Source organism: Bos indicus x Bos taurus, chromosome 16, assembly GCF_003369695.1.
Source record: "Bos indicus x Bos taurus breed Angus x Brahman F1 hybrid chromosome 16, Bos_hybrid_MaternalHap_v2.0, whole genome shotgun sequence".
NCBI classification, from domain to species: Eukaryota; Metazoa; Chordata; class Mammalia; order Artiodactyla; family Bovidae; genus Bos; species Bos indicus x Bos taurus.
In genome coordinates, this window is record NC_040091.1 from 39,347,221 (window position 1) to 39,491,399 (window position 144,179).

Below are 144,179 nucleotides of genomic sequence, written 5' to 3' on the forward strand. Positions count from 1 at the left end.
ATGGTGGCAATATCTGGCAATGTTACAATTTCTTTCTTTCATTTAAGATTTCTTCTCACTTCATAGTCTCATTTCTTCTCACTTCAAGTTAACAGCTGCTCCTATTTTTTCTCTCTCTTTGAATCTTTGAAAGTAGGGTGCCGTCACCACATTTCACTCTTCAATATTTCAGCATAAGTCTCCTTAATGTGAGGACATTTCCTACATAATGGTATTATCATATCTAAGAAAAAATAATTTATTAATGACCAGTGCTTATTCAAGTTTTTCCAACTGATTGTCACAAAAAATACTCTTCTTCTTCTTTTTTTTTTTTGCATGATACTTTTGCTTTAAACTATGCTCAGTTCAGTTCAGTTGCTCAGTTGTGTCCGACTCTGTGACCCCATGTACTGCAGCGTGCCAGGCTTCTCTGTCCATCACCAACTCCTGGAGCTTGCTTAAACTATGCTGGATGTTCCCAAATCCAAGCTTTACCTTTATATTCCCCTGATAATAAATCTATAGTTTTTTTTTCCTTTCTTTTTTGCTGGTGGTAGGGGAAGGGCACTCATTTAGCCATGTAGAGCAGTGGAGGGTCTCTATTTTTTAATTTGCAACCCCTTTCTACTACCACACTACCAAACACACATACCGTCAACCTTACTTCCCATGGTACTTGGTGTATTGTTTCCTGAATGGGCTTTCTGGGGATTCTGTGTCACAATCGAGTCAGTTCTTGCCATTTCCTGTTGCTAATTAGGGTTCATTTTTTTCATGTCTGCTATGTTGAAGATTATTATTTATTGTTCCAACAAGAACATATTTGAAAGTAAAATTTCCCACTATTATTAATTATGCCAGTACCATCAATAAGGGTAAACCAGAATTGTCCTTGGAAGGTCACATTAGGAAGTTGTTTCCTTATCAATATAATTTTCAGCTTTAAAGTTTTGCTCTTTTGATTCTCTCACCTGACCTCTCCATCCTTGTGACTTTATGTACAAAGAACAAATAAAACTTTCCTGTTGTTTTATGGAGTTTTGTGAGTAAAGGTAATTGTGTGTGTTCAACTGTATTATTTTTACTCAACTTAATGATCTTGAACTCACTGTGATCACTTTGTACTTGGCATCACTTTTTGGTATTTTAATGTTCTTGCATGTCTTGTTTCTTGTTCTTGAAGGCTATCGAAGGGGATAGCATCTCTAATACTTAGTCTTTAAAGTCATCATATGATCTAATGTGAATTATTTTATGTACATATTCAACAAATACCTGTTTCTTTATTTTTTGTTTAGAACTCACTATCACTGATTATGTCAAACACAGAGTACCAAATAAATGTCAGGCAAACCAAAATTATAAGGTATGTGGTAAAAATTGTTAAGGTAGTTTTTAATTAAATTATAGAGTTTACTGTTCTCTATACCTGAAATAGGTTCTCCTCACATCTCTATCTATTCAAATACTACTCATCTTTCAAAGCTTATCTTAAATCTACTACATTTTCAGGTCTTCCCTGATGATTTCCTTGAAAGAAAAAAATTTCTTTTTCCTCTAAAATCTTGTGACACATATGATTTGTATTGTTTGTTGCATTTATTCCATGTCTTATGTATCTTATTTCCCCTAGTGCAATGGCTTTCACTTGATTTTTACTGCAGCCCACATTAAGACATATGTTTTATACTGCAACTCAATATGCATATACACATATAACAGAACACACACAAATATACAACATGCATACATGTGCATATATATATGACATTTATATCACTGAAACAGTAGTAACTGAGATAATATTACCCCTTACTGAGACACTAATATTTTATAAATTATTACCTTTTGCTTTTTAAAAAGTTCTACTGATGTCCCTGAAAATTGATTACTTGACCCTCTAATGAGTTGTAACTCACAATTTAAAAAATAACGCCCTACTGCAGGGATTCTTGACTTAGAATCCGAATATGAATTCACTGGTCCATGAACTTGGACAAAAAATAATTATGTCTTTACTTTCACTAAACTTTTACTGAAATTTAGAATTCTCTCTTATTACAAATGGAGGTAACTAATCTCAGAAATTTGTCACTAATAGAAGTCTCCATGTCACATGATACATATTGTGCTCCTGCTGCTGCTAAGTCGCTTCAGTCGTGTCCGACTCTGTGCGACCCCATAGACGCAGCCCACCGGGCTCCCCGTCCCTGGGATTCTCCAGGCAGGAACACTGGAGTGGGTTGCCATTTCCTTCTCCAATGCATGAAAGTGAAAAGTGAAAGTGAAGTCGCTCAGTCATGTCCGACTCTTAGTGACCCCATGGACTGCAGCCTACCAGGCTCCTCCATCCGTGGGATTTTCCAGGCAAGAGTACTGGAGTGGGGTGCCATATATTGTAGGTATCTTAAAATACATTTTAAACTCATCACTCTTTTGATGATTGAAAATCACCACTGGCAATGGTGGTTTAGTCACTAAGTCGTGTCCAACTCTTGTGACCCCATGGACGGTAGCCAGCCAGGTTCCTCTGTCCATGGGAGTTTTCAGGTAAGAATACTGGAATGGGTTGACATTTACTTTTCCAAGGGATCTTCCTAATCCAAGGATAGAACCCACACCTCCTGCGCCTCCTTCTTGGCAGGTAGACTCAATTACTAATCACAAATTTGCTTTGAAATAGTTTCACAACTGTATTTCAGTTTAATTGGTTTCCTTTGTAATCTATTATTTTATTTTATTCCCTTACAAATACTCTGAAGGCTTCCCTGGTGATTCAGACAGTGAAGAATCTGCCTGAAAACACTCTGAGAAGGGACTCATGTGTATCATGAGCCTGCCAAAAGGGTGCAGTCTGGAAGAAGATTAAGAAACTACAAGAACACTGAATTTCCTGGAGACAAATAATCTACTGCAGCACCTTTCATATAAAAAAAGCTCAATAAATATTTGTTGAACACATTATTTCCCCAGATTACTCAAGGATAATTTAAACCCAGAAAAGTTTAGTCACATACACGTCAAACAGTATTATGCTAAAAAGCTAATTTGGCTACTTGTAGTGGAAGAGATAGTTGGCTAGTATCTCTAGTCAGTTGCTAAAACTTAGGGGTTTGCTATTCCTAGGAATTGAAAATATTGGGCAGATTGTAATTTGGTATGATTAGACAAATGAAATAGTAACTAAGTAAAAAATCATTTTTTTGGCTCCTGTAAAAAAAACAAAACATCATGTTTTACATATATAACACATGACCTCTTTGCATAAGGAATTGATACACTGCTTGGGGAGATAGACATTAGGAGAAGTGAGAACACAGGGGTTTCAGAACTTGGCAAGCAGCATGGTCTGTGAGACGGTTGAGTCCTGAAAGGAAACAGTGGAGGATATGTCTTATACTGTCAGCTGAGTTGGATCCTGAGAAACTTTAAAAGCAGTACTTTATTCAACAAATATTTCAATGCTATTGGGGATTTTCTTTCCTTTTTCTTTTTTTTCCTTTCCAAAGAAAGGATGTGATGGGCAAAGATGTTTATGTTTGCATGAGCTCTTTCCTTGGCCTGGAATACTCCTTCCCTGAATCCCTGGGTAGCTACAGATCTCCACCCAGATGTTTCCTCCTGGGGAGACCTGCCCTGACCCTTGCCCACCCAAGACATCCACCCATCAGCACCCTTCACACCCCTCAATCTATGCATCTTCTTCCCGGCATCTTGTCCTCTATGGGAGGTTCCTCGCTGTCCCGAGGGCTGGCACTCTGGGCCTCGGATGTGCCTGGCCAGTGGCAGGTGGCCACATGGACAGTACCATCCCCCACGTGGCTGCCAGTACTGCCACCCACAGGTCTTGAGAAAGCAGGTGCTGTGTTCCTCCCATAGGACGTGGGCACCATTAGGACTCATTACCTCCTAGGTTCACGTCCGAACTTTGATGCTTGGGTGACCTTGAGGAAGTTACTTAGTGTGCTCATGCCTCAGTTTCTTTATCTGTACAATGGGGACAAGGCTGGTGCCTATCACATGGTGTCACAAGGATTAAATTAATTAATATGTGAAAACACTTAGCACAGCCCCAGCATATGGTAATGATATCATGCAGGGCTCTGTGGGGCCCCTGGGTACAAGGCCTTTCTGTGTCCCCCATTTCTTTGATTATAGGAAATAGCCTTCATTCAACCCCCATGAACTTCCCTGAATTCCAATGGGCAGAGTCAAACAAGTAGTTGTTAATTACGGAAGGGAGACCAGGTAGGACAAACTGTTAAGAGCAGTGTTGGGCAAGGTGCTATTTCCCCATAAAAGGATACACACAACAATATCTTTGACTTGTATTGTAGATATTGAAACACCTTCTAGATGGGAGAAGTTAACAATTAATGATGGTGGGCGGCCCACAAGCATGTAGACCCCAGACCAGTTTGACCTGAAGGTCGATGATGCTGACTCCTACTTCAGTTCAGTTTAGTTCAGATCAGTCACTCAGTCGTGTCTGACTCTTTGCGACCCCATGAATTGCAGCATGCCAGGCCTCCCTGTCCATCATCAACTCCTGGAGTTCACTCAAATTCACGTCCATCGAGTCAGTGATGCCATCCAGCCATCTCATCCTCTGTCGTCCCCTTCTCCTCCTGCCCCCAATCTCTCCCAGCATCAGAGTCTTTTCCAATGAGTCAATTCTTCGCATGAGGCGGCCAAAGTACTGGAGTTTCAGCTTTAGCATCATTCCTTCCAAAGAAATCCCAGGGCTGATCTCCTTCAGAATGGACTGGTTGGATCTCCTTGCAGTCCAAGGGACTCTCAAGAGTCTTCTCCAACACCACAGTTCAAAAGCATCAATTCTTCGCTGTTCAGCTTTCTTCACAGTCCAACTCTCACATCCATACATGACCGCTGGAAAAACCATAGCCTTGACTAGATGGACCTTTGTTGGCAAAGTAATGTCTCTGCTTTTGAATATGCTGTCTAGGTTGGTCATAACTTTCCTTCCAAGGAGTAAGCGTCTTTTAATTTCATGGCTGCAATCACCATCTACAGTGATTTTGGAGCCCCAAAAAATAAAGTCTGACACTGTTTCCACTTAGCTCACCGCTAACACATCAGAAGAATGTCCACGAGCTGATCCTGCCCTCTTTGGACAATTGATATAAAACTTTTCACTCTTTTCCATAAGTTAGGACCCACAGTTTTGAGGACATGAGCCCGTTGTGGCCCCCTTTGCCTGGCAAAACAATAAAGCTATCCTTTCCTACTTCATCCAGAAAAAAAGGATGTGAAGGAGGTAATGTTTTAGGAAACTTCACCTGAGAGCATTATACAGGAGGGACTGGGGGCCATGGACTTCCCTGGTGGCTCAGATAGTTAAGACTCTGCCTGCAATTCTGGAGACCTAGGCTCGATCCCTGGGTGGGGAAGACCTCCTGGTGAAGGGAATGGTAACCCACTCCAGTATTCTTGCCTGGAGAATCTTATGAACTGAGAAGACTGGTGGGCTACAGTCCTTGGGGTTGCAAAGAGTCAGACACAACTAAACTATTAGCACCCCGAAGGACATAACAGTTAGAACTCTTAACACGTCATCATCAATTGCTTTGTTTCACTCCCTTTTGGGAAATACATATTTGTAAATACTTGCCAGATGCTTCCACCAGAACCTAAAGCTCAATACTACACTTCTAAAATCAAACTAATCTTCCTTACAAACCTGCAACTCCTGACTTTTCTATTCATGTCACGACCACATGCCTTCTCAGAAGTCCTCTTAGATTTCTCCCTCTCCATCACCCACTTCCTGAGTCATCCTTTCTCTGGCTGATTTCATTACTGCTAAACTCATGTATTTTCAAAGTAGACATTGAAAAGCCAATGTACCCAGTTGAGAAACCATGTTTTAGCATGGTTAACCAGTGATAGAAGACTAAACTGGTGGTCATAAAGTGCAAAGATTTTAAGGGGAAATCTTTTGTTATTTGCAATATAAACAGAACTAAACAGACTGACATTGCAGTTTGTGATTCTTCTGTTAAGAAACTGAGTTCTCAGGCTGTCCTAGAGAACCAAGTTTTTCTTATCTCCTTCTGAATTCTACCTTTAGTTCCTCAAGTAGCTACATCATCAGAGCTCTAAGGTAGATTTGGTAAAGTAGTTTAGGCTCTCCTCAGGCAAGCAAGCAATTTTAGTTGGTCAGTCATATCTGATTCTTTGTGATCCTTTGGACTGTAGCCCCTCAGGCTCTTCTGTCCATGGGATTCTCCAGGCAAGAATACTGGAGTTGGTTGCCGTTTCCTTCTCCAGGGGAATCTTCCCAATCCAGGGATCAAACCCACCGCCCCCCCCCCCCCCCCCCATGTTTCCTGTATTGCAGGCAGATCCTTTATTTGCTGAGCCATCGGGGAAGCCCTCCTCAAACAAGGAGTGGCTAAATAAAACAGGCACGTCCTATTCTATGCACATATCTATACACACTCAAAGAAACAGCAGCAAATGGAGTAAAGACAAATAATAATAAATCTCTATCTCTACTGTATCTATATGTAGATAATATTTTTAAGTGCTGATTACCACATTCACCCTTCTTCCCATCTGGTTTAGTCCCTTTCCTTGTCTCTATATTAGTCTTTTCTCAGTTCTCTGGGCTTTCACTGATTTTTGTCCTAACTAATTTTACTCTGGAAGCATCTAATTTCATTGAGCCTCAGCTGTTCCTCTGTAATACACAGTGTCTCAGTATTTTATAATATTGAAAAGGGCAGATAAATTTTCAACATATTCAAAATATGTCGAAGCTTGCTCACCAAATACCACCAACTTGAACAAATATGTCTTCTCTGGGGCTTTTAAAGTGTGATTTATATATGAGACAAAGTACAAAGGAGCTGGCCAGAGGGGTTGACTTCTTATCTGAGATCTGCTTGTTTTTTTTTTCACCATGAGCAAACAGAGTATCTGATTTTTATCCTGGCAGGGACTTAACCTGTCCAGTGTTTCTATGTCTTTAACCTTTTAAGAACAGGAGAACTCCTGTTCACCATGTGTCTTGTCCTTGGTGACTCCCTAAATAATCCAAGGATCTGCAAGGCACATAAGTTACATGTGTGTAGTCAATGCTTCATAGATTTTATAGAATAGGGTGATTCTGTTATAGGAGGGTTTCCCAAGCTAGGCATTTTTGACTTTTCAGGCCAAATCATTTTTTGTTGTGTAAGGCTGTCTTCTGCATTGTAGGATGTAGCATCCCTGGTCTCTACCCATTAGACGTAGCACTTCCTCAGTTGTGATAACCAAAAACGTTTTTAGACTTGCCAATTTACCCTCAAGGGAAACAGTTGCTGCTGGTTGACAATCACTGTAGTACAGTTAAGAGGTGGTAGATGGTGGTTAGTTAGCTTGCACTAAGATTAAATACACATTTTTCTTGCCATTTTCTGGCATGTGGTATATATTTAAGTATGAGGGCAGTTATCTATACTCAATTTATTTTATATGATACTTATTTTATCACATTTATTGTGCTAGGATAAAATTTATTCCATTATTTTTTCTCATATTTAACAACCATGTAGAAGAACATCTAGTTTTTCAAAGGTCAGCTCCACGGAACTTCTCTTATCCTATCTGAGGCCTCAAAACAAATAGGAATTAATGCAAATAGAAACTCAAGTGAAGAACTTAATTTATGGGGAAATTGAATTTATGCAGAAGCAAGTTCTATTTTATGTAGTGATGGTAGAATAAGTGTTATGTCCAGCCACTACTTGAAGAGAGGCTGGGATCTAGAGTTGACCTGGGAGTCAATTGTATAGCTGAGAACTGAAAGTATGAAAAATCCTAGAGAAAAATGAAAAGCTAAAGGGACTGAAGATTAAACCTTAACATGAAGCTATGGACATGAAACTAGCAAAAAGAGAAAAGGATATTTATTGCTTGAAACAATAGTAGCCAATGATTCATTAATAATAAGGGAATGACAACCCTACCACAGGGGTCACTCTAAAACCTCAACTGTAAGAAAAACGAAGAAAGAAAGGAAAGAAGGGAGGGAGGAAAAAAAGGAAGAAAAATTCTATCTACTAGTTGTATGTGGACTTGTGGGTTTGGAGTGAGAAGGACAGGATACAAGAGAGGCACCTGATAACTTGTCAGGCTTGAAATGAGTATGTATTCTAACAGAACTTTGTTGGCTGTGATCTATGGAGAAGCAGCTCAGGAGCACCTGTTCTTTGTCCTGAATAACCTAGTTCCTGGAGTGAAAGGAAGAGGGTGCCCAACATGGTAAAGAATGTAAAATAATCCCCATACTTCTTTTGTCCCTACTGCTACTGCTAAGTCACTTCGTGTCCAACTCTGTGCGACCCCAGAGACAGCAGCCCACCAGGCTCCCCCTTCCTTTAAATTTACATATTAATCATTTGATATTGCTCTTGGGCTAGTTAAGTGCTTGCCTACTGCAATGAGAGAGATAAAGAGCCTTTATTGTCATACACCAAAAGGGTCATGAACAGATCATTCTACATTTTGCAAGAAAAATTAGTTTAGGATGAATTCCTCTAAAACCAAATCATGCTTTGTAGAATTTTTTTAAATATCCAGTTGACTTATAGCAAGAATTTTAGAATGAGTCAAAACATTCAGTTTCCTGGGAATATAATTAACAAACAATTCAACCTAGAAGGTTTACAAGGAATTACATGGCTCAAGATTAGATGGACATTTTACGGAGTCTTTTTTCCTTCAATCACATAAGCAGTAAGTGCCTCATACTTTTGCTTTGACCACTGGACAATCGGACAGTTGGTCTCCATTCTCCCATCGTCTGGATGCTTTCTGGAGAAGGTAGTTCCGAGTTTCTGATAGCCAAAAAAAAAGGGGGGGGGGGAAACACCATTGACTTATATTTCTTATTTTATAAAAGAAAATAAGCGACTCGGTAGCGACTAACTTCCCTGGTAGTGTCAAGAGTCTGAAACAAATGTATCACCAGGGATAGAAGAATTGCGGACTTTCAGGCAGACGGTCCCTAAACTAGCTTCTGAGAGATGTCTAGAAGCCTCAGGGGCATAAAAATCTCGGGTGGGTACATTGCTCATTTTACAGATTGAGAAGCGGTCATTTTTTCGTCTCAGACGGTAACGAAAGACGTGCGAAGGCGACCAATTCCCCCGATTTCGGTGAACCCCAGAACTTGAAAGTCCCAGCAGGAGCCGCAGTTTTCCTTTCTGACCCCACCACAGCGAACCCAAAGCACGAATCCAAAAGAATAGAGACGAATCGAGCCAATTCCAACAGAGGAATCCGGCCGGCTGCGAAATTCTCCCTGAGGCGGAAAAGATGTGAAAGTCGTCCCACTCCAACCAATCAGGTTAGAGGAAATCTTGGCACACCCCCTTCCCGCCAGCCAATCAGCATCTAGTTCGATGGGCCCGGCCCACTGACAGGGAAAACGCCTTTAAAATTTTATTAGTATAGCTTCCCACCCACCTCCCCCCCACCGTCATTCTAGGCCTTTCCACAAACTGCGGTCAAAAAAGGAAAACTGCATGTAACACTTCCAAAGCTTGTCAGTCTTTCGGTAAGAAGCGAAACCACAGACCTCTTAAAACAGTGATACTAAGAGGGACAGGGACAGGGACAGAGAAACGAGGGTTCTATAGGGAGGTTTCTATAGGGAGAGAAAACTATAACTCCCAAGGGCCTTTGCGCGGACTACGCGCGCCCCGAGCAAGAGGGCGGACCAGCGTAGGTAAGAGGCTGAGGGTCACAAGGGTGCTCTAGGACTTCCTGAAGTGGGCGGGACTTGAGGTGGGCGGGGCGGTGGCCGCCTCGGCTCTCCCGCTTTGTGGCCTCCTCCTTCGGCGTCAGCCGCCAGAGACGTCGGAGGGGGCGTGGCCCGCGCGGAGGCTGGTGGGGGTGAGAGCGCCGCGGGACGTGGGTGACGCGTCTCCTTCCAGCTCAGCGGTGTGTGAGGTGTCGCGGCTCCGCTGGCGATTGGCTGTTGAGAGGCGAGTGCGCAGCGGCCGTTGGTCGCCGGCAGCACGGAGCGAGAGCCGGGGCGGGCGGGGGTGATATGGGGCGGCAGCGGAGGTGGCGGCTGGAGAAGGCGGGCGCGGACGAGCCGGCGGCCGCGGCGGAAGCGGCGGTTCCCGGAGTCGTCCCGTGAAGCGCCCGGGTCGGCGCCGCCGTGGGCCCCTGGGAGAGGGCAGCCAGCGCGCGAGCCGCTCAGGAGCCTGTCCTCCAGCGCCGCAGCCCTTCGGACTCTCGGTCTCATCCTCACTCTCCTGCTCCGGCTCCTCCATCTTGGCCTCGGCAGTGGCAGCTGCAGGGAGGATGTGCCGCCTTCTGGCAGGGGGAAGAAGGAGGAGAAGATGAAGAAGTACCGGCGGGCCTTGGCCCTGGTCTCCTGTCTCTCTCTGTGTTCCCTGGTCTGGTGAGTAGCCGCGACCACACGGGACTTTCCCTTGAGGGGAGACGGGGCAGGGAAAGCCCGAGTCACACCCCCAAATTATCCTGGCTTTTGGGGTGCGGGTCTCCGAGGCGCCTATGAGGCAACAAACACATTATTCCGTGACTTCCCGGCGGACTGGCCTGGCAGCACTGTGTGTGGAGGTTTTCATGGTGCATTTTGGAATTTACAGAGTCTTAAGTGGCAGAGGAAGCGCCCAGGTGCCTTTGTACCCAATTACCCTGGCCCTTGGCGATGGAGGGGTGTTTGGGTAGTGTTCAGATAGAGACTGGCTAAGTTGTTCGGGCTTAGTACCAGCCACTTGTTTTCATGGTGTGCGAAGGGCAGAAAGCGTGTCGGATGTGGCGTGTTCCCGATAGGCGATTTTAACAACGTGACTTGGGAAGGTGAGTAATGTACGAACAGTAGTTCTCCTGGCCCTTTTCTCTCCTGGTCTTTGCCTCGGATACTTTTGGGGTTGCTGTTCTTGGAAACTTTGGGGGGCGTTATGAAGCCCTTTTTCAAGGAGTAGATGATAAGCTGTTCAGTAGCTGAGTGTGTCTTAGGTGTAGTGTGCACGGGTGTTTCTGATCGTGTGCCTCGGATAATGTCCCTTAGTAATAGAAGGATAAGCCCTGCATTTTGAAGGCGGGAAGAGTGCTTTGTCTATAAGTTTCTGTATGGAGTTTCTGTTAATCCCTGGCACATTTGGGTTTTTGGGGAGGAGCAGAGAAAGCTAGCTTATCAGTCAAAGGATCGTTACCATTGCACTTGAAAAATCCCTTCTGTACTCCGAGGGGATTTCTTCAAAGTTGTGTGATGTTTGCTGATTCAACAGATGCTTCTTCAGTCAAAGTGATTTGCTGTTACATTAAAATCTAGGTAAACTAAGTTTCTTGTTTAGCTTATTTCCGCAAAACACCAACAGCTGTTTTTCATTAATGTGGGGTGTCTAACGGATTCCAAAGACACTGAAGTTGTACCAGAAAATAATAGATAAATAAGAAAAGAAGACACTTGCCTGGCTGAAGAATTTTGAGTGGTAGGTTGATAGACGTTTTAGAGAACAAGAAATTTGACCTTTTTGACATTTACTCTCAACCCTTTAGCAAGACCAGTGTTATCTCATCTTAATACTTATCAGCATCACGTTGGGTACAAAAAGTGCTTTTAGGAAGTGAGTACACTCACTCATTTTAAATTTAAATTTTTACGTGAGAGAGGGAAACCTTGTATTCATAACCACTTCTTTCTTTTGGCTGTTTAGTTGTAGGTTATGTGTTTTTTCTCTTTCTCCCTGATCTTGCCCATCTTTAGACCATGTTGTTATTCTTCTTTACTTTGTGAAATGGTTTAGGGCAAAGAGGTTACACTTTTCATTCACATTTAAAACACACCAGGATCTCTGATTTTTTTCTAAGTTGAAATATACCTGACATATAACATTGTGTAAATTTCAGTTGTAGAACATATTGATTTGATACATTTACATATTGTAATATGATTACCATTGTTGAAATAGTTAAGCACCTCTATCATATTACATAGCCATTTCTTCTTGTGGTGGGAATAGTTAAGATCTAGTCTCAGCAAGTTGATAATTATCATAAAATAGTGTTGTTTATACTAACTATTCAGTGGTCTTCAGGACTAACTTATCTACCAGTTGCAAGTTTCTACCCTTAAATGGAATTGAAAAAAAATTGATTGGTGGCAGTGAAATCAAGCATTTTAGTGTAGTTTTAAAAATCATTTGTGAATTTATAATAACTTGCTTCTATTATTTTGTTTAATTTCTGGCTGTCTTTTGCTTAAGCTAATCTCAATATGGTTTCTCATCTTGATTCATTAGAAATAGTAATGAGCTCATGACTTGTTGTTCATTTGGTCAGTCATGTTCAATTCTTTGCGACCCCATAGACTGCCAGCACATCAGGCTTCTGTCCTTCACTGTCTCCTGGAATTTGCTCAGACTCATGTCCATTGAGTCGATGATGCCATGACTTGTTAGGGGAAAAGAAATCAGTTGGCCTATTGAAAACAATAGTCATAAAGTTCTGTAAAGTTTGTTGACTTTCACAATGAAAAGTGGATATTGAGGGTTTAAGTAGTGCAAAATTTAAGAAGCTTTTGTTTAAGAAACAACTGAGTTAGTTTGTTTTGAGATTTGTTTGCACTGCCAAATTCAGAGAGATTTTAATTGCTCTTTACTGAAGCGGTTGGGAAGGCATTAAAGTAGAATATTAAGGCTTGAGAATTTTTTGGAAGGGTCATGATGAGATCAGGAAGAGGAGTGGTGTATGGTGTGATTGGTAAAGAGACTTTTCTTCCTTGGGAAATTGGAATAATGAAATTAAGTCACTGACTCACCTGGCGATCTGGTCCTTGCTACAGTCTGGTCTGTTAGGTCATTTCTCAACATCTCCATTCTCCCTTAGCTTGATGCCATTGTAGGGTTCAGCAGGTTTTGCTAAACAGTCATTTTTGTCTTTGTCATTCATAAAGTGTTGCAAGATTTTGTGATTCTTTGCTTTTTTAAGTTGTATCATTTTGTAGATTTTTGAGTGCTATATGTTTATACTACAACACTCTAGTTTCTAAATTTCCAGCCTCCTCCTCCTACCAATATTACTGCATTTTATAACCACCTTATTTATATTGTCACATATTTACAGATCTTGATTATGTCTCCTCTCTCCTTTTGTCTTTCCAGCCTGGCGTTCTAACCTTAGATTACTTTCACAGAAGACCCATCCAATCTTTATTATTCATTCTGGTTGCTATTTTTTTCCGTTTTTCATACTTTTGTGTGATTATCAAGTAGCACAGAGTATTTTAGGCATAAATGTACTATAACATCAAGAATAATTATGATAGCTATTATTTATTGTCAGCTGCCTCTTTGTCAAACCTGTGGTGTATACTTTGTACATTTTAGCGCTTTTAATCTTCAGCACCTTTAATCTTCACAACCACCCTATGTGTATTATTGATAAATTAATTTTACATTTTATAGTTGAGGAAATAGAGAAGTAACTTGGCTAAGGCAAAGCAACTATTAAGTTCTGGAGCTTGGATTTGAACCTAGGCTGCCTGATTCATAGGATCCTTGATTGCTGTAATCCTTTGACTATGGGCCAGAAAGCCTATATTGTAGTTATGGCTCCATCACTTAATAGATCTGTGTCCTTGGACATGTTTTGTGGTGTCTTTGAATCTTATTTCTTATATCCTAAAAGTGGGAAAACTAATTCGTTCACAGCCCACAGGGTTGTTAGGATGATAATATGAGAGAGAATATATATGATAGATCTTTGTAACATAGTAAGGGTACATTATCTATATATTTCACCATAAACTCATTCAACAAAGGTTTTTTGCTCATTATGCTCATTATGTACCAGATGTTGTTACTGGCATTGAAAACCTGAAAATAGGGTAACCAACTTATCCTGGTTTTAGCAGTAAAAGCCCCAAGTCCCAGGAATCCTCTGTGTTAGTTTCCTATTGCCCCTGTAACAAGTTACCAAAAGTTTAGTGACTTAAAAACAACATACATTTATTATCAGTTTTGTGGGTCAAAAGTCCAAAATAAGTCTTAACTGGGCTAAAGTCAAGGTGTCAGCAGGCCTGGTTCCTTGAGACTCTAAGGGGAAGAATCTACTTCTTGACTTTTTCAGCTTCTTGGGTCTGCTTGCGTTCTGTTGATCGCCATTCAAAAAAGGAAAAAAAAAAAAAAAAAACACTTGCCTTAAGTGGTAGATATTCAGATTTTTTTGTGTCCTCCCCTCATCAGAAATTAAAAGATGCTTACTCCTTAGAAGGAAAGTGATGACCAACCTAGACAGCATATTCAAAAGCAGAGGCATTACTTTGTCGACAAAGGTCTGTCTAGTCAAGGCTGTGGTTTTTCCTGTGGTCATGTATGGATGTGAGAGTTGGACTGTGAAGAAAGCTGAGCAGCTAAGAATTGATGCTTTTGAACTGTGGTGTTGGAGAAGACTCTTGAGAGTTCCTTGGACTGCAAGGAGATCCAACCAGTCCATTCTGAAGGAGATCAGCCCTGGGTGTTCATTGGAAGGACTGATGTTGAGGCTGAAACTCCAGTACTTTGGCCACCTCATGCGAAGAGCTGACCCATTTGAAAAGACTCTGATGCTGGGAAAGATTGAGGGCAGGAGAAGGGGACGACAGAGGATGAGATGGTTGGATGGCATCACCGACTCAATGGACATGGGTTTGGGTGGACTCCGGGAGTTGGTGATGGACAGGGAGGCCTGGCGTGCTGCGATTCATGGGATCACAAAGAGTCGGACACGACTGAGCGACTGAACTGAACTCATCAGAAAAACATTGTGTGTATAGCTTTATTATGTACTTAATTGTTTATAAGATTTATACATGTGCAAATATGGCATTAGTATATTTATATACTAATAGTGTACGTAATAAGTGACACAAAGTAGGTGGTTAAGAAAGGTGAGAAGGAAAATAATCTTAATACTTTGTTAACAGACCTTTTTGTTCTTATTTAAAAAGTAATAATTTGGTGAGAGTTGTGTAATTGACTGACTAGATTATTTTGCATCATAATGGGGATGAAAAATAGCTTGTACTTAGCCCTGCGATTTTGTTGTTGGCTTATGCTTGCCTTACTATTATCTTTGTGGGAATTTTTTTCAGAGCCACTTCTCCATGTTGTGAGAGTCAGTTTAGTTAAAACTAAATAAGTTAATCCCCGAATCTGCTTCATTGGGCACATGTAAATGACATTACATCACAATATGCTGGAAGTAAAATATATTTTATGGTTTACTGTTTGTGGAATTTTCATTCTTTCCTTCACTTTCAGACTGTATAGTCTCTGCTGTTATGACTGGCTGACCTTTAGATGGAGTGTGAATCCTTATATTAATCTTGGTAAAGCTAAATAAATTAAAAGTTAACTTTTTTTTAGAGCATTTTTAGGTTCATAGCAAGATTGAGCAGAAGGTACAGAGATTACCTTTAATACTTGATCTCTGTCTCCACCACATGCAGAATTTCTTCCATTATCAGCATCTCCCACCAGAGTGGTTTAATTTATTTAAGACTAAAAAAGTCAATTTTTTTTCTTTTTGCACCGAAAAGGATCATTTGGAGGCGCTCATATTTAGAGCTAATAAGAGAGGAGCCTGACATTTAAACGATTCTCATACATTTGACAGATAGTTACAAAAAATAGTTTAAAAGGAAGACTTTGTATTCTATAATAGATATGGTCTATCTCTAGCTGTGTGTCCTGGGACAGGTTAGCTCTGTGAGCTTCAGTTCTCATCCATAAAATGTTTTGAGAATGGTGAAGTGGCAGTCACAGTAGGGGAGAGTTGATAGATAACCTAATTCAGAGTAGTCTGTTTTGTTGGCCTTTTTGGCCTTAGTATTAATAGTAATTTTTCTGAGGGTATGTCACCTAGTTTTCATTGATTTAAGAGGTTTATTGCTTGGTTTGTAATTTTGTCTCTGTACCCTTTATTTTGCGTTTTCTCTGACAGTTTTGCTGGTTTCTTGCTCATTTGTTAATATGCATAAGTGAGCAGAAAAATAAGAAACTTGATTTTTTTTTTGCTTATATTTGTATAAGCAGTCCCCCCCCCCCCCCCTTTTAAAGATAATGATTAGAAATTTCCTTGGGGAAAAATTTTTCCTTGAAAAATCCCTACTCTGTCTTTAATCTGGAGATTTTTTTCCCTATGTTTTGTTTCTATAACTCTTTAAAGACTGTAAATCTGCTTTTCTGAATCAAATACTATTCAAAATAAGTAAAATAATAAAATAACCCTTCTTCTCCAAATCATTGATGACTTTAAAAAAAAGTCTGTCTTGTTCTGGGAATGAAATGTTCAGCATGGCGAGTGTACGTAATGATAATGTATTGTATGTTTGAAAGTTGCTGAGAGAGTAGATCTTAAAAATTCTCATCACAAGAAAAAGCATTTGTACTAGTGATGATGGATGTCAGCTAAACTTTTGTGGCGATCGTATTGCAATAAATACTAATATTGAATCATATTGTACACCTGAAACCAATATAATGTTATATGTCAGTTATATCTCAGTAGAAAAAATTAAATACTTTCTTATGGAACTTTATGTGAAAAAGTTTGGGAAGAAAGTTTATTTTTAGTCTGGGATATACATTCCATAGAAAATGTCTGGTACTTAAAAGAGGTCTTGGGTTGTTAAAAACAGTGTCAGATCCCTTCAGACAAATGAGATGAAACCAGATTGCCTAAATAGGAAAAAGTCTGTGAAAGAAGGTGTATGATGTCTTTGTGTAAAAGCTGAACACGTGTTTTCAGTAAAAAAATGATAAATAATTTACTTATAATATCCTTTGGAATTATTTTTTAAAGAAGTGGATGTATTTCATAGTAGCCTCTTTAGATTATTAAACATCCGAGGATGTATTGGAATAGATGCAAGTAGTAGACAGTAAAAAATGTCTTGGCAGACACTGAAAAAAACAAAAGATGTCAGCACCAAACTTACCTTTGGATGTTGGTTATTTCATTTTTCAACTGTTCATGTACTCTTTAAAGTATCTTTCACTTTCTCAACAATCTGAATAGAGAAATGAATCTGCATGTATACCTAATAGTCTAGTGCTTTTTAATGAAAGGAAAGAGACAAGTTTACTAAAAATTTAAGTGCTTTATTATTCTCTCAAGTCATCTTTATGTAGAAACATTTGTATATTTGAAATACGTTAGTGAGAAACTCAATACCTTTTGTTGGAAACCTGTACATGTTGCAGATGGTACTTCAGTGCCAGGTGTAGTTCACCTGTTTTGTTTTCAAGGCTGTATTTTAAGTAGTTTAAGAAAATAAAATTGTACATGTCTCAAGGGAATGAAAATTGCTTTTGAGTATTTGCGGTATGTCAGTCCTTTGGTATACATTTGTTTCATAAATGCTGAGTTTTTTGAAAGAAAATTTGATTTTATTTTTAGGACTTCATTTTTGTAATGACTCAGTTAAAAATTATTTTATATTTTTTGTAAAAGTAACACTTTGTTAGAAAATGTTTTGTAGCATTGACATAGCTCATAAATACTAAGTTTATTTTGTATTTCTTATTATGGAGTATTTGAAATCAGTAACAGGAGAAAATGTGTAAAGTGCTTAAAACAGTGCTTTGCTCTTAGTAAGCCCTGTTCTTATTATTCACTCAGTCTGGATACTTTGGCAGAAGTTGGATCCTAGGCTGAGGTATCAGAGTTCAGAAACAGGAATCCATATGTTTGTTCAAAATATTATTTGGTTGCCAACAATATATTGGATGTGGTGGGGGTTGCTGAAGAAGCAGGAGACTTGAGCTCTGCCCTGAGGAGTATACAAGTTGATGTCAAAGTATACAAAGGTACTGGTATAGTGAAAATGGCATGAAACCAAGTTAGAGCTTGATTGTAATCCTTTCCTTCCTGTATTAACAGTGAACCTTTTTGGGTACTTATTTTTGTTCTAAGTGCTTTATCCGCACTAACTCATTTTGACTTTATTAAACTCTTTTTGAGATAGTCACCACATTTTAAAGAGACTAAGAAAGGCACAGAAAAATTAACCAACTTGCCAAAATTATCCGTAAGCAATGAACTAGAATTTAAGTAGCCTTTGAATCTGAGCCTGTGCTCTTAAGCACTACCCTGTGCTACGTGGAGGCTGACAGGTGGCCTTAGGCAAGTTTCTTTACCTTTTCTTTGTCAGTTTTCTTATCTAAAAAATGAGGTTGACTGGATTCACTCAATGAGGAATGAATATTGAAATTACTCATTCATGAAGCTTTAAAAAAAAGTGCCTAAGCCACTTACCTTGGAAGTTTGCTAAGTTTGGAATATTCTTTTGTGTGTTCCAGTAGTTACTACTACATTAAATGAATTCTGAGATTTTTCTTTTGCACTTTTAACATTCTAAGGTACCTGATTTGAGCATTGGTGAACAGTACAAAAAGCTGAGTTGGTTAGTAGGGGCTTGAAGAGAAAAACTGGACAGGAGTTGTCAGGTAAGACTTCGTTTTAAGAGAAATGACGTCTGTGGTTTATAAAACTTGGCTTCTGTGGAATACAGGCGCTTTACAGACTGAAAGAAGATAGACTGGTGCTACTAAGATGAACAGTGGCCTTTCCCTAGTTTGCATGTGTGTGTGCTTCTGCTTGCCTGCCTTCAGTGGGCAGACAGTACTTAATTGTCAGGAGAAATGAGAAAGAGTTGTGGGTAAAGGAGACAGTGTACTTGATATGGGTGGAAATGATAGTAAGCAGACAAACCAAGGAAATAAAGTCATTCCTTGGTATTTGTGGGGGATTGCTTCCAGGACCCCACCTCGATGTTTAAGTCTGCTTTGTAAAATGGCATAGTCACTTTGCCCTCTGTATAAACGGATTTGGAACCTGTGGATGCAGAGGGCCAAATGTTTTCTGGAGATTATGATGGGTTTTGCAAGTTAAATCAAGGAGTTAGGCACCGAAGATCCAGCAAGAGAAGTGGTGTTTGGAGACTATTATTTTGACATCATTACTAGATATTTCTCAGAGAAGAACGGCTGGAGGGATGAATACTAAATGAAAAGCAATTGGAATAGTTGAAGTTTGTCATAACAAGGACTTAACTTGGCAGTAGAGATGAAGAGGATGTGTTGAACAGAGGTTTTGAGCAAGTCAGTGATAGGTTTGGTGATAGGTTGGCAATGCAGTAGAAACAGCATTGGGCTATGATTCAAAGGAACTGGGTTTTGGTTTGCCTCTGACCAGCTCTTGGTTTTTGATACTGCCTTTCTGTCATCTATCTCAGTGTCAAAAGATGTTTACTGAGGCTTCTGTTTGCTGTGTTTGGCAGGATTCTGGTGGACAAAACAAAGTAGCTGCTTTCTTGGAGCTGACCATGGTTGAGAAAATAAATTCTAGGGTCTAAAATTATGAATCTGAAATAAAGTTCAAAGAGAGGAGTGAAATTTTTCCTTTTAACTTGGGCAACTAGAGGAATTGGAGGTGTTAAAAAAGAATTAGAGTTGCAAAGAGTTTTAAAAGAGAAGGAGCTTTCGGTTGAGATGAGTAGAATATCCGAGTGGAGACATTTTATTAGTGAAATTCTGTCAGTCGTGTCTTACTCTTTGCGGGCCCATGGATGATACAGTCCATGGAATTCTCCAGGCCAGAATACTAGAGTGGGTAGCCTTTACCTTCTCCAGGGGATCTTCCCAACCCAGGGATCGAACTCAGGTCTCCTGCAGTGCAGGCTGATTCTTTACCAGATGAGCCACAAAGGAAGCTACAGGGGGGATGTTATATAGGCACTTTAATACAGACTTCAGTAAAGACGACACTTTGGCTGGAGCTGTTCTTGTAGAGGGGATCATTTAGGAAACAAAATCTTTTGACTGAACATGGAGTTGCTGCAGATACTTAGAACAAAGAAAGGTGACGAGCAAACTAAGGCTCTGAAGAGAAGGAAGAAACTAGGGAAAGAAGTTTAATGAGGTCAGAAATAGAAAAGTCTCAGATAGCCTGAGAAGCTTGAAAATTGAGAAAAGGACCTTGTTTTCAAAAGAGAGAGGTGATTGATAAACTTTTGTGAGCAGAAATAGAAAATATTTGGAGAGAGGTAGGTGTGAGTTCATACACATTTGTTTGGCAGCCAGAAGGAATGCAAGAGGTTGGAGTAGCTTCCTGTATGCTTCAAATTATCCAACCCATTTTCATCTGAGGTTGATTTGCTTCAAAGTATCCAACCCGGTTCTATCTGAGGTTGATTGAATCCAAAGATGCTGAGGGCCTCCTGCAAGGGACGTGAGCATCCATGGATTTTGGCATCTAAAGAGGGTCCTAGAACCAAGATACCTAGACAACTGTTTTCACTACTTTGGAATTTGATAAATGAAAGACGATGAGAAGGACAGCAGCTGATAGCAACTGCTGCCATATGAATGCATATTCTATGCCAGACTAAGCATTGCACAGATAGATTCAGGGGATGAGGTTTGATAGAGTGCCTGCAGAACTATGGATGGAGGTTCGTGACATCGTATAGGAGGCAGTGATCAAAACCATCCCCAAGAAAAAGAAATGCAAAAAGGCAAAATGGTTGTCTGAGGAGGTCTTACAAATAGCTGAGAAAAGAGAAGTGAAAGCCAAAGGAGAAAAAGAAAGATAAACCCATGTGAATGCAGAGCTCCAAAGAATAGCAGGGAGAGATAAGAATGCCTTCCTCAGCAATCAGTGCAAAGAAATAGAGGAAAATGATAGAATGGGAAAGACTAGAGATCTCTTCAAGAAAATTAGAGATACCAAGGGAACATTTCATGCAAAGATGGGCTCAATAAAGGACAGAAATGGTATGGACCTAACAGAAGCAGAAGGTATTAAGAAGAGGTGGCAAGGATACACAGAAGAACTATACAAAAATGATCTTCATGACCCACATAACCATGATGGTGTGATCACTCACCTAGAGGCAGACATCCTGGAGTGCAAAGTCAAATGAGCCTTGGGAAGCATCACTACGAACAAAGCTAGTGGAGGTGATGGAATTCCAGTTGAGCTATTTCAAATCCTAAAAGATGATGCTGTGAAAGTGCTGCACTCAAAATGCCAGCAAATCTGGAAAACTCAGAAGTGGCCACAGGACTGGAAAAGGTCAGTTTTCATTCCAATCACAAAGAAAGACAATACCAAAGAATGTTCAAACTACTACCTAGGTGTACTCAATCTCAAGCTAGCAAAGTAAGGCTCAAAATTCTCAAAGCCAGGCTTCAACAGTACGTGAACTGAGAATTTTTCAGATGTTCAAGCTGGATTTAGAAAAGGCAGAGGAACCAGAGATCAAATTGCCAATATACCGCTGGATCATAGAAAAACCAAGAGAATTCCAGAAAAACATCTACTTCTGCTTCATTGACTACGTTAAAGCCTTTTACTGTGGATCATGAGAAACTGTGGAAAATTCTTCAAGAGGTAGAAATACCAGACCAACTTAACTGTCTCCTGAGAAATGTGTATGGAGGTCAAGAAGCAACAGTTAAAACCGGACATGGCACAATGGACTGGTTCCAGATTGGGAAAGGAGTATACGTCAAGGCTGTATATTGTCACCCTGCTTATTTAACTTATATGCAGAATAGAAAGTGAAAGTGAAGTCGCTCAGTCGTGTCTGACTCTTTGCGACCCCATGGACTGTAGCCCACCAGGCTCCTCAGTCCATGGAATTTTCCAGGCAAGAGTACTGGAGTGGGTTGCCATTTCCTTCTCCAGGTGATCTTCCCAACCCAGGGATTGAACCCGGGTCTCCCGCACTGCAAGCAGACGCTTTACCATCTGAGCCAGCAGGGAAGCAGGATACATCATGTAAAATTCTGGGCTGGATGAAGCATAAGCTGGAATCAAGATTGCCAGGAGAAATATCAATAACCTCACATATGCAGATGATACCACTTAATGGCAGAAAGCAGAGGAAGTAAAGAGTCTCTTGATGAAAATGAAAGAGGAAAGTGAAAAATCTGGCATAAACTCAACATTCAAAAAATGAAGATCATGGCATCCAGTCCCATCACTTCATGGCAAATAGATGGGGAAACAGTGGAAACAGTGACAGACTTTATTTTCTTGGGCTCCCAAAATCACTGCAAATGGTGACTGTAGCCATGAAATTAAAAGACATTTGCTTCTTGGAAGAAAAGCTATAAGCAACCTAGACAGCATATTAAAAAGCAGAGACATTGCGTTGTCGGCAAGAGTCCATCTAGTTAAAGCTATGGTTTTTCCATTAGTCGTATATGCATGTGAGAGTTGGGACTATAAAGAAAGCTGAGTGCTGAAGAATTGATGCTTTTGAATTGTGGTGTTGGAGAAGACTCTTGAGAGTCCCTTGGACTGCAAGATCAAACCAGTCAATCCCAAAGGAAATCAGTCCTGAATATTCATTGGGAGGACTGATGCTGAAGCTCCATTAGGACTTTGGCCACCTGATGCGAAGAACTGACTCATTAGAAAAGACCCTGATGCTGGGAAAGATTGAAGGGAGGAGGAGAAGGGGGCGACAAAGGATGAGATGGTTGGATGGCATGACTGACTCGGTGGATGTGAGTTTGAGCAAGCTCCGGGAGTTGGTGATGGACTGGGAAGTCTAGTGTGCTACAGACCATGAGGTTGCAAAGAGTGGGACACAACTGAGCAGCTCAGCTGAAGCATTGCACATGCATTATTTCATTTTCCTGTTTTACAGTGTTTATATTGAGACTTACAGCTTTTGTAATTAGTTTGTCCAAGAGAATGCACATAATAAAAGGGGGAACCTAGGATGTAAGGGTTGGTTTATAAAGAAGGCTGAGCACCAAAGAATCGATGCTTTTGAATTGTGGTGCTAGAGAAGACTCTTGAGTCCCCAGGACTGCAAGGAGATCAAGCCAGTAAATCCTAAAGGAAGTCAACCCTGAATATGCATTGGAAGGACTATTGATAAAGCTCCAATACTTTGGCTACCTGATGCGAAGAACTGACTGTTTGGAAAAGACCATGATGCTGGGAAAGACTGAAGGAGAAGAAGGGGGTGGCAGAGGATGAAATGGTTAGATAGCATCACCATTTCAATGGACATGAATTTGAACAAACTCTGGTAAATAGTAAAGGACAGGGAAGCCTGGAGTGCTGCAGCCCATGGGGTCACAAAGAGTTGGACAGGCCTTAGTGACTGAACAACAACACGTTTTGACTCTGAGGTCCATGCCCTAGCCACTACACTACAAAACTTTGTCTCTTGGGGCTGTTATCTAAATCAAGCGGTAAACATTGCCCCTCCTTTGTGGTAGTTCTTATATTTGTATCTGCAATAACTAGCCTTAATAACATGATCGGTTCTTAAGAGAATGGATTAATGTTATTTTCTCACCTTTCTTTTCATTTATCTGTTGACTAGAGAATATGACATGGGAAATGCAGCGGTACAAAGATGATAGGCTTTGGAGAGATCTAGATTGGTTGAGTGACTTTTGACCAATTAACTTCTGAGGTTAAGTTTCTTTATTTGTAAAAGTTAAATTAATATTTTAATGTAAACAGCTTGACACATTAGAGAAAGACTGTGTTCTCTTCTAGAGACATCAGATACTTAGGATCAGATTGGTCATACTCAGTTTATGCTACATTCTTTATAGGTCCCCCTTTTTCCCTCCACTTTACATCATTACTCTTTTATAGTCTATCTTCATTTTCGCTTCTATCTCCCCCATGTTGGGCATTTACCCTGGAGTATATTTGATGTGTTTTTCCAGTTAATTGTCATGTATTTACTTAGATTTCTGATTTCTTCCAAAACTAATGTTTTGTTTATATGTTTTAAAATTTGCGTAAATGGTATAATGCTATTAATCTCATTCTTTTTCCTATTTCCTTCTACCTAACACTTAAAAAAAAAAAAAAAACAACTAACTTGTTTTAGTTACTGGAGTCACCGTTATGTGAATTCTGCATAGTGTGACAGATGCCTCAGGAAGGGCTGATGTCATTTATTCACTGAGTATTTATTGAGCCCTTTGCATGTATGCTGCTTCTAAAGAGAGACTTTATACCAACAAATGCATTTGGGAGTATTTTGTTCCATTTGCTTATCTTTTGCTGTCCTAATACTATAGACTAATTAGAGTGGTTTTGTGATAAATCTTCATTATCTGGCAAGGTGAACCACTTTCCTTTGCTTTTTTTGTCAATATAGTTATTCTTAGATAAGTTTTTCCATATTTAGAACATCCTTCAGGTTTTTTTCTCTAGGATTTTCTTAAAAAATTTTTTTTAGTTTATATGGGAGTATATAGTAAATTTACAGTGTTGTGTCAGTTGCAGGCATACAGCAGTGATTTAGTTATGCATATACATGTATCTATTTTTTCTCATTTTCTTTTCCCACATAGGTTATTACAGTGTATTGAGTAGAGTTCCTGGTGCTATATGGTAAGGATCCTTCAGGTATTTTGATAAGAATTATATTGGAGTGCTGAAGTAGTTCAGGGAGAATTGCTGTCTTTACTTTGCTGTCAACAGCACTCCATCTATGAACGTACTAGATCTTCAGTTGTCTCTTCATTTTGTGGTCGTTATTAGAGTTAACATTTTTTCCTCTGTAAATGGTTGTGTAGTTTTTAAGGTTAATTTCTAAATTATTTTAAAAAATTGTTACTGATAATGGTTTATTATCTATCTTGTTATTACTGGGGAGGAAAATATTGACTTTATTGCTTATTTTTTAAATTGAAATAATTTACATACAGCTAAGTGCACATGTTGTCAACTGTATAGTTGGATCAGTTTTGACAAATACATACATCTGTGTAACTCACACCCATCAAGATGCAGAGCATTTCTATCACTCCAGAATGTTTTCTCATGTCGCATTCTACAGAATTCCCTGAAGCAACTGACGATTTGATTTCTATCACCATGGGTTAGTTTTGCTACTTCTGGAAACCTATTTAAATAGAATTAATACAGTATTTATTCTTGTGTCTGACTTCTTTCACTCAAGTGTAATGTTTCCAAGATTTATCCATCTTATTTCATTCATTTGTAATTCATTCCTTTTGATTGTGAGAACCAGTATAATACATTGTATGAATATACTACAGTTTATTTATATTCTCCTGTTGTTGAACATCTGGACAGCTTCCAGGTTTTGGCTATTAGGAGTAAAAGCTACTGCGGACGTTTTTGTACATACAGTTTTCATTTCTCTTAAGTATGTAAAAGTGGAATTGCAAGTACTTAAACAGATGGATATCCTGTGCTTCTGGAGATAGTACCCTGAGAAAGACACATTGCTTATGAAGGATTCCAGCCAGGAATATATAACCTAAATCTGGTCATGATGAAGGGTAAGACAAACCTCAAAAAAGGACCATGGTATTCATGGTCAAAAAAGAGTCCGAAGTGCAGTACTTGGATGCAATCTCAAAAACGACAGAATGATCTCTGTTCGTTTCCAAGGCAAACCATTCAATATCACAGTAATCCAAGTCTATGCCCCAACCAGTAACGCTGAAGAAGCTGAAGTTGAACGGTTCTATGAAGACCTACAAGACCTTTTAGAACTAACACCCAAAAAAGATGTCCTTTTCATTATACAGGACTGGAATGCAAAAGTAGGAAGTCAAGAAACACCTGGAGTAACAGGCAAATTTGGCCTTGGAATACGGAATGAAGCAGGGCAAAGACTAATATAGAGTTTTGCCAAGAAAATGCACTGGTCATAACAAACACCCTCTTCCAACAACACAAGAGAAGACTCTATACATGGACATAACCAGATGGTCAACACCAAAATCAGATTGATTATATTCTTTGCAGCCAAAGATGGAGAAGCTCTATACAGTCAACAAAAACAAGACCAGGAGCTGACTATGGCTCAGACCATGAACTCCTTATTGCCAAATTCAGACTTAAATTGAAGAAAGTAGGGAAAACCACTAGACCATTCAGGTATGACCTAAATCAAATCCCTTATGATTATACAGTGAAAGTGAGAAATAGATTCAAGGGACTAGATCTGATAGATAGAGTGCCTGATGAACTATGGAATGAGGTTCGTGACATTGTACAGGAGACAGGGATCAAGACCATCCCCATGGAAAAGAAATGCAAAAAAGCAAAATGGCTGTCTGGGGAGGCCTTACAAATAGCTGTGAAAAGAAGAGAAGTGAAAACCAAAGGAGAAAAGAAAAGATATAAACATTTGAATGCAGAGTTCCAAAGAATAGCAAGAAGAGATAAGAAAGCCTTCTTCAGCGATCAGTGCAAATAAATAGAGGAAAACAACAGAATGGGAAAGACTAGGGATCTCTTCAAGAAAATCAGAGATATCAAAGGAACATTTCATGCAAAGATGAGCTCCATAAAGGACAGAAATGGTATGGACCTAACAGAAGCAGAAGATATTAAGAAGAGATGGCAAGAATACACAGACCCAGATAATCACGATGGTGTGATCACTGACCTAGAGCCAGACATCCTGGAATGTAAAGTCAAATGGGCCTTAGAAAGCATCACTACGAACAAAGCTAGTGGATGTGATGGAATTCCAGTTGAGCTATTCCAAATCCTGAAAGATGATGCTGTGAAAGTGCTGCACTCTATATGCCAGCAAATTTGGAAAACTCAGCAGTGGCCACAGGACTGGAAAAGGTCAGTTTTCATTCCGATCCCAAAGAAAGGCAATGCCAAAGAATGCTCAAACTACTGCACAATTGCACTCATCTCACACGCTAGTAAAGTAATGCTCAAAATTCTCCAGTCAGGCTTCAGCAATATGTGAACCATGAACTTCCTGATGTTCAAGCTGGTTTTAGAAAAGGCAGAGGAACCAGAGATCGAATTGCCAACATCTGCTGGATCATGGAAAAAGCAAGAGAGTTCCAGAAAAACATCTATTTCTGCTTTATTGACTATGCCAAAGCCTTTGACTGTGTGGATCACAATAAACTGGAAAATTCTGAAAGAGATGGGAATACCAGACCACCTGACCTGCCTCTTGAGAAATTTGTATGCGGGTCAGGAAGCAACAGTTAGAACTGGACATGGAACAACAGACTGGTTCCAAATAGGAAAAAGAGTTCGTCAAGGCTGTATATTGTCACCCTGTTTGTTTAACTTATATGCAGAGTACATCATGAGAAACGCTGGACTGGAAGAAACACAAACTGGAATCAGGATTGCCAGGAGAAATATCAATAACCTCAGATATGCAGATGACACCACCATTATGGCAGAAAGTGAAGAGGAACTAAAAAGCCTCTTGATGAAAGTGAAAGTGGGGAGTGAAAAAGTTGGCTTAAAGCTCAGCATTCAGAAAACGAAGATCATGGCATCTGGTCCCACCACTTCATGGGAAATAGATGGGGAAACAGTGGAAACAGTGGCAGACTTTCTTTTTCTGGGCTCCAAAATCACTACAGATGGTGACTGCAGCCATGAAATTAAAAGACGCTTACTCCTTGGAAGGAAAGTTATGACCAACCTAGATAGCATATTCAAAAGCGGAGACATTACTTTGCCAACAAAGGTTCGTCTAGTCAAGGCTATGGTTTTTTCTGTGGTCATGTATGGATGTGAGAGTTGGACTGTGAAGAAGGCTGAGCGCCAAAGAATTGATGCTTTTGAACGGTGGTGTTGGAGAAGACTCTTGAGAGTTCCTTGGACTGCAAGGAGATCCAACCAGTCCATTCTGAAGGAGATCAGCCCTGGGATTTCTTTGGAATCCCAGGAATGATGCTAAAGCTGAAACTCCAGTACTTTGGCCACCTCATGCGAAGAGTTGACTCATTGGAAAAGACTCTGATGCTGCGAGGGATTGGGGGCAGGAGGAGAAGGGAACGACAGAGGATGAGATGGCTGGATGGCATCGCTGACTCGATGGACGTGAGTCTCAGTGAACTCCGGGAGTTGGTGATGGACAGGGAGGCCTGGCGTGCTGCGATTCATGGGGTCGCAAAGAGTCAGACACGACTGAGCGACTGATCTGATCTGATTTAAAAATAAAAGGATTATGTCCTTCAAAAGTGTCAGTACCACATAAGATAAAGACTAAGAACTGTTCCAGGTTAAAGGAGGCTGAAGACACAGGACATGGTCTTAGACTTGATTCTGGGCTTGGGGTTGAGGAGGGGAGGGGGAGTGCTGAGAGGACACTACTGGGACATAGATTATTGTGTCAGTGTAACATTTCCTCAGATTGTTAATTGTAGTGTGGTTGTGTAAGAAAATATCCTTATTCTGAGGAAATACGTACAGAGATACTTCGAGATATATTACACGCAGTGGGGAAAGAGAGGGCCATGAACTTGCTGTGAGAATGGCAAATGATGGGACAAATGGGTCACAATAGGTAGAGAGGGTTTGCGGTTGTTCTTTTTACTATGTTGGCATTTCTTCTGAAAGCTTGAAATTATTTCCAAATAAAAAGTAGGGGGTAAAAGATTGGGATTTCCTTTTCTCTAGATAAGGTGTTGATTAATCCGCTCAAAATTTTTAAATTATTGTCAGTGATTTCCAATTTTTGTATACTTTGTCCCAGTTTTGTTATTTTTCTAGAAACATCCATGTCTTCTGAGTTTTCAAATATATTAGTATATGTAGCTGTTAATATTTTATGATTTTAAAAAGTATGTCTTGCCTGTGGTTATTTCATGCTTTTAGAACATATTTTGTTAATTCATATCACCAACTCTCCTTTACCAGTTTTTCCAGAGGTTTGTCTTTTTAATATTTTCCTTGGAGAACCAACTTTTGGTTTTAATCTTTTGGTTTGGTTTTCTCTCAGTGATTTCTGTCCTTAAGAGTCTTCCTTTTTTCCTTAGATTGAAACTGTCCTTTATCTTCTTGAGTTGAAAGAGGAGCTCTTTTGTGTTCAGTTTGTCTCCAGATATGCTCAGAAGGATAGCTTTCCTGCTGCTGTTTTACCTGCATCCTACCTACCAGTTTTGACCTGTAGTCTTCTGCTCTAATATTTTGTAATATGCCCTATATTTTCCTCTTTAATAAAAAATTATTCTGCTTTATAATTTAGTTTACAGGTTTTAGAAGGTGGTTAGCTTTTTCTATCCTAAATGACACTCAAATGCAAATTTTACAAGACTTTTAATTACATCTACTCTAAAAGTTAATACCTTTCCATATGAATGGTGAATCCATGCCACATTAGCGGGGTGGGGGCGGGGAGGTGACAAGAAGAGACAAGTGTCCTCTTATTTTCCAGATTCTATTTTTTGAGTTTGTGTGTTTGTGTGAGGGGGTGGTGGATGGGTGGTTGAGTTGGGGAGGTAGTGGTAGTGGTCGAGGCAGGAGATGGGGCTGATGGGAAGAGGAATGAAAAGTGATTGAATTTTGTTTCTGCTGTGTGCTGCAAAACAGTTCCCCTAAGAACCCTCATTAGTAAGTATTTGTTAAACACCTAATGTTTGCAGGTTTTGGCTATGTGGGGAGGGGCTAAAGTAGTTAGGGATATGAAATTGATTCTCAAAGAGTTTAAGTGTAAGACGATATACTTGGCTCACAATCAATTTCATCAATAGTAATAGAGTCTGAGGGGAGAGTGTCAGGGGCTCACAGGGGCTCCATTTATCTTGCTAGTTGTGATTTCTGGTGCTGAATTTCTTAAAACTTTTGAAAGTAATTTCATCAGGCTTGGGGTTTTCACAGTACAGTTTTTGAAAGTTGCTTCAGTAGTATGGAATCAGATCCATTTAGTCATGCAGCAAAGTGCCCTCAGCTATTTTAATGTGACCCAGTGATTCTTAATGATGGGGCATGCGTATCTAATTCACCTGGGAGAACTTGTTGACAGTAAAGAGTGTATTATAGAGATTCATTGTTCTTCAGTGTAGTTGGTGTGGGTTTGTGTTATTTCATTTTACTTTGGTGATTTAAAATTTCTTGACAGTTCTTAGTTGGTGATCATTTTTATCTATTTTAGGCTTTTTTCTTACACACAAAATTAAGGATATCTTTGCAGGTCTGTCTTTAATTAGCATCTGTCTTTATATAGGGACTGATATATTAGAGGTAAACAGTGATACTATTGATAAGGCTACTCTATAGCTTTATCAATAGGGTAGATAAGCTAATAATGTATTACATACTAATGTCAGGTATACTAGGGTTCTTCAGAGAAATAGAACCTACTTTATATGTAAAATGAGATGTTGAGTCACACGATTATGGAATCTGAGAAGTTCTACTGTCTTAAAGCTGGAGACTGAGGAAACACAGTGGTATAATTCAGATCAAGTCTGAACGCCTGTTAACCAGTGAAATAGAAGATATAATCCCAGTAAAAAGGCTAGACATGAGACGCCACAGCTCAGATAGTGAGGCAGGGGAAAAAAGGGCGAATTCTTCTGGTCAGTCCCTTAAAGGATTAGATGATGCCCACTCATATTGGGGAGGACAGTCTACTGAGTCCACTGATTCATATCTTGTTGTTGTTGTTCCGTTGCCAAGTTGTGTCTGACTCTTTGCAACCTCATGGACTGCAGATTCCAAAGCTAATCTCACCCCAAAAGCTCCTAACTTCAGATAATGGAATTTGATTATGTGATAGTAAAAATAAGTCTCATGAGATTTAATGTCTTTTGGCTGTCTTCACACTAACTGTGAATATTGGGATTTATATATACATATACACATGCAGAATTACTGATGATAAAAGTAGTATATGCTCGTAGTAGAAATTTAAAAAGTATAGAAAAGAATAAAGAAAATAAGGGGGCATAATCACCAAAATTCTAACACCCCTAGTTTTGAATATCTGAAACTTTTTGTTGTCCCAAATGTGTGTATATATACACTGACAAATACAACTACAAACACCCATGTGAGAAACAATGCAAAAATCTGTCAATAAAGAAATGTTTAATAAATAATGATATATCTATATGACAATTTGAATAAGTAATATATTCTTATGGCTCAAAATTCAGAAGACTTAGAGTATTAAAAAGTGAAAAATATCCATCTATCCAGTCAATCAGTTTTCTACCCTGGAGGCAACCACGGTGGTGCTTTTTTTCCCTTTTGTTTTTAATTCTTTCAGAGAAATTTATGGACCTACAAGTGCCGTTAGTAAACATGTGCGCACATAGTAGCATACTATATGTGTATGTTGTTATGTACTTTGCTCTTTTATTTGATTTTAATTTTTATCAAAATGATGTAACAAAAAGTCAGGTAGCTCTACAAGGATTTTTGTTTATTTGCTTTTGCAAAGAAGTCAGTCCTTCATCCCTCTTTCCTCATTTTTCCTTTCCAAGGAAACCACTTTGATCTTTTACCTGATGAATTTTGTTTACTTCTTTGTCTCTAAAATAATTGTTTTAATGTCACTTTTAGGTATGTTACTGCAAATGATCAGATTCTCCTGGTAATGTAGTTCAGTCATAATTTGGATTAGATCAGTATTCATGACTATAAATGATACAGCTGAGCCATGTGGTAAAACATGGTTACTTTTCCTTTTTCTGTTCTACTTTTCCATTTTCATGGGGCTAATATTTGACTTGTGTTTTCTTATTTTTCTCTTTAATTACAAATTATCTGCTAGTTGTGTAGATCTGTTCTTGAGATTTTCAGAGACTCCTCTAAGTTGTGCTGTTAATTCCGTCCTCCAAAAGAGGACTCTTCCAGAGCTTCTGATGACCTCCAGTTTAGTTTCGGTTGCCCTCTTTGTGTACATACAGCTGTCATCCATGAAATTCTCTTTGCAGTCACTCTGGGAATTCTCTTTTACTCTTTCATCTCACTACTATATTGTTGTAATTATTGTGGTTTCTTAGATGTCTAATTTCCCCACATTAAAATCTTATTGACTATTCTGTTTATATTGGAGAAGGCGATGGCACCCTACTCCAGTACTCTTGCATGGAGAATCCCAGGGACGGGGGAGTCTGGTGGGCTGCTGTCTGTGGAGTCGGACATGACTGAAGCGACTTAGCAGCAGCAGCAGCAGCAGCAGCATGCTGTTTATATGAACTTTAGAGTCAGTTTGTCTAATTTTTTTAACGCTTTCTTTTTTGCAACTTCAGTGTGTGGTTTTCAGATCTTCCATATAACTTTGAATTGTGTAAAACTGACTCTTTTTTTTTTTTCAACTTAAAATAATATCAATTTCAAATATTTTTACTATTAAGAACACAGAACACATATGTGTGTTTGTGTAGAACATTTCTCGCTAAGTTTATATTTGGTATTTTATTGTTTCTATTATAAATGGGGACTTTTCTTCTGTTAACTCTTACAACTGGTGGTAATGATTTGAGCAGAGTATCTGTTGATTTCTTTCTTAATTTTATACCTGCTGCTACTGCTAAGTTGCTTCAGTTGTGTCCGACTCTGTGCGACCCCATAGATGGCTGCCCACCAGGCTCCCCCATCCCTGGGATTCTCCAGGCAAGAATACTGGAGTGGGTTGCCATTTCCTTCTCCAGTGCATGAAAGTGAAAAGTGAATTCGCTCAGTCTGACTCTTAGCGACCCCATGGACTGCAGCCCACCAGGCTCCTCCTCCGTGGGATTTTCCAGGCAAGAGTAATGGAGTGGGTTAGGAATATTATTTTATACCCAAGTCTTCTTTTAACACTTTTTAGTTTTCCAACCATATAAACTCATTTGCAATTAATGATAATTTTACTGTATCCTTTCTCATTTTTATACTGCCTTTGTCCTCATATTATGTAATACTAGTGATAATGGACATTCTTGTCTTGTTTCAGATCTAAATAGGGGTATTTCAGTTTCTTCACTGATTATGATAGTGACTCTTAGGCTTATGTGTTATGCATGTACTATGTATTCCCCATGTTAAATATCTACTTATTACTATTTTATTAATTTCAACATCTTGATGCCTGCATAAATTTATCAAATGTCCTTTGGTGAGGATAATCTTGAGATTTCTTTTCCTTGGTATTTTTGCATAGCAAAGTAAATGTATTTTAAACCATTTTGGAATATCAGAGCTAAACTCTACTTGACCATAACAGTGGTGTGTTACATCTTTGGTATGTTAATGGAGATTTTTTCTTTTTTATTTTCTTCAGAACTTTTGTGTTTGATTCCATATGTATTATTAACCTATAGTATTTATATATATGTACTGTTTCCATTAATTTTTGATATCATTGTTACGTTCCCTATAAAATAATTTGGAAGCTTTACTTCTATACTTTGAAATAGTTTAGGTAGCTTCAGCATTATCTGTTCTTAAATATTTGGTAGAATTTAGAATATCAGTGGCATCTGGAGCTTTTGAGGCGGTTAGCTGTTTGTCAGCTTTCTCTGTTCTTTCTGTGATAATTGTCAGATACTCTTATTATTGTGAAGTATTTCCTGTTTTACCTTTGTGAGATTAATGATGCCTAACTTGGAGTGCTGATAACACTATATTTTTCTTAGGGTATTAAATAAAAAAACCTTTGTCTTATGTACATTTGTCTTCATCATTAAATTGTCAAATTGTCAAGAACATTAGGATAAGAACCATCTATTGGTCTATTGCCTCAAATTCTAGTTCATGGTATGGAATATGTTGTTTTAACAGCCTTACTTTTTTTTTTTTTTTGATGGTGTCGGTGGATGTTTTACAGGCTTCCCAGTTGGCATGTGTGTTGTAAAGAGAGTTCTTCAGCTTCATCGTATTACTCTCAAGATGACAATTGTGCACTAGAAAATGAAGATGTACAATCCCAGAAAAAGGTACCTTAAATAAAGATGAAGTTGTAATTTGTGTATTAGCTTTCTGTCTTCTCAAAACATTTGGAATAAAAATATTTCAAAAATACTGTGACATTATTTTTGATGGAGATTTATAATTTTCTTTGCTATACTTTGAGAAGTTACTTAGGTAATTCTGAAATTAACCTAAAAATATTTATTTATTTATTCTTATCGCTTGTATTTGGAATATTGTAGTCCTACAGTATGGAGAAGGCAATGGCAACCCACTCCAGTACTCTTGCCTGGAGAATCCCATGGACAGAGGAGCCTGGTAGGTTGCAGTCCATGGGTGGCTAAGTCGGACACGACTGAGTGACTTCACTTTCACTTTTCACTTTCATACATTGGAGAAGGAAATGGCAACCCACTCCAGTGTTCTTGCCTGGAAAATCCCAGGGACGGGGGAGCCTGGTGGGCTGCCGTCTATGGGGTCGCACAGAGTCGGACACGACTGAAGTGACTTAGCAGCAGCAGCAGCAGCAGTCCTACAGTAAGGAGAAAAATAGTGCCTGTTCAGAGAACTGAAAACTAGGACTTTCTTTTTAATACTTTAACTACTTAAAGTGTTTCTAAAGAAACCTGAGTCTTATAAATTAAAAACTATTAGAAATGAGAATTATAGAGAGAATCTGAAATGATTGGCTATGTACTTTGTTTCATACATTTGGGTAGAGTGAATAGACAGAGGCCAAAAAATCTGATGGTCTCTAAATAGTTTATTATTTTATCATTTTAAATGGTAAAAGGTGGTTATTGACTTCAGCTAGATTTGGCTCCCCCTCATCCCCCCCGAAAATCAATGTACTTACTTTAAATTAGAGGAATAATTTATACACACTGTAAGATATTCATCTTTGTATCCCCTTCCCATCCCCAAAGGAACCAAAATTTGCGTTTCTTATTAAAACACTCAGACCATTTTCTTTGGGTGTAGATACATCATAGCTCACAAATTAATGTTTTAATTTTTAGTAAAATGTCATAAATATTGCACAAGTTGACTTCCCCTCTTCCCCAGCAATATCTTGTGGATACCTTTGTATGTTACTGTATTATTTTGAATAGCTACATTTTTATTCCATTATATGGATGTGTTAAATTTATTTAAGTACTTTTTTGATTGAGAGGCTCTCAGCTGTGTTTATACGTGCATGTTTGTATCTGCATTTGTGTGTGTGTGTGATTGTGGATGCATAAACTTTAAATTATATGCTTGGGTGTTTTCTTTTTTTGGCATGATGTTTAGAATGGATTTATATTTCTGAGTTATACAGGATCTGTTTCAAGAATAGAGCAGTTAAAATTTTGAAGACTCTTGCTGGATACCTCTCCAAAAAAAGTGTGATTGTATGCTTCTATGCACAGTCTGTAAGACTTAAAGCTAATCTCTTCTTTGATGAGAAATAAGACTTAAATGTTAAGAATGATTTAAGCAAAGCGTTAAGGAAGGGGAAATAGACATTCTTTCAGTAAACATTTGGTTACCTATTATGTTCTTTACAGGGTTAGAATATGATGGATATGAACTTTGCTTTTATGAAACTTGTATGCTAGAATATACATTTAAAGACAATATATCTGAAATTCTAACTTAACAGTATCAAAAGAGATGACACAAAAAGCTATAAGCGTATATATTTACCAGATATTTACTGATCTTACTGTGTGTCTAACATACAGTGCTGGGTGGTAGGACTAAAGTGCGTATTAAGAAATCAAATGTAGTGTATGTTTGGAAGGCAGCTATGCTCATTACTATACCACTAGTGTACACATGTAGTATACATTTGAAGTGAAGCAGTAAGGAGAGTAATACATGAAGGAAGACAATAAGCATGGAAACAAAATTATTAAAATCACAATCAAGTGTTTTGGTTGTATAGAAAGACAGTCTTAATATTGCTTCAGGACTATTTTGTGAAGCAGTTTCATCAGTCGGCCTTTTCTTTGTTGCAATATAGGATGAAAGAGGGGGACCTGTCAATGCTGAATTATCGGGAAAAGTAGGTTCAAGCTTACCTGTTCCTCCAGAAGAAAACAAATTAAAAGATGATTACATTGTGAATGTACAGGTAAGATTTGTTGCTTTGATTTTTTAATGATATGGCTTTTCAAACCACTTTACAACATAGAATACATTTATTTGGTCAACATATTGTGTATTTTTTTTCCCCTTTCTTTTTGTGATACCATGCAACAGAATTACCAATGTAATAGTAAATGTGACCATTTTCCTTGTAGTATGGGTTTGGCTGTAAATCTTTCTTTTTAGGTTCATTTTGGCTCAGTATAATTTATCTTCTCTCAGGTTTTCAGCTGTCAGGGGACATTTTTTCTGACTTAAAGTATTTGTATGTAGAATACAGAATATTTTGATACCAAATTTTATCACTTAGTGTGGAATATTAATAAATAATCATTAATAGATTATGTTTTTTCCCCTTTTCTCTGATATTATATCCTAAGTATTTTTCATTTTGTATACCAGCTTTTATGAAATATGTAAAACTAGACCAGAGTGTAAGTTGATCAGAATGCTGATGCATCTGGAAACCATTTAATATCAGGAATAACTGAAGAAACTGGGGATGTTTGATCTGGAAGGAAGAAGGACTAAGGAAAAACTAAATATCTTAAATATTAACGAAAATAAATTTCAGCTTAAAAGGAGGGAAAATGCTCTTAAAAAAAACACAGCCAGAGTTATTTTATTGGGTTATCTAGGGAGATATAGTACATTGCATTTTAATGAATTTTGGAGGAGGTTTGGAAAAGATTTATGCGTAAGAGTAAGGGAACAGTGATCTCTGTAGCCCTTCAGTTATATGTGTATCCCAAACAGTCTTGCCATTGTTCATTTTCCTGAATTTTCCTCATGGTATCCTCTTATTCAAATATATTGAAGTGCTTACTGCATCTTTAGAGACCTGTGCTGTTCAGTACAGTGGCCACTAGCTACCTGTGGCTCTTGTGCATTGGAAATGTGGATAGTCCTAGTTGAGATTTGCTGTAAGTATAAGATTCACATCGATTTTGGAGACTTAGTATTAATAAAAGAGAAAAAAGAGTGTAGAATATCTTATTAATTTTTTATGTTGAATGATAATGCAGTATTTGATAATAATGTGATAGTTCTTTTCTCAAAGCCTCCGTCATAAAATACAAACTATTTGTATTCTTTTGCTAACTTTTCATTCCAGTGTAAATTCCTCAAATGATCACATTTCATTTTATATTCTTATTTTATAAAGAATTTTTGTTTTATATCACATTATTTATTTTATGTTCTTTTATATTTATATTCTTCTACATTTTTATTTTATATCACATTCCTTATTTTATATTCTTCTGACTCTGCCTCTTATTTTCTTTCTGCTGCTGTACTGCCTTCTCCTTTTCTTCAAAGTCCTAGTTCTTCTAGTTCATAGTAGTCCTTAGTTTCTCTTTTCTTTGAACTGAGCATGAGTACCTCTCTCTCATTTGATACTCACTTAGTAAGTATTGTCTACTGTGTGCTAGGTACTAGTACATGCGAGGCACTAAGAGCATGAAGATCAAGAAAACATAGTCCGTACTCAAGACATTTATAATGGAATTGAAGAAGAGAAATAAATAAGGGCAATTGAGGTGTTATAGATGCTGTGATTAAAGTCTATACAGATAACAGTAGAGGCATAGAAGAAGGGGAATGGCTAATTCTATATGGAGTTGGTTGGTGGGGGAAGTACTTATAAGAGGTTTTCAAACATAAGTAGGTATTAAGTACATTTCAGATTATGTTTTGGAAGAGTGAAACAACATACAGTCCTTAAAAGAGCAGCCAGAATTGTGTATTGCTTTGTAATGTTATTTATGCATGCCTTGTATTGTTATTTCTTGATACACATTATCTTCTAAACTGCTCAGGGACAAAAAACTATGTGGTACACTATTTTATACTAGTTTAATATATACTATTATATATTAAATTCTAGTATATAGTATTTTATACTAATAAATAGTAATGCTATTTAATAGATACTGTTTCATGTATTTACATAAGATTTCTGTGTTGCTATAGGATACATTAAGGTAATTATAGTAAGAAATTTTGTAGGTCCTGATACAAAATAGGAAAGAAGAAAGATAAGCTGCTTTGTCCTGGTTTATGAAATGCTATGACAAATCTATAGAGCCTGTATTGTAATATGAGATGTATTCCTTAGGGTGTTTGTGTTAGAAGAAGGGACTTTTATAAAAGTAATTTTTTAATGAACATTATATTGTTACTTTTGAGACATACTTTTTATAATATCATCTTCAAATAAAGAGAGAATTTGTTAATCCCAACATTAAATACAACTGACTTTTTTAGAAACAGGATACGGAGTCAAAAAAGTTAAGTCCATCTGTGACTGAGACACTCCCTACAGTTGATGTTCATGAAGATTCTTCCAGTGTAGTTGTGGACAGTGAAAATACTGAAAATATTTCCAGTTCATCTACCTCAGAGATCACTCCAATCTCAAAACTTGAGTAAGTCATTACAAAGAAAAAAAGAACATCATTAGATAATGACAGAAGAATTTCTTTGATACTGAAATTTGACCTTTAGTCTATATAGCAGACCTATACAATAATGCATTTGTTTTGTGTTTTTTTAATGATCTTACGGCATAATGAGTATTTATACTTCTGTCTAACTCAGGGAAGCTGATTGTATCCCAGGCATGAATTATCTGCATAATATAGGTAAAGTGAGATTCTTGTTTAAGAAACATGGTGCTTAACTGAATAATCTTTCCTATAATTATCAAAAATTCCAATGTCAGAGTATTCATTTCCATTAAGTATTACTGTGTTATTCCATTCATAATATGTCTTTGTATGATAGCTAACTTTTTCAAGCTTGATAATAAATATTCAGAATATTTAGATATATTTGGAATATTTTGTTTCTTTTTCTCTCTTTTAAAAATGTTTTACAGCATTTTTAAAGGCTACTTTCCATTTTCAGTTATTACAAAGTATTGGCTCTATTCCCCGTGTTTTATACTACATACTTGAGCCTGTCTTATACCCAATACTTTGTGCCTCCCACTCCCCCACCCCTATTTTGTTCCTTCCTTCAGAAAAGGAAAGAATACCCATTTGAATGCAGAGTTCTAAAGAATAGCAAGGAGAGATAAGAAAGCCTTCCTTAGCAATCAGTGCAAAGAATTAGAGGAAAACAATACAATGGGAAAAACTAGAGATCTCTTCAAGAAAGTTTGAGATGCCAAGGAAACATTTCATGCAAAGATGAGCACAATAAAGGACAGAAATGGTATGGATCTAACAGAAGCAGAAGATATGAAGAAGAGGTGGCAAGAATACACAGAAGAACTATACAGAAAAAGATCTTCATGGCCCAGATGATCACGATGGTGTGATCACTCACCTAGAACCAGACATCCTGGAATGTCAAGTCAAGTGGGCCTTAGAAAGCATCACTACGAACAAAGCTAGTGGAGGTGATAGAATTCCAGTTGAGCTATTTCAAAGCCTAAAAGATGATGCTGTGTAAGTGCTGCACTTAATATGCCAGCAAATCTGGAAAACTCAGCAGTGGCCACAGGAGTGGAAAAGGTCAGTTTTCATTCCAGTCCCAAAGAAAGGCAATGCCAAAGAATGTTCAAACAACTGCACGATTGCACGCATCTCACATGCTAGCAAAGTAATGCTCAAAATTCTCCAAGCCAGGCTTCAATTGTACGTGAACCGTGAACTTGCAGATGTTCAAGCTGGATTTAGAAAAGGCAGAAGAACCAGAGATCAAATTGCCAACATCCACTGGATCATTGAAAAAACAAGAGAGTTCCAGAAAAACATCTATTTTTGCTTTATTGACTACGCCAAAGCCTTTGACTGTGTGGATCACGACAAACTGTGGAAAGTTCTGAAAGAGATGGGAATACCAGACCACCTTACCTGCGTCCTGAGAAATCTGTATGCAAGTCAGGAAGCAACAGTTAGAACTCGACATGGGACAACAGGCTGGTTCCAAATTGGGAAAGGAGTACGTTAAGGCTGTATATTGTCACCCTGCTTATTTAACTTATATGCAGAGTGCATCATGCGAAATGCCAGTCTGGATGAAGCACAAGCTGGAATCAAGATTGCCGGGGGAAATATCAATAACCTCAGATATGAAGATGATACCACCCTATGGCAGAAAGTGAGGAAGAACTAAAGAGACTCTTGATGAAAGTGAAAGAGGAGAGTGAAAATGTTGGCTTAAAGCTCAACATTAAGAAAACTAAGATCATGGCATCTGGTCCCATCACTTCATGGCAAATAGATGGGGAAACAGTGACAGACTTTAGTTTTGGGGACTCTAAAATCACTGCTGATGGTGACTGCAGCCATGAAATTAAAAGACATTTGCTCCTTGGAAGAAATACTATGACTAACCTAGACAGCGTATTAAAAAGCAGAGACATTACTTTACCAACAAAGGTCTGTCTAGTCAAAGCTATGGTTTTTCCAGTAGTCATGTATGGATGTGTGAGTTGGACTATAAAGAAAACTGAGCATTGAAGAACTGATGCTTTTGAACTGTGTTGTTGGAAAAGACTCTTGAGAGTCCCTTGGACTGCAAGGAGGTCCAACCAGTCAATCCTAAAGGAAATCAGTCCTGAATATTCATTGCAAAGACTGATGCTGAAGCTGAAACTCCAATTCTTTGGCCAACTGATGCAAAGAACCAACTCTTGGAAAGACCCTGATGTTGGGAAAGATTGAAGGCAGGAGGAGCAAGAGACGACAGAGGATGAGATGGTTGGATGGCATCACCGATTCAATGGACATGAGTTTGAGTAGGCTTCAGGAGTTGGTGATGAGGGATAGGGAAGCCTCGTGTGCTGCTGTATGTGGGGTCACAAAGAGTTGGACGTGACTGAGCTACTGAACTGAACTGAACCCTCCCCGTTGGTAGCCACTAGTTTCGTCTCTATATCTGTATGTCTGCTTTTTTTTGTTACATTCACTAATTTGTTTTATTTTTTAGATTCCACAGATAAGTTATCTCATACAGTATTTATCTTTCTCTGACTTATTTCACTTTTAGCGTAATGCCCTCCAAGTCCATCCATGTTGCTGCAAATGGGTAGATTGCATTCTTTTTTTTTTTTTTTGCTGGGTAGCATTCCATTGCATGTGTGGATATATATACAACAGGTTCTTTATCCATTCATCTGTTGGTGAACACTTAGGTTGTTTCCATGAGTTGGAAATTGTAAATAATGCTGTTGTGAACATTGAGTACATGTATTTTTTCAAATTAGTGTTCTGTTTTTTTTCGAGTACATACAAGTGAAATTGCTGGGTCATAGTTTTAATTTTTTTGAGAAACCTCCATACTGTTTTCTATAGTGGATGCACCTATTTACATTCCCACCAGCAGTGTGCACGGGTTCTCCTTTCTCCACATCCTTGCCAACATGTGTTACTTACTCTTTTTTTTGGAATTTATTTAGTTTTGGCTGCACTGGATTTTCATTGCTGTGCATGGGCTTTCTCTCAGTTGCAACGAGTGGGGATTATTCTCTAGTTGGAGTGCACAGGCTTAGGTGCCCGGCAGCATAGGGAATCTTAGTTCCCGGACCAGGGATTGAACCCAGGTCCCTCCATTGGGAGGTGGATTCTTAACCACTGTACCACCAGGGAAATCCCTGTAAACTTTTTGAGAATAGCCATATGACAGATATCTCTTTGTGGTCTTGATTTTCCTTTTCCCTGATGATTAGTGATGTTGAACGTTTCCTTAATTTAGAAAATCTGTTTTGTACGCCTAGTTTCAGCAACAGTACAAAGAACAAAAACCCCTTTCTTTTAATAGTATATTAAACATATCCTTTGTCAAATGAGTTAGCTTATGTAAAATGTATAGGATAGTATCTGGCATAGAGTAAGAATATATGCATCAATTAATACAATTGTTATCATCAGTACTATTTTTCTCTTTTCTAGAATATGAGGAACTGGGTTTAGGAGTTTGCCCTGGTAAGGGACGAGGGAACAGAAGACATGCTTAGAAATAATGATAGTTTTTAAAATTTTAAAATGTTAAACACTTAGTATTTAAGCCTAGATACTATATATCTGAACAGTACATCTTATTTTCTCATTATATTGAACATGATTGTTTAGTGAAATGAAAGTAAGGTAGGGAAAGACTCTTGAGAGTCCCTTGGACTGCAAGGAGATCCAACCAGTCCATTCTGAAGGAGATCAGCCCTGGGATTTCTTTGGAAGGAATGATGCTAAAGCTGAAACTCCAGTCCTTTGGCCACCTCATGCGAAGCATTGACTCATTGGAAAAGACTGATGCTGGGAGGGATTGGGGGCAAGAGGAGAAGGGGACGACAGAGGATGAGATGGCTGGATGGCATCACTGACTCGATGGACGTGAGTCTCAGTGAACTCCAGGAGTTGGTGATGGACAGGGAGGCCTGGTGTGCTGTGATTCATGGGGTCGCAAAGAGTCAGACACGACTGAGCAACTGATCTGATCTGATCTGATATTTTAAATGAAATTATGAAAGTGCTTTAAGAACTTTAGTGAAGCATTTTGAGATAATAGATGATTTCTTGATACTGTAGGCAATAACTCTAATATTGGTAGGATGTACTAATAGAAGTGAAACATGAGAGAAGATGCATTTAGAATAAATAATTTAAAAATCTTATTTTTGACAAAATCAAATATTAACCTACAATATTTTGTTTTAAATGTTGGTAATTAGCTATTTAGAGGCCAGGCAAGAGCACCAGCAGATCCAGGGTCTACAGTTCACATGTTTTAAATCTTTACACAACTTACAGTATGTGAATTCTTGAAAACCCTCTGTAGAACTATAAAGCATTTTTTCCTGGCTTGGATTTGTTTTGGAAATCACTAATATCACTTTTAACTTATGCTGCATTATGTCCATTAAATTGTCAGATCGTCTTTTTTGTTTCTATTTTAGTGAAATAGAAGACTCTGGTACTATCCCTATAGCCAAGCCAGGGGAAACTGAGCATTCTGAAACTGATTGTGATGTTGGTGAGGCCCTTGATGCAAATGCTCCAGTTGACCAGCCTTCCTTTGTCAGTCCACCTGAAAGGTGAGTGTGAGCTGTTGTTTGTCCTTTATATGATTCTATAATAAATGGCAGTGTCACCTTTGAGTAGACTTTGGTGCATACTTAATTCAGCTTTATGATTGAGAGGAAACTTCTTTGTGCTCCTTTCTTGGTTTACTTTGTATTCATGTACACTTTTTATAGTTTGGATTTGTGTGTACTTGTTATTCAGCTGAAATTTGTTGATTTAATATGCCTTTTGATTTCAAATAGCCTTGTCGGCCAACATATAGAAAATGTGTCATCTTCGCACGGCAAAGGAAAGATAACAAAATCAGAATTTGAATCAAAAGTTTCATCAAGTGATCAGGGTGGTAGTGATCCAAAATCTGCATTGAATGCTTCTTCAAATAATTTAAAAAATGAGGTAGGTAAATAACATGCACTGTCTCCTACTTTGTTACACAATGCATTTTTGTTTTTAACTAATCTTGTAATTTGTTAATTGTATTTGCCATAAAGTTAAGGGATCAATAGTTAGTGATAAATGTGGAACTGAGGTGAAGTGTGCTCCCAGAGAGCAAGTGGTTACTTCATGAAACTATTGCCAGTGTAATGTTCATATATAAAGTTGTCCCAAGTATGACCTCTCTTTGGTTGTATTTAATTATAAATGGTTTTCTGCCGCCATAGACTGTTTGGTACCAGATGCATAAAGTCCTTTTTTAAGCAATTTTTAAAGAGAGCTTTATAGAAGTTTTGATTGTTTTAAGTATCTTCAAACTATAACTCAGTAATACAGGATTAAATTTAGGCTCTTCAACTAGAATTATTTTAAAGGGACATTTTACCCTTTGTTATTTGTGTGCAAAATACAACTAGACCAGCTTATATTAACGAATATGATTCTTAAAGGCAAGGCTCATCCCTGTATAATAGTTGTATTTTCTTTTCTCTTTTTGAGTTTTTACTTTGACTTCATGTGGAGGCCAGTACACAGGCCAGTACAGAATTTCCTGAAAGAATGTTGGCAGAGAAGTGTATTCCCTTCATCTAAGAAATAACTAAATAAAAGAGAGAAAGGCCACTCAGTGAACTTAACAAAAACAAAATGAGGAATCGGAGTTCAAAGTACTGAGTGCCACATCTGTATTTGTTTGTTTCTCATTTAACTTTTCTGTTCTCCACTTTTTCTTTTACATATTTTCTGTGAATCTGCATTCATTACTAACTAAATTTCATTCTGGAGACCTGACTATCATTGGGCTAGCTGTTTCTGTAATGCTGCTTATAAATGTAGGAAGTTAACATTTCATAGTCCAAGATCTTGTAGGAACAATTTTCCAGTGAAACCAAGACAAGTGTGTGTTACGGTTCAGTTGTCAAGTACCACAGGCATAAATAAAATTAGACAAACATTACAAAAATGTCTTCTTTGAGCTATTTAAGTACCAAATCTAGAATTCAAGCAGTGCAGCTAGTTTTGCCCAAGATTTGCTTGTTCGCCTTGACCATTCACAGCAGTGTCTTGCAGATCCTTGAGATAACAGGGATAAGCTCTCCCACTCACACAGACTTAACTGGGCAGAACTATTCTCAACTGGATGGTGTATAGAACTACTGGACACTCTGTGATAACGTTCATTCTCTGACAGCTCTTTTGGAGTATTAAATAATTTACGAAGTAATTAATTGTAAATTCCATTCCTTTGCTTGTTATAATGCTTTGCAAAGTAATTTTATTGTGTTGTTTAGTTTTTATATTTGTTGCTAAGAGGTGAGAGAGAGTGCTCTGCCTGGCCCTCAAAGAGTGTGTGTGTATTCTTACTTTTTATTGTATTTCTTTTAGTATTTGGGCTTTACTCTCAAGCATCTCAACTAGATTAATTTTTATAAATATTTGTTTATTTTCTCACTTAAACTAAATTTTTATTATTTAATTTTTAAATTAGTGTAATGTTGGTCTTTTAGTTTTATTTTCTGTGTATTAGTTTTTAAATAGCTACATACTTTTATAAGCTTGTGTGTTCTGCAAAACACTCCCAACATGGAGGTTGTAGAGGAACCAATTTGCTAGTTTGTCTTCCTAAAGCAAGATTATAGAAATTCGGGTTGGTGTGTTATACTAATATACAAATTAGCATTAGTACTCAAAAATGTACCCTAATATGAGATTTGTGCCATTTACTGAAGTGAGTGAGTTTTAGTCTCTCCATTGTGTCCCACTCTGCAACCTCATGGACTGGAGCCCACCAAGGCTCCTCTGTCCATGGAATTCTCGAGGCAAGAAGACTGGAGTGGGTTGCCATTTCCTTTTCCAAGATTTATGGTCTAAATAGATTTTGTATACTTCTCAAGGCACTATTAATAAATGCATTATGTATTGTTTTAGGAAGACAGAAATAATGTTAAAATGGAATGAACATCCTTGCATACATTCTTCTAATTAAGGTTAAAATGACAGATTGAATTGTATGCCCTCTCCAGTTACATATCTTCTCTCTGCTTCAGATATAACCACTATCTTGAATTTGTTTTTTGTTTACATTTTAGAGTATATTTTTAAGCTTTTTTCAAATATTCATTGCTATAAACAATACATACTATTATTACTTGGCATATTTTGAAACATAAAATGATGTCATTCTTAAATATCATTTTACTCAACATTGTTTTTGAGTTTTATTTATTCTTTGTTTTCACTGTTATATTTGATTCTACCACAATTTACCTGTTCTTCAATTCATAGATATTTAGATTATTTCTAATTTTTTGACATTATGAATAGTGCTGTAATAAGTGTCCTTATGCATATTTTCTTAGGCACATATGTATGTTTTAATTGATATTTATACATGGGAATTAAATTATTGGATCATAGAGTATGCATATCTTTAATATTGCTAAATGTCACACTCACTTTAGCAGTCCATAGATGTCCGTGGCTCAACAGGCTATCACATTTTAACCTCCATCAGTTTGGTATACTTTATTATCTTTAGTTTTCATTTGCACTCCCTGATTTTACTAAGAGTGAACACTTTGTATTTTCTCTTTACTCAGTTGGCTGTTCCTCTTCCACTTTTCCCCATTATTGATTTGTAGGCAGTATTTATGGTTAGTAATAATCCTTTGTTGTCTGAATGTGTTTCATATATTTCTGTCTGTGGCTTATTGAACTGTGTGGTGTATGGCCTTTTGATAAATTTAATTTTCAAATTGTAATCTAGCCAGATTTTATCAGCCTTTTAAAAAATGCTTTCCTTCATCTTGCTGAATCCTGGTACAGCCTGAATCATGAAGATATCTTTTCTATACTTTCTTTAAAGCTTTGCTTTTCACATTTAAGTTTTTACAGCCACCTTAGAATTTTATATAAATGATACTTTAATTTTTAAATTTTTTATTGAAATCTTTGGTGGCTCAGTGGTAAAGAACCACCTGCCTAAGCAGGAGTTGCATGTTCAATCCCTGGGTCCAGAAGATACCTTGGAGAAGGAACTGGCAACGCATTCCAGTATTCTTGCCTGGGAAATCCATAGACAGAGGGGCCTGGCGGGTACAGTCCATGGGGTTGCAAAGGGTTGGATACCGCTTAGTAACTAAATAACAACAGCAACAATAGCTGATTGATAGTGTTGTATAAGAGTTGGACACTACTGAAGTGACTGAGCACGTTGTGTTACTTTCTGTTGTATAGAAAAGTGAATCAGTTGCATATATATGTATATCAACTTTTTCTTCAGATTTTTTTCCCCCAGTATAGGTTATTACAGTGTTCCATGTGCTATAATGTAGGTCTTTATTGGTTATATAAATGGTACTTTTTATTAAGGATTTAGTAGAAACAGTATGCATGCATGTATGCAAGCTTAGTTGCTCTGTACTACCTCTAAAATTAGCTTGCTTTAATATATATTACTTTAATGTAGATTTTAAGGTGGATTCACAGCAATTATAGTATCTGTACAGTTTTTGTATGGGTAATTGTTGGCTTATGAAATTATATAGAGTTTATTACAACCCATGCTAATACTGCTAACATATGAAGGGATTCATCCTGTGATACTCAGGTAGAAGGTTTTAATTCTTCAGAGAGAAACTCAGCTTTTAAGTTAAACCAAAACTTTCCTTTGTATGTTTTTGTTTTTTCCAAAATACTATCATTCATTATAAAATTGGACTTCTAGTTTAATTTGACAGAAACATTTGTATTTACTAGTATAATTTATTCTGTTTTCTCTGTATTCTTTGAAACCTGAAATCTATTTATTTTTGACATTTCTTTCAGAGTTCTGATTATACAAAGCCGGGAGAAATTGACCCTACACCTGTCACAAATTCCAAAGACCCAGAAGATATACCAACATTTGATGAATGGAAGAAGAAAGTTATGGAAGTAGAAAAAGAAAAAAGTAAGGAAGCACTATAATGTAATTTTTTTAAGGGATTGGTTTAAATATGCAGTTTCTCTTTTTAATTGGTAAAATAAAGTAAAACTTCTGAAAACTTTTTAAAGGTGAAACTTACCAATATGCTTTTGGTTGCCCACATGGAATTTGTCTATGTCTGTGTCTTATTAATCTTAATTAAAATACATTATTGTAAATTATTAAACAAGGCTAAAATAAGATAAAGTGGGCAAAGCAGTGATTTTCCATCTCAGTTTGTAAGAGGAAAGTTGAAACATGGAAAGTTCTCAGTCATAAAGCTTTAAACTGTAAACAGAATTGGACTAAAGTATTACACTTTCTCTTTGTCATTGTAAAAGTCTCAGAGTTAAAAATTTTGTTGGGGTTAGTGATGGATAAACTTCTTTTTTTTTTTTTAAACTTCTATCCTTAATACAGTAAAATGTATATGCAAAAGTTTTGATTCTCATAGTAAACTTCATTTTATGAATTACACTAAGCATAAGTCAAGTAATGTGGATTTTTGTAGTTAATTTGTTTACTAAGGATATAAAGCTATTTCATATGGGTTTTAAAAACATTCTCTTTAGTATTAAAACCTGGACTCTAGATGGCAGCCTGTTGTTCTTGAGATTGTTTGTTGTGGGTATTTTCAATCATAATCATCATATATATATGTTCATAATAAGGTTTGTCTGCAGGTCAGTCAATGCATCCATCTTCTAATGGAGGTCTACATGCCACAAAAAAGGTCCAGAAAAATCGAAATAATTATGCTTCAGTAGAATGTGGTGCCAAAATTTTGGCAGCTAACCCAGAAGCCAAGGTACTTAAGTACAAAATTCTTCTATACATATAGGAAGCTAGAGATTTTATTAAATATAAGCAGTGGTTTCCTGGAAACTATATTTTAACATGAGCTATTTTCCTAATCCACTAATAAGTGCAAGATTATGCTTTTAAAGACATAATTTCTTACGTGAATTCTTGGTGTATTGGTTGATGCATTGCACCATTTTTTTTTAAGAGCAGTTATAGGTTCCCAGCAAAATTGAGAGGAATGTCCAGAGATCTGCCATATGCCCTCTGTCCCCACATATGTTAGTCTCCTCCATTACCAACATCTCCCACCAGAGTGGTACATTTGTTATAGTTGATGAATTTATATTGACAGATTGTTACCCCCTGAAATCCATAGTCTACGTTAGAGCTCACTCTTATATATTCTGTGGGTTTGGATAAATGTATAATGACATGTATCTGTCATTATAGTATCATATAGAGTATTTTTACTGTCCTAAAACTCCTCTGTGCTCTACCTATTCACTTCTTCCGTCCTCCAGCTTTTGACAGCCACTGATCTTTTCACTGTCTCCCTAGTTTTATCTTTTCCAGAATATCATATAGTTGAAATCATACCATATGTAGCTTTTTCAGACTGACTTCTTTCACTTAGTAATATGCATTTAAGTTTCATCTGTGTCTTTCCATGACTTGATAGCTCCTTTCTTTTTAGTATTGAATAATACTCCATTGTCTGGATGTACCATAGTTTATCCATTCACCTACTGAAGGGCATATACTTGGTTTTTAAACTTTTAAAACCTGTGTTTTAAAAGGAAATAGCTAATAGGAAAAATCATTTTGCTTCTATAGCAACAGATGTTTAATTTTAGTTGTTTTATTACAAGCCTTACTTAGCATAGTATAGACAAAACTTGTAAATTTTAGCCGCTATTATGCTTTCTTCCCAGGTGTTTCAGTCTCTTAGGCATATTTTAATATCTAAAAATATAGAAAACCTAGAAAACTTGAGAGTTGAAGTAAATGTTTTTCTTTAATTTATTCCCTTAAAATAGAGCACATCTGCTATTCTTATAGAAAATATGGATCTTTATATGTTGAATCCTTGCAGCACTAAAATTTGGTAAGTAATATAAAATTGAATAAAGTATGCTTCATATATATATATAAACCTTTTATGTTAGGGTTAGATTGATTTGTTCATATATTCACTTAATAAGCATTTATGATTGGTGTTGGTACTATACTTTCCTTAGGTTCTGGGGTCTAAGGACCTAAAATGTCTTTCTTTTTAAGGATGTCACACAAAATTGACAGATCTAGTTCAACAGTTATCAAGTAGTATGAAAAGTATGGCTGAAAAGATACTGTAGAAACAGAGATGATATATAACAGCAGAAGAGAATGAGCTTGCTAGAAGAGGTGATTTATGAACTAAATCTTGAAGAATTAATTCCTTGAATTCATAAGTAAGTCACAGATAAGGGAGACAGAGGTATTCAGGAATTGTAAGAAGAGACCAGCTAATAGGAGCGAATGTCTTCTGGGCAGCTGTAAGTAGGAGCAAACTGAAGAAGCTGTTTTAGTGATTTCAAGAATAGAGGTACAACCTAGAGTAATCATGAAAGATGAGCCAAGAGACTCAGTTTAGCAGTAATTAGGCCATTCATGCTATGTATACACAGCTTAAAAGTTTCTGAGGTTTATCTTAAAGACCATAGGGAGTAATTTTAAGTAAGGTAGTAAGTAAGGTAGTTTTAAGTTTAAGTAAGGAAATGACATGACCTCACTGGCATTTTGGAAAGTGTTTTCCTCAAAAGATGGCCTACAGCATAATGCAGTTGGAAGCAGTGAAACCAGTTAGAAACCTGCTGTCATAGCTTATGTGGAAAATAAGGGCTTTAATTAAGGCATGGCAATTTGGATAAAGAAGAGAGAGGAAAATCTGAAAAATGTTTATAGCAGTTAAAATTGACAGCTTTTGCTTAGAAATCGGATGTGAAGAAGTCAGAGGCATCTGGTAAATCTCCATGGATTTTGGCTTCATTGCTTCAATCTAATTCTTCCATTAACTAAGAATATAGACAAAGAAACTTATGGGGGATATATAGGGAAAATAATGTTTAATATGCCAAAAGTTTTATTAGATTACTTGGTTTCATTGATCAAAAACAGCTATTTTAAAAAAGAATTGAGGTAAATCACCACTATTTTACTGATTGATTAATGATGTGGTATAGTCACTAAGTCACGTCTGACTCTTTGCAACCCCATGGACTGTAGCATGCCAGGCTCCTCTGTCTGTGGGATTTCCAAGGCAAGAATACTGGAGTGGGTTGCCAGTTCCTTCTCCAGGGGATCTTCCCAACCCAGAGATTGAACCTGCATCTCCTGCTTGGCAGGTGGATTCTTTACCACTGAGCCTCCTGGGAAGCCCGTTTTCCTCTTTTAGATAATTGTTTATTCACACTTTTCCGATTTACAATAATACATTTATCATAAAATTCTCTTATATATGGGAATTTGTTTCTATACTCTTTGTCCTGTTCCTTCGGTCAGTTTATCATTACCTGCAGAAACACCACACTCTTTAGCTTCATACACCTTAATACCTGGTAGGGCAGGTTTTTGTACCATATTCTTCAGGACTGACTGGATTGTTCTGCCGCTGCTTGCTTTCTTTTTTTTTTTTCTGTTAAATCTTAAACTTATTCTATTGAGTTCCCCAAGTGTCCCATTGGATTTTGTTTGGGATTGTATTGCATCTTTTGCTGACTTTTAAATTTTGAGTTTACCTTATCCTATATAGGGCATATCTTTAAGTTGTTTTTAATGTCTTTCAGTTATTTTTTTTTAAACTTTTCATGAAAGTATTGTGTATCTTTTGTTAAATTCATTTGTGGGTATCAGCAGGAAACTAACACAACGTTGTAAAGCGACTATACTCCAGTAAAAATTAATAAAATGTTGTGTTTAGACATCCAGTTTTTTTTAATGTATGAGTATTAGATCCAGCTACTTTTTTATAGTCTCTTATTTTATTAGTTTATATGTAGAATCTTTGAGGATTTCTGCATAGAAAATTATAGCTTCCCTACATATTTTTCTCCTTTTTAAAATTTTCTAATCCTTTTTATTATATTTTACTTTCTTTTTGTCATCACACGCTGGCTAGATCATTGAGAAAATTGTGCGTAGTGATAGTAGGCAGTTTCATCTTATTCCTTATTTTGAAGGCAGTGCATCTAACCTAATACTTATAAGATATGCTTTTTGTTTTTGTTTTTGTTTTTACTGAAGTGTAGGTGATGCTAGTGGTAAAAAACCCATCTGTGAGTGCAGGAGATGTAGAGATGTGGGTGCAATCCCTGGGTTGGGAAGATCCCCTGGAGAAGGGCATGGCAACCCACTCCAGTGTTCTTGCCTAGAGAATCCCATGGACAGAGGAGCCTGACAGGCTACAGCCCATAGGGTCACAAAGAGTCAGACAAGACTGAAGCGACTTAAAGCACATAGTTGATTTCCAAAATTGTATTAATTTCAGGTGTACAAAATAGTGCTTCAGTATTTTTCTTGATTATATTCCATTTAAAGTTATTGCAAAATAATGAGTATATTTCCCCGTGTTGTACAATATATCTTTGTTGCTTATTTAATCTGTGTATAGTATTTTATGTCTCTTAATTCTGTACCCCTATCTCGTCCCTCCCGTTCCCTCTGCCTCCTGTTAGCCACGAGTTTGTTTTACTTTCTTCTTGTCTTCTTCGTCATGGGTGGATCGACCCTATGTTCGTGGGGTCATTTCTGGGCTCTCTGTCCTGAGCTGCTGATCTGTGTGTCTTGTTTCTGTATCTACCATGCTGTTGTGATTACTGTAGGGTTGTTGTATAATCTGCAGTTAGGGAGTATGATATCTCAAGCTTCTTTTTTCTCAAGATATTCTAAATTTGAATCTCAACTGTAAAGCCTTCCATGTTTCAGGGAAGATGTTAATTTTAAATTAAATATGTGATTTCAAAGATAGGACATTCATGTGGCTCAAACTCAAAAAGGTGTTTAAAAGAGGTAGAGGAGCTACAATGAGAAATACACTTCCAGTCTATCATCTATCTTCCTATTCACTGTTGAATTTTTAGATACCTTTTTATTTTCTTTATGCAAAAACATAGAGATTTTATTTATCTCTCAGTTTTCACAGCAGCATATTATACATAATATTTATCACCTTGAATTAAGTTTTAACTTAAAATTTTCTGGTGATGATTCTATTTCATTCATACATAAAACTTTTTCTTTCTTTTTTTTTTTTTTCGATAACTTCATGAAATTCCATTATATACTTGTACCAAGATTTAACTACTCTTATGTTGATAGTATTTGGGTTGTTTATAGTAATCTTTTGCCATAACAGATAGTTATTATAAATAAGCTTGTGCATGCATTGTTTCATACTTGTGTGAATAGGTGGCAAGGTTTAAAAACCATATTTAAAAGCAGTAATTATGAGACTGTATGTGTGCTAAGTTGCTTTAGTCTTCTCTGACTCTTTGCAACTTCATGGACTGTATAGCCCACCAGGCTCCTCTGTCCATGGGATTCTCCAGACAAGAATACTGGAGTGGGTTGTCATGTCCTCCTCCAGGGGATCTTCCTGACCCAGGGATCAAACCCTTGTCTCTTAAGTCTCCTTCATTGGTAGGTGGGTTCTTTACCACTAGCGCCACCTGGGAAGCCCATACGTGAGTTTTCTAGAAAATAGAAAATAGGTTTTCTATTTCTTCTCAACTTAGTTTTAGTAAATTAGTTTGGTTAATTACATTTTTCTAGAAATTTGGCTTTAATCCATTTTGAAGGTTTTTGTAATGAAGTTGTTCATGATATTCTCTTATAGTTAAAAAATCTTTTCTTTGTACCTTTGCAGATAAGTCTAAGGTTAGCTCTGTTCTTTCTCAAGATTATTTTGGCTTGGGGTATTTTGTGTTTCCACCTAAATTTTAGAGTTATGCATTCTAGTTTTGTAAAAATGTCATTGGTATTTTGGTAAGGATTGCATTGCATTTGCAGATTTGTGTAATATGTTCATATCATCTAAATTTTGACACGTGGTATTTTATCAAAGTACTCTTATATTTACGTTTGCTACTTCACTGATCTTTTAAGATTTCTGACCTACTATTAATTAAGAGAAGTATGTTGAAATTAGATGTGTCAGCTTTTATAGTTTAACTAATTTACATGTGTTATCTACTTCTAAGAAAATATAAAAGATGAGGCTTAGATAAAAAAGCATTTTAAAATCAACCTTTATGAGGCACAATAACATATGTACTACTAATTTTATATATATATTATGAATGTTTACTGCTGCTGGTAAGTCGCTTCAGTCGTGTCCGACTCTGTGAGACCCCATAGACGGCAGCCCACCAGGCTCCCCCGTCCCTGGGATTCTCCAGGCAAGAACACTGGAGTGGGTTGCCATTTCCTTCTCCAGTGCATGAAAGTGAAAAGTGAAAGTGAAGTTGCTCAGTTACACTTTAATATAAGTTTTAGAAATGTTAAATCTTGGTGGATTGACTGTACACCTGGTAATACATTTGTCCAAAAATTTATTGTATCAATAATATAGCTCATATCTTCTTAGAAATTGAGAACGTTGTATGCAAAAGAGGTAGAGGAGAATTTGCTTTTTCTTATTAGTGCTCTATTAGATTTGTAAATAAAAAGCAAAATCTGAGTCTGATTTTCTTTAATTTCCTCTCCCTGGGGTGGTAGTACAGTGTTTAGGCTTTGGAGCCAGATAGATGTCTCTTTTAACTTTTAACTTTGTTACTTACTTGCTAAATAATTCTTAGTTAGGGCTCTTGATTCTGCCTTTTTAACAGAGACGAATGAACTGTGGTTTGAAAAAGATAGTTAATTTTCTCTGACACAGAAACCTCAAGTTGATATGTGGGGCAGGGGTATAATAGAAAACAATTAAAGGACACATACCACTCCCGAGATGTTGTCCCTGCCTGCATTGCTGTGATGATTTCTTCCTATCACATCCTCATTGTGACCTGTAAGGTGGGAGAAAGCAGAAGTAGAGGTAGCAGCTTCCTTTTGAAGGCTTGACCTGAAAGTTGCACTGGAGACTTCTGCCCATATCCCATCACCATAATTAAGTAACCTTGCCAAGACTGGGAAAAACAGTCTTTGATTAGTGACTATATGCTTGGCTACATCTTTGGAGAGGGGAACAAGTTTTATTTTAAAAAGGCAGAAAGGAAAAATGTGAAGTAACCAATTGAATGATTCTGTAAAATAGAGATAATCTCCTATGCATTTTGGTTGTAAGAATTAAATCAGAGCATGGACATAAATCATCTAAAATGGTACCTGACACAGACTAAACATTCAGCAACCGTTAGTTTACTTTTTATCAGGAGCTGTTCTCTGAATCATGGCTGTTCTTACTTACCATCTTCTGGAATTCAGTTCTGTTGCTCCCCAACATTAACACAATATGTTAATTGTAATGCTTTTAATTTAACATTTACTTGTCAGTGTATATAATCTCATTTGATATAATAATTAGTTTATTAAAGTATTGATTAGAGTCCTAGATGTCATGAGTATTTCTTTCCCCAAATGCCAAGCAGAACCATACTGTTAATGTTTTCCTAAATAGCAATATTTTGTGGCATCTTTTCCAGGTCCATGATACGTATCTCAAATATAATTTTTTTTTTTTTTTCAAAAATTTCACACACGTGATTTCATATAGTTCCATAATAATCCTTACTTTTCTTTCCCTACCCCTATTTGCCATCCCCTGTTCCGTCTCCCCACTGGTAACCGCTAGTTTGTTCTCTGTACCTGTGAGTCTGCTTTTTTTTGTTTTATTCACTAGTGTGGTGTTATTTTTAAAAACAGTTTTATTGAAGCGTACTTGACATATAAAAAACTACATGTAAAATAAATTGTAAAATGTTAAAGTGTACAATTTGATAAGTTTTGATATGTATTCATCTATGAAGCCATCACCACAGTGAAGATAATAAACATAATCTGTCTCCCCCAAAATTTTCTTCATGCTCCTTTATAATTTTTCTCTCCCACCCCTTACCCCCATAGCAATTACAGATCTGTTTTCTATCACTATACATTGGTCTGTATTTTCTATATTTTTATATAAATGCAATATATAGTTTCAAGTATCATTTTTAATAGCTGTTTGTTATTTCATTGTCTGAATGGGGCCATAATTTGTCAATCAATCCTCTGTATTAAACATTTAGGTTGACTTCCCTCCCCCCAGCCCTCACTTTTATAAACTGTGCTTTGATATATTTATTAAGATGCATATACAAGGGTGATCATTTGGAGCTGTGTGTCCATAGATTAAATTTCTAAGAGTATATTGCTGAATCAACAGCTGTGGTACCTTTTGAGATAATATGGCCAAACTGCCCTCTAGACTAGTCAGGTGACACTCTTACTAGTTCTTCGTCAAATCATTCCTTCTCCAAGAATGAGCTTTGTCATTAGAAAAGAATCTTTATTAAAAAAATACTGTAGGACAAAATCAGTATTTTTTTCCCCACTAATGCTGTGCTTGGGGAATACTTAGGGGTGTTCTTTCTCAAATCCTCTTCCTTCCTTACATTTTTTTAATGAATAACTTAATGGAGGCCTAGTTTATGTAAGCTGTTAATGTCGTGTTTAATATGAATTGTTATTCTAGTTGGTTTATCTAAATAATTGTCTTGTGCTCTTTTTAAAGGTTTGTTATTGAACTCTGTGAACCAATTCAAGTAAAACAGTTTGATATTGCAAATTATGAATTATTTTCTTCTACTCCTAAAGACTTTCTGGTTTCTATCAGTGACAGGTAAATTCTAAAGCTGGTTTCTATGGAGTTAATATTGGATTTTCAGAATAAAAATTTTAAAATGGGTCATGTTTTAAAACTTTAATTATTTTGTTTTTTGTTTCAATCAACTTGTATCCATTTGGAAGAACAGTAATAATACTGTTGTAGGGTAGTCATTTGTTAGTTTACTTTCATTAACTTATATAGTGCTTATAACAACCCTCTGATGTTAATCCCTTATGAGATGAAACAGAGAGAGATTAAATAGCCTATCTAGGTCACGTGATTTGTGAGTTGGACAACCAAGATCCAAACATAGATCTCTATGATTTTGAAGTCCTTACTTTTAATTATTATGCTGTATTGCTTCCAAACATTTCTTTAAAAAGTTATTAAAAACATATATGAATATTTCATTTTATATCATTTTATAGCATATGATTTTGTTAAGGTTTATTTTAAAAACTTTGGTATATATGTGTGATTATAAGGGAAACATACATTCTAAGGAATTTGGTAGAGAATCCCAGTTCTATCAATGAAAGATACTGTATTAACATTTTAATACGTTCCCTTCCAGTCTTTTATACACATTTATATGTTTATCAGATCAGATCAGTCGCTCAGTCGTGTCCAACTCTTTGCGACCCCATGAATCTCAGCACGCCAGGCCTCCCTGTCCGTCACCAACTCCCGGAGTTCACTGAGAGTGAGTCTCAGTGAACTCAGTTCAGTTCAGTCGCCATCGAGTCAGTGATGCCATCCAGCCATCTCATCCTCTGTTGTCCCCTTCTCCTCTTGCCCCCAATCCCTCCCAGCATCAGAGTCTTTTCCAGTGAGTCAACTCTTTGCATGAGGTGGCCAAAGTACTGGAGTTTCAGCTTTAGCATCATTCCTTCCAAAGAAATCTCAGGGCTGATCTCCTTCAGAATGGACTGGTTGGATCTCCTTGCATAGTTCTATCAAAAATCAGTTTTGATGCTTACATCTTGAGAATATCCTTTTTTTTGTTTTAAACACATCGTTTTTAATAAATACTTGATATTTTCCTCCAGATGGAGGTATTTGTTCATTCCATAAATGCTTTTTGAGTGCCCGCGATGTTACCATGTAGGATGCTGTTATTTATTTAATCCTTCTTTTATTATTGACTATTAAGAATTTTCTGTGGTGTTTCTTCCCCTACCCTACATGTAGCATTGCCTATATACAGTTTTCAAAATGATTTCTGAAGATCTCTTACTCATTTTTCTTTAACTAACTTTGCTCAGATCATTTCCTTTTTCCCTAAGCCGTAATTTTCTTACCTGTCAAATGAATGTGTTCAGTTATGACAAGTAAAGTGTATTTTTTTAGTGTGATAAGAGAATACTCATTACTTTGAGGGATTCTCTAAATGCTGTAGTAAAGAAAAACAGTAGTTTGGGGCTTTTACATTAGATTTCCTTTAAAATCGGAAAAGCTGTGTAAGTGCTGTGAAATTCAAATATGATAGTAAATGACTTTTTCTGTTTCCCTTTCAACCAGTACTTATGCTTTATATCATCGCACACTTCAGTTCAGTTCAGTCGCTCAGTCATGTCCAACTCTTTGCGACCCCATGAACCGCAGCACGCAAGCTTCCCTGTCCATCACCAACTCCTGGAGTCCATCCAAACCCATGTCCATTGAGTCAGTGATGCCATCCAACCATCTCATCCTCTGTCGCCCCCTTCTCCTACTGCCCTCAATCTTTCCCAGCATCAGGGTCTTTTCAGATGAGTCCGCTCTTCACATCAGGTGGCCAAAGTATTGGAGTTTCAGCTTTAACATCAGTCCTTCCAATGAACACCCAGGACCAGTGTTCTCCTTTAGGATGGACTGGTTGTATCTCCTTGCAGTCCAAGGGACTCTCAAGAGTCTTCTCCAGCACGACAGTTCAAAAGCACCAATCTGAGCACACACACACTGGTACATAAAGAGTAGTACCTCATCCTTCCAAAACACTCTCTTGGCTACTTTCTGTTTTAAAGCCTCCAGTTTACTTGGAAGCCCTCTAAAACTCCAAGAGGCACTCCTGGTTCTTTTTGTCTTCTTCTTGTCTTCTATTTGATAGTGTGATTTTTCAAGATAGTCTTTCTTCATAAGGAGAAACCTGTCAGAGTTTAGTTGGAAAAGAAAATGTATTTATTCAACTTGATGCTTAACTCATATTTAAACTATGTTAAGTGAATGTGTTACCTGGAGAGGGGGAAAAAAAGTACAAGATCTCATTTGAAAATGATAGGACCTCTCAATGTGTGATTTATGATTTTCTAAAAAGGAATGTTAATTTTTTTTTTATTTTCTAGATACCCTACAAATAAATGGATTAAGCTGGGTACTTTCCATGGTAGAGATGAGAGGAATGTCCAGAGTTTCCCTTTAGATGAACAGATGTATGCAAAATATGTGAAGGTAATGTTTATCTTTACAGAACTGTGTTCTATAATGAAACATACCTATTATTCATACTTGATACCTCACCTATTTAGAAATAAGAAAAATTAAGAGGAAATGTATTGCTGTATTCCTTTTAATAAAATAATTCTTTCTTGAATATATTATTTTATGGGACAAATACTAATACATTCCCTTTTATGTAACTGGAAACCTAGGCTGGTTTTTTGATATCGTGGCTTTGATGAAATTCCAAATTATAACTCTTAATATTTTTGAAGTCTTGATATAAAATGTCATCTTTATAATATTATGTTTCTTTATATTTTAAAACCTGAATCAGTTACTCACTGCTGTCTTTAAAGCAGGTCTGGTTTCTTATCAAAATCTGATTCTGAGATTTCTATTTTAATGCCCAGTTATTTTTCATTATAGCTTTTTGTCTTTTGTATATTCAGGTGAAATATTATATGTCTAGGTAACAATTTCAAATAAAGTTTTAACCATTTAAATTCCTGCTGCAACCTAAATGTCCATTGACAGAAGAACGGATAAAAAAGCTGTGGTACATATATATGATGGAATATTATTCAGCCATAAAAGAGAACAAAATAATGCCATTTGCAGCAACACAGATGGACCTAGAAATTGTACTGAGTGAAATAAGACAGAGAAAGATAAATATCATGTCATATTGCTTATATGTAGAATCTAAAAAATGGTGCAAACGAACTACTTACAAACAGAAATAGAACTACAGATGTAGAAAACAAACTTATGGTTACCAGAGGGTAACGTGGAGGGTAGGAGGAGAGATAAATTGGGAGACTGGTATTGAGAAATGCACACTACTATACATAAAGTAGGTAACTAATAAGAACCTACCATATAGCACAGGAAACTCTTCTCAGTACTCTGTAATGACCTGTATGGGTGAAGAATCTAAAAGAGTGTGTATAAAAGAGTGTATATATATATATATGTATGTGTATATATATATATGATAAATTTTGCTGTACAGTGGAAACTAATGCACCATTGTAAATCAACTATACTCTAATAAAAGCCATAAATTCCTACTGCCTCTCTCACCAGTCTTGAGGTGGAATTATCTACCAAAATAGAATTATTATCACTCTTGAATTTAGACAAAATATGGGAATTTCTTACTCCTTTTTACTTCTTCCTTTTTTTCTTTATGATACTATAGCCATACCTTAAAGTACAACTGTGTTGTTAGTAAGACCTTTTGGAATGACAGCAGCTCTGATTTTCTTCCTAATTATTTCTTCTTTAAATGTGAAAACTTAAACCTACCTACTCGTCTCTTGGGATTTTACTTTCTGTGTCTTTTGTAAGCATGTATTAAATTGGCTTCTGTAAATGGGTAAACTTGTAGTATTCCTACTCTCCATATAAAAATATTTTTATAAATATGCTGTTTTTAAAGTACAGTTGATATTTTCAGTTAATGATTCAACAGTGTTCAGAAAAATGATGATACATTTTCAGTTTCTTTTTAAAGTGAGTTCTGAACCAGTTTAATGACCTTTTTATGTAGCAGTTTCTATACTGTAATGCCAAAAAAAAATACATAAAATACTTTGGCAGATGATACAATACCTGATTTTGCAATGAAAACAACTCACATGTTGTGAAATAGTTCCAAGAATCATTCTTTATAGAGTCTACTTTGTTAATAACAGAACATTTTATTAGTGATAACAGAAAAATCCTATATAAAGCTCCCTACTTTGTCTTCTTTATAATGGGAGACTATAGAGCATTTTGATGACTGGTTTTCTTAAAAGCCCTATTTGGTAGATTTAAACCTAAAAGCAAAAAACATTTACTTCTGATTCTTATTTTATATTGATAAATGTTATATAAGTTTACCTGAGTTTTGCTCATCCCAAAAGAATTAAAACCCATATTTTAAAAAATGCTTTTTAATAGCTTATATTTTAAAAATGAATTGATAAATATCCTCTAGTTCTATAAGTTATACTTAAAATAGCAGTATGTCAGAAATCCAAATTTTCCCCCAAATAGTTTGTATATAGTATTGTGCAAGAATAAATATTATTTTTTATTATGTTAATCTTTTTATCAATATGTATGTTCATTAGATACGTATAGCCACATATAGGTATCAATGTATTAATATGTAGGTATATACATGATAACATTTATAATATTTAGTGTAATATAAGACAGGTTATTTCTAGATATGCTTTAATTACTTTTAGAATGCTTTCAGATCTAATGGATAAATAAAACAGCAGCAGTGGATTTTAGGTTAAAGTTAATTTATTTCATTACAGTTGCACTATATTTTCTAGTTGTGATGGTAAAAATAAATGCAAATCATTGCTTTGGTTTCTGCAAAGAAATGAGTACTACAATGTTATCCATCACAGTATATTGCTTTCTATACTTTAATTATACAATATAATTTACAAATATTGAATGTTGCTTATGGCATGTTATTCAGACTTCGGAACTGATTTCTTTTTCTTTTCCTTTCTCTTGCTTCAGATGTTCATCAAGTACATAAAGGTTAGCAACCTTCTCTTTTGCAATATTGAATAATAGGGCATGACATATTATTGCATGGCAAAGCAAAACTTTACAAATACTAGTTTTGGGGAAAATTAGGACTTTATTTTTAGAAATACTGTAATGAAAAAACAATATTTTGTTAGATAATTTCACATACACTGTGCTGGCTTGCCATTTTGTGTGCTTTTATTCTTTAGGTGGAGTTGGTATCACATTTTGGATCAGAGCACTTTTGTCCATTAAGCCTTATAAGGTAATACAGAGCAAAAATATTTACGGAGTGGTTTAAAAAGAAAAAAAGGCAACATAAAAATCCCAGTATATTTAAAGTGAAGAAATCATTTGTTATTACGTGAGATAACACCATAAAAAAGATACTGCTAAACCTTTCTTCCTTTTGCATACAGTTTAGAAAAGTGTAAAAATTTAGATAGGAATTTGGCATGTATCATTTCTAATTTTTTTTGAGAATTTATATTCATAATTATATTTTTGAAAAAAGTATTTTAAATTTTTTATGCTGAACTATATGTATTTTGCAGTTTCATTTTGTATCTATCAGTATGATTTGATAATGACCGTAATAGTATATTTCTGATTTCTTTAAACTGCTATGTAAGTTTCACAATCTGAATAAACCACGATTTGTGAATCCTCCTTAAAAATTTTTTTTTCCTTTGTTAGGAAAAAAGAACCTTCATTTTATATGTTCAGTTTAGCTTGCTTGATATGATGATAATAAATGGAAACATTTTAGGCCAATAAGTCATTGGCCTATTAGTCATTATATTTTTAAATGCCTTAAATAGATTAACATTGTAATGAAAACAGTGGATTGAGAAAGTCATTGTTTTTGAGTTCAAAGTTAACGATGCTCAAAACAACCAAAATTATTATAGTTTGTCATTTATTATGAAGAGATGAGTCTTAATAAGACATTAATGAAAAACTTCAATGAAATTGTTGTTAACAGGGTTTTTGGCACTAGCATGGTGGAAGAATATGAAGAGATTGCTGATTCCCAGTATCAGTCAGAACGTCAAGAACTATTTGATGAGGACTATGGTGAGTGATTTTTAAAAAGTAACTATTTATGTATATGTTTTTGTTTTTTAAATGGGTAAATGTAGGTCACTTAAAAAGACTGCCATGATGATTAGTCTTTAGTTTATTCCTTGTTTTTAACCCTAGTAACTAATTTTCTCCTAAACCTATTTTCTAAAATAATTTTCTGCTTGTTGATCAGTTATTTGACTTGAAACTCCCTTTCATTACCCCAGTGCTAATAAATTATGGTTATATCCCTATGCCAGGCCCCAAAGCCTATTACTCAAAGGCAACTGACATAGTAGAATTGAGCATGAGTTTCTTTGATTTGCCTTTAGCCTAAGAGCAAGCAAGCAAGCATATTGAGGCATGAGTTTTTGAGAAATTCCCATGAGCCTGCAGAGGTCAGAGAATGTTTTATGACACCTTCCATTTCTATTTTGTTAAGTTCTTGTTTTAAGATGTCTTAAACTGTAGTCTGAAAAATCTAATTTTTGCATTCCCTAGTTTTCCCATAAGTGAAGTCATTTACTAGGGGTTGGTAAACTACACTGAAAGCTTGAATAAAAGTCTTATAAATGTGATTAAAATTTTTGCAAGCAGTAGAAATATATTCTTTGGTTTTTATCTGTTTGATAAATGGTTTATGAATTTCCTTTTTTGTGAATGTGCTTTGGATGTATAATGAAAACTGTAAAATTGTTTTGTCAACTGACTTGACATAATTTGTGCTTTTAAACATATCATCTGAGATAATTCTCAGCATAATTAACCTTCATTTTCTCTCTGAACAGATTACCCACTGGATTATAATACTGGGGAGGATAAATCCTCAAAAAACCTTCTTGGTTCTGCTACAAGTGAGTATTTGGGGGTTTTTCTAGTCACTATTATTAAAGTATATCTCAACTTCTGTTTCCCGGCATATGTGAACATTTTGTTTTGAAGTTTAGGGGGCTCCTTCTGTCTTAGTGTTGAACTTTGAGTTGAAATCAAAGAATACTTTTTTAAAGTATTTTCATAGGAATAAAGTAGAATATATGTAAACAAAGAAGAGAGGCAAAATGCAAGCATAGGTCGGTTCTTTTACAAAAATGAAGTAGTTGTATTTTTAGGCAAGTTCCTTAGAGTGAAGAATGGGATATGAATTTACTTGGGGAAAGAATTGTTAAAGAGGTCCTAGACCATATAAATAAGAGCATCTAGGTAATCATACTTGGTAGGAAAGGAGTTTATTTTGGAAGTGGTACTCATCAGTGAAATCCTACCAAATGAGGATTTGTTAATGTATGGATATGGTTAGTTTCCTGATTAATTATAAAGCATAAAGGCTGTTCTTATTCATGATAATGGTGATTCCCAAGCAGTAACAATAATAGTGATAATAATACACTCTTTGTAAACTGAAAAAAAAAAGGACTAAGATACTAGTTGTTTAGCTTCTTGTCTTGCCAGCCTATTATCTGAACTTATAGATAGGCTAGCCAAGTAGACTCCTGGAAAGACCTTTACCGACTGACAGTTTATTTTTACTGTTAGAATGCAGGTAGGTGTATTTTACATTTGTTATTTTTGGTTAGTCCCCCAAAATAAGGACTTTTTATTTGGAGGTTAATAATTGAATTTAATGAAAGTAAATCTTAGTAACATAGAAGACGATTTGTGCGTTTTTATTTTACTCTTGAGTTGTTTGAATCCCAGTCTGTCTATATTGTCTTCATAGCTTTTTAAGGTACTCAACCAGTAGTACCTATACTTAGGCAGATATTTGGGTGACTACACTATATGAAATTAAGAGTCACTTGTCTTTCTTCTCATCTTTTATCTTTTTCCCTTTCTTCCTTTCTTGTCCTCTCCCTCTCCATAGAAGACTATAGATTTCAGTGGACTTTCTTAGGGAATAGGAAAAAGAATGTTAAAAAATAACTGCATAAAGGGAATGCTTTTATGTAATATTTAACTTTGTTATAGATTAGCTTAATATATTTTTACTCTGTTGCTAGTCAACTGACTTTTTAGATATTATTGATTACTTTTAAGTGTATCCTTAGCAATTTCTTGGAGAAGGCAATGGCACCCAACTCCAGTACTCTTGCCTGGAAAATCCCATGGACGGAGCAGCCTGGTAGGCTGCAGTCCATGGGGTCGCTAAGAGTCAGACACAACTGAGCGACTGAGCGACTTCACTTTTCACTTTCATGCATTGGAGAAGGAAATGGCAACCCACTCCAGTGTTCTTGCCTGGAGAATCCCAGGGACGGTGGAGCCTGTTGGGCTGCCGTCTGTGGGGTTGCGCAGAGTCGGACACGACTGAAGTGACTTAGCAGTTAGCGATTTCTGCTGATGATAGCATTAAAAACAGGTGCCTCATTCGCTGCTATGGGATAGTTTTTTAGAAATGAGACAATGATGCTATTTTATTTAATTGGATGTTAAGATGTTTGTTCTTGTCCTTAAATTTGTAGTTTAAAATTTATATTTTAAATTAAATATATTTATTTATATTTAATATATTTATATTTAAAGTTTATATTACGTAATAGTCATCATATCATAATTCAGTAATGCTGATTTAGCTGTGAGGCGGCATTGTTATTTTATGGGGTCAGAAAATAGCCCCAGACTAAAAGTTCTCTAGTTTTTGGTGGTTACTGGGAACAAAGGAGCACCTTCCAGAAGTAATGATTTACTATAGTTTTAGATAGGGGAAAATTTTGTTGATATCTTGCTTTCTTTCTCTATCTTCCTGTGGGATTAACTCCAAGACAGCATTAAAATGTTTTCAGTAGAGGACATTTCCTTATTTGTAATCACTTCTCTGACTGATGTATTATTTTAATTAATGAGACATAGAATTTTTTTAGACCCTATTTTCTGGATCTTTTTCCTTGAAGATATGTTTCTTGGTAACACATTTCATTTTTGTTTCTATGGCTTTCTGGAAGAGCAGTCCATTTACGTTCTGGTGTTCCTAGGTGTTGAAAAATTTTGTATAGTGGAGACAAGGTGGATGGGAGGATATCAGCTGAGCCCAAGTATGAGAGGTTTAAAAAGATATCCATTTCTTGATGTTTCAGAACAAGAGAGGTGGTAGTAGCTGAGTGATAAGACTTTGCTGTTATTAAGTTAATAAGCATGACCTAATACTGCTGCCTTTGATATCTATATCCTTCTGGTTTTCTCTGAATAGTCTAGACTGGTTTTGAGCTTGACCTAGTTACTTTCTCCAATGTAATATAATGTTAGGAAAAAATAACAAGGTGGAATCAGGCCAAAGAGCTCGTCTCTGGCAGTGGAATGTCTGAATTTGACTATAATCATCACCACTTTCTAAATTAGCTTGAAATTGGCCAATTTTGCACCTAATTTATTTTTAATATTTACACAATGTCTCCAAAACAGAATTCTGTGCCTTTAATTTAAAAGAGAAACTCTTTTTTTTCTTTTGCTATTGAGTAATTGGTAGTCACAGGAAATATATGTCACCAGAGTATGTTGCTTCTAATGGGACTTGATTGTCAAAGAGCATGCATGCTACTCTAATAAGCATGCTGCTTATTTAGACATTTTTGATATTATATAATTTACTGAACTTCCAGAAAGGAGAGAGTACTATCTTAGAGCAACATTCTTGGCTTTCTATGTTTGCCAATTCTGGGACTCTTCTGCCTGAATCTTTTGTTTACATTCTTGAGCTAGAGCATTTACATATTTTACATCAACAGAAATTCTTCGTATCAATCTACTCTACTTGTGCTTGGTCATGTGGGTCTTCCAGGCCACTCTCTACTTTGATATTCTTGCAAGTCTGCCTTTACTTCTAAATATGATCTGTATTTTATTAGAGTCATCAGATTTGCTAAGGGCCAGATTTCTGCTTCTCTTTCTGCATAAGTTTAAGACAAACTGTAGTTTTTGTTTTAAGTCAGAATACTTTTTATGAATGTATTTATTTTAAGATCCTAGAAGGAGTAACAGAGAATGAAGGTAGGTGTGTTGCAGAGTTAGTAGCTCAGTACACATAGGAGGAAGTAGTTTTTTTACTGGTTTGTCTTGTGTTGTAGCATAGGCATTTGGTTTTCTGTATCAAAAAGAGCCATTGGTGTGTTGGGGACTTAGTGTATATAACATGTTGATATTTGGTCCGTAGGAGAGAGTTTCATTCCTAAAGTAATGGGATGGGATGAATAAGTTACCCAATTCAAGAGAAAGGAGTTGGCAAATCCATGAGAAATTGAGAGCAGGAGTCTAGTATTGCACTATATTCCAAATTGTTGCTTTTACCCTTTAGCCTTTCTGAAGGCTTTTCAGTGATTAGATTATGATCGTGACAAGTAGTCATGTGTTTAGATGCAAAGTGAGACTGGTAAGAAAATTCACAAAGCTGCTTTCTCCCAAAAGAAAAAAACTGTATTTGACAGCATTCTGTGAACATAGCAAGATTATTTCTTAATAGGTTAAATGGGCTGAGAAAGAAGAATCTGCCAGATTTTGCTTTTGTTACCAAATGGCTCTCTGAAATAATAAACAATATTTTTAAATGATGAGTAGTATGTACAAATCTTCCTTATTTTAGGTACTAGTATAAAAATTTATATTAAAAAGTAGTACTCTAAAACTTCTTTCTCTACACAGATCAACAGATACAGATTTTTAAAGCTTTTAATAATAATACCAAAAAATTTAAATGCAAAAATTTGAAATCTGAAGTAAGATTGCCCTTTGAAGCAAGTATAAGGGACTTAGAATATAAACTTAATTTCAGAATTTGGGTTCTGTGAGCAGTCAATTTTGATTGAACTTCAGCTGTCAGGCTAAGTAGAGGATCAGATACTACTGTTGAAATATTCAGTGCAGTTCAGTCGCTGAGTCATGTCCTGACCCTTTGTGACCCCATGGACTGCAGCATGCCAGGCTTCTCTGTCCATTACCAACTCCAGGAGCTTGCTCAAACTTATGTCCATAGAGTCATCCAACCATCTCATCCTCTGTCGTCTCCTTCTCCTCCTGCCTTCAATCTTTGCCAGCATCACTGTCTTTTCTAATCAGTCGGCTCTTCACATCAAGTGGCCAGAATATTGGAACTTCAGCATCAGTCCTTCCACTGAATCTTCAGGACTGATTTCCTTTAGGATTGACTGGTTTGATCTCCTTGCAATATTGGTTGACATTAAAATTTGATTTATGAGGAAATACAAAGTTTCCATTGCTACTTAAGTTTTGTTTATAAGGGAATGGAGTTTCCATTTCCTGTTTTTATGCTGAGGTGTCCTTTAGCCTAAGATCTAAGACTGCTTCTCTGTTTTTACAGTTTCCCAGGTGAAAGGACAGGATTGACCAATAATCCTAGATATTTCAAAAGCAAATATAAAGCTTTTGTGTGTTCAAGTAATGATTGGAAACAAAGTACCACTGCTTGTTGTCTTTCAGATTATAGAATCATAGTTATGTAAAGTTTAAAATTAATAATTATGTACTACTAGTTATCACATTTAAAAGTCTAAAATCTCCTATTTTTACCTGTCATAAAACGTATGTTTACAGTATCAGCACCAGGTGACAGTGCTTGGCTTGTTCCCAACCTTCTGAATATGCTAGCTTTTCCTTCTTTAGATCCTTTCCTACTTCTCACATCTCTGGTTTTCATGAATGTGTGATGAAAACTCAGATCTCTTTTAGGAAAGGAAACCAAGATGGAAAAAAGTGATGAGGTTTAATATGTAGCCCCTGCCAGATGTTAGTATTTTAATGGTAGAAAAACCTGGTGAATTACCTTCTAGTAGAATTTCAGAGATTAGATTGGAGTTGGAATTTAATTTCCTGTGAAATTACATTTAATTACTAGAAGGAAGTCTTCTGTTCCAAGCCAGCTTTTTATGGAGTTATGATATTTCGTGGTCCTCATGTATCTTCAGCCATTTATGTAGATATTAAGGTTTGTAGCACTTTACTCATCATTGAGATAACCACTTTGGAAAGAGAGGAAGAATTAGAAAGTATGCAGATTGCTTTACCTACAGCACTTAAGTTTTATGACTTTGACTTTTAATTCATCTTCCTGTGCCTATATTCACCCAGTTCAGAAAAGAATTTGTCATTTATTGTCCATAAAACATTGTTATAGGTCATCAAAGGCATGATTCTATGCAGTGTCAATTTGGGATTTAACCATATTACTTAGATATTTTATATTCATAGTTGAAAATAGTCTTTCTGCTGTCCTTTGAAGAATAATCTTCCTATTTATTTTTACCTATGAAAGACACATGTTTAGGAAAAGGATTTTTTGTTTGTTTTTGGTTTAAACTGTAGAACCTTTTTTTTAAAAAAAAAAAAAACAAGGCTTTTCTGTAAATTATGGGTTTTGGTTGTCACATTTTTTTCCTGTCTCAGTGCAGGCTATATGCTGAATATAACTTGAATCTTGTGATATGCTGAAGGTAGTATTTGCTGAAAGGTTTGGAGAAGTTTTGTAAAAAAAGTATAATTAGATTTTAAAATCCTTCTGAATATAAAAGTTCAGATTTATATATAATACTTTTTGCCTGAAATTTGTATCCTGTATTGGACTAATAGTAAGGTGAGCGAAAACGTAATTAGTCCAAAAAATGCAAAAGACCATTACAAATGGTTTTTTACTATCTGATATCAGTTATATGAAAATATTTAGGTGTATTAGTATCTTTTTCTGATTGAATTTTGTTTTAGATGCCATTCTAAATATGGTGAATATTGCCGCTAATATTCTGGGAGCAAAAACTGAAGACCTGACAGAAGGTACCTAATCATTTTATGGGTCTTTTAAATATATGATACTCCAGGGGTCTTCCTAGTTAGTAAAATTAATTAATAAGCCAAGCAGTTTGATTTTTTTATTTAGAAATACAGAAACCATTCAAAGGAACTTGCCAATCTTCTATTATTCATTGTTTATTTGAATTTCACAAGTTCTCTTTAATAAATAGGATCTTGTTTATATAAAAATCATTAATTTGATTTTTCACTCTTAACCTGCTGTAGAAGTATTGATTTTATCCCTAGTTCTTTCCTGAGGTTTTGATGCTCTAATGGTTACTTGAAGTATGCTTTTATTTACCAAATAGCAATTCAATTTAGAAAGTAATAGAAATATGAATATTATGAACAAGGGGAAACAATCTTGCCCTTTTTTTGTTTTCAAAAATACTTCATTCCATTTATAAAATAAGTCATGGGGTTGTAATATATAACATGGGGAATGCAGTGTGGTGGCAGATGGCAGCTAGACTTATTGTGATCATTTTGCAGTGTATACAAATGTCAAATCACTACGTTGTACACATGAAAATGGATATAATGTTGTATGTCAAATATACTTCAATAAAATTTAGTTCTAAGTGCAAACTTAAAATGTCCCATTTATTTCTTCTTATTCTCTTTAGTTAACTCCAGTGTCTTATTAATCATGTAAGATTACGCAAAACTCATAGTTACTTGCTTTAATTTTCTGAGAAGTTGAGAAAGAATATGCACTACTTATAGTTGTGACTTTCAATGATTATTTCTTTTTAAAAGAACTTGATGGAAAAAAAAAAAGCAGAGTCTGCAGTAGAAAACCTGTTTGCCTTTTTTCTTCTCCCTTGAGAATCTAAAGTTCCTTATTTGTTATAGTGAAATATTTTCATGGTATAGCTTTTTAAAATTAAACTCAATATGGACATCTTTCTTAAAATAGGAAATAAAACTATATCTGAGAATGCTTCTGCCACAGCTGCACCCAAAATGCCTGAATCAGCTCCTGTTTCAGCTCCTGTTCCATCACATGAGTAAGTTATATTGGGATATTAGAGTTCTATTAAAAGGGAGATATACTTGTACATAAAAAGGTATTTGTGATCTGTGGAAAATGAAAAACTTCGAATCATGGGACAGACATTCCACAGCCACTTAAAACATCTTTGAGTTGCTTTTTGTATACTGGCAGTTCACCGTAGATAGACCAAATGTGCGTTATTTTGATATAGTGTTACTTTTATTATTTACAATACTTAATCTTTTCCTTATTGCAAATAATTAACTCTGCAGGTATAAGTTTGAGGACAAATTTTAAAGACCTGTTTTTATTGAGTTTGGATTTAAAAGCCTTGATTATTTATATATCTGTGCTATGCCTAGAAAGCTATACAGGATACCTGAAATACTTAGAGCAGTGATTTTTAAACGATGTGTTGGTCACACAGCTTACTCTTGGAGTGTTCAGTTTCTGAAATTGAATGATACAGGTCTTTCCCCAGGTTGCAGTGGTTACTTTGGGCAGGGATATATATGCGTCAGTCAGTCAGTTCAGTCGTTCAGTAGTGTCCGACTCTTTGTGACCCCATGGACTGCAGCACACCAGGCTTCCCTGTCCATCACCAACTCGGAGCTTACTCAAATTCTGGTCTTTTCTAGACCAGAGGTAGAGGTGATTAAGGTTTGTACCTCAACCTCTGATCTAAAATAGATAGGCTTATTAATGATTTGGGTTATTGGGATAATCTGGTTATAGTTATTATAAATTTAGCTATGTATATTTCATTAGATATACTCCCTGTAAACTTTGACAGACATTTCTCTCAGAGGAACTCTACATAATGAGGCAAGATATTTACATGAAACAGTTCAAGGTAATAAGTAATGAAACCTCAGTGAGCTTTGGAGCTGTAATTTCAAGGTACTATGTTAATTTAAAAATGAGATTTTTGTGCTTTGACGGGCACAGTGTCAAATTTGCGTTTTCCTGAAATATAACATTATGTGTTACTGATTCCTAGATGGTCCTAAGAAATCTCTGGGATAGAAATTCTTGCTGTTTCTAATTATGTGGATCTGTCTCGGTTTTGTAACTAGGTTCTTCAGTGACTAACACATAGTATGTCTTTATTTTTCAAAACTAATTTTATTTTACACACACACACACATTTACCCCTTCATGTGTGTGTGTGTGTAAATATTTATTGAAAGATACCACATCTGGCTAATGTAGCAGTTTTTACTCTTTTGCTTTAGAGTTTTGTTTTTTAGTAGATATTCTTACATAAGTTTCTTTACTTAATGTTTCTTCATGTATGTTTGTTTTAAATTCTTTTTGATGATTATATGGCAGTCCTCTGAAAAAAATAAAAGAATCCATGATACAGTATCACTCAAAAGTTTTTATGAAATGATGACTTACTTTCTTTTCCCAGGTTTGAGTTTCTTAAAGTGTAACTCTGATTAGAGTGTATATAGATGATAGGGCTTCCCTGGTGACTCAGATGATAAAGAATCTGCCTTCAGTGTGGGAGACCTGAATTCGATCCCTGATCTTCTCTGGTTGGGAAGATTCCCTGAAGAAGGGCATGGCAACCCATTCCAGTATTCTTTCCTGGAGATTCCCCGTGGACAGAGGAGCCTGGCAAGCTACAGTCCATGGGGTCGCAAAGAGAAGAACACGACTGAGTGACTAAGCACAGCACAACACAAAGATAGTATAACTTAATTTTTACCAAATTATTCAATTTAGTTGTAAGAAATATTGTGTAGAGACTATATACAGCTGTCTATATCTGTATCATCTGTTAAGGGAAGCTTAGCCTAATTATGTTTTAATTTAGTCTGTTTACTATTTTATTATCAACAAAATGAAAGTCCAGCTTTTAGATATTGTCTTTTAAAAAAAATTTTCTGTAGAAAAAAAATTTTTTTTAAATGTGGACTATTTTTAAAGCCTTTATTGAATTTGTTATGATATTACTTTTGTTTTGGTTTTTTGACTCTGAGCATCTGTTGATCTTAGCCTCCTGCTGCTGCTGCTGCTGCTAAGTCACTTCAGTCATTTCCGACTCTGTGCGACCCCATAGACGGCAGCCCACCAGGCTCCCCCGTCCCTGGGATTCTCCAGGCAAGATCACTGGAGTGGGTTGCCATTTCCTTTTCCAATGTGTGAAAGTGAAAAGTGAAAGTGAAGTCGCTCAGTCGTGTCCGACTCTTGGCGACCCCATGGACTACAGCCTACCAGGCTGCTCCGTCCATGGGATTTTCCAGGCAAGAGTACTGGAGTGGGGCGCCATCGCCTTCTCCTGACCAGGGATCAAACTCATACCCCTGCATTGTAAGACAAAGTTCCAGTCAGTGGACTGCAAAGGAAGTCCCTAGATACTGGTGGTTGTTTTTTATTCCTACTTTTGCTGTTACGATATTAGACTTCATTTAAAGACATTTCCTGGCAATTTTAGTAGTGTTTCACAGTAGGAAAATTTACATATGAAGATTTCTTTTTGGTATTCAAATTACTTTGTTTTTTTCAAATTATACCTTTGTTGCTACAAAGCCTGCACCTAGAAATTCATTACCTTTATCTTGGAAGGGACCACATAATTTTCAACACTGTTCCCACCAGCTTGAATTCCCCACTCTTCCCTACTGGACACGCATACTCCAGAGACCAAAGATAGGACTAAGTTAGTGACACTAATAGTTTATTATTAGCCAGGATTTCCATTACAATGGTTAAGTATTTAGCTTTCAATAGCAGAAAATTAGCCTAGATAATACTGTGATTATTTGGGGGGAGTAGGGATATTTTCTTCTTTCTAGAGCAGATAATCCTGTGTGTGTGTGTGTAATGCCACATTGAAATTCCTCAAATCTCCACAGAGAAATGATCTTTGAGAAATCTGCAGATGACCCTTGAATAATGGGTTTGAAGTGTACAGATCTATTTACACGTGGATTTTTTTCGTTAGTAAATACTGCAGTACAGATGATCTCGGTTGGTTGAATCTGTGGATGCAGAACTAAAGTATAGAGGAACTGTGGATATGGAGGACAGGCTGTAAGTTACACAGTGTGTAAGGCTGCAGCTCTGACTCGCTGCATACAGTTCAAGGGCCAACTGTAGGATGACTCTTGAAAGTAGGATACTCAGGCACAAAGTGCATTCGTAGTCCTGGGTTTTTGTTCTAACTGGGACTTGCATAGCCCTTGGGTAGCTCAGTTTCTGATATAAGGGGTGATAAAGCTTGTGATATTGATGAATATGGGAGGAAGGATACTATCTTCACTAAATGGAAATATATTCAGTAAAGGTACTATGTTCAGTAAATGGAAATATTCGCATAACAAACTATTCTTAAATAGGGATTAAAGACAAACTTGATTTGGTAAATATGGTGATTTGAATCATCTGGCTTGTCACTTGATAGATTATCTTTCTGTACCATTCCTGAATAATACTGTTTTTATAATGAAAGTGATTTAAAGGATAGTAATTCATTCAAAGTAAATTTGAGTGTTTTCTGTACTGCCCCTTCTTTTTATCTTACGTGTGATACATTTATTTTCCTTAAGCATAATTATGGATATGTATTTCTAGGTTTGAAACCACTGAAGGACACGTACATGACATCGAGTCATTGTCACCAGATACTACAAAAGAAAGTCCCATTGTACAGCTAGTTCAAGAAGAAGAGGAGGAGGCAAGTCCTTCTACAGTGACCCTTCTGGGTAGTGGTGAACAAGAGGATGAAACATCACCTTGGTTTGAGTCAGAGACACAAATATTTTGCAGTGAACTCACCACAATTTGTTGTATTTCTAGTTTTTCGGAATATATATATAAATGGTGTTCAGTTAGAGTTGCTCGTTATCGGCAACGCAGCAGAACTGCTCTGAGTAAACAAAAAGAGTATCTTATGTCAGCTGAACCACCACTAGTACTTCCTGAAGAACCAGTAGATGTTTCATTATTGCAGCCTCCAGGTGGAGAGCCAGACAGTAATAAGGAAAAGGACGCTGAAACCAGTGTTCTAGATGATTTAAGTGGTGTGCTCCAGGAAGATTTGATTAATCACACTTTAGATGCAATTGAACTTGAACCAAGCCATCCTCAAACTCTTTCTCAATCTGTTCTCTTAGATGTTACTCCAGAAATCAACTCATTATCTAAAATAGAAGTATCTGAGCCTGTTAAATATGAGGCAGGGCATTCACCATCACAAGTGATTCCCCAAGACAGTTCTGTTGAGGTTGATAATGAAACAGAAAAAAGATCTGAGAGTTTTAGTTCTATAGAGAAACCAACTGTGATCTCCGAAACAAAAATACTTGATAAAGTAATGGATAATGTTGTAAAAGAAGACATAAACTCCATGCGAATTACCACAAAGCTATCTGAAACAATAGTGCCACCTGTAAACACAGCTACTATGCCAGACATTGAAGCTGGGGAAGCCAAAATGAACATAGCTGACACACCAAAGCAAATTTCCACTCCTGTGGTGGATTCTTCTTCATTACCTGAAGTAAAAGACGACGAACAGTCTCCAGAAGATGTCCTTTTAAGAGGGTTACAGAGGACAGCTACAGATTTTTATGCTGAATTGCAAAACTCCTCAGATCTAGGATATGCTAATGGAAATCTTGTACATGGATCAAACCAAAAGGAATCAGTATTTATGAGACTTAATAACCGTATTAAAGCCTTAGAAGTTAACATGTCTCTCAGTGGTCGCTACCTGGAGGAACTTAGTCAAAGGTAAGCTTTCTTATGAATTAGCACAATCTACTTTGCACAGTGAGTTAAGTAGCAGAGTCTAATCTGACTAAAAGAGAGGATTTAATTATCTCATGATTCCTTGGGGGCTCAATGGTTAAGAACTTGCCTCCAATGCAGGAGACATGGGTTTAATCCCTGGGTCAGGAAGATCCCCTGGAGAAGGAAATGGCAACCCACTCCAGTATTCTTGCCTGGGAAATCCCATGGACAGAGGAGCCTAGCAGGCTATAGTTGATGGGGTCGCAAGAGATCAGACACAGCTTAGCGGCTAAACAATGAATGTAATAGAAATAAGCAGCATTTTAGCTGGAGAGAGAAAGTTATTTGGATGTTGGTCAGTAATTTTAAGAAGTGATTTTCATTTTTAGAAATACTAAGTGACATAATAAATTTGAATTATCTATATCAGTTTCTCCTTTCTCCTGTTGCTTAACTTTAGCTACTTTTGCTGTTTCATTCCCAGAGCAGTCATGGAAAAATTAAAGTTTATAGACCTTAAAGCTCTTTGTGGAACTTGACTAGGTATTAATTAAGAATTTAAATAAGTGAATACTGGAATAGACTAAACTAGATAATTAGGCAACATTTGAACTCTTTCAGCAAGTATCCAGAATCCTAGTCCTAGTTGTAATAATTTATCTTCTTGTGCTTATAAAATGCCAGAGGCAATGTCAGTTTGCTTATGCAGTGATGAAGACCCCTGGCACAGTTCTCCACTTTTTAAGCCAATTTTTGTTATTGTTGTTGTTCCTTAAGTGTCATTGTGCCTTAGGACTTTTCCAACATTTTGTAACCACAAGGAGCTCAGTGCCCAGAATTTCTGAAATACTACCTTTTCCTAATCCTCCTAAATTAAAATGCTACTAATGAAATGTCTCTAAAGTCATTCAGTTCAGTTCAGTTCAGTCGCTCAGTCGTGTCCGACTCTTTGCGACCCCATGAACCGCAGCAGGCAGCCCTCCCTGTCCATCACCAACTCCCGGAGTCCACCCAAACCATGTCCATCGAGTCGATGATGCCATTCAACCATCTCATCCTCTGTGGTCCCCTTCTCCTCCTGCCCTCAATCTTCCCTAGCATCAAGGTCTTTTCAGATGAGTTAGCTCTTTGCATCAGGTGGCCAAAGTATTGGAGTTTCAGCCTCAAAATCATCATTATATGCTAAAAGATATTGCTTCTTAATTCATACATATACTTTATTGGCAAATTATACGTGGGTGTGTGTGCATGCTTGCATCATAACTTGCTCAAGCCTCTCCCCACTCCCACCCTTTTTACGCCCACTAAGGAACCACTGAAATCACGCATGGTAAACCTTTTTTTTTTAATTGAGATGTAATTGATGTGTAACATTATGTTATTTCGGGTATAACAATGATTTGATATTTGTATATGTTCTAAATGATTACCACAGTAAATCTGTTAATATGATCACCATGTAGTTACAGGTTTTTTTCCTATTGATAAGTTTTAAGATCTACTCTATTAGCAACTTTGAAATATACAATCCAGTATTATCAATGGTAGTCAACATGCTATATGTTATATTCTTATTCAGTTCAGTTGCTCAGTTGTGTCCAACTCTTTGTGACCCCATGGACCGCAGCATGCCAAGCCTCCCTGTCTATCACCAACTCCTGGAGCTTACCCAAACTCATGTCCATTGAGACAGTGAGGCCATCCAACCATCTCATCCTCTGTCGTCCCCTTCTCCTCCTGCCCCCAATCCCTCCCAGCATCAGAGTCTTTTCCAGTGAGTCAGCTCTTTGCCTCAGGTGGCCAAAGTACTGGAATCTCAGCTTCAACATCAGTCCTTCCAATGAACACCCAGGACTATTCTCCTTTAGGATGGACTGGTTGGATTCCTTGCAGTCCAAGGGACTCTCAAGAGTCTTCTCCAACACCACAGTTCAAAATCATCAGTTCTTCAGTGCTCAGCTTTCTTCACAGTCCAACTCTCACATCCGTACATGACCACTGGAGAAACTCTAGCCTTGACTAGATGGACCTTTGTTGACAAAGTAATGTCTCTGCTTTTTAATATGCTGTCTAGGTTAGTCATAACTTTCCTTCCAAGGAGCAAGTGTCTTTTAATTTCATGGCTGCATTCACCATCTGCAGTGATTTTGGAGCCCCCAGAAATAAAGTCAGCCACTGTTTCCACTGTTTCCCCATCTATTTGCCATGAAGTGATGGGACTGGCAGCCATGAAATTAAAAGACGCTTACTCCTTGGAAGGAAAGTTATGACCAACCTAGACAGCATATTAAAAAGCAGAGACATTACTTTGTCAACAATGGTCCGTCTAGTCAAGGCTGTGGTTTCTCCAGTGGTCATGTACGGATGTGAGAGTTGGACTGTGAAGAAAGCTGAGCACTGAAGAATTGATGCTTTTGAACTGTGGTATTGGAGAAGACTCTTGAGAGTCCCTAGGACTTCAGGGAGATCCAACCAGTCTATCCTAAAGGAGATCAGTCCTGGGTATTCATTGGAAGGACTGATGTTGAAGCTGAAACTCCAATACTTTGGCTACCTGAGGCGAAGAGCTGACTCATTTGAAAAGACCCTGATGCTGGGAAAGATTGATGGCAGGAGGAGAAGGGGACAATAGAGGATGAGGTGGTTGGATGGCATCATTGACTCAACGGACATGGGTGTTTGGGTGGACTCTGGGAGTTGGTGATGGACAGGAAGGCCTGACCTGCTGCAGTTCATGGGGTACCAAGGAGTCAGACATGACTGAGTGACTGAACTCAACTGAACTGATGGGACCAGATGGCATGATCTCAGTTTTCTGAATGTTGAGCTTTAAGCCAACTTTTTCACTCTCCTCTTTCACTTGAATTAAGAGACTCTTTATCTTTAGTTCTTCTTCGCTTTCTGCTATAAGGGTGGTGTCGTCTGCATATCTGAGGTTATTGATATTTCTCCCGGCAATCTTGATTCCAACTTGTGCTTCTTCCAGCCCAGCGTTTCTCATGATGTACTCTGCATATAAGTTAAATAAGCAGAGTGACAGTATACAGCCTTGACATACTCCTTTTCCTCTTTGGAACCAGTCTGTTGTTCCATGTCCAGTTCTAACTGTTGCTTCCTGACCTGCATATAGGTTTCTCAAGAGGCAGGTCAGGTGGTCTGGCATGCCCATCTCTTGAAGAATTTTCCACAGTTTGTTGTGATCCACACAGTCAGAGGTTTTGGCATAGTCAATAAAAGCAGAAATAGATGTTTTTCTGGAACTCTCTTGCTTTTTCAATGATCCAGCGAATGTTGGCAATTTGATCTCTGGTTCCTCTGCCTTTTCTAAAACCAGCTTGAACATCTGGAAGTTCACGGTTCACGTATTGCTGAAGCCAGGCTTGGAGAATTTTGAGCATTACTTTGCTAGCATGTGAGATGAGTGCAATTGTGCGGTAGTTTGAGCATTCTTTGGGATTGGGATAAAAACTAACCCTTTTCCAGTCCCATGGCCACTGCTGAGTTTTTCAAGTTTGCTGACATATTGAGTGCAGCACTTTCACAGCATCATCTTTCAGAATTTGAGATAGCTGAACTGGAATTCCATCACCTCCACTAGCTTTATTTGTAGTGATACTTCCTAAGGCCCCCTTGACTTCACATTCCAGGATGTCTGGCTCTAGGTGAGCAGTCACACCATCATGCTCATCTGGGTCATGAAGATCTTTTTTGTACAGTTCTTCTGTGTATTGACTATGCCAAAGCCTTTGACTGTGGATCACAATAAACTGTGGAAAATTCTTCAAGAGATGGGAATACCAGACCACCTGATCTGCCTCTTGAGAAATTTGTATGCAGGTCAGGAAGCAAATTAGAACTGGACATGGAACAACAGACTGGTTCCAAAGAGGAAAAGGATTTCGTCAAGGCTGTATATTGTCACCCTGTTTATTTAACTTATATGCATAGTACATCATGAGAAACGCTGGACTGGAAGAAACACAAGCTGGAATCAAGATTGCCGGGAGAAATATCAATAACCTCAGATATGCAGATGACACCACCCTTATGGCAGAAAGTGAAGAGGAACTAAAAAGCCTCTTGATGAAAGTGTAAGTGGAGAGTGAAAAAGTTGGCTTAAAGCTCAACATTCAGAAAACGAAGATCATGGCATCTGGTCCCACCACTTCATGGGAAATAGATGGGGAAACAGTGGAAACAGTGTCAGACCTTCTTTTTCTGGGCTCCAAAATCACTACAGTTGGTAACTGCAGCCATGAAATTAAAAGACACTTACCCCTTGGAAGGAAAGTTATGACCAACCTAGATAGCATATTCACAAGCAGAGACATTACTTTGCCAACAAAGGTTTGTCTAGTCAAGGCTATGGTTTTTCCAGTGGTCATGTATGGATGTGAGAGTTGGACTGTGAAGAAGGCTGAGCACCGAAGAATTGATGCTTTGAACTGTGGTGTTGGAGAAGACTCTTGAGAGTCCCTTGGACTGCAAGGAGATCAACCCTGGGATTTTTTTGGAAGGAATGATGCTAAAGCTGAAACTCTAGTACTTTGGCCATCTCATGCAAATAGTTGACTGTTGGGGGCAGGAGGAGAAGGGGACGACAGAGGATGAGATGGCTGGATGGCATCACTGACTCAATGGACGGGAGTCTCAGTGAACTCCGGGAGTTGGTGATGGACAGGGAGGCCTGGCGTGCTGCTGTTCATGGGGTCGCAAAGAGTCAGACACGACTGAGCGACTGATCTGATCTGATCTGTGTATTCTTGCCACCTCTTCTTCATATCTTCTGCTTCTGTTAGGTCCAAACCATTTCTGTCCTTTATTGAGCCCATCTTCACATGAAATGTTCCCTTGGTATCTCTAATTTTCTTGAAGAGATCTCTAGTCTTTCCCATTCTGTTACTTTCCTCTATTTCTTTGCACTGATCACTGAGGAAGGCTTTCTTATCTCTCCTTGCTATTCTTTGGAACTCTGCATTCAGATGCTTACATCTTTCCTTTTCTCCTTTGCTTGCACTTCTTTTCACAGCTATTTGTAAGGCCTCCCCAGACAGCCATTTTGCTTTTTTGCATTTCTTTTTCTTAGGAGTGGTCTTGTTCTCTGTCTCCTGTACAATGTCACGAACTTTGTCCATAGTTCATCAGGCAGTCTATCAGATCTAGTCCCTTAAATCTATTTCTCACTTCCACTGTATATTCGTTAGGGATTTGATTTAGGTCATACCTGAATGATCTAGTGGTTTTCCCCACTTTCTTCAATTTAAGTCTGAAATTGGCAATAAGGAGTTCCTGATCTGAGCCACAGTCAGCTCCTGGTCTTGTTTTTGCTGACTGTAGAGTTTCTGCATCTTTGGCTGCAAAGAATATAATATATCTGATTTCGGTGTTGGCCCTCTGGTGATGTTCATGTGTAGAGTCTTCTCTTGTGTTGTTGGAAGAGGGTGTTTGCTATGACCAGTGCATTCTCTTGGCAAAACTGCATTAGCCTTTGCCCTGCTTCATTCTGTACTCCAAGGCCAAATTTGCCTGTTAACTCCAGATATTTCTTCACTTTCTACTTTTGTATTCCAGTCTCCTATAATGAAAAGGACATCTTTTTGAATGTTAGTTCTAGAAGGTCTTGTAGGTCTTCATAGAACCATTCAACTTCAGCTTCTTCAGCCTTACTGGTTCAGGCATAGATTTGGAGGATCACCGTGATAGTGAATGGTTTGCCTTGGAAATGAACAGAGATCATTCTGTCATTTTTGAGATTGCATACAAGTCTGCATTTTGGACTCTCTTGTTGACCATGATGGCTACTTCATTTCTTCTAAGGGATTCCTGCCCACGGTAGTAGATAATAATGGTCATCTGAGTTAAATTCACCCATTCCAGTCCATCTTAGTTTGCTGATTCCTAGAATGTCGACATTCATTCTTGCCATCTCCTGTTTGACCACTTCCAATTTGCCGTGATTCATGGACCTGACATTCCAGGTTCCTATGCAATATTGCTCTTTACAGCATCGGACCTTGCTTCTGTCACCAGTCATATCCACAACTGGGTGTTGTTTTTGCTTTGGCTCCGTCCCTTCATTCTTTCTGGAGTTATTTCTCCATTGATCTCCAATAGCATGTTGGGTACCTACCTACCTGGGGAGTTCATCTTTTCAGTGTCCTATCTTTTTGCTTTTTCATGTAGTCTTATTACTTCATCATTTTAAGTTGTACCCTTTGCCCACCTATTCCCCCTGCAATTGACAATCACCAGTCTGTTCTCTGTATCTATGAGTTTAAGATTTTTGTTTTTAATTCCACATGTAATTGAGATCATGTGATATTTGTCCATCTCTGGCATGTTTCTCATAGCATAGGCCCTCAAGGTCCATCCATGTTGTCACAAATGGCAAAACTTCCTTCTTTTTTATGGTTGCATAATATTCCATGGTATACACACACCACATTTCTTTATCCATTCTTTTGTTGATTAGTTTGCTTCCACTTCTCAGCTATTGTACATAATGCTGCAGTGAATATGGGATGCAGGTATCTTTGCAGGATAGTGTTTTTTGTTTCCTTCAGATAAATGCTCTAAAGTGGAATGGCTAAGTCATATGGTAGTTCTGCTTTAAATTTTTTGAGATACTACCATACTGCTTCCTGTAGTGTCTACACCAGTTTACATTCCTACCAACTGTACAAGGGTTCTTGTTTTTGTACATCCTCTCGAACATGTTATTTTTTTGTCTTTTTGATAATAGCTATTTTAATAGATGGGGTGGAGGGTGATAACTTCATTGTAATTTTGATTTGCATGTCCCTTATGATGTTGAGTATCATTTCATCTTCTTCCATCTATTTGTTTTCTTTGGGAAAATATTCAAATTCTCTGCCAATTTTTAAATGGTTTGTTTTTTGCTGTTGAGTTGTATGAATTCTGGATGTACTCAATATACTGGGTATTAACCCCTTATAAGATTAATTAATGGCTTGCATATATTTTCTCCCATTTGGTAGGTAGCCTTTTCATTTTGTTGATGGTTTCTTTTTCTGTGTAGCTTTTCAGTTTGATATAGTTCAACCTGTTTTTGTTTTTGGTGTTAAATCCAAAAAACATTTCTGACTGAATTCAAGGAACTTACTGCCTATGTTTTCTTCTAGGAGTTCTGTTGTTTCAGTTTTTACATTTAAGTCTTATATACATTTTGAGTGTTTTGTGTATGGTGTAAGATAGGGGTCCAGTTTCTGTTGCTTGTGGGTGTTTGGTTTTCCTAGCACCATTTATTGAAGTGACTGTCCTTTCCCCATTGTGTATTCATAGATCTTTTGTTATAAATTGACTATGTATTTGACCGTAAATCTTCTATAGCAACAAGGAGCATAGAATTGCTGTTGAGGTAGCAAATACCTCAAGGGACCTCTTTATTTTACCTTTATAAGTTTTCCTTTATTGCACAGACCTCAATAAGAGTCATTTTCTGAAATATGGCTTTATCTCGTATGTTGAAATCAGAAGTATATTTCCAAAAATAAATTAGTAAATAAGAAATTAAAACCAATTTAAATCAATTGTTACTCCATAGGTACCGAAAACAAATGGAAGAAATGCAAAAGGCTTTCAATAAAACAATAGTGAAACTTCAGAATACTTCAAGAATAGCAGAGGAGCAGGTTGGTCATCTTCATGTCTTACTTTTTACATAAAGTTCCATTGAATTTTATAGGCCCTGTCTGGTTAGAAGGATCAGTAATGTTCGTTCACTTTTTCCCTGATAGTTGATGATTACTCTGTAATACAGTGCTTTCTATTTCTAGCCTTTAGTATCAGTATATACCCAAGAGAAAATTTTCTTGAGCATTATTCATGTTACATTTCAAGATTTGTATGTATATATATGTGGGTAGAAGAGTAGTGGTCTTTTTTGAAATTTTGTTAAACTCTAAAATAATTTGTGGGTTTCTATATAGACAGTTTTTTTGTTTGTAAGTAAGAACAGCTCTAGTTCATTTTAATCCTTGTATTTTTTTCTTCTTCTTTTCTCTTATCTCTTACTTAGAGCTATACAGTGATACAATAGGACTGGTGATAGTAGCCATTTCCCTGTCTTGTTGATTTTAAGGGATTGATTTCTGTATTTCACCATTAAATGTGATGTTCATGAATAATTGTTTTTATGGTTTGTTACCATGATGAAGAAATTTTATACTTTTATAAAGGCTATTTGGGACTAAAGGATGATGAAATGAGGTAAAGAAGTCTCAAGTTGCAGAGTTGCATCTTACTCTGAATTTGTGACACATAATTGTGGTTCCAAGTAAAATTCTTCCAACCTACTTTTTTTTTCAGTTGAGATTTGAAAGTTATTTGCATATTCTAAGTACAAGTTCTTTATCAGAGACAGGCTTTGCAAATATTTTCTCCCAATCCATTACTTGTTTTCTCATTCTTTTAAAGAGCAGAATTTGTTCAAGCCCTGTTTACCTGTTTTCTCTTTGCTCTGCAGAAACTTTGCCTAACCCAAAGTCACAAAGATTGTTTGCTTATGTTTTCTTTTAAAATTTCTATAGTTTTAGTTTTACATTTGGTTTATGATCTATTTTAAATTCTATGTGTTACAGTGTTATAAAGTATGGATCAAAGTGCTTTTTTGTGAGGACTAGGGGATTGAGAAACGTGAATATTCCTTTCTTCCAGCATCATTTGTTGAAAAGACTATCTTTTCTCCACTGAATTTTCTTTGCACTTATTTTAAGTCAATTCGCCATATACATGTGGCTGTGTTTCTGGGCTTCTCTTCTGTTTTGTTCATCTACTTGTCTTTTTGTTTATACTACACTGTTGTGATGGCTAGGTATATAGGAACTCTTGAAACCAGATAGTGTGAATCCTCCAACTTTGCATTTCCTTTCCAAAATTGTTTTGGCTAATCTGGATTTGACTAACATAGATTTTAGAATTTGCTACCAGAAACAAAAACCTGTTTGGGTATTGATTGGGATTATGTTGAATTTATAGATCAATTTGGAGAGTTGATGTTTTAAATAGTCTTAAGTCCTCTGTCCCATGAACACAGTATTTATTTAGTTCTTTATTAATTTTAATATTTCCCTCTATATTTTCTGTTTGTTTTCTATGTAAGTCTATGTTTTATGAAAGATTCTTTAAGTACTTTTAAAATAATCTTGTGTACCATTAGCACTATTGGAAATAAATCTTGATTAGAAGTGTTAACCAATATCATAAATTTAATAATTTATCCTTTAAAACTGTCTGCAGTTTATCAGTGTTTGTCAAATGTGAGTCAAAAGAAACAGTTTAATGACTCACATTCAGCATTTTAAAAAGATGAAATAGGATAGAAAGTACCACAGTGGATCACAGTGAGGGAAGTAAGTGAAACTTCTTGTTACAGTTTTATACATCCACCTACTCTCCACCCCCACCCACCCCCATACATAGTCCAGACTTAAAACTTATTTAAATGTAAAGTTGAAATATTTAACTTTAGAATCATAAATGGCTATGTAGATATTTCACATAAGATCCTAAATTAAAGTGCTAGATTTTCTTGACTTCCTGCTGCCTTCTTTTCCTTCTTCCAAAATTTACTAGTAAGTACACATTTTCAGTACAGTCTGCTTAGTGTAGGTTCATGACCATGAGCATATTGCATAAGCTTCTAAAATATGCATGTAAGTGATATTTTAAATAAATATATGTTTGCTCATTATAAGTTTCTAAAATTCTGATAGATGGGTGTTCTTGATGATTTTCTTTTCACTGGTGATAACCTAGCTTTGATTAGATGATCCATTGTCGTTTTTTGACTGTGTGACTTCCTAAGTTTCACCCTATCATGCTCTGAAATAGAACTTTTAAGACCTTCTTGGTATGAGCCTGCTTTGTATCCAGAAACATTCTTCAAAAATTTTTCAGTGTGTCTTTGTATTGACTGCTTTGGTTTAGAAAAATTACACTTGACAAAATGACAATTTTGCAGATAGCTGGTTATATACTGTTTTACACATACAGAGTCCACATTAACTTGAGAAGTAGTTTATTAGAGTTTGCTAGGCAATATTCTACATGGTAGCAGTGAATGGCAAAAGGTGTTTTTGTTTGCTCAGGTCGGGGAGAAAGGTTGAAGTCTTAATTAGATTCTTAAGGGTTTTAGATTTTTTTTTTTTAATTTCTGGTCCAGATTTATAATATTCATTCATTAAGAGCTACCTATTAATATGTCACTCCGCCTTGAGGAATTTAACAGTTTTTCTAGATTATTTTATTTGAATTTATAATGTAGCTAATGTGTACATGAAACACAAAGGAAAATATTTATTTCTTCCTTTATTATAGGATCAGCGGCAAACTGAAGCCATCCAATTGCTGCAAGCACAGCTGACCAACATGACACAGCTTGTTTCAAATTTATCAACAACAGTAGCAGAATTAAAACATGAGGTAATTGTTACTGATGGTACTGTAGGAAACAGTGTCATAAAGATTGGCTTCATATCTAAGAACTTTAATCCAAGAAGATTGTCATTTCTAGAGAGCTTTTACAGAACACCAGAATGTGGTGGTTTAAAGTTATGGAAATACATTAATTATCATAATGCTTTGGAAAACATGGCTTTCATAGCTTAGGCCTTAGCTACAATACAGTTATAAAGCAGTTCTATTAGGCCTTTTGAAAACCATTGGTAGTTGCAGTATATACTTCATTTTCAGTTCAGAAAAGCTTATTATTAAGTTGCTTGCTGCTGCTCAGTTGTGTCCAACTCTGTGACTCCATGAACTAGAGCCCACCCGGCTCCTCTGTCCATGGGATTTTCTAGATTGGACTGGAGTGAGTTGCCGTATCCTCCTCCAGGGGATCTTCCCAACCCAGAGATTGAACCCGTGTCTCTTGCGTTTCCTGCATTGGCAGGTGGATTCTTTTATTTACCACTGAGCCACCTGGAAGCCCCATTAAGCTGCTTAATGAAACAAACTTTTCATTGATTTAAGAAGCATTTATTGCAACACAAATGTGTGTCAGGCATGAACTATCCAGTCCTTGGTTTAGGCATACAGCAGTCAGTAGCCCCTGGTAGAGAATGACACGTTTATGTGTGGACTGGTGGTGCTCTAAGTGTTGCTGCTTTGGCTCAGGTGGTGTTGGAAGGCTTACCTGAGGAAGTGGCGTTAGAACTGAGTGCTCAAGAGAAGTTAGCATCCACACACAGCTTGGGGTCAGAACAGGCCTGTTAGTAGCAGAAGTAGGACAAAGGGCCTGTGATTAAAAACAGTGCAATGTGCTTGGGGTCGGAAAGAAGGCTGGTGTGCAATACATAACAGACATCATTCCACGTCTGTTCATGGAGACCTACCTCATCCCCGGATTCTGTAGTTTGCACTGTGGCCTGGCATTCCTGTGGGTTTATGCACTTGGCCCATGAAGCCAAGTGCATAGTTTCTTATGTTTTGCTTGATAATTAATTTTGCAACAAAGGTCTTAATTCACAAAAACAAAAAACAAAGCTGGTGTAGCTGGAACAGAGTGAATGTGAGAGGTGAGGGTAAGAAATGAGTTCAGGAAATCGGCAGAGACCTGATCATGTAGCCCTTTGTAGGCAGTTTAGAGTTTGAGTTTTATTCTCATAATTGCAAGTCATTGGAAAGTATTAAGTAAAGAAGTAACATGGATCATTTCATCGACAGCACTTTGAGCTCTCTACTTGCTCTGTGGAAAATTGCTTCTTCGAGACCATCTAGAGCGCAAGTAGGGAGGAGACCAATTAAGGAAGTGATTGAAATAGCCTGAATGAGGTGATGTTGGCTTGGTTTAGGATTTTAGGAGTGGGGAATAGTGTGGAGTTGCTAAACTCAGGATATAGTTAAGAGATAGAAGGACAAGCTTGTTGGGAATTTGGATGTAGGTCATAAGGAATTAAGGGTGATCCTTAGGCTTAAATCACTGGGTAATGGGTGGTTTAGTTTTGTATGAGAAAGACAGGTAGGAGCATTTTTTTTTCCTCACTCAAAAGGATAGTACAAATGATAAAAAATGAAATGTATGTGGCAGAATGTAAGATTGGAGAACATAGGTGAAAGGCATACATATGTCCATCGTACTATTTTTTAAACTTTTCCATGGGTTTGAAAATTTTTAAAGATTGAGAGGGGGAAAGAAGAAAAAGGAGAATGTTGCCTTTGTAGTACATTTGCAAAGGACTTGGCCTGCATTTATGATTTTGAAGAACTTTGAAAAAAATGTTTAAAATGGTTTGTCCTTTGAACTTTAGATTTCAGTGTTTTTTCCTAATATGATTTTCAAACTGTTATTAAGCTCTCTTCTCATCTCAGGTTTCAGATCGACAGAGCTATCTTGTCATATCTTTGGTTCTCTGTGTTGTCTTGGGACTGATGCTTTGTATGCAGCGTTGTCGAAACACTTCCCAATTTGATGGAGATTATATTTCAAAACTTCCTAAAAGTAATCAGTATCCAAGCCCTAAAAGGTAAGTCAGCATTATTTCACAATTTTCCTCTTATTTGAGAAACTTGAGCAAGTGAAAGATACTGAGATAATTTCTCTCCCCATATGATTATCTTGAAACCAAAATGTTAAAAACTTGGAACTAGTGAGAGGGTCCTGTGCCTGGAAGGTTCTGTAGACTCTGATAGAGAAAACACTAAGTACGTAAAAAACCCATGTAGTGGTTGTGAAAGATACTTCAATGTGGAATTCAAAGGGGGAGGAGGAGAATAGGTATTTTAATACAGCACCTTTTAGAGAAGAATTGGTGAATTTTTTTTTACATGTGGTATCTATAACTGGAGTGTTACCTTAGAGATAAGTCCTATATGGCATGTACAGTTTTCTAGCATTCACCTAACCCCAAATACAGAGTAAATTATATGTATTTTACTCATCATTCCCAATGTTGATTTTTCTTAATGTTAGGTGTTTTTCTTCCTATGATGATATGAGTTTGAAAAGGAGAACTTCATTTCCACTCATCAGATCCAAGTCTCTACAGTTAACGGGGAAAGAAGGTAGATTTTTGTGCATATGTAACATGTATACAGAAAAGTGAATCTAGCTTCCTTCTAGAACAAGTATAATGTCAATGTTGTGTTGGAGACCGTCTGCAACCAAACAGTGGGTGTGAGTGGCCTTTGTGCTGTGTCGAAGCCACTACCATTTCCACACTTTACCTTTGTTCCTAAAAGTCCAGAGGGTGGGGCGGGACGGGGGGCTTAGTTTAATTAGCCATTAATTAGCCATTGATAGCCTGTTTGCACATGCTCCTGTTTAGAAGTATTTCTTTTTAGAAAGGGGTGTTTGAGAAAGTTCAGCAGATATGGAAAACCTGAATGTGCTCCCATAGTATCCTGTGCTTATCTGCTTCCTCTTCCTACACAGGTAGGACTCCTTTTGTCTCTAGGACTGTGAGGCACTTTATGAAAAATAAATCTTTTTCTTTTTTACAGTCCAAGGTCTATAATAGTATTCCATAGTCTAACACTTGATGAATACTTAAATTTAATAAACGAATGAATGTGTACTGAGTGGCTTTCATATATCAGTACTTTTTTTTAAATTTTATTTTTTAACTTTACAATATTGTATTGGTTTTTGCCATATATCAACATGACTTTTTAATATTAGTACTGTAATTAGTGCTTACTGAGACATATCTTCATAGCAATATTAAAATAATTAATCGTATATTTCAGCTAATGCTTTTTTAATAATCATTGGATTCTCTTTCTTTAGGATTTAGTAACTGAGCAGTGTGTTTCAATTGATTAAATCACTCAGGCAATCATTCCTGTGCTGCTCTGGTTTACTGTTACCATGAAACTTTACGGACTGAATCCGTAAACATGTATGTTTACTTAAAAATAGTAAATTTCTTCCTACTTCCTGCTCTTTTCTTTTTTTTCTTTTGGCTGATACGTCTTTTTATAATTGAATTTTTTTAATGAAGTATAATTTGTACAGGATTTTATACTTAATCATTTATAAAGTTTGGTGGATTTTCACAAACCATACATAACTATGTGAGCATCACCCAGATTAAGAAGTACAGCATTATCTAGCACCCCAGAAACTTCCTTGTGCTCCTTAGTCATTACCCATTTCCTCTCAGTAGAGTCACTGCTTATTTTGATATTGTGAGATTCACCATGTCGTTGAGTATAGTTGTAGTTAGTGTTGCCTTATGCAAACATACTATTCATTATTCGTTTCCAGTGGATTATTTTCTTGCATACACACATCTGTTGGGTATATAGCAGAAATGGAATTGCTGGATCATAAGATCCAGATCATAAGATCCACTTTAGTAAATACCACCACACAGTTTGCCAAGAATGTTGTGTGAACATTCAGCTGTTTTTTAGAGTTCCATTTGTTCTACATCCATATTAAGATTTAACATTTAGTATTGTTGATCTTTTAGCTGTATTCGTGTGATTATGAAATACCAATATGTTGAGGTATTTTTCCTTCTCAGCATTTCTAGTACCATTCTAAATTAGTTGAAAGCCTGACTGTTTCTTTTCTTTTTATGTAACTCTTCAAGGCCAGGTAGAATATAGCCTTTTGTACCTGATAGTAGTATTACTTGTATTTTAAACAACTGTATCATCTTGGTTCATCTTTATAATTTAAAAAGTTGAGTACAATAGTCAAGAAACTAATTCTGATTCTGCTATTCATTAATTCATTTATTTCTTCTCCTAATTTGAATTAAATATCTTCTTATGAAATTTACTATTGTCTACTTTGATTTTAGCCATCTTTGTACTTGCCTTATTTTTAATTCCAAACTCTATGAGAAGGGCCCATTTCTTATTTTGTTTTCTTATTGTAGTAAAAAAACATACAACATAAAATTTACCAACTTGAAATTTAAGTTTCTCTTAGAAATTTAATTGTTATATATATACTTCAGTAATGTTTAGTATGTTCACAATGATGTGAAACAGGTCTCCAGAAGTGTTTCATTTTGTAAATCTGGAACACTGTATTTATTAAACAACTACCTTTTTTCCCCTTCCTCCCAGCCCCTGGTCACCATCAATGTGTTTTCTGTTCTTGTGAATTTGAATATTTCAGATACCTTATATAAGTGAAATCATGTATTATTCATCTTTCTCTGACTGGCTTATTTCACTTAGCATAATGTCCTCAAGTTTCATCCATGTTGTAACATGTGACAGGATTTCTGTTTAAAGACTGAATAATATTATGTTGTACAGATAGATACTATACTTTGTTTATTTATCTGTTGATGGGCACTTGGGTTGCTTCTGCCTCTTGGCTATCGTGAAATAATGCTGTTGTGAACATGAGTGTGCAAATACGTCTTTAAGTCCTTGCTTTCAGTTCTGGATATGTAGTTGACCCTTGAACAGTGCTGGAGTTAAGGCCACCGAATCTGTACAGTTGAAAATACGTGTATAATTTATTGTTAGCCCTCCATATCCGTGGTTCCTCCATTTTTGAGGTTCTGCATCCATGGAGTCAGCCAACTACATATTATGTAGTTCTGTAGTATTTACTGTTGAAAAAAAATCCACATATAAATAGACTCACATATCCATGTATAAGTAGACTTCAAACCCATGTTATTAGAGGGTCAGCTGTGTACTCAAGCGCGATTGCTGAATCATATGGTAGTTCTATTTTGTGAAGAACCTTTACAGTGTTTTCCATAGTGCTTGCATCATTTTACAGTTCCACCAACAGTGCATAGTGGTTCCAGATTTCTCCACATCCTCACCAATACTTGTTTTCTGTTTTGATAGTAGCCATCCTGATGGGTGTGTGGTGATACCTCATTTTGCTTTTGATTTGTGTTTCTCTCATGATTAGTGATGTTGATCATCTTTTCATATGTTTGTTGGCCATTTGTAAATCATCTTTGAAGAAATGTCTATTCAAGTCCTTTGCTCATTTTAAAACCAGGTTATTTTTTGCTTAATTGTAGGAGTTCTGTATATTCTGGATATTAATCCTGCATCAAGTATATGATTCACAGATACATTCTCCCATTCTGTAGGTTGCATTTTCACTCTGATGATTTTGTCCTATGATGGACAAAATCTTTTTAAGTTTGATGTAGTCCTCTTTGTCTCTTTTTGCTTTTGTTGCTTGTACTTTAACTAGTACATCCAAGAAATCATTGCCAAGGCCAGTGTTATAAAGTTTTTATAACTTTTTGGAAAAAGAAACTTTGTAACACGGCTTGGATGTGACATTTAAAGTACAAGCAGCAAAAGCAAAAACAAAGAGGACCACATCTATTTTAAGTTAATTTTTGTATATGATGTAGGATAAGGGTTCAACTTCATTCTTTCGCATGTAGATATCCAGCTTTCTAGCAGTGTTCATTGAAGAGACTGTTCATTCCCCACTGAATGGTCTTGGCACCCTTGTTGAAAGTTATTTGACCATTTGTGTGAGGGTTTATTTCTGGACTGTTTTTTTTCCCCCTGTTGTTCTGTATGTCTGTCTTTATACCAGTACTGTTTTGATTACTGTGTTTGAAATCAGGCAGTGTGAGTCCTATAATTTTATTTTTCTTTTTCACAATTGCTTTGCCTATTTAAGGTACTTGGGATTTGATATGAATTTTAGGATGCATTTCATTAAAAAAAAGAATGCTATTGGAATTTTGATAGGGCTTATACTTAATCTGTAGGTCGTTTTGGTAGTATATGGACATCTTGACAATATGAAATCTTCCAGTCATGAACATGAGATACTGCTCAGTTTGTACCTTCTTTAATTTTTTTCATCAGTGTTTTATAGATTATACTTAGATTTGCATCTCTCACTTCTGTTGACCATCCAAGTAGACCTAAACTATTTTGATTTTTGTAATACATTTTTGTTGTGAAATACCAAAAAGTGCATAAAACTGAAATGTACAACATGCAGAGTAATTATAAAGTGAACACCTGTGTAACTAACACCCAGATCAAGAAATAGAGCAAGACCAGCACTTTTGGTATTGCTTTTTGTAGAGGTAACTATCTTGATTTTTGAATTAGTTGTCATCTTCATTTTCATAAGTTTTACCATCAGTGTTTGTGTTTCTCAGCAATACAATTGGATTTTTGCCTGGTTTTGAGCTTTTGATAAATGAAATTATACTATATATACTCCTTTTGCCTTCTTTCCTTCAACATTCTATTTGTAAGGTTCGTATACATAATTGTACTTCATTTTCAATATTGTATAGTATTTCAGTAACTGACTAAATTACAATGTAGTTATCCATTCTGCAGTGTTATTTACAGTTTGGGGTTATTACAGATAATGCTGGTGTAAACATTCCCTTTGTTTGTATATAGGCAGAGAGTTGCCTAAGTTTCTCTAGGAATATTTTTGTTGTTGTGTTGCTAAGTCATTTCCTATACTTTTGCAAGTCCATGGATTTTTGCAAGCCTACCAGTCTCCTCTGTCCATGGGACTCCCCAGACAAGAGTACTGGAGTGGGTTACCATTTCCATCTGGGGTGGAAGGAGTGGGGGATGGAATCTTTCTGCCCCAGGAGTTGAAGCTGCCTGCTTGGCAGGCGTATTCTTTACTGCCGAGCCACCTGGGAAGCCCCCTCTAGGAATATTACCTAGATGTAAAATTGCTGGGTTGTAGAGTATGCTAATCTATAAGTTACAAGATAATGGCATACTTTTCCAAAGTGGTCATATCAGTTTATCCTTCCACCAGTACCATGAGAATTTCCATTGTCTACACTTTGGCCAGCGCACAGTCAGAATTGTCAAGTTTTAAAGTGTTTGTTAACCTTATTTTAGTTATAATTTGCATTTACCTGATTACTAGTGAAGTTGAGCATGCTTACTTAGGCCTTTTAATCATTTGACTTTCTTGGACATTGAAATTTTTGCCTGTTCTTTTATTTGGTTGTTTACCTCTTTCCTGTTGGCTTATAGTTATTTTTAAAATTTGTATCCTAATTGTTAGTTCGTTAATGTTGCAGATAATCTTATTTCACTCTTGAGGCTATTTATTTTCTTTTCTTTTACATGGAGTCTTTTTAAATAAGAAAAAGAAGCTTTTAATTTTAATGTAATCAAACTTCTGGGATTTTTTTTTTCCCGGTGTGGTTATTGCTTCTTCTGTGTTGTTTAAACAGATTTTTTTTTTTTTTTTTTTTTTTACTGTTTATGGATGATATTCTCTTATAGTTCTAGTGTTTGGTTTTTATTTTTAGATTTCTAAGATACCTGAAATTGATTTTTTGTATGTGGTTTTAGGTAGGAAATCCATTGTAAAATTTGTATGAAATTCAGTTGTTTTAGGTTGCTCGGCCATTATTGGGTCTTTGTTTCCATGTTAATTTAGAATCATTTATTAAGTGTTTCATTGAAAAATTATTAGGCTTTTGGTTGATTACATTGATTCTATGTATCAATTTGGGAAGAACGTAGCATCTCTGTGTACTCCAAAAAGCCAAACTTTTGAAAGTTTTATTTCTAGAATATTTTTCAATGTTGTTGAAAATTGCGTTTTGTGTGTGTTTGTGTTTATTGCTGGTATGTAGAAACGCAGTGGATTTTGGTGCTGTTGACATTTGCCATATTCTTTGATTCTCTGCTTGCTGGATCTTCGGATAGAGGAGTGTTAAAGTCCCCAGCTGTAATAGTAGGTTCATCTGTTTCTTCTTGTAGTTCTACCAGTTTTTGCCTCATGTATTCTGCCATTCTGTGAGATGCATACAGAGTAAAGATTGTTATGCTTTTTGGATAATGGACCCCTTTATCATCATGAAATACCCTCTTTATCCTGAATAAATTTCCTTGCTCTGAAGTTTACTCTCTCTGAAATTAATATGCCATTCCTGCTTTCTTTTGATTTGTGTTAGCATGGTATATCTTTCTTCATCCCTGTGTCTTTAATCTCTATGTATCTTTATATTTAAAGTGGACTTCTTATGAGCAACATATGGTTGAATCTTGTTGTTTGATCCGCTTTTACAGTCTTATAAATTGGTGTATTTAGGCCTTTAAGTTTAAAGTGATTTGATATTTATCCAACTGTATTTGCTATATTTGTTACTGTTTTCTATTTGTTGCCCTCATTCTTTATTCCTGTTACTATCTTCCACATTTTTTCTGCCTTTTGTGGTTTTAACTGAGCAAATTATATGTTTTCATTTTTTTCCTTTCATAGCATATGTTAAAAAATTATGACTTTTTTTTTTAGGGTCCCAGAGTTTACAGTATACATTTACAACTAATACAAGTCCACTTTCAAATAACACTATATTACTCTAGAGGTAGTACATATATTTTATAACAACAAAATATTTCTAATTCCTCCCTTCCATCCCTTGTATCAGTGCTGTCATTCTTTTTATTTTTACCTAATCTTGTCTATTTACATAAGCATACTCAAGTACTTTGTTGCTATTATTATTTTGAACAAATTGTTATGTTATGGATTAAGAATAAGAAAAGTGAAAGTTTTTATCTTCCCTTCCTTTATTCCTTCTCTGATGCTCTTACTTTATGCAAAACTGGGTTTCTAACCTACCTTATTTTCCTCCTTTCTAAAGAACTGCTTTTTAACATTACTTGTAAAGCAGGTCTGTTGGCAATTTTAGGTCCTCAATTTTAGCTTATATCTTTGATTTTTTGAAATTTGTATATGATAGGCCTCGTTGTAGTATTTTGGGCATTTGTCCTGCTTGTTGTTCTAAGTTTCCTGGAGCTGTGGTTACTGTCTGATGTCAATTTGAGAAGATTCTGTCATTATTACTTAAAATATTGCATCTATTCCTTTCTCCCTTCGTTATCCTCCTGTGTTCTCATTACTTGTACGTTACACCTTTTGGAGTCATCCCATGGTTTTTGGATAGTCTGTTCAATTTTTTTTTTTTTTAAGTCTTGTTTCTCTTTGTATTTTAGATTTGGAAATTTCTATCATCATATTCTCAAGTTTAGTGGTTCTTTACTCAGTCTATTAATGAACCCAGAGGCATTCTTCATTTTTGTTCCTGTGTTTGATCTCTATCTAGCATTTTTTAAACTCCTTTTTAGAATTTTTCTGCTTATATTATCCATCTCTTCTTGCATGTTGTCTGATTTTTTTCAATTTACATCCTTAATGTATTTTTTAAAAAAATTCCTGATCTAATAATAATGTCAACATTTCTGTCACATCTAACTCTGGTTCTGATGCTTGTTTAGTCTTTTCAAACTATGTTTACCCTTTTTAAAATGCCTTGTAATTTTCTGTTGAAAGAGGAGTATAATGTACAGGTCATCTCTAATTTATGATGATTTGACTTGATTTTTCAACTTTATGATTGTGTGAAAACAACGTGCATTCAGTAGAAACTGTACTTCGGTTGTTGATGTCTCCCTGGCTAGGAATATGCAGTATGATTCCATGTTGCCAGACAGTGGTGGCAAGGTCTCTGGGAAAAAATGACTTGAATTTCACTTGACGGGCCTGGATTCCTGCTTTTCCTTCAGTTGTGGCCTGGGATTACTTACTTACTTAGTCTTGACAGCCTAAGTAAGTGCTGTTGATGCTGCTGCTAAGTTGCTTCAGTCGTGTCCAGCTCTGTGCTACCCCATAGACGGCAGCCTACCAGGCTCCCCCGTCCCTGGGATTCTCCAGGCAAGAACACTGGAGTGGGTTGCCATTTCCTTCTCCAATGCATGAAAGTGAAAAGTGAGAGTGAAGTCGCTCAGTCGTGTCCGACTCTTCGCAACCACATGGACTGCAGCCCACCAGGCTCCTCCGTCCATGGGATTTTCCAGGCAAGAGTACTGGAGTGGGAAGTGCTGTTGGTGACTTACAAAAAACATTGCTTTTAGTGGAAAATTCGATCTGAAAACCATTAGCAGTCATTCCTAGAAGTAGACATGGTGTTTTTTTTTTTTTAAAAAAAGCAATTTGAATGAGATTAGTAATCTAGTAGAAATGACTATTTAAAGGAATCATTGGATATTTTTATATATTTGATGACTTTCTCTACAAGTTTCTAAGACATAATGTGAAAAATAATAATTCATTGAATCATGTTATTAGTAAATTTCTGGTACATGAAGTTTATTATGAACTTGTTACTTACAAACTTAACGCCTGCATCAAACCATAAATCATTTACTTTTAGTGGGTTGAATAGGACTAAAATCTCATAGCCCCTCTTTTATATGTACATTTATCTTGTCAGTAAAGCTGTCTTGAATGTGCTTAAAGTAATGAAACCTTAGAACCTTAAGTATTTTTGATTTTCTTATCGTACCAGAGTGTTCTGGTATTGATCACAATAAATCATAGTTTTGATCACAGTAAATCATAGTAATAAACAATTAGGAAAAACTTGTTAAACTTCCTTTTGTGTGTATGTTCCTTGAACTGACTTTCATACTATGTGCTTGTTGCACATAATTAACCCATAATTGCAACACAATGTGGAGTTTAGTCTTTTAGAAAAATGTTCATATGATCTGTAAGTTTGGTATTAGCTTACCTGGTAATGTTATTTTTCTTATCAAGTTCAGAGGATAGAGGGTTCCCAGGTGGCTCAGTGGTAAAGAATCCGCCCACAAATGCAGGAAACACTGATTCTATCCCCAAGATAGAAGATCCACTCTAGTATTCTTGCCTGGGAAATCCTATGGACAGAGAAACCTGGTGAGCTGTAGTCCATGGGGTGGCAAAAAAGTCAGACGCGATTTAGCGACTAAACAACAAGAGGGTAAAGCTGGTCCAAACAAGGATCCTTACTGTGTTGGTTGAGAGCCAGCTGTTAGTTAAAAACTCAAGTTATTCAATGATGACCAGTCAAGCCCAGGATAAGAATGGTGCCCTCTTCTACCTTGTTGCTTTAGGTTTACTGATTTCAAATGCATAAATATATGTTTAACCTGTTACAAATATAAGTTCATTGGTTCTGTTATGAAAATAATCATAAATGGATAATAGTATAGTATTTAATCATAGTAGAATCTACTTTACATTTTATATCTGCCTTTTTGTTTTTTCTTACAGTAGACCCAAGTGATTTGTACATTGTAGAACCCCTCAAGTTCTCTCCAGAAAAAAAGGTAATGCTTTGTTTCAAGTGTATTGGTGTGTTATGTGGATGTAGATGAAGAAATAGGTGAAAGTTTTACTGTAACCTTTACTGGTCCTTAAACTTACTGTTTATTTTCAGTTATGATAATGATTTGTTTACAGGGTCTGCAAACTGTTGCCCATAGGCCATATATGGCCTGTTTTATTATGATCCTGGAACCATTTTTAAAGGGTTATAAAATAAAAGTGAATAGGAGAGAGAGTATGTGACCTGAAAAGCCTAAAATACTTAGTCTCTGGCTTTTACAGAAAAAAGTTGCTGACCACTTGTTGATACTCATTCTTTATTATCAGTGCATGTCAGACAGTGTGTATACCTATTCCTGTAATCCTCATATCAACCTGAAAATGATACTTTCCCCATTTTTTAAGTGAGAAAACTGAAACTCAGAATTTGTATCTTCTTTAAATGACCTATTAAAGAGGTGGCAAAAATCAAAATATACTTAGACTTTTTTGGTTACAAGTGCGGGTTTTTCCCATTTTGCCTCTGAAAGTAAGTTGTACTCATTAGAGGTCCAGGTAGCTCAGTGGTAAAGAATCTGCCTGCCAATGCAGGAGACGCAGGTTCTATCCCTGGGTCTGGAAGATCCCTTGGAGAAGGAAATGGCCACCCACTACAGTATTCTTGCCTGGAAAATCTCATGGAGTGAGGAGTCCATGAGGTCACAAAAGAGTCAGACACAACTTAGCAACTAAGCAAACAACGTTTGTCTCTAGGCTGAAGAACTTGACCATTAAAACCAAATAGCCTAGGATTCAGTCCTAACTTGGCCACTTACTGCCATGTAACTTGGACAGGAAATCAAACTTATGAACCTTAGTTTTCTCATTTGGTAGTCAAGGACAAAATGCTCACCTTTCAGGGTTAGGGTTAGTAAGATACACATGAAAGCAACTGGAAGAATATATAGCACATAATAAGCATTCAGATACCTAATCTATATTCAGAGGTGACAGATAAATGAAGAATTTGGTTGAGTAGTATTACAAAGTGGAAAGCTAATTATGGCAGTATCTGTATAGAACATAACAGTATGTTTTGCTGTTTATAGTACTTCCACTTTCCACCAGGAGGTGGCACTTTACTCCAGTAGCTCAGCTCTCTGAATGTTTGATTAGGTACTGTCATAGGTCTAATTCCTACCCTTTCTTTTACTTGTGTTAAAGAAGAAACGCTGCAAGTACAAAACTGAAAAAATTGAGACCATAAAGCCGGCTGATCCATTGCACCCTGTAGCCAACGGAGACATAAAAGGAAGAAAGCCTTTTACAAACCAGAGAGATTTTTCTAATATGGGAGAAGTTTATCACTCTTCTTATAAGGGTCCTCCATCTGAAGGAAGCTCAGAAACTTCATCACAGTCAGAAGAGTCTTATTTTTGTGGCATTTCAGCTTGCACAAGTCTGTGCAATGGACAGTCTCAAAAGACAAAAACTGAGAAGAGGGCTTTGAAACGAAGGCGATCTAAAGTCCAAGACCAAGGAAAATTGATAAAAACTTTAATACAGACTAAGTCAGGATCACTGCCGAGCCTGCATGACATAATCAAAGGAAACAAAGAGCTCACCGTGGGAACATTTGGTGTTACAGCAGTCTCGGGACATATCTAAAATTAATCAAACTTTTCATAGTGGAGACTTTTCCTTGTTGTTATTTGAAGAACAGTCTGTGGTATTTGAAGGGTATGGGGAGGGAGAACATATTAATGGGAAAAGTATTCAGAAATTATGATTTCTGCCTTTTTAAAAAGTAGGTGGGATTATGTCAATCTTGGTTAATGAGCTGCAGTTTTACAAGACTGCAAGGACAATGGTAGACATTTTATAAAGATGTTTTTTCACAGATTAATTAATTACTGGGACAAAAGTAATTTGGAAGCCCAGTTCCTTGGGTGGGATAGGAATGAAAGCCTAAACCTCTTCCTTTAGCTTTGTTCCTATTTCTTGCACCTTCCCATATTTATGTGCCTTTTGTCTATTTATAATGCCACTGGAAGAGGAGGAAGAACTTTTTCTGTCATTTGATTTCTTTTATAACTTTGTTAGTTTTTGAAGCTGCAAACACTACAAGGCTTTAAAGTGATCTGCGCCTGGCGTTCAGTAAAAATCAGTTAAGACAGTGTAAAGATCCTAAAGACTTGGCCAGGTAGACTTTTGTTTAGCAAACTCACCTGAAACAGACACTTGATGGAATTTTTAGGTCTATTCTTCTAGGTAAGTGGTGATACTTTTAATGCTATTTTCAGTTAACTTATTCACACTAGTTTCCTTTGGTTACTAATTCAGTGAGAGGAAAAAACAACTACGTGATTTTTTTTTCTTCAAATGATTGGTATTTGCAAATAATTTTTTTTTCCTATAAATTCACGTGTTAAACACATTTAGCCACTTTTAAGGGTTTCCTTTAGCTATGGTACATTTTAAACATTCACAATAAGCACTAATCCTCTTGACTTTGAGATTGTTGTTTTCTCTTAAAAAAGGAAAATTTAAAAGTTTGTCCAGTGAGTCCAGGCCTCATAATCACTGCCTATGTACATATGCACAGAACCAGCTAGTGAGTTTGTCAAGCCTTGTCTAATTGGTCAAGTCTAAAGGGATTACTACTCCTTGGTGTTTGCTTTGTATTGGCTACAAATGTGCAGATATACATGTGTGCTGTCAATGTGTTTGTATTCATTTTGTCTCTTTTCTTTAAAAATAATTGGCAGTGACTTTGAATCAAATGATTTCTAAGTATGTGTTTATACAGTAATGGAGTAAAAGTGGAAAGTTTCTTTTTGAAAGGGAGAGAATTCACTGTTTTGTGTTGTAAAATTTAAGTTATAAGTTATTGAGCACTTTTAGTAATAACTTTTAAACTTGTCTAATACCTTATGGGGGTATTGTTCGTAATGTGACTTATTTAAAGCCTCTTTTGTTTGTTTAAGTTGCTGCTTTACGGTAACAATATGTTTTAGATGATTTACATTTTTTTCCAGTCTGTACAATTAGCCATTCAGAGCAAGAGGGCCTGATTGTATAGAAACCCATTGAAAAGAGGTCCAGATGAGAGCAGAGGTAGAGCAGGAAGTTACACCATCTGTGTGCAGCATCCAGGGTTGTGGAAAGAAGACTTTTAATAATATAACTACGGAGCTGTAGTGCCATTAGAAACTGTGAATTTCCAAATAAATCTGAACACTTGTCTTTATTAATCACTGGCTCTTCTGTTCTTTGAAGGAGAACTTACAAACTTAATACTCTGAACATAGATTCGTTTTTAAAATTAAAATTTTTTAAATTTTAAAAACGAATTTTTAAAATTAAATACAGCAGCATCTTGTTAAATATGTGATTACATTCAGCCAACTACAAACTGATTGAACTTTCACATAAATATTTTGTTCCCTATACAGTCAGAATTGCACCATTTCAAACACTGAAAGAGAGTTTTAAATATTCAGTGGGCTACACATATGTGCCTTCCTCTTACTAGGTGCCATCTCTAAGACTAATTTTAAATTTTTTACATATATAAATATAGCACATTTTACAATTTGGGGTTTGTTTTTCCTCTCTCAGATTATACTTACATGAAGATTAAAAGCAAAAAGTCTTGCCAATAATAGATTTGTGCCTGGTGAGAAGCAAATTGTGTGTGTGTGTGTGTGTGTGTGTATAAAATAGGCTTTCAATGTTCCTTGGTAATTAGCTTCATTTTATTTCTTCTGATATTAAGAAAAGCTTTAAAACAGTAAGAAGAAAGCGAGGGATCTGTAAGAGCAAGAATACAAAGTAAAGAAGTCCTTTTAATTGGATTTTTTTTCAGATACAGTTATAAAATTTGAGGAATGAAATCATTTTATTAAGTAAGCCTTGCACAGAAAGGTAGCAGTTCTCTATTCTCTGTCACTACACCCCCCACACTCCCATGTTGCACCCTGACCTTTGCCAATCAAGGATTTCTTTCTCCCTAGCAGCAGCTGTTTTCAGCACTGTATCGCCAGTCACTGTGCTTATTTTGCCACTTACTTACTTGCCAGTTTTTGATGTGCCCCTAATTTGAATATGTAAACTTGTCTGCATGAATATAAAGTAGATATAAATGTATATTTGTTACTCTAGTCAAACAAATTTAAAATCATAGTATAATAACCAACATGTCCATTTGGAATTGTTTTAATTCTCCATTTTATATAACAAAACCATGCAACAGAAGCATGAGACATCCCTCCAAACAATACAACAATGATGGCTTTCTTAAGCTCCCTTTACACCCTGATTTTTCTTATCCCATTCCCAAATCATTTTTCTTTCACTAAAAGGAAAAGTTCTCTTTGCTGTAGGGGAGGGGAAAAGCTGACACTCTCCAAATAACATTTTCAGATAAACCTAATTTTTTGTTAGGGCAAAGACAGTGCTTCCTGTCTTTGTCCTTGACTTCCAGGAGTGGCTGAAAGATGGACTTCCCTTTTACCATTTCAACTCAACACCCTTAAAAGTCAACAGTTACAGGAGAGGAATCACGATGATGGAGGAGTAGGATGTGGACCTTACCTCCTCCCATAATACAGCAAAAGCACATCTACGAGTGGCATGATTCACACTGAACATCTACTGAATGCTGGCAGAAGACCTCAGACTTCAAAAGGCAAAAAACCTTTCATGTAACAAGGTAGGACAAAAGAAGAAAGAGGGAGAAAGGAATTGGGACAGGACCTGCACCCTAGGGAGGGAGATGTGAAGGAAGAAAGGTTCCCCCACACTATGAAGTCCCCTCACCTGCAGGGAGATCAACCTAGATGGAGGGGGAGCTTCAGAGCCTTGGAGGAAGAGTGCAGCAACTGGTTACAGTGGAAGGACCTGCACAGATGGTTCACACCTCTGCCCTGTGTACCCTGGCTGACATGCTCATCTGTTGGTGTGGTGAGGCTAGGTGCCAAAGCTCGGGCTTCAGAGTCAGACCCAGAGAGAGAGGGATTGGCGGTGTAGAGACAGCCTGATGAGGCTGGAGAGTGGCGACTAATCGTGCACTCAGAGGAGGCCGGGGCCTGCCAGAGAGGCAAGACACCACTGTTGGGTAGGGGGGGCACATTAGAAGAGGGGCAGGACCACCATAGGGGAGCTTTGTTTCCTGTACCTGGTCTCTCTGGCAACAAGACACCACCTAACATGAGCTCTGGGGGTAGGTGCAAGCTGCTGTCACTGTTACGGGCTCCAGAGATGGGCACAGGCCACTCCCATAACTAGGGACCCATGAGCAGGCACCAGTTGCTCTCCTTGGGAGTAGGCAGGCTGTCACTGCTACTGAGAGACACAGGAGCAAGTGCCAACTGCTAGCCTTGCTGTCCCGGGACATCATGGACCACTGCTGCCCCTGGGAGGCCTGGGAGGGGGTCCTGATCATGGTCCCTGCTTACTGGGAGTGTGCATGGGCCTTTGTGCATTGTGCTTGCACACCAAATACCAAGGCGATGGCAGCCAGCACACACTGCTGGAAAAGACAGCAAGCATCCAAACTAAAAGCAGTCCTTCAATTCCAGACAAGGTGGCAGGAGTAGAAGGATTTGAACTTCCCTCCTCTCATAAAAACACCAAAATCATAAATAACTGCTTAAAGACCATTGACAAGAAAGACTGGAACCTACCAAAAAAGATACTTTACATCCAAAGATGAGGTCTCAATGTGATGGTAGGAGGGGCCCTTTGACTGTGTAAATCAAATCCCATACCTGGCAGTTGACCAACTCACAGACTAGAAAGTAATTTTATCACAGAGGTTCTCCCCATCAGGAGTGAGATCTGAGCCCCATATCAGTATCCCTAGCCTGAGGGCCTGGCATCAGGAGGAGGAGCCCCCAGAGCATCGGCCTTGCAGGCCAGTGGGGCTTGAGTGCAGGAGCTCCACAGGACTGGGGGAAACAGAGACTCCACTCCTGGAGGGCACACACAAGATTTCACATGCACTGCGACCCAGGGCAAAGCAGTGACTCCATAGGAGCCAGAACTGTATATATAGGGGCTTCCCTGGTAGCGCAGTGGTAATCTGCCCACCAGTCCTGGAGATGTGGGTTCGATCACTGGGTCAGAAAGATCCCCTGGAGAAAGAAATGGAAATCCACCTCAGTATTCTTCCCTGGGAATTCCCACGGACAGAGAGGCCTGGCAGGCCACAAAGAGTTGGACACAAACAAGTTTGGCCTTGGAGTACAAAATGAAGCAGGGCAAAGGCTGTTTTGCCAAGAGAACACACTGGTCATAGCAAACACTCTTCCAACAACACAAGAGACTACACATGGATACCAACATATGGTCAACACCAGGTTGATTATATTCTTTACAACAGAATATGGAGAAGCTCTATACACTCAGCAAAAAAGCAAGAACAAGACCTGTGGAGCAGACTGTGGCTCAGATCATGAGCTTCTTATTGCAAAATTCAGGCTTAAACTGAAGAAAGTAGGGAAAATTCTGGGCCATTCAGGTATGACCTAAATCAGATCCCTTATACAGTGGGGGTGGTGAATAGAGTGCCTGAAGAACTATGAATGGAGGTTTGTAACTTATAGGAGGTGGTGACCAAACCATCCCAAAGAAAAAGAAATGCAAGAAGGCAAAGTGTTTGTCTGAGGAGGCTTTACAAATAGCTGAGAAAAGATGTGAAAGGCAAGGGTGAAGGGGAAAGATAAACCCACTTGAGTGCAAAGTCCCAGGGAATAGCAAGGAGAGATAAAGCCTTTCTAAGTGAACAGTGTAAAGAAATAGAGGAAAACAATAGAACAGGAAAGACCAGAGATCTCTTCAAGAAAATTGGAGATATCAAATGAACATGTCATTCAAGGATATGCACAATAAAGGACAGAAACAGTAAGGGCTTCACAGAAGCAGATGAGATTAAGAAGTAGCAGCAAGAATACCCAGCTGCAAAAAAACAATGACGCAGATAACCAAAATGGTGTGGTCACTCACTTAAGAGTCAGACATCTTGGAGTGTGAAGTCAATTGGGCATTACTATGAACAAAGCTAATGGAGGTGATTGAATTCCATCTAAGTTATTTAAAATCCTAAAGGATGATACTGTTAACGTGCTGCACTCTATCTGTCAGCAAATTTGGAAAACAGCAGTGGCCACGGGACTGGAAAAGGTCAGTTTTCATTCTAATCCCAAAGAAGGGCAATGCCAAAGAATGTTCAAACTACCATAAAATTAACTCTCATTTCCTATACTAGCATGGTAATGCTCTAAATCCTTCAAGCTAGGCTTCAGAAGTACATGAACTGATAGCTTCCAGATAGACGTACAAACTGGGTTTAGAAAATGCAGAGGAACCAGAGATCAAAATGTCAACATTCACTGGATCATAGAGTAAGCAAAGGAATTTCAGAAAAACATATACTGCTTCATTGACTACTCTAAAGCCTTTGACTGTGTGGATCACAACAAACTGTGGGAAACTCTTCAAGAGATGGGAATACCAGACCACCTTACCTGTCTCCTGAGAAACCTTTATGCAGATCAAGAAGCAACAGAATCAGACATGGAACAACAGACTAGTTCAAAATTGGGAAAAGAGTACATCAAGGCTGTGTATTGTCACCCTGTTTATTTAACTTATATGCAGAGTGCATCATGTGAAATGCTGGACTGGAGGAATCCAAGTTGGAATCAGAATTGCCAGGAGAAATATCAACAACCTCAGATATGCAGGTAACACCACCCTTATGACAGAAAGCAAAGAGAAACTAAAGAGTACTGTGATGAGGGTGAAAGAGGAGAGTGAAAAAGTTGGCTTAAAACTCAACATTCTGAAAACTAAGATAATGGCATCTGGTCCCATCTCTTCATGGCAAATAGAAGGGGGGAAAGTGGGAAAAGTGACAGATGTATTTTCTTAAAGACTCCAAAATCACTGTGGATGGTGACTGCAGCCATGAAATTAAAAGACGCTTACTTCTTGGAAGGAAAGCTATGACAAACTTAGTTCAGTTCAGTCGCTCAGTCGTGTCTGACTCTTTGCGACCCCATGAACCGCAGCATGCCAGGCCTCCCTGTCCATCAACAACTCCTGGAGTCCACCCAAATCCATGTCGATCGAGTCGGTGATACCATCCAACCATCTCATCCTCTGTCATCCCCTTCTCCTCCTGCCCTCAATCCTTCCCAGCATCAGGGTCTTTTTAAATGAGTCAACTCTTCGCATGAGGTGGCCAAAGAATTGGAGTTTCAGCCTCAACATCAGTCCTTCCAATGAACACCCAGGACTGATTTCCTTTAGGATGGACTGGTTGGATCTCCTTGTAGTCCAAGGGACTCTCAAGAGTCTTCTCCAACACCATGGTTCAAAAGCATCAATTCTTCGACACTCAGCTTTCTTTATAGTCCAACTCTCGCATCCATACATGACCACTGGAAAAACCATAGCCTTGACTAGATGGACCTTTGTTGGCAAAGTAATGTCTCTGCTTTTGAATATGCTGTCTAGGTTGGTCATAACTTTCCTTCCAATGAGTAAGCGTCTTTTAATTTCATGGCTGTAATCACCATCTGCAGTGATTTTAGAGCCAGAAAAATAAAGTCAGCCACTGTTTCCACTCTTTCCCCATCTATTTGCCATGAAGTGATGGGACCGGATGCCACCATCTTAGTTTTCTGAATGTTGAGCTTTAAGCCAACTTTTTCACTCTCCTCTTTCACTTTCATCAAGAGGCTCTTTAGTTCTTCTTCACTTTCTGTCATAAGGGTGGTGTCATCTGCATATCTGAGTTTATTGATATTTCTCAGCAATCTTGATTCCAGCTTGTGCTTCCTCCAGCCCAGCATGTTAAACTTAGACAGCATATTAAAAAGCCCAGGCATCACATTGCTCAACAAAGGTCTGTCTAGTCAAAGCTATAATTTTTCCAGTAGTCATGTACGGATGTGAGAATTGGACCAAAAAGAAGGCTGAGCACCAAAGAGATGATGCTTTCAAATTGTGGTGTGGGGGAAGACTCTTGAGAGTCACTTGGACTGCAAGGAGATCCAACCAGTCAATCCTAAAGGAAGTCAACCCTGAATATTCATTGGAAGGACTGATGGTGAAGTTGAAGCACCAATACTTTGGCCACCTGATGTGAAGAGCCAGCTTATTAGAAAAGACCCTGATGCTGGGAAAGATAGGGCAGGAGGGCAGGAGGAGAAGCGGACAATAGAGGATGAGATGATTGGATAGCATCACCAACTCAATGGACGAGTTTGAGCAAGTTCCAATAAATAGTCCAGGACAGGAAAGCCTGGAGTCCTGTAGTCCGTGAGGTTGCAAAGAATCAGACATGACTGAGTGACTAAACATATATATATATATATATATAATGAAATATTATTTAGCCTTAAAAGAGAATGAAGTAATGCATTTTGCAGCAACATGGATGGACCTGGAGATTATCTAAGTGAAGAAAGTCAAACAGAGAAAGACAAACTGTGTGATAGCACTTAAATGTGAAATGTGAAAAATGATACAAGTAAACCATAGAAAACATAAGTAGAATCATGTAGACATAGAAAACAGACATAGACATACAAGTAGACATAGAAAACCAGCTTATGGTTTCCAAAGGGGAAGTAGAGAGAGGGATAAACTGTGAATCTGGGATTAAGAAATGCACACTACTATACATAAAATAGATACACAAGGACCTACTGTATAGCACAGGGAGTTATATTCACTATTTCATAATATGAGAAGAGTATGAAAAAGAAATATATGTCTAACTGGATTATACACTACTTCATACACTATTATGAAACAAATACAACACAGCAAATCAACTATACTTAAGTAAAAAGAAAAAGGATGAGTCTTTCTTTCAAGAGATATTTTATTCAATGAGGTAAAATATTTTGTGATCATTATGTATTTGGGATGGACCACCACAACACTTAACTTTAAGGGGTAAGGAAGTTTGCACAATCCAATTCTAAGAACCAGGCAACATTCAGTAGAAATGAACAGTATTTTTATCACTGGTCACGAAAGGTCTGCTCTCCTCAGGAGCAGACAATCAGAATTCTTATCTATTATGGTTTATGGAGGAGCTATTCCACGTCAAGGTCAGGAGGGGTGGCGGTGAGGAGATACCCTCGTCCAAGGTAAGGAGCAGTGGCTGCGCTTTGCTGGAGCAGCCGTGAACAGATACCCCACGTCCAAGGTAAGAGAAACCCAAGTAAGACGGTAGGTGTTGCAAGAGGGCATCAGAGGGCAGACACACTGAAACATAATCACAGAAAACTAGTCAATCTAATCACACTAGGACCACAGCCTTGTCTAACTCAATGAAACTAAGCCATGCCCACGGGGACACCCAAGACAGGCGGGTCATGGTGGAGAGGTCTGACAGAATGTGGTCCACTGGAGAAGGGAATGGCAAACCACTTCAGTATTCTTGTCTTGAGAACCCCATGAACAGTATGAAAAGGCGAAATGATAGGATACTGAAAGAGGAACTCCCCAGGTCAGTAGGTGCCCAATATGCTACTGGAGATCAGTGGAGAAATAACTCCAGAAAGAATGAAGGGATGGAGCCAAAGCAAAAACAATACCCAGTTGTGGATGTGACTGGTGGCAGAAGCAAGGTCCAATGCTGTAAAGAGCAATATTGCATAGGAACCTGGAATGTCAGGTCCATGAATCAAGGCAAATTGGAAGTGGTCAAACAGGAGATGGCAAGAGTAAACGCGACATTCTAGGAATCAGTGAACTAAAATGGACTGGAATGGGTGAATTTAACTCAGATGACCATTATATCTACTACTGCGGGCAGGAATCCCTCAGAAGAAATGGAGTGGCCATCATGGTCAACAAAAGAGTCTGAAACGTAGTACTTGGATGAAATCTCAAAAACAACAGAATGATCTCTGTTCATTTCCAAGAAAAACCATTCAATATCACAGTAATCCAAGTCCATGCCCCAACCAGTAACGCTGAAGAAGCTGAGGTTGAACGGTCCTGTGAAGACCTACAAGACCTTTTATAGAACTAACACCCAAAAAAGGTGTCCTTTTCATTATAGGGGACTGGAATGCAAAAGTAGGAAGTCAGGAAACACCTGGAATAACAGGCAAATTTGGCCTTGGAATACGGAATGAAGCAGGGCAAAGACTAATAGAGTTTTGTCAAGAAAATGCACTGGTCATATCAAACACCCTCTTCCAACAACACAAGAGAAGACTCTGTACATGGACATTACCAGATGGTCAACACCGAAATCAGATTGATTATATTCTTTGCAGCCAAAGATGGAGAAGCTCTATACAGTCAACAAAAACAAGACCAGGAGCTGACTATGGCTCAGATCATGAACTCCTTATTGCCAAATTCAGTCTTAAATTGAAGAAAGTAGGGAAAATCACTAGACCATTCAGGTATGACCTAAATCAAATCCCTTATGATTATACAGTGGAAGTGAGAAATAGATTCAAGGGACTAGATCTGATAGAGTGCCTGTTGAACTATGGTCGGAGGTTCATGACATTGTACAGGAGACAGGGATCAAGACCATCCCCATGGAAAAGAAATGCAAAAAAGCAAAATGGCTGTCTGGGGAGGCCTTACAAATAGCTGTGAAAAGAAGAGAAGTGAAAAGCAAAGGAGAAAAGGAAAGATACAAGCATCTGAATGCAGAGTTCCAAAGAATAGCAAGAAGAGATAAGAAAGCCTTTCTCAGCAATCAATGCAAATAAATAGAGGAAAACAACAGAATGGGAAAGACTAGAGATCTCTTCAAGAAAATTAGAGATACCAAGGGAACATTTCATGCGAAGATGGGCTCAATAAAGGACAGAAATGGTGTAGACCTAACAGAAGCAGAAGATATTAAGAAGAGGTGGCTGGAATACACAGAAGAACTATACAAAAAAGATCTTCATGACCAAGATAATCATGATGGTGTGATCACTCACCTAGAGCCAGATATCCTGGAATGTGAAGTCAAGTGGGCCTTAGAAAGCATCACTACAAACAAAGCTAGTGGAGGTGATGGAATTCCAGTTGAGCTATTTCAAATCCTGAAAGATGATGCTGTGAAAGTGCTGCACTCAACATGCCAGCAAATTTGGAAAACTCAGCAGTGGCCACAGGACTGGAAAAGGTCAGTTTTCATCCCAATCCCAAAGAAAGGCAATGCCAAAGAATGCTCAAACTACGGCACAATTGCACTCATCTCACACGCTAGTAAAGTAATGCTCAAAATTCTCCAAGCCAGGCTTCAGCAATACGTGAACTGTGGACTTCCAGATGTCAAAGCTGGTTTTAGAAAAGGTAGAGGAACCAGAGATCAAATTGCCAACATCTGCTAGATCATGGAAAAAGCAAGAGAGTTCCAGAAGAACATCTATTTCTGCTTTATTGACTATGCCAAAGCCTTTGACTGTGTGGATCACAATAAACTGTGGAAAATTCTGAAAGAGATGGGAATACCAGACCACCTGACCTGCCTCTTGAGAAACCTATATGCAGGTCAGGAAGCAACAGTTAGAACTGGACATGGAACAACAGACTGGTTCCAAAGAGGAAAAGGAGTACGTCAAGGCTGTATATTGTCACTCTGCTTATTTAACTTATAGGCAGAGTACATCATGAGAAACGCTGGGCTGGAAGAAGCACAAGCTGGAATCAAGATTGCCAGGAGAAATATCAATAACCTCAAATATGCAGATGAGACCACCCTTATGGCAGAAAGTGAAGAGGAACTAAAAAGCCTCTTGGCGAAAGTGAAAGTGGAGAGTGAAAAAGTTGGCTTAAAGCTCAACATTCAGAAAACTAAGATCATAGCATTTGGTCCCATCACTTCATGGGGAATAGATGGGGAAACAGTGGAAACAGTGTCAGACTTTATTTTGGGGGGCTCCAAAATCACTGCAGATGGTGACTGCAGCCATGAAATTAAAAGACATTTACTCCTTGGAAGAAAAGTTATGACCAACCTAGATAGCATATTCAAAAGCAGAGACATTACTTTGCCAACAAAGGTCCGTCTAGTCAAGGCTATGGTTTTTCCAGTGGTCATGTATGGATGTGAGAGTTGGACTGTGAAGAAAGCTGAACGCCAAAGAATTGATGCTTTTGAACGGTGGTGTTGGAGAAGACTCTTGAGAGTCCCTTGGGCTGCAAGGAGATCCAACCAGTCCATTCTGAAGGATTCAGCCCTAGGATTTCTTTGGAAGGAATGATGCTGAAGCTGAAACTCCAGTACTTTGGCCACCTCATTGGAAGAGTTGACTCATTGGAAAAGACTCTGATGCTGGGAGGGATTAGGGGCAGGAGGAGAAGGGGACAACAGAGGATGAGATGGCTGGATGGCATCACTGACTCAGTGGACATGAGTCTGAGTGAACTCCGGGAGTTGGTGATGGACAGGGAGGTCTGGCATGCTGCGATTCATGGGGTGGCAAAGAGTCAGACATGACTGAGCGACTAACTGAACTGAACTGATGGTTTATGGAACTTTAAAGAGTAAGTATAAAAATGACTCAAATCCCCACATGAAAAAGAATATTGATTTGAGGGAGTGTGAAATGTTAATGTGTCTCACATCAAAGAGGCTCAGCTTAAATATAACAACTAGTAACACAGCAGAGAGCGGAAATTGTGGCTCTTCTTTTCTCCCCCAAGAGTCTCTGATCTCCCCCTACAGCCTCAGAGCACCCTTCACATGAATCGCAAGAGCCTCACTAGGGTTTTGATCTGCATGTTTCTATGAATCCCAGAGTGACCAAGTTTATCAAATCACTCAGAAATACCTTAAATATTTATCACAGGGCCATATTGCCTATCCCAGGCTAACTCTGGCCATTGTTTGCCTCATTATGTGTGCTCTGTTGCTCAGTCATGTCCGATTCTGCGACCCCATGGACTGTAGCCCACCAGGCTGTTCTGTCCCTGGGATTACAGGCAAGAATACTGGGGTGGATTGCCATTTCCTCCTCCAGGGGACCCAGGGTTTGAACTAGCATCTCTTGAGTCTCCTGCATTGACAGGTGGGTTCTTTACCACTAGTGCCATCTGGAAATCCCTGGCAATTGTTTGCCTAATTATAGTTAGAGCAAATAAAGAACTCTAGGCATTTTAGGGAGAAGGCAATGACACCCCACTCCAGTACTCTTGGCTGGAAAATCCCATGGATGGAGGAGCCTGGTAGGCTGCGGCCCATGGGGTCGCTAAGAGTCGGACACGACTGAGCGACTTCACTTTCACTTTCTTCCATTGGAAAGGGAAATGGCAACCCACTCCAGTGTTTTTGCCTGGAGAATCCCAGGGACAGGGGAACCTGGTGGGCTGTCGTCTATGGGGCACAGAGTCGGACACGACTGAAGTGACTTAGCAGCAGCAGCAGCAGGCATTTTAGAGTGGTGGTGTTTTTTTTTTAACTATAGTGTGGATCAGTTTAGAGCTATCTCTGACAGCTTCTCTGATGGCTCAGTGATAAAGAATTCACTTTGCAGTGCAGGAGATGCGGGTTTGGTCCCTGGGTTAGGAAGATCCCCTGGAGGAGGAAATGGCAAACCACTCCAGTACTCTTGCCTGGAAATCCTATGGACAGACGAGCCTGGCAGACTACAGTCCATGGGGTCGCAAAAGAGTCAGACACTGCTACACACACACACACACACACACACACACACACACACACACACACAGCTGTTTGATTGTAAAAATGAGTCTGAACTGTAAACTGATTCAGAGACTATTATTTACAGTAAAGAAATGATCAATTCATCTATTTTTGAAAAATGGCTGTGAGTTTGTATTTCTATTCTGCAATATTCATGAAAGAGGAGTCACATAACTAAAAGACAATTAAATGAAATTTAAAGAAAAGATTTGTCCTCAAGATTGCCACTGGGGAACATTAATTACTAATATATTTCAACTTCCTATAAGAAGAATTACAGATGCAAACTTCCACTGGTAGTTAGATGAACTTATTTCCCCCTCATCACAAGTTTTGTAGGTCTAGGACTCTTTCTGTGGAATCAAGCAACTTAACTGATTTATTACCCTTAGTTCAAAAAGGATCCAACAGATGACCCTTTATTGCCTGACCCATTTCAAAACTTCCTATTCAAAACACTTTTCCTGAGTAATACAGCACGCAGTACTTTTTTTAAAACTTTTTTAATTTAAATAAAATTTTAATTTAATCAAATATATATCCAAAATAGTAACATTTCAGCGTGCCACCCAGTACTTGAAAATCCTCATAGACCAAGAATACATTCTCCTAATGTAAGGAGCCCTTTAGAAGGGCCAAGCAGACCCAATCCAGGTGCTGCTGGGCTATGTCAAGTCTTGTCTCATTTTCTTTCATGGCATAGCCTCCGAAGAAGAGAAAGTCAGGTCCACCTGATCTCCTGCCTTAGTCTGGGCCTACTCCTGTCTCTCATGGGCACAGCTTGGACAAGTCCATGTGGGCATCCACCCACTTGCCTGCACACACACACATGACTTCCATGAAACAAACCTCATAACTTTCAGAAGAAGACTGTGTATGTACTCATTTAGAAAAAGATGTTCTAACAACGTTTGTCCTTTCATGTATCCCTGTACTATTATTGTTATAGTATAATGATAAAAATTTTCTTAGATATCTCTGTCTCCTCTCCCTCACTAGAACTGTGAGGTTTCTGAGATTACATACTTAAAAGGATATGCCTTCTTCAGTTATGTCTTAACTCAGGTATTCCTAGTTAAATTCTGTCTAAAACATCATTTGGGTTACTTTGCAATTTTGAAGCTTCCCCAAGAAAAAATGCTGAGGCCTCAGATGGGGCTGTTTTAAGACAGTCCCTTAACTTAGGAACTTCAGTCTAGTAAGCAGGGGTTGACAAGAGAAACGCAGAGAGACAGCCATTAATAGTATATCATGTTTAAGTGCTCTAGTTAGAGGAACACAGAGGGTGTACCACTGTCTGGGCAGAGCAGATTTCAGAGAGAAACTGAATGAATAGGAGTTTCCCAGGCAATGGAAGCAGTGGTGGTAGACATTGTTGGGCACGGGTAGGATTTGGGACTACCCTGAATGGCCATCAGAGGGCATTTTACCCATAAAAAGCCCTGAAAAGCTCAGAGGCATAAGGCACATTGAGCTTCATGACCATAGCTGGTCACTAACCAGATGAACTTCAGTTTCTCTCCCAAGACAAAGATGATCAGATTCTTACCTCTCATCTTGGGCTTTCTCTTATTATATGAAGATGCCATTATTGAAACACCACATGAGTTTTTCTGCTTATGGAGATTAATTAGTAGGTGTGGGGCCTCCAAATATTATCTCTTCTCTGTTGTTACCAAACCAAACTTGGGTCCGCTTGCCTGTGACAGTAAAGCCAGTCTCCAGACACCAGGTTGTGGGGAAAGAAAGTGAAGCATTGGTTGCAGGGTGCCAAGTAGGGAGTTAGGGACAGCTAGTGCTCAAAACCTCTTTGGTGGCTCAGACGGTAAAGAATCTGCCTGCAATGCAGGAGACTCGGGTTCGATCTCTGGTTTGGGAAGATCCCCTGGAGACGAGAATGGCAACCCACTCCAGTATTCTTGCCTGGAGAACCCCATGGGCCAAGGAGTCTGGCAGGGTGCAGTCCATGGGGTAATAAGAGTTGGACATGGCTGAGCAACTTTCACTTCACTTCAGTGCTCAAAAAGCTTGAATTCCCCAGTGGATTTCAGCAAGGCATTTTGCATCTCAGGGCATGGGATCAGCTCATAGACAATTCTCTGATTGGTTGATGGTGAGGTAATAGGGTGGAGTCACATCGTTAATCCTCAGGCTCCAGTATGTCAGAGCCTCTGTGCTCCTGAGTATCAAGTAATTTCTGCCATTTGGTGGTAGATTTTCCCTGGGTTGGAAAGATCCCCTGAAGAAGGGAATGCAACCCACTCCAATATTCTTGCCAGGAGAATTCCATGGAGAGGAGCCCGGCGGGCTACAGTCTGTGGGGTCACAAAGAGTCAGACACAACTGAACAACTAACACTTTCACTTTGGCATCTGTAAAACAACTTGGGAAATGTGCATCAGATACTGTTATCTAGATACTTGCAAGAGGAGCTAAAGCAGAGGACATGGGATCCCCCATAGGGTCCCGCTCAGTTACGTTGAGACTGGAGGCTTATGTTTAAGATAATGGCCAACAGGGATTAAGAAAGTAGCCTTTGCTGTGATTATGGATCCTTACAGGTCCTTTCTATTCTGGGCTAATCTGCTGAATTAATTTATAGATCTATAATCTGTGACACTTTAGGAATTTTTAATCTCTTTCAGGCACAGAGTGGGGAAAAGTGTCACTTCCTCATTTTCTTCATTGCATTTCTCCATGAAGGACATAGAAAAAAATTCCCAAGTCAAATAAGAGAAAAATCTAAATTTTAAAATTGGCATGTGCTGTGCTCAGTTGCAGAGAAGGCAATGGCACCCCATTCCAGTACTCTTGCCTGGAAAATCCCATGGATGGAGGAGCCTGGTGGGCTACAGTCCATGGGATCGCTAAGAGTCGGACACGGCTGAGCGACTTCACTTTCACTTTTCACTTTCATGCATTGGAGAAGGAAATGGCAACCCACTCCAGTGTTCTTGCCTGGAGAATCCCAGGGACGGGGGAACCTGGTGGACTTCCGTCTCTGGGGTCGCACAGAGTTGGACACGACTGAAGCGACTTAGCAGCAGCAGCAGCAGTGCTCAGTTGCAACCCTGACTCTGAATCTGACTCTGCAACCCTGTGGACTGTAGCCTTCAAGGCTCCACTGTCCATGGGATTTCCCAGGCAAGAATACTGAAGTGGGTTGCTATTTCCTTCTCCAGGGGATCATTCTGACCCAGAGATGGAACCTGTGTCTCTTGTGTCTCCTGCTTTGCAGGCAGATTCTTTACCACTGAGCTACCAGGGGAGTCCCAATAACTGGCCTGGAATAAACTAAAGACACAAATGACCAGGAAGATTGAGTTCAGAAGTCTGGATCAAAACCAAGATAAATCCTGACACGTATTTTATTTCAGGAAAATTTCCCTCTTCTCTAATGACTCTCGCTTATGGAAGAATTACTTCACATCAAAGAGGTGACCCACCTGGAGGAAGGATTTTTCTTGAGCAACTCAAAGACTGAGGACACATGTGGGATCCACTTCTAATTATTCAAAAGGTTTCTCAGATGGTGGTTCCAGGTGTGTCCCTTACAGTAGGGGGGAGTATGGTGTAGAGTGTGAATCTCTCTGCCTAGGGATCTGATGGGTCTCCCTGGACCCCCAACCTTTGAGAAGCAAGGGTCTGGGATGGAAGTTCATCTGAGCTTGGAGAAGGTTTCTGAGGAACCTGAAAGTCCCTGCAGAATTTCAAGCTAATTGGTATTTGTCTTTGGCTTTTATCAGTTTCTCAAAGGACTCTTTCACTCTCAAATAAGTTTAAAACCCCAAGTTTGATACAATGTATTTTAAGTCTTTCCTGCCCCTGCCCCTGCCCCTCCCCTTTTTTAGGGTCAGGGTCGGTGGTGGGAACAAATCTGGTGGAGTTTCTTTCTTTTTTTTTTTTTTTTTATTAAGAAAGTGATTTCCTTAAAAAAAATTTTTTTTTAATTTATTTATTTGGCTGTGCCAGGTTTTGTTGCGGCACGCAGGATCTTTATTTCAGGATATGACGACAGAGTCGGCAGAAAAACTGCATCTTGTCTCAGCCTGGAGAGGTAAGAAAAGATATTCTTAAACAAAGTAGGGAATGTGGGCTGGTTGCCAGAAAGACAACCCCCAGTTTCTGGGGAAGGTAGAGGGGCTGGAAAACCCCATGGACGGAGGAGCCTGGTAGGCTGCAGTCCATGGGGTCGCTAAGAGTCAGACACGACTGAGCGACTTCACTTTCACTTTTCACTTTTATGCATTGGAGAAGGAAATGGCAACCCACTCCAGTGTTCTTGCCTGGAGAATCCCAGGGACGGGGGAGCCTGGTGGGCTGCAGTCCATGGGGTCGCACAGAGTCGGACACGACTGAAGCGACTTAGCAGCAGCAGTAGCAGCAGAGGGGCTGGAGATTGAATTAGTCACCAGTGGTCAATGCTTTACCTGATCACACCTACACAATGAAACCTCCATTAAAACCTCCTAATCAATGGTGTTTGGAGAGTCTGAGATTGGTAAGCACAAGGTGTGCTAGGAGGGTGGTGTGACCTGAAACAGCATGGAAGCTTGAACCCTGTTTTATAGCCAGTCAGAAGTATGGGAGGCCCAGGGCTTTTGACTGGCACCTGAAGTGGAACACAGTCTGTGAGACTGAGCCCTTAAATGCTGAGGGACTCTGGGAAGTTAGTGTCAGAACTGCATTGAGTTGTTGAATACACAGTTGGTGTCTGGAGAATCAGAGAATTTGTTGTTGGTGGTGGAAAATACTCCAGAGTGAGACATTCATCATAGTGATTCTCAAAGCACATTCCCATGGAACAGTGGTGTTTGTGGAGCTGACTGAGGTTTTCTGTGGTGATTGGTATTTGAATAATGATAGTTTTTAAAATTTGCTGGAAAAAAAGTGTAGAGGTTCTCAAATTGTGCTTCATGAAAACAAAATTCAGAGATCCACTTAACACCCAGTCAGAGAGGCACATTCAGTGCCTGACCTGATATGAAATAACATCTGACTTGGTATCAGAGAACTCTGTTCAGCAGCAGGGAGTCCAGGTATTCTATCTCTAAGACTAGTATGAAAAAGCAAGTAGAATTTGGTTCTGATTTTGATTTGGCTATTTATAAACATTTTCACCATGTGCAAATGTTTGACCATTTCTAAGCCTGAGTTTTCCTTTCTTTTACTAGTTTTTCTTTTCTTTCACCTAGTTTTTCTTTTCTTTCTCTCTCTCTTCCTTTCCTCCTTTCCTTTTTCTTTCTTTTTCCCTCTGTCCCTCCCTCCCTTCCATCAATTATTACCTACTATCATCTATCATTTCCATCTATCCATCTATGGTAGACAAACTTCTCATCAGTATCTATTTTCTTTTACTTCTAGGCATTTAGAACATATACACACACACCCTCCCTCTCCCCCTCCTTCCCTCCCTCACTGAGGAGAGGTGATGACTTGTGCTCTTTTCAGCAGAAACACTGAAGAGCTGGTGACAGTGTCCATCTTGCCTTCTCCCTGCTGACAGTGTAAATGTGATGCCTCAGCTGACTAGGGTCCCTGAATGAAGACATAGTGGAGCCCAGCCATTGTGGACTTTCTGTGCATGAGAAATATGCTGTTGTGTTAGGCCAGTGAGACTTGGGGGTTATTTGTTGCTTAACCCACCTTCACCTGACTAATGCATCATCTTGCCTTGTTCCGAAAAGAAGTTAAAGTAGCTTAAAAGAGAAATTGAGCACAGTAGGATAAAAAAATAACTGAGTAAATTAAGGATAATTTATAATAGCATTTACCTCACAGAATTATTGGGAGAAGACATAAATATTTATCAGTTGTGATTGACAGTAGAGGTAACAATATGAGACTTTAGTTCATTTTTATGTTTGGATCTTTCTTTTGTTTTTCAAGATTTATGACATTCTTTAATGATAAAGAAAAGGGAAATTCCAAAGCTCTTGTTCTTACTTTAAAAAGAACTTCACAAGTATTATACTTTTCAGAAAACAGATAACAATTCAAATATTATTACAAGGGCAATGAATTATTAAATGAATCAGTCAGAAATGGAGAATGTTAGAACTTACAGGTTACATTCACAGGACAAAGTGGGTCTTTCTATATGATGGTCCCTCCCCATCCCAGAGACCTCTTTCACTTTCTGCTGTGCTCAGGGAGCCCTTCCTTGACCCACTTACTTATAATTACAACCCAGTTTCTTCCACCCCACCTACATTATCACCCTAGCTTACTTATTTTTTCCATTGTACTTATCACTATCTGCCATACTACCTCTTTTTAAAATTTATTTGCTATCTCCTCCAACACTGGAATGGAAGCTCCATGAGGACAGAGGCCTTTATCTGTTTCTGTTTGCTGCTGTATCCTCAGCACCTAGAACGGTGCCTGCCATTTAGTGTCAGTGCTCAATAAAGTTTTTTGATTAAGTTATTGACTTGATAGGAGTTTCCAGAATCCTTAGTGTAGGCACCAAAATGGAGAAAATAGCCAATTGCCTGGCACTCTAGAGTTCGTGTGAGCAAGACATACACACCACACTGAGAAATGCCTTCTCCATGTACACCCTCCTTGACCCTGTCGATCCATACCTTCCCTGTCTCTTCCCTTTTCAGTGTTCTGGTTGTGAAAGATGCTACCCACTAGACAGACTTCAACAACAGTAGTAATGAAAAGTAAAATTAAATAATGGTTAACATTTATTGAGCACTGATGATGCGCTTGCTTCAAGGCTAAGTACTCCCATTCATAGTTTAATTTGAATTTCAAAAACTCTAAAGTTAGTACTATTATTGATATTTTCCTTATTTTAAGGATGAAGAAATTGAGGCTTGAAGATGACAAATGATATCCTTAAGGCCATATTCTGAATAAGTGGCAATGTGTGTGTTTCAGTTACCTTTGCTCTGTAACAAGTCACCAAAAACGCAGTGGCTTAACACAGTTTACTAATATTTGTCATGGTTCTGTGGGTTGAAAGAGTTCAACTGGCTGGTTCTCGCTTGGAGTCTCATATGATGGACCTCTTTGTATGTAGTTAGATGGGTTCTGAGAGTCAAGATGGCTTTCACATGTCTGGCATCTCAGGTGGGACACGAGGGGACTCTGTCTACATGGCATCTCCCCATTGTTAGCTTAGGCTTCCTCCCAGCACGAGGCCTCACGGTAGTCCGACTTCTTGTGTGATGATTAGCTTCTTATGAATTGTCCTTAGAGTCACACAATGTCACTTCTGTCTCATTCTATTTGTTGCATTGTAACAACTCAGTTTCACTGTGGGAGGTCATAAATACTGGGAGGTATGGGTCATTGGGAGATTATTTTGGAGGCTTGCTATCATGTTGGGATCTCTAAACCAGACATTCTGAACTCCGGCTGCTGCTGCTCCTGCTGCTAAGTTGCTTCAGTTGTGTCCGACTCTGTGCGACCCCATAGACGGCAGCCCACCAGGCTCCCCCGTCCCTGGGATTCTCCAGGCAAGAACACTGGAGGGCGTTGCCATTGCCTTCTCCAATGTAGGAAAGTGAAAAGTGAAAGTGAAGTCGCTGAGTTTTGTCCAACTCTTAAAACCCCATGGACTGCGGCCCACCAGGCTCCTCCATCCATGGGATTTTCCAGGCAAGAGTACTGGAGTGGGGTGCCATTGCTTTCTCAGGAACTCAGGCTAAGAGGTTGGAAACCCATTTATCAAGATAGAATAGCAGGTGACATGTGAAGAAGGAAGCCTTAGCAAGACAATTTAGATTGGAAAAGATACTGGTGAACTCAGATCAGATCAGATCAGTCGCTCAGTCGTGTCTGACTCTTTGCGACCCCATGAATCGCAGCACGCCAGGCCTCGCTGTCCATCACCAACTCCCGGAGTTCACTGAGACTCACGTCCATCGAGTCAGTGATGCCATCCAGCCATCTCATCCTCTGTTGTCCCCTTCTCCTCCTGCCCCCAATCCCTCCCAGCATCAGAGTCTTTTCCAATGAGTCAGCTCTTCGCATGAGGTGGCCAAAGTACTGGAGTTTCAGCTTCAGCATCATTCCTTCCAAAGAAATCCCAGGGCTGATCTCCTTCAGAATGGACTGGTTGGATCTCCTTGCAGTCCAAGGGACTCTCAAGAGTCTTCTCCAACACCACCGTTCAAAAGCATCAATTCTTCGGCGCTCAGCCTTCTTCACAGTCCAACTCTCACATCCATACATGACCACAGAAAAAACCATAGCCTTGACTAGACGAACCTTTGTTGGCAAAGTAATGTCTCTGCTTTTGAATATGCTATCTAGGTTGGTCATAACTTTCCTTCCAAGGAGTAAGCGTCTTTTAATTTCATGGCTGTAGTCACCATCTGCAGTGATTTTGGAGCCAGAAAAATAAAGTCTGACACTGTTTGCACTGTTTCCCCATCTATTTCCCATGAAGTGATGGGACCGGATGCCATGATCTTCATTTTTTGAATGTTGAGCTTTAAGCCAACTTTTTCACTCTCCTCTTTCACTTTCATCAAGAGGCTCTTTAGTTCCTCTTCACTTTCTGCCATAAGGGTGGTGTCATCTGCATATCTGAGGTTATTGATATTTTTCCTGGCACTCTTGATTCCAGCTTGTGCTTCATCCAGCCTGGCATTTTGCTTGATTTACTCTGCATATAAGTTAAATAAGCAGGGTGACAATATACAGCCTTGACGTACTCCTTTCTCAATTTTGAACCAGTCCATTGTTCCATGTCCGATTCTAACTATTGCTTCTTGACCTGCATACAGATTTCTCAGGAGGCAGGAAAGATGGTCTGATATACCCATCTCTTGAAGAATTTTCCTCAGATTGTTGTGACCCACACAGGTAAAGGCTTTGGTGTAGTCAATAATGTAGAAGTAGATGATTTTCTGGAGCTCTCTTGCTTTCCTATGATCCAATGGATGTTAGCAATTTGATCTCTGGTTCCTTTGCCTTTTCTAAAACCAGCTTGAAGATATAGAAATTCTCAGTTCATGTACTCTTGCTGTCTTGCTTAGAGAATTTGAGCATTAGTTTCCAAGCATGTGAGATGAGTGCAATTGGGTGGTAGTTTGAACATTCTTTGGTATTACCTTTCTTTGGAATGGGAATGAAAACTGACCTTCTCCAGTCCTGTGGCCACTGCTGAGTTTTGCAAATTTGCTGGCATATTGAGTGCAGCACTTTCACAGCATCATCTTTTAGGATTTGAAATAGCTCAGCTGGAATTCCATCACCTCCACTAGCTTTGTTTTTAGTGATGCTTCCTAAGGCCCACTTGACTCTGCACTCCAAGATGTCTGGCTCTAGATGAGTGATCACACCATTGTGGTTATCTGGGTCATGAAGATCTTTTTTGTACAGTTCTTCAGTGTATTCTTGCCACCTCTTCTAAATACCTTCTGCTTCTGTTAAGTCTGTACTCTTTCTGTCCTTTATTGTACCAATCTTTGCATGAAATATTCCCTTGGTATCTAATTTTTTTGGAAGAGATCTCTAGTTTTTGCCATTCTATTGTTTTCCTCTATTTCTTTGCATTGATCACTTAGGAAGGCTTTCTTATCTCTCCTTGGTATTCTTTGGAACTGTGCATTCAGATGGGTGTATCTTTCCTTTTCTCCTTTGCCTTTTGCTTCTCTTCTTTTTTTTTTTTTTTTTGCTTCTCTTCTTTTCTCAGGTATTTGTAAGGTCTCCTCAGACAACCATTTTGCCTTCTTGTATTTCTTTTTCTTGGGGATGGTCTTGATCACTGCCTCCTGTACAATGTCATGAACTCTGTCCATAGTTTTTCAGGCACTCTGTCTATCAGATCTGATCCCTTGAATCTCTTTCTCACTTCCACCGTATAATCGTACGGGATTTGATTTAGGTCATACCTGAATGGTCTAGTGGTTTTCCTTACTTTCTTCAATTTATGTCTGAATTTTGCAATATGGGATCATGATCTGAGCCACAGTCAGCTCCCAGTCTTGTTTTTGCTGACTGTATAGAGCTTCTCCATCTTTGGCCGCAAAGAATATAATCAAGCTGATTTTGGTATGGACTATCTGGTGATGTCCATATGTAGAGTCTTCTCTTGTGTTGTTGGAAGAGGGTGTTTGCTATGACCAGTGCATTCTCTTGGCAAAACTCTATTAGCCTTAGCCCTGCTTCATTTTGTACTCGAAGGTCAAACTTGCCTGTTACTCCAGGTATATCTTGACTTCCTACTTTTGCATTCCAGCCCCATATTATAAAAATATACCTTTTTTTGGGTGTTAGTTCTAGAAGGTCTTGTAGGTCTTCATAGAATCATTCAACTTGAGCTTCTTCAGCTTTACTGGTTGGGGCATAGATTTGGATTACTGTGATATTGAATAGTTTGCCTTGGAAACAAAATGAGATCATTCTGTCATTTTTGAGATTGTATCCATATACTCATTTTCAGACTCTTGTTGACTATGAGGGCTACTCCATTTCTTCTTAGTGATTCTTGCCCACAGTAGTAGATATAGTAGTCATCTGAATTAAAATTGCCCATTCCAGTACATTTTAATTCACTGATTCCTAGAATGTTGATGTTCACTCTTGCCATCTCCTGTTTGACTGCTTCCAATTACCTTGATTTATGGACCTAACATTCCAGGTTCCTGTGCAATATTGTTCTTTACAGCACTGGACTTTGCTTCTATCACCAGTCACATCCACAACTGGATGCTGTTTTTGCTTTGGCTCCGATCTCTTCATTCTTTCTGGTGTTATTTCTCCACTCTTCTCCAGTAGCATATTGGGCACCTACCATCTTGGGGAATTCAACTTTCAGTGTCATATCTTTTTGCCTTTTCATTCTGTTCATGGATTTCTCAGGGCAAGAATACTGGAGTGGTTTGCCATCCCCCTCTCCAGTGGATCATGTTTTGTCAGAACTCTCCACTATGACCCATCTCTTGGGTGTTCCTATACAACATGGCTCAGTTTCTAACTCAGCCTGAGTTAGACAAGGCTGTGGTCCATGTGATCAGTTTGGTTAGTTTTCTGTGATTGTGGTTTTCATTCTCTCTACCCTCTGATGGAGAGGATAAGAGGCTGATGGAAGCTTCCTGATGCTGCTGTCTTATAGCTGTGCTCTTTCTTGTGTAGCCATTCTCATGCCCCTAAGACAAATATTTTGGCTGACATATCAGCCCACTACAGATGTTGTTCTGCACACAGAACAGCTCCTTATGATTCCCACATAATCCTTTTTAGCTCAAGGAAGTAGTGTACATGTGCATTCCATTTCCCTCAGATGTTTGCCTTTGTTCCTGATTTCTGGTCTTTGTGATACTCCACTGAGCTGTCAGATAAGCTTCTAATAAATATACTTTCAGCACTTTCCTCAGGGAATTACTCTTTCACGAGCTCTCCCTGCACTGTGTCTCATAATCCTGTGTGTTTGTGAAAATTATTTCAGTGCAACTCCAACAGAGGAGGGCATGGCAGCCCACTCTAGTATTCGTGTGTGGAGAATCTCATGGACAACCAAGCCTGGTGGACTATATAGTCCATAGGGTTGCAAAGAGTCAGACATGACTGAAGTGACTTAGCATGCAAACATTCATGGTGGCCCTATTTTTACCTCTGTACTGCTCTCCATAGTGACTGCACCGATTGACACTCTCATTAATGGTGTAAACGGGTTCCCTTTTCTCCATACCCTTTCCAGCATTTATTGTTTGTGGACTTTGACGATGGCATTCTGACTGATGTGAGGTGATACCTCGTTGTAGATTTGATTTGCATCTCTCTGATAATTAGAGATGTTGATTGCCTTTTCATGTACCTCTTGCCCATCTGTATGTCTTCTTTGGAGAAACGTCCGTTTAGGTCCTCTGCCAATTTCTTTATTGAGTTGTTTGTGTTTTTGATATTCAGCTGTATGAGCAGTCTGTAAATTATGGGCTGCCAGTTTGTAAATGCTGCGCCAGATCTCAAAGCTCATGCCCACACTCACACAAGACCCTCACGGAGGTGCGGGCTACTCTGCCTGACTGTCCAGTTTCATTTCACACTCCTGCCAACATCCATGTAGTCAGCAAGTGTTTATGATTCCTGCTACATTCTAAGTATGTTCTAGGTGCTGAGGGTATAGCAGAGAACAAAACAAAGTCCCTGCCATCAGGGGACTTACGTTCCAGTTAGGGGAGACAGACACAAGCAAAGGTACAAAATGACAGATGGCACCAAGTACCATAGGGAAAGTCAGCAGGGTAAGCTCCTGCCTGGCAGCCTGCAGAACACGCCTTGCTTTCCTGTTCTGCTCTGTGTCTGCTGGGAATGACCCTCCCTTCCTTGGGGCTTAGCTGCTCGAGACCCATCACAACCTCTGAAATATTTTCTATGACCCCCACCCTGCCCATGGAACATTGGTGACCCCCATCCTGGTTTATGTGGCACCTGTCCCTGCTCTCACCACAAGGTTTAAGTATATAATTACTTTTCAGTATCTCCCACCAGACAGTGTGTAATCATTCGAAGACTTCTGTATTTCCTTCAGTTCAGTTCAGTTCAGTCGCTCAGTAGTTTCCGACTCTTTGCGACCCCATGAATCCCAGCACACCAGGCCTAACTGTCCATCACAAACTCCCGGAGTTCACTAAGACTCATGTCCATCAAGTCAGCGATGCCATCCAGCCATCTCATTCTCTGTCGTCCCCTTCTCCTCCTGCCCCCAATCCCTCCCAGCATCAGAGTCTTTTCCAATGAGTCAGCTCTTCGCATGAGATGGCCAAAGTACTGGAGTTTCAGCTTCAGCATCATTCCCTTCAAAGAAATCCCAGGGCTGATCTTCAGAATGGGCTGGTTGGATCTCCTTGCAGTCCAAGGGACTCTCAAGAGTCTTCTCCAACACCACCGTTCAAAAGCATCAATTCTTCGATGCTCAGCCTTCTTCACAGTCCAACTCTCACATCCATACATGACCACAGGAAAAACCATAGCCTTGACTAGACGAACCTTTGTTGGCAAAGTAATGTCTCTGCTTTTGAATATGCTATCTAGGTTGGTCATAACTTTCCTTCCAAGGAGTAAGCATCTTTTAATTTCATGGCTGCAGTCACCATCTGCAGTGATTTTGGAGCCCCCCCAAAATAAAGTCTGACACTGTTTCCACTGTTTCCCCATCTATTTCTCATGAAGTGATGGGACCGGATGCTATGATCTTCGTTTTCTGAATGTTGAGCTTTAAGCCAACTTTTTCACTCTCCTCTTTCACTTTCATCAAGAGGCTTTTTAGTTCCTCTTCACTTTCTGCCATAAGGGTGGTCTCATCTGCGGTTATTGATATTGCTCCCGGCAATCTTGATTCCAGCTTCTGCTGCTTCCAGCCCAGACTTTCTCATGATGTACTCTGCATATAAGTTAAATAAGCAGGGTGACAATATACAGCCTTGACGTACTCCTTTTCCTCTTTGGAACCAGTCTGTTGTTCCATGTCCAGTTCTAACTGTTGCTTCCTGACCTGCATACAGATTTCTCAAGAGGCAGATCAGGTGGTCTGGTATTCCGATCTCTTTCAGAATTTTCCACAGTTTATTGTGATCCACACAGTCAAAGGCTTTGGCATAGTCAATAAAGCAGAAATAGATGTTTTTCTGGAACTCTCTTGCTTTTTCCATGAGCCAGCGGATGTTGGCAATTTGATCTCTGGTTCCTCTGCCTTTTCTAAAACCAGCTTGAACATCAGGAAGTTCACGGTTCACATATTGCTGAAGCCTGGCTTGGAGAATTTTGAACATTACTTTACTAGCGTGTGAGATGAGTTCAATTGTGTGGTAGTTTGAGCATTCTTTGGCATTGCCTTTCTTTGGGATTGGAATGACCTTTTCCAGTCCTGTGGCCATTGCTGAGTTTTCCAAATTTGCTGGCATGTTGAGTGCAGCACTTTCACAGCATCATCTTTTCAGGATTTGAAATAGCTCAACTGGAATTCCATCACCTCCACTAGCTTTGTTCGTAGTGATGCTTTCTAAGGCCCACTTAACTTCACATTCCAGGATGTCTGGCTCTAGGTCAGTGATCACACCATCGTGATTATTTGGGTCATAAAGATCTTTTTTGTACAGTTCTTCTGTGAATTCTTGCTACCTCTTCTTAATATCTTCTGCTTCTGTTAGGTCCATACCATTTCTGTCCTGTATGGAGCCCATCTTTGCATGAAATGTTCCCTTGGTATCTCTTGGTATTTCCTTAATATTTTATAAATATTTGACAATCAAAGGGACATCTTTGTGAAGGTCTTTAGTAAGGGAGTTGCCGGGTGGGAGGAGAATCCTGCTCTCTTTTCTTCATGCTCTTTCCCAGTAAGAAAAGCATTTTTTTCTGCTGTCAAATCACAGAATGGTGCATGTGGTTACCTAAAAAACCAGGTTAAAGGACACACATTGTTTGTGTCCTTTGGTTTAGGGGCAGCTTCTTAATGAGTGTAAAATACTGTCTTGTATTAGTGAGTCAAAGGAGGCAAAGCTGACTTTCCCTGGTTGTGAAACAGATACTAGTGTACCCATCATTTGCACATTCACATATCACATTTGCACGTTCATATTTGCATATTCACACACACACCACACACATAAGATGAAGAACATATGTCCTGTGCCAACAGGCTAGGACTTAACCATGTGTACTTACTCGGTATGACTTAGGTAAACAGGATGCATATTTATGACTGACAAGCATCAAACACTGATCGCTGCTCCTGGCACAGCTCCGCCTCTGACCAGCGCGTCTGACTTGCTGCGCGCTGTGGTCGCATCTGGCTGCCGCCGCCTGAGTTTCCGTGGTTAAAGCATCCTTTGTCTAAAATTCTGAGAACCCCAGTGCCGGTGCCTAGAGGCTGGCTCGGTTTTCTAGAAGACGCAGGGTTGGGGCTCCCTCTGCCCGTGTGCTGCCACCCCTGGAACAAGATGAGGGCTGATTTTCTGTTTCTTGAGTGGAGCACACTCTTGTTCCACTGCACTCTGGAACACCTGAGATCTGGAGCCAGACCACAGAGGGCTGTGGGCAGAGCAGCCTCTGATGTGTCTCATCTCTGGAAACCCTGACTTTCAAGCTGTGTCAGAGCCGCCCCAGAAGAAAGTGACCAGGCTTGAACCCCGGGTGAGGGGAGGAGGAAGGAGTGGCCTTGGGCAGCTGGGCAGCTGGCTGGGAAGCTTGTGCCTTGAAAGGGTGGCAGCAGGGAAAGGCTCACCGATGGGCATTACTTGTGTGTGCCTTACGTTGGAAGAGGAGGGCTAGTCATGGATGGGACAGTCAGGGTTGCAGCTGCCACTGACCTCGCTGCTGGGGAATGGGCAGAGCCAGGCTGGCAGGACTGTCCAGGGGTTCTGATCACACTGAGCAAGGGAGATTCGGGTCACAGATCAAATCTGCAGTTTGTCTTCTCTTCAATTGTTTATTTGCTTCCTATGAGCTTTAAGTTGAATGCACCCAAACTTTTTTTTTTTTAAACATCAGGTTAAATGAGTGAAGGTAATTCTTCAAGTCCCATGTCAGAGTAAACCTCCTCAATGAAGTATTTCCTCTGCTCCCAGCTCTGTCCATTCCTCCACCCTCAGTCCAAGTAGGATTTACTCCTTTTTAATACAACACTAATTTTAAGGTGTCTAGAATATTTATCACACCTGTAATGCAGTTACTGTTACATGAGGACTTCTCTGCTTCAGCGCGGCTTTTCTAACCACGGGGAGCCTGAGCTGGAGGACTGGCTTGCTCTGTCTGCCTCCCTGAGGTGGGTGGTGAGGGCGTCACACGTAGGAGCTCAGTGATGAAGAGAGGAGCCAAGGGGCTCTGAGATGTGCTCCTTTCCCGGGCCCACTGCGGGTAACCAGCCACCAGCACTGTCCCCATTCAGGGAAGGAGATGGCCAGGAGATCTTTTAAAAATGTTTTAAATAAATGCGGTTGTTAGAACACACAGTATGACATGGCTTCAGAAATGTATCATGTTTTTTTTTTTTTACCATTTGATATTGTTTAATTATTAGGAATATTCAATAGAATGAGTGCTATACATCATATATAAGTATATACAAACACATTTGTGCATGCATGCATATTATATATATTTTTTTAAGTTAGTATTTTATGAAATCATAACTAATCGATGACATCATGACATCACTGTGAAGTCTTTTGACTGCCCCCAACTTTTATAGCCGTTTTATAATCTGAGAGCTACACAAAAGGTCCCCCCACTGGTGGTTTACTGTGTAAATTCCCTGAGGACAGGGTGTAGCTTGTGTCCACTGTATGCCCACGGTGGTTTGTAGTGCCAAGTGCTCGGAGCTGTTGATGGAATGACTGATTGATTCCTGGCTTTATGGTGGCACCTCAGTCTAATTTGTTTTTTCTCTCGACTTCAGATGCGGGGGGTTGGGGAGGAGGGAAGTGGGACTGATGATTATCAGGAAATCAATCAGGAAGGGCAATGAGAATTCAAGCCATCTGCCCAAAAAGTAGGATTGCAGTCAGTCATGAAGGTCTAATGTTGTGCTTTTATCAAAGGACTAATGTCCACCCTGTTTGTTCTGGATAAACACAGGGAGGGACAGAAGTCATAGAAAAGGAAGGACCTTGAGATCGGGGATAGCTTTTATTAAAAAAAAAACAAACTTGGGTTTTGAGCAATAGAGAAAATGTGGCTGATGATGAACCCTGATTCAGACGTCTTCAGGTGCCTCTAAAATACAAATTATGTTCTGGGGACCTGGAAAGCATTGTGGGAGTTAGAGGAGGTGAAACCTCATGAAAAGCAGTTTCATGTTCTCACACTGAATTTCACTGGAAGGTTAGGTGGGTGGAGGTCTCTCTGTCAGCTCAGGATGAGCCCTGCTCTTCTGGTGAGCTCTGCTCTGCCACCTGGCAGCCCTCATTTTTCGGGCAGTGTTGACCTTTCCTCTTCTCACGGACTGGCAAGACTTAGGCCAGTTGCCCCAAACACTGTCACTGCCCTTTCATTACAGATCCTACTCTTTTTAAGCAGCCACAGAGATTTGCACTTTCTCTTGAATTGTTTCCTTGCTTCATATGAATGTTCAGTTGAATGGACCCAAACTTTTTTTTAAAGACATCAAATTAAATCAGTGGAGATAATTCTTCAAGTCCCACCCCAGAGTTAACCTCCTCAATGAAATATTTCCTCTGCTCCAACTCTGTCCATTCATCCACCCTTCTTGTTATGGGTTTATTAGGTCTGTTTTGGTTTTAAGTGACAGAAACCCAATTCAAATAGGTTTGGACTTAAAAATAAAATTTTATGGCCCTTGCAGTTTATAAAATTTAGGGGTAGATCTCCAAGAGTAAGGGCCCCTAGAATCAGATACTCTGGTAATATCCTCAGGTACTTACCTTTGCCCCCCTCTCAGCTTTGCTTTCTTAAACACTACCACATAGATGAGTAGACAAGCAGGTCTAGGCCTCCTCTCTATGTTACAAATAACCCCTGAAGAGCAAGAGTACTTCTTTCCTAATAGCTCCAGTAAGGTTCCAGAGCTGCTCAGTAATGGCCTAGCTTGTGGCACTTGGCCAGCTCTGACCCAGTCACTAAGGCCACTAAAACTCATGGTTTACTGACCAAGTCTGAGTCCTGAGTCCATCCCTGGAGTACGATGGCATCCGGGTGGAATCAGCTACAACTGAATCACAGAGACAGAGAGGGTGGAAAATTTCTCAAAGAAAATTGGACTGTTGTTACCAAAAATGGGGTGATGATTACAGAGTGAATTACATTACAGTGAAAAAGTGCAGGTACTCTGTAAAGATTTCTGCATCCTTCCTACATGCAAGAGTGTTCTCTAGAAACATGTCTTTCCATCTAAGCTTTAAGGGCTGGGCTCCTAAAATTGTGTCTCCCATTCCTCAATACCATCCTGGTTCCATTTAAAAGCTGGTATTTTTTTTTTTAAGAAAGCTGGATATTTTCTTGTAGAGGGTGTTCATCAAGAGGGAAAATACCATTTCGTTTTTTTTTTCCTATCCAGTGAAATAATCAAGAAGCACAATCTGTGCTCCTCAGTGAGGACAAACAAAGTTTCTGAAACCATCTGGGAACAAAAGATCATTATAGATTTATCTGAATGGAACCAATATGTCATGTGGATGGAGCCCCATATCCAGGGTGATCAGGGTGTTTGGAGCACGTAGTCGGATATACCTGGCCTTGACGAATGCTGGGAGACTGGAGGTTTTGGCCCTGACTCTGCCACTCACAACCTGGGTGAGACTGAGTAATTCACTTCTTTCCTGGTCTTCCGTTTTCTCATCTATAAATATTAGGTTTGGGACATTTTCTCTCTGGGGTACTCCATTTTCTTTCTGAAGTATTTGATTTTTGGTAGACACTCAAAATCCATAATGCTCTTAATTATGGAGTAATTCACTTCTTTTCTGGGCGTCCGTTCTCTTATCTCTAATGTTAGGTTTTGGATGTTTTATCTCTAGTGTACTGCACTTTATTTCTGAAGTATTTGATTTTGGGCTGACATTCAAGTCTACAATACTCTGGGTTATACCTCCTCCATATTTGTATATGACAAAACTTAAGCACTGCAAGATTAAATTTTAAAAACTCCTTTCTGCTAGATTGAAGAAGAGGAATGTGAGTGACAATAATGCTCAACACTTCTTTCAGGACAAGAGATGTCCTAAGTCACGGATATCTTCAGATCCAATGTGGGCTAGGCTTAGTTTCTGGGACACAGTCAACCAACTATCAATTGTCCACTGACCTTGTGACATGAAACTGCCCACAAAATGAGCAGATGCCTGCTGTGTGCCTAAACATGGAGGATATGAGACAGGAAGGGAGAGAGACATTTGTGCACAGGAAACAAGAAATTGTGTCTATTTCATGTTTAATCATTCTGAGATATTTCATTAATAGAAATGAAATACTGCCAGCCACGATGCTCATTTCAGTTTGGAAAGCTCTTTTATCTCAGATTTCCAACTGGACAACTAAGAAGTTATACTGGATGATCACACTGTTGAAACCCAAGGCAGGTCCATGCTAGATAGAGAGTGAAAGAAAGAAAGAATGAACTGATGGCTGGATGCTAAGATGAATTTCAGTTCCAGCTCCATGGCTGTGAGCACAGGGATCTCTCTTCAAGAGGGAAGACAGCACATAGGTACAGGAAGATATGAAAAAAAGTGGAGAAAACAGAAAATACGTGTCTATAAACTGGAGAAAGGGGCTATGGGACAGGAGAAGAGATGTTTGAACCGAGAGGTCATAATACTTAGCTTCTGCCCCTGAGACCTGTGAAAGGAAGTGCTTCCTGCCACCCTTTGACCACTTCCTCAGTGTCCCTCCCACCGCAGTCCCCTTACTCTTCAACTCTGTGGAGTTGGAGTTGAAACAATTGACCGAAGGAGTGTTGTGGAAATGAAACTGCTTTAGTGGCCATCGTCACTGGGTTCTTGTCTGTATCTTTATTCTCTGCCCAGCCCTCTCTGGGCCCTCCCTCTGTCCTGTGTGGTGGTATGGGTTAATCTGAGCCCAGGGAGAGTGAGCAGGGCCGTTGCAGGCTGTTAAACACACTCACATGTGCACACACACACACATCCTAACTTGTGTGTGAACCTGCATTCTGTGTCAGCTGTCAGAATGTAGGTTCACACACGGGTTAGGGTGCAGACGTGAGAGCAAGCCTTGCTGTGCAGCAACAAGGATGGTGCAGAGCTGCAAGATAAAGGAAACCCCAGCACCTCTGCTCTCCCCCCGGAATCCCTACCCTCAGAGGGCTGGAGCCCGAGGAGTGCCAGACCCAGGGCTGTGGTCTCCCTTTCTGTACGGTCCAATTACCTTGATATGTGAGTGATATGTGAAGATGAAGTGCATTGTAGGATTGGGGTTCTCACAAGTTAGGTATCTGCAGAGAGGAAGTTGATTCAGCCAGCGGGTCAGTCACTGTTCTGGGGATGCATTTAGGTATCTCAGTGTCCGTGAAAACCAGTTCCGTGAGGGGCAGGACAGACCTGCTGTGGACAGCAAGATGCAGAGGTTAACCTCTGTATGGTGATGGGGGCAGGTTTCTGGAGCTGGCAATAAAAAGACAGGCAGGCTGGCCTCTGCAGTGGTGAAGCATGGAACAGGAGATGCCAGGTAGGTGCCTTGGTAGATCGATGGGGCATTTACCAGGGGACTGGAGCAAGGTGCCAGGGCATGGCCCTGGAAGGAGAATCTGGCAGGGCAACAGGCCTAGGGAAGACAACAGCGAGCAAAGCAGGCCCGAGTGTGAGAGGAATGGGCATGAGGGCAGGGCTTCAGGGATGGGGGAACAAAACCCCATTCCTGGATGCAGTGTATTATGGACACTGGAGCTGGACAGCCTGTGTTTGAACCCAGGCCCTGCCACTCTTTTGAAAAATGATTTAATCTTTCTGAGCTTTGGTCTCCTTATTGCCAATGGGGATATTTAACCTAACTGGGTTATTTTGAGGAACTGATATGATAATCTACATAAAGGATCTGATTCAGTATCTGGATACTCTGTGACACTCAGGATCCTATTTTTTTGGCTATAGTTTATTATTTTATTTTTTTGAATAAGGACTTTCTCAGTTACCCATTGTCTCATAAAAGACACAAGAGCTAAATATTTTTATAGTGGCATACCAGATATACTCTCTTCTAAAAGTTACAGACATATGTTCTATTTGATTTTTAGCAAAGGTTAAGAGAATAGATGTTTTATTGGATGCTCACTATGTATTTTTTCATTTAATCATCAAATCACCACATAAAGTATATTGTCATCATTACCCCCATTTCACAGATAAGACATCTAAGGTACAAACATTACATAACTTATTCGTCATAATGTAGTTTAGTTATAGGTACAGATTTAAGCCCCGGTGTGACACTAGATAAGCATTGCTTGGGGCACCAGATGGTTGCTGGTCGATAAGAATAAGGGTATGAAGTTAGAGCACGGCCTGTAGCCCCAAGGTGACAGGAGAGCAGGTCTCCTGTTATTTCCTGTTCAGAAGTTGGTCTGGTCCCAGAGCTCAGCCTGCAGTGTCACCACCTATAACGTGCAGTAAGTTTTGGGTGAAGAGGTTAGACGGATTATGGAGCCATTGGGGCACCAGAGCTGGGAAGTTGTCTGCCCTCCCTTGGCTCCTTGTTGCTTAAGGACTGATGCTCCGGCGTGCTGACTCGGGGCTGGCCAGCCCACGGCACATGGGAAGGACCAGATGGCGCCACGCAGTAAGTGCTGTAACTGTGTTCTTCCGCGTCTTGGTTTTTGTCAGCTGCAGCTGATTTTCTGAGGATTTAGTTTCCTGTTTGGGTGGGAGATGCATTAAGTCCATTTTGGACTGATTTTTAAGAGCAGCAGCTTTCAGCATTTCAGTTTTAGTTTTCTGGATGACTTTGTCCTTATGGCACGGGATCTTGGGAATCTGATCATGCCCAGTGTCCACGCACCTGTCTCCCTCTTTTTGTCCTTCTTCTTGCCAGTCCCTCCAGTCTCCTTTCCCCAGTTTTCAGCCTCCCTTTCCTCACTAAATCTTTATCTTCTGGCTCGTGGCTCTTTCACCTCCACCTTCCTCTGTCCACACCTTTTCCTATCTGTCTTTTGATCTTTTAACCAACTTCTCCCTTATCATATATAGTCTTTGGAGTAGAGGGGACCTCAGAACATCTAGTGCAGCCTGAGCCCCAGCTCTCCGCCAGCACATTGTTATCCCAAGCTTAGGAATCTCCCGGAACTGGGAACTGACCCCAGCCCAGGGTGGCTCGAGCCGTGCTTACAGCGCTGTGACTGTAAGCACAGTGGGGCCCCACTGATGAAAGAAGTTGTTCCCTCTGCCTCTGAGAAAGTGGAACCTTCTACTGTTTGGTACTAGTTCTCCACAGGTCTATCTAGACAAGCAATACTCAGGGGATATTTATTGAACATTTCCTGTGTGCCAGCCTCTGGGCTAGAGATTACGGATTGCAAAATTGACTTGAAAGTGTCCCAAGAGTTAAGATGCTTTTGTTTAGGAAATAGACTAGATTTCCAATGACATGGTGTGTTGAGTGCTATAATAAACAAGCTGCAGGAACCTTGAAGGAGGAGGAATTCACTGTGCCTGGGAAGGCCTCACAGAGGAGCTGATGTCTGAGCTGACTTTGGGAAGAAGAGTTTACCAGGCAGGACTTGGGGATATGGGGCTCCATCAGGCAGCTTGACTAAGATCAAATAGAGTGACGTATTTAACTGGAAGGAGTGAAGGAATGGATTGGACTGATAGATTCCCTGTGGAGACGGAAGAAAAAATCACGTGTAACATGATGTAGAAACCACACACAGGGAGGTGCGAGGAGGTCAGGGAGCAGGAACCCTGAGGAGTAGAGGTGTGGGGGTCCAGCACTTCCTGTTGTGAGAGGATGCTTTGCTGGGTTCCGGTTACCTCTTCTGTTAATAGAGGCGACAGAAATACCAGGCTGTCTGTCTTGTGGTGGAGACAGTAGGGGGTGGAGTCTGAGCATTCAGTCCAGGTCTCAGTCGTGGAGTACAGTGCATTTAGGGAGGTAAGGCGAGCTGAGCAGTTGCGAGTGTGGCTTCAGACACAGGTAGACCTTATGAAACAGGAGGCATGGAGAAGTGGGGACTAGGAGTTTAAAAGTGAGAACAAGAAACTTCCACATGGAATTCAGGTTCCCTAGGATGATAAATAGGGATTTTGATGGTATGTATTTGGGGAGGGGAACTTATTTGTCAAAGGCATGTGAGAATTTGCAGGGATGAGGGGGAAGTGATGAGAGGAAAAACCTAGCGTCACAGTGTGGTCTGGTAGGAAGACCTGAATTCATGTCTAAGCTCAGCCTCTTCATAGGTAATTTAGCCTCTCAAATCATTTGTAAAATGGAGATAGGATAATTCTTATCATGGAGGGCTGCTTGAGGGTAAAATAAGGTAATGTATAGAGTTCTTGCTTCCATGGGGGCTCAGATGGTAAAGAATCTGCCTGCAATGCTGGAAACCTGGGTTTGACCCCTGGGTTGGGAAGATCCCCTGGAGGAGGAAATGGCAACCCACTTCAGTATTTTTGGCTAGAGAATCCCATGCACAAAGGAACCTGGCGGACTACAGGCCATGGAGTCAGACATAACTGAAGCAACTTAGCATGAAAATGACCACAGGGACAGAACTCACCAAATTCAGAGCTCCTGAAGGAGTTGTGTTTGACCATGGCTTTGTCTTTGCACCCTTCCATGCTGCTTGGCTCCTGTTAGGTGCTCAAGACATGTATGGATGGAACTGAACAGAAACAAATGCTTCCTGTGTTTCATTTCCAGATGTAGAAGGTGTGGTAGGGAAGCACCAGGAGATAGGGTGGGATTTCTTCCTAGTTCTTCCTCCATACTGGTTGTGGTTTGGGGAGAATCCTCTTACCTCTCTTGAGCTCAGGTCCAAATCTGTGAAGTTAGGGACGTGAGTCAGTCAGCTCTTCCCTATTCCAGCATTGACGTTCTAGGACTTTACTGTAAGGTTTCAGACTGGTCAGACATTGCTAGTTTGCAAAGAAAGCTCAGTGGAGAATACCTCATTTATCAAATTGCAAACTGGTACAAGGCCTAGGGCTTTTCACTTACTGGGGTGTGGCTGTCCCGCCGTCGGTAATAGACAGTGAAACATATCCAGACTCAGAGGCAGTAGGCTCAAATTTTCTTCTCCTGAGACCCTGAGGTTAGAAGGCTCTTCCAGCTGCATAGCCCTGACTAACATCTGCTAGACACTCAAAGGAAACAGTGGGTGACAAAAACAACGACTTTGACATTTAAGTCAGTCCTTAGTACATGTGACCGTCCCACAAACCCACCATGGCACCATGATAAATGTGAGAAGCATTTCAAACATCAATAAAGGTTCTTAAAAGAGCCCACAAGACCTAGGTCTTTCCAGTCTTTTTGCACTTCCAGTTAATCATTGAGCTATAACTGGCATATAGCACTGTATATGTTTACGGTATACAACATAATGATTCGACATCATTATGAAGACATCATGAAATAATTATATACATTATATATACATCATGAAATAATTATCACAAGTTTAATGAACATCCATCATCTTTTATAGATGCAAAATTTAAGAAGTAGAAAAAAATTTTTTCCTTATGATGAGAACTGTTGGGATTTCCTCTCTTAACAACTTTCATATATAACACAGTGAAAGTGAAAGTTGCTCAGTTGTGTCTGACTCTTTGCCACCCCATGGACTACAGCCTGCCGGGCTCCTCTGTCCATGGAATTCTCCAGGCAAGAATAATAAAGTAGAAAGCTGTTCCCTTCTCCAGAGGATCTTCCTGACCCAGGAGTCAATATATAACATACAGCAGTAATTATATTTATTATGTTGTATATTATATCCCTTATACTTATCTTACAACTGGAAGTTTGTCCCTTTTAACTGCCTTCATCCAGTTTCTCCTCCCCCCAAAACGCTGCCTCTGGTAACCACAAATCTGATCTCTTTTGTATGAGTTTGTTTGCTTTTAGTGCCATGAGCTACAATGCCATGTTAGTTTCTATTATTTGATATTTCTATATATACTAAAATGGTCACCATGATAAGCCTAGGTACAATATGTCTGCATAGAATGATACTGCACGATTCTTGACTATAGTCTCCTCACTGTACACTTCGTATCTGTGACTCACTTATTTTACAGCTAGAATTTTGTACTTAATCTCCCTTACCAGTTCCTCCTCACCTGCCCCAACCCTCTTCTCTGGCAACTACCTGTTTTTGCTCTGTATATAGGAATCCGTTTCTGTTTATTCATTTGCTTTTTAAAAAAAAAAAATTTATTTATTTATTTAACTGGGGGATAATTACAATACTGTGATGCTTTTTGCCATACATCAACATGAGTCAACCATAGATATATGTGTCCCCTCCCTCTTGATCCCCACTTCCACCTCCCTCCCTACCCCGTCCCTCAAGATTGTCACAGAGCACCAGCTTTGGATTCCCTTCATCATACATCAAACTCCCACTGGCTCTCTGTTTTACATATGGTAATGTATATGGTGGTGGTGGTTTAGTCACTGAGTCATGTCCGACTCTTGTGAGCCTATAGACTGTAGCCCCCTAGTCTCCTTTGTCCATGGGATTTTCCAGGCAATATGTTTCAATGCTGTTCTCTCAAATTATCTCACCTTCTCCTTCCCCCACTATGTCCAAAAATCTATTCTTTATTTCTGTGTCTCCTGCTTTGTTTTTTAGATTCCACATAATAAGTGAAGTCAGATAGCACTTGTCTATCTCTGCGTGTCTTATTTTATTTAATATCCTCTAGGTTCATCCAGGTTGTCACAGATGGCAAGATTTCATTCTTTTTTATGGCTGAGTAATTTTCCCTTATATATATCTTCTTTATCCATTCATCTGTTTCTGGGCACTTAAGTTATTTCCATATCCTGGCAGTTGTAAAAAAAGGTTGCAGTGAACATAGGGGTTCATATGTCTTTTTGAATTAGTTGTTTCCTTTTCTTCAAATAAATACCCAGGAGTGGAATTGCTGGATCATATGGTAGTTCTGTTTTTAATTTTTAAAGGAATCTCCATACTGAGTTTCATAGGAGCTGCACCAGATTACAGTTCTGCCCACAGTGCCTGGGTGGGAGTTCTCTTTTCTTCACGTCCTTCCAAGCACTTGTTGTTTGTTGTCTTTTTGATAATAGCCATTCAGACAAGTATGAGATAATTTCTCATTGAGGTTTTGACTTGCATTTCCCTGATGATTAGTGATATTAAGCATCTTTTCATGTGCCTGTTTGGAAAAATGTCTGTTCAGATCCTCTGCCCATTTTCAATTGGTTGGGTTGTTTGTATTTTTGATGTTGAATTGTGTAAGTTATATATATATGTGTGTGTGTATGTGTGGTTTGTGTATGATATTAACCCCTTATTGGATATATTTTTTTGCAAATATCTCCTTCCACTCACTCCCATTTAGTAGGTTGACTTTTCATTTTGTTGATAGTTTTCTCCATTATGCAAAAGCTTTTTAGTTTGATATAGCCCCATTTGTTTATTTTTGGTTTTGTTTCCATTGTCTGAGGGGACATATACAAAGAAAAAAAAAAATTCTACCATGACTGATGCCAAAGAGCTTATGGTTTTTTCTAGAAGTTTTGTGGTTTCAAGTCTTAAGTCTTTAATCCATTTCAAATTTATTTTTGTGCTTTGAGAGAGGAATCTAGTTTGAGTTTTGTACTTTAAGAGAGTAAGCCAGTTTGATTCTTTTGCATGTAGCTGTATAGTTTTCCCAACACCATTTATTAAAGAAGCTGTCTTTTCTCCATCATGTATTCTTGCCTTCTTTAATTACCCATAAAAATGTGGGTTCACTTCTAGTGAAGTCACTCAGTCGTGTCCAACTCTTTGCGACCCCATGGACTGTAGCCTACCAGGCTCCTCTGTCCATGGGATTTTCCAGGCAAGAGTACTGGAGTGGGGTGCCATTTCCTTCTCCAGGGGATCTTCCCAACACAGGGATCAAACCCGGGTCTCCCGCATTGTAAGCAGACACTTTTACCGTCTGAGCCACCAGGGTTCACTTCTAGGATATCTTTTTCCCACTGAATTATGTGTCTGTTTTTGTGCAGAACCATACTGTTTTGATTACTATAACTTTGAAGTATAGTTTGAAATCAGGGAGCATAATACTTCTAGTTCTACTTTTCTTTCTTAAGATTGTTTTGACTATTGGGATCTTTTGTGTTTCCATACAAATTTTAGAATTATTTCTTCTAGTGAAAATGCCATTGATATTTTGCTGGGGATTGCATTGAGTCTGTAGATTACATTGGGTAGTATGCTCTTTTAAATCATATTAATTCTTCCAATTTATGAGCATGGGCTATCTTTTCATCTGTTTGTGCTGCCTTCAATCTCTTTCAACAGTGTCTTACAATTTTCTGAGTACCATTCTTTTACCGCCTTAGTTAGACTTATTTTTATTCTTTTGCAGTGCTTGTAAATGGGATTGTTTTCTTAATTTCTTTTTTGATAGTTTCTTGTTAGGAAATAGAAGTGTGGCAGACATCTGTATATTAATTTTATACTCTGCAACTTTACTGAATTTATTGATGAGTTCTAGTATTTTTGTGTGTGTGTGTGGTATCTTTAGGATTTTCTGTGTATAGTATCATGCCATCTGCAAACAGTAACAGTTTTACTTCTTCCTCTCCCATTTGGATTCCTTTCATTTCTTTTTATTGTCTGAGTGCTGTGGCTAGGACTTCCAACAGTATGTTGAATACAAATGGTGAGTGTGGGCATCCTTGTCTTGTTCCTGATCTTAAATGAAATATTCTCAGCTTTTCACTGTTGAGTATAATTTTGGCTATGAGCTGGTCATACATGGCCTTTATTATAATAGTTCAGGTATATTCTCTCTATAGCTGCTTTGTGAGAGAATTTTTTTTTATCATAAATAGATGTTAAATCTCATCAAAAACTTTTTATGCATTTATTGAGATGATCATATGATTTTTATTCTTTAATATGTTAATGTGGTATATCACACTGATTGGTTTGTGGATACTGAACCATCCTTGCATCCCTGATATTAAACCCACTTGATCATGGTCTAAGATCCTTTTAATGTATTGTTGAATTTGGTTTGTTAGTATTTTGTTGAGGATTTTGGCACCATGTTTATCAGTGATACTGGCCTATAATTTTCTTTTTTGTGTGATATCTTTGTCTAGTTTTGGTATTAAGATGATTCTGGCCCCTCATAGAATGAGTTAAGAAGCTTTCCTTCCTCTCCAAGTTCTTGGAATAGTTTGAGAAGAATAGGCATTAACTCTTCTCTAAACATTTGGTAAATTTAACCTGTGAAGTCATCCAGTTTTTTTTTTAATTCATCATTCAGTTTTATTACTGGTAGTTGATATGTTCATATTTTCTATTTCTTCCTGGTTCTATCTTGGCAAAGTGTCCATTTTTTGGTGTTCAATTGTTTCTGGTAATCTCTTATGATCCTTTGCATTTCTGTGGTATTGGCTGTAACTTCTCCTTTTTTCCCCCTGGTTTTATTGATTTGGGCCCTCTTCTTGATGTCTGGATAAAGGTTTGTAAATTTTGTTTACCTTTTCAAAGAACCAACTCTTAGTTTAATTAATCTTTCTATTGTTTTTTTGGTCTCTATTTCATTTATTTATGCTCTGATCTTATTTCTTCAGACATTTTTAGTCTTAATAGATATTGTCCTATCCTGTCTCCTACTGGCCTATGGGCAGTGGGTTCTCAGCCCTATAAACTTGGGAGCACTGCTCACAGAGCAGTCTTGTTTCACAATCCCTCTTACATTGTGTCCTTTTTGGATTAGAATTTTGGCTCAATACCAACAGGCTGTGTGACTTCAGGCAAGTCCCTTAATCTATTTAAGTATCAGTTTCTTTATCTATATTCATATAATCAGCATACATTTATTGAGTGCCTCTAATACCAGACACTATTCTTGGCTTGGAATATTTATTCATTTGTCTTTGAGAAATTAAAGCAATTGGTCACTGATAAGATTTAGGGAACCAATGTATGACCTCCGACACTGTTCCCAGTTGTATACTATGTATTTCTGTGTTTGCATACAGAGACTGAGAGGAAAATATGGCCAGTGAGCAGAGGCATACCTAACTTACCATGTCAAGGTCAGCCACCAGGGTTCTAACTGCAGGAGAACAAGATGAACCTCCTGAGAGAAATAGTAATACAATGAAATGGTATTAAAACCTTTGAGCAAGAGAGATGACGGAGTCTCTCCCTGGCTTCTTGGGACATACTTTGGGTGGAAAGGAGGTCATCTGGAGGCAGGAAAGACCAATGAGTGCTTGGGATCCAGTTGGATTATTAATGGTAACCGGTGCCTTTGGTAGTAAGTCTATTCCTCTCAAATGTCTTTTGGCTTGTCTCAGGTTTAAAAGCCAAAAGCTGATGGGAAATTTAGAAAGTGAAACATAATTTGAGCATTCTGTAAAATCACTTTATGAGGAGCCTGTAAAGAATTTCAGCATTTATTTATTGAGTGCATATTAGTTGCCAGGCACTGTGCTGGGCTGGGTGTACAACTGAATGCAATGTGATTTTATACCTCCTATAGAATAGTGATAAGTACCAGAAGAGGGGGAAAAAATCCCAGAGAGAGAACACTAAATGGAATTATCTCCTTTAGATGAAGTGGCAAGTGAAGACCTCTTTGAGAAAGTGATATGTAGTTTAGCATTGAAGGGTTCTAGCACCTGGTCAAATAAAAGTGGGGCAGAGCTGGGGCAAAGAGCCTTCTAGGCACCATCTTAGGCATAGATCCTGAGGCAAGGAAGAATTTGCCCCATTTGATGAACTGAAAGGCCAATGTGGCCTGTGTGTAGTGAGAGAGGAAGGGAGTAGAAACGGTTAAGCTGGAGAGCTGGGAAGAGCCCAGATAATGCAGAGTCTTGGAAGTCATGATAAAGTGTTCAGATTTTATTCTAAAGGCAATAGGCAGCCACTGAAGTGTTACTTTTAAGAAGCAGACTTACATGATCAGATTTACACTTGCATCAGTGACAACCGAAGAAGTGACATGACCCACCTCAGTGGAAGATGAAGAAATACAATGTTGTCATGATTCCATAATAAGTCAATGACAGGCTGATAGCACGTGTAGGGTATTATCAGGCTATGGAGCACGTAACATCACTGAACGAGGCTGCAATAGAATCTTAATTCCCACTAAATAGTCCTGTTCATGACCTGGGACCCTCTTGGAATTATTAATTCAGTCAACATATGTTGAGTTTTTACTCAGTGATGTTGAACAAAACAGACACAGTGTACCACGTGTAATTTGTTAATACTTAGTACTACCCCTGTCTCTATCCTCTTCCCCATTCCCAGGAGCACAAAGCTGAGAAATGACAATTCTTCCACTCCATTGCAAGTGAGAGTCCAGTTGGATTCCACCAGTGAGAAGCAATTCCATGAGATTTGGAAAGTAATGGAGGAGAAGCCACTGGTTGTCACAGTAGTTACTGGAAAGTGTTTGGGGACAGCAGAAGTGGTTTGGGTTTTTCCTACAGCTTTCTGCTGTTCACCTAAAAATCACCAGTATCAGCGTTGTTGGAAGCTGAAACTACTGGTTGTAGCATGAGTCTGAACTTCAAAGTTTCCTAAAGTTGTTCTTGCTGACTTTTGTTTGCCCAATCTTTAATTCCTGTATTAATCCTTTCCCCACTTTGCATACTTGGAGTGGCTTCTGTTTTTCTGTCCAGACTCCAGTTGATACACAAAAGACAGGGAAAAAATGAGAATAGTCTTGACATCCAATAATACTGTTGCATGGAGTGGCGGGGATGAAGGATAATTTTGGCCCCACTGCTGCTGTCATCCACGTCTCCAGATTGTCCCCATTCAAGTTGCTGTGACCTGGAGAAACAAGAGTTGTGCTTGATCGCTTATCCTCTAATTCAGTCTTTTATACTAGAAAAGAACATCAAAGTTACCTTTATCTTACAGACAAGAGATCAAATTGAAGCACAGAGAAAGTTGTGGTCATCCACCTCCTGAAGTGAGTTAAAAAGCCTTCAATATCTTACAGATTTTCCTGAGCCAATCAGATTGTGAAGTGGGAGTAGAAAAGGGCCACTGATAAAAAGAATAGAAAAAGCACACTCTTTGCAGATCAAATAGACTTAAAGGTGACTGAAGCCTGGCTCAACCTCTTGCCAGGTTTACTTTTCTTCTCTGAATCTAATCTAATCTAATCTAATAATCTAATTATTCTGAATAATTAGAGATAATGAGATAATATAATATGAGATAATAATGAGATAATATACTCATTTTCATAGACTTATTCTGCATATTAATGATGATGATGACAAATAATAATTACTGCTAACAGTTGTAAAACGTGCTGTATTCCAGACACTCTCCTAAGTGCCTCATGTGAATCAACTCATTTAATTAATCCTCACAATAACACTAGAGGCAATGGATGTAAAGAATATAGCAGAGCTGACAAGATGACTTACGAACATGTATTTCTGACTCTGACCCTTGAAACAACTCCAAGAAATAGGCAGTGTCTTGATGGGCCTGAGAAACTAACATCAACCTGAGAAGCTCTTGAGGGGAGAAGAAGGGGCGGCTGCATCTCAGTGTACATGTGCGTGTACGTTTACAGCAGCTCAGGGGAGAAGAGGGTCAGATGTCACACGGAGATGGGCCAGGCCAGAGCTTTATGAGTCTGTGTGTTTCTCTTTCCTATCTTGCTTGGTTGTCATTTTGAGGCAGATAAGCAGCAGTGGATGCCCAGAAGCACTGGGGGAAATATCAATATAGTGCTGGAATCTGGCTGAGGTGGGGAGGAGGAGTCAACAGCAGGTATAGATAAATGACTCCAGCTGAGGAAGAAAATCTCTTAAAAAAAAGAGCAATGTCAGGCAGACCCTCGGTAGATTTTCTTTGGCAAGGTAGGTGGCAAACAGGGGATGATTTACCCCAGATTATAATGCCAGAGGCTCTTCCTCCTAAGGAGGGATGCACTGCCAATTCCCTAAGCTCCCTAGGAAGGGCATAAATTACTCCTGGATTCCTGGGCTTTAGCCACCTCCACCTCTTCCCTCCCTCTAGCTCCCACACACATGCTTCATATTATGCTCCATGAGAACTGAAACTTGCAGGAATGTGTAGCTCGCAAGGAAAAGTGATCAGACATATGATCTTTCTAAAAGAAAGACACCACCAAACAAGTTATACCAGGCAAAGAAAATTAACAGACCATAGAAAATAAGTTTAAAATAAGCATAAGAAATACCTTCCAAAAATATGAAGGTAAAATACCGACAACATTAATCAAGGAAAACAATTCAAAAAGAACTGGTGGGAAATATTGGATTTGAAAAAATGTTATAGTTGAAACAAAAATCTTAATGAATTTGTTAAATTTTAGAAAAGATATAGCTGAAGAATGTATTGGATGTATTACTGAGCTGGAAGATATCTGAAAACTTCAAAGCATCAAGAAAGTAGATAAAAATTTTGAAAGAAATCTTACTTGCAAATCTTTGGGGGAAAAAAAGTTAGATTTTGAAATGTATATCCAGCTAAATTACCATTTAAATACTAGTACAAAGGAACTGTAAGGATCCATCACAACCCAGAATTAAAATTCTAGGCAGCAGGAACATGAAGAAGGTGATGGTAGGGAATGGGACTATTGTTTGCTCTCTCTTCTGTGAATTTACCTTATGTGGACTACTTCAATGGACTTCCTTGCCCTCTGGCTTCTGATTGAATTTGCCTAATGGGAAGCCCCAGCAGAAGAGAAGAATCTATCCTATTGTGAAAGTGAAGTGAAAGTCGCTCAGTTGTATCCGACTCTCTGCGACCCCATGGACTGTATAGTCCATGGAATTCTCCAGGCCAGAATACTGGACTGGGTAGCCTTTCCCTTCTCCAGGGGATCTTCCCAACCCAGGGATCAAACCCAGGTCTTCTGCACTGCAGGCGGATTCTTTGCCAGCTGAGCCACAAGGGAAGCTTGTGTAGTAGGACAGATATTTATTCTCCAAGTACACCTTGGACTGGCTGCAATTCTTGACTTGAAGTCACAAGTCCTATTAGGCTGTCTTCTCCATACAAGTCTGCCCTTCTTAGGTTCCAATAACTTATCATTCTTCTTAACTAGTGGTCATAACAACCCTGTTCCTTCTATTGATAAAAGAGTATACTGTTTTCTTTTTGATTTCCCTACATCTTACTTATATGGTTGTCCTTTTTGCTAAGCCCTTCTCAAGCTATCCTAATTTCTGTTCCATCTGTTTGCTGATGAGATTCTGATGATATAGTAGGAAACTTTATTGACAGTGGCATTGAAACATGTGTAACATGTATGAGACGAGTCACCAGTCCAGGTTCGATGCACGATGCTGGATGCTTGGGGCTGGTGCGCTGGGACGACCCAGAGGGAGGGTATGGGGAGGGAGGAGGGAGGAGGGTTCAGGATGGGGAACACAGGTATACCTGTGGTGGATT

General features: G+C 38.4%; 1 protein-coding gene across 6 annotated transcripts; it reads left to right on the plus strand.

Annotated features, from left to right (window-relative positions):
• Nucleotides 1-10,249: 10,249 nt before the first annotated feature.
• SUCO (SUN domain containing ossification factor) lies at nt 10,250-99,716 on the plus strand. 6 transcript variants are annotated; one of them, XR_003514913.1, is made up of 24 exons: nt 10,250-10,402; nt 33,569-33,677; nt 35,660-35,770; nt 38,053-38,213; nt 42,689-42,826; nt 43,058-43,211; nt 47,076-47,199; nt 47,886-48,022; nt 49,056-49,123; nt 55,766-55,873; nt 58,186-58,291; nt 60,812-60,832; nt 61,033-61,088; nt 61,809-61,900; nt 62,677-62,742; nt 68,591-68,659; nt 69,597-69,687; nt 73,257-74,417; nt 81,982-82,069; nt 84,756-84,860; nt 86,748-86,902; nt 87,349-87,440; nt 87,720-87,810; nt 96,430-96,485. XR_003514913.1 is itself a non-coding variant. In XM_027564837.1 (24 exons), the coding sequence occupies exons 1-24, from the start codon at nt 10,341-10,343 to the stop codon at nt 98,128-98,130; spliced, it is 3,774 nt and encodes a 1,257-aa protein (XP_027420638.1). In that variant the 5' UTR covers nt 10,250-10,340; the 3' UTR covers nt 98,131-99,716. The 6 variants fall into 6 exon arrangements, 5 of the variants coding, with proteins under 5 accessions (XP_027420638.1, XP_027420639.1, XP_027420640.1 ...); XM_027564837.1 differs by lacking the exon at nt 87,720-87,810 and adding an exon at nt 97,687-99,716; XM_027564838.1 differs by lacking the exon at nt 87,720-87,810 and adding an exon at nt 97,690-99,716.
• The last annotated feature ends 44,463 nt before the right edge of the window (nt 99,717-144,179 follow it).

What these genes read in the sequence shown, in the direction of transcription:
- SUCO (XM_027564837.1), top strand. Translation starts at nt 10,341, where the DNA reads ATGAAGAAGTACCGGCGGGCCTTGGCCCTGGTCTCCTGTCTCTCTCTG. An exon ending in TTTGTCAGTCCACCTGAAAG is followed by an intron (nt 42,827 to 43,057) that starts GTGAGTGTGAGC and finishes GATTTCAAATAG; the next exon opens with CCTTGTCGGCCAACATATAG. An exon ending in AACTGAAGACCTGACAGAAG is followed by an intron (nt 68,660 to 69,596) that starts GTACCTAATCAT and finishes TTCTTAAAATAG; the next exon opens with GAAATAAAACTATATCTGAG.